The sequence below is a fragment of the Ictalurus furcatus genome, chromosome 14 (assembly GCF_023375685.1).
Source record: "Ictalurus furcatus strain D&B chromosome 14, Billie_1.0, whole genome shotgun sequence".
NCBI classification, from domain to species: Eukaryota; Metazoa; Chordata; class Actinopteri; order Siluriformes; family Ictaluridae; genus Ictalurus; species Ictalurus furcatus.
In genome coordinates, this window is record NC_071268.1 from 24,526,750 (window position 1) to 24,670,928 (window position 144,179).

Here is a 144,179-nt window from a genome sequence, read left to right on the forward strand (position 1 = left end):
TTTAAAAGTTAAGATGGGGGCAAGGGGGCGATGAGAGAGAGAGAGAGAGAGAGAAAAGAAAGACTGAGTTTTTCTCAACACTAACACTGAAATTCTTTGCATACCAAACTGGGTAGCTGCTTAATCTATCAAAGAGGAGAGTGCTGGGGTTTAGGGGACGCCTGCCCACCCACTCCATATCATCCCCCTGACCTTCAGTCTACCCCTCCTTCCATCCCTCTCTCTTTCGCTTCTCCCATCACTCCTCTACCACCTTTGTGTTACATTCTTGTTTTTCATTTCTCCACTAAGCCTATTAGGTAATAACTCATTTGTTTCAGTGCCACTAACAGCGAAAAGTGTGTGGAAACTGCGTGTGAAGTTTTGTCTTGAGGACTTTTTTTTGTGTGTAAAGGTGGGAGAAGTTGGAAAGAGGGAAAAAGAGAAGTAAATCATGATCATGCGGACAAAATAAAATATGAGTATAAGACTAATGCGCTGAATTATGATTCACTGCTGCTGGAAAAGTCTGACAAACCAGTTATATGGAGTGAGTCAACAAACTCTGTTTGTCAAACTGATATCGCTACATACCTTACTGATGTCCTACACACATGAGTCCTCCTACCACCTTCAGCCCAGATCAATTTAGCAGAATTTCCATAAGAAGCCACGTAAGGACATCAGATCTGTACATTTTACACAAGGAATGTTTGATGGTAGCCAACACTGAAAATGTGTTCTAGCATTGCAATCAGTGAAGCTCTAGCAAATTTCCTAAATACAAAAAAAATCTTCTCTTCTCTTCTCTTTTCCTCTCTTCTTTTCTCTTCTTTTCTTTTATCTTCTCCTCTCTTCTCCTCACTTCTCCTCTCTTCTCTTCTCTTTTCTACTCTTCCCTTATCTTATCTTCTCTTCTGTACACTTCTCTTCTCTTATCTTCCCCTCTCTTCTCTTCTGTATACTTCTCTTCTCTTCTCTTCTCCTCTCTTCTCTTCTGTACACTTCTCTTCTCTTCTCTTCTCTTTTCTTCTCTTCTCCTCTCTTCTCTTCTGTACACTTCTCTTCTCTTCTCTTCTCTTTTCTTCTCTTCTCCTCTCTTCTCTTCTGTACACTTCTCTTCTCTTCTCTACTCTTCTCTTTTCTTCTCCTCTCTTCTCTTCTCTACTCTACTCTTCTCTTCCCCTCTCTTCTCTTCTCTTCTCTTCTCTTCCCCTCTTTTCTCTTCTCTTATCTTCCCCTCTCTTCTCTTCTCTTCTCTTCTCTACTCTTCTCTTCTCTTTTCTACTCTTCTCTTCTTTTTTCTACTCTTCTCTTTTCTACTCTTCTCTTCTTTTCTCTTCTCTTATCTTCTCCTCTCTTCTCTTCTTTTCTCTTCTGTACTCGTCTCTTCTCCTCACTTCTCTTCTCCTCTCTTCAGGTCATGATATTAACAGCTCTTTGGAGCCAACAAACATTGACACCAGTATCCTGGAGGAATACATCAGCAAAGAGGACGACAGCACAGATATGTAAGTCTCAAGCACCTTACAAACTCACTCACTCACTCACACACGCACACACACACACACACACACACACTGCATACTATGCTGTAAAACTGTTAAGGTTAAAAAGCGCTATATAAGTGCAGACCATGTACCGTATGAAATCACCTTAATCTTACACAGTTAACTGAGACCATTACGAATGAATTTAGCTGCCTGTATAAACACACACTACAAAACTGATATGATCCAGTATCAGGGCACATGCTCTTTCTCAAAATCAGCACTCTCACAAATTTTTAATACTATGTGTGTTTACTTTGACACCACGTCACACTGTATGTTTTGGCTGTCGGCTTGTTTGTGTAACGATTGCATTGACATTCATAAAATTGTTTCCTTCAAACTCTCCCACAGCTGTTTTTCTGAAGTCCACAGCGGCCCAGCGCCTAACTACTCCTCCCCCCAGGCCGGAGCGTCCTCCTCTGGGGGGGTGGTGTGTGGCGTGAGCCCCCTTATCTCCCAGCGCCAGGGTACTCCTCAGTCTGTACCCACATCGTGCCAGAACCCCTATCCCCCTCCACCGCCACTCGGCCTTCTCAGACACAGCCATCCCTGCCAGAGCCACCACCATCACCAGCCAGTCACACAGCCCCACATCAAACCTGAGCACTGCGCTCACTACGCAGCCGGGTGAGACAGAGAGAGAGAAAGCACGAGTGAGTGAGTGAGTGAGTGAGTGAGTGAGTCAGTGAAAGAGAATAATTGCACTAGAAGTTCAGACATCAAATGTATTATTTAAACAAAGTTTGATAAGAGGAAGGAGAGAGAAAGGACAGAGCGGCTGAATAGTCTGAAGCCTCGAGGACACTATTACTATGGACTCTAACATAAATTACACACAAAATCGTATTCTGTGTCTTTAAGCTTACTTATCGGTGGATTCAGACTTCAGACAATAGGCCAAAGGATAACGAACAACAAATAGGATTCTGAACAGGATTTGAAGTTAGCTAGTGTAGCAAAGAACTCCTGTGAATGCCATAGCCACACCTACAAGCCGCAATGCCAATAGACGACTTTCCCCACCCAGTTTGCAAAATAACCTGCACTAAACTTCAACAAATAATGCTCAAACAAATCTCAGACAGGGTGCGAAGGGAGTCAACCATGAGCAATCTCTGAAGAATAGGACAAATGGATCTGTACCAATAACCTCTTATGAATGCCAGTATTGAATGATGTATCACATTTTCACAATCATTCATTGGACTTTGTAACATGGAAAAAATAGGAACAGCAGGTATGCTTGTGCAAGAAAAAAAAAAAAGATCTATGATTAGTTTTTTTTCTGCTTCGTTACTCTGAAAAATGCATTTTATTGCCATGTTTGTTTGTTGGTTTGTTTTTAAATGCTGTGCCTTACAACCTCATTTTATTGCAGAACACTACCCGAGTCTCCACCAGACTCTAGCTCGGAGCCCTACTCCCCCCAGCAAGTGAATGGTAAGTTCCAACAACGACAAGGTTTTCTTCCTTTGGAGCGCTTTGAACATGATGGAGCGAACTCTTTTGTAGACAGTGCCAAGTGGGTTTGAACAATTCTGAAATAATAATGACGACTGCAAATAAACAAGCAATGTTATCTCGCCGGTTGTCATAGCAATACACTATACTCATTGCATAGCTGTGGAATAACACAACTAAGAAAGAAGACAGACATAAGCCAAATGATCAGATATTCTACTTAGTCACGAATGGGGAATCCGTGCATGCCGTTATACGCACGGAAACAGCATGTTGATAATAATGATAATGTTTGTGGGGAATCCAGGGAACAAAAAGATCTGGAAAAATGATGACAAGTGTGAGACGTCCCTGAGGGATAGCTGAGTATTTCTAAATCTATTAGAAACCACTCGTACGAACAGTTGTTCCGGACCATTCGTTTGGTAAGGTGTTTTTAAAAATAGCAAACGTGGCTTATTTTTACAGTCCACCAAGCCAAAAAAAAAAAAAGTTCTCTTCTTCCCTGCACACCTGTGTTGGTCTTTCTCACTGAGGATAAAGGTGTGGAATATTTTAATCTCACTGGCAGAAATCCAGTTTAACAATATACCATTAGCCAAGTGAGAGAAAATTGAGATAAGCTGATGAAAGTACTGTTACGTTTATTTTACTGTAGCTTTGGAATTTGAATTCTGACAGTAAATACTGCATTTTGGTGTACGATGTCGATTTTGTACATCACACAGTGTCAGATATATTCATTTTTGTTGTTCTCTTCACAGATTCGCACATGCTTCGGACCATGACGCCTGAGAATATGTGTCACATGACTACTCCGCCACCCCTGCCACCCCACAGCCACTATCCCAACATACATCGGGACATGTACCTGAAACCCGAGCCCATGATTTCACAGTACCCGATTGGTCCAGCCAGCAGCGGGGGTGGTGATCTGCAACAGGGTCAGATGCTCCATCAACTGCTCCAGCATCCACAAGGACAAGAGTGAGTCAGCGTGAAAGAGACAGCTATATTTTGGCATATAAGATGAAAAATATGTTATAGCAGCGGAAAGAACATAAAAATGGAATAAAATGGACTCATTTTCTCTCTCTCTCTCTCTCTGTGTGTGTGTGTGTGTGTGTGTGTGTGTGTTAAAGTGGTATACCTATTCACCAAGCAAAGAAGAGAAAACACTCAGATTCTCCTAACAGCACTCTCAATGCTCAGATCTTGACTGGCATTATCAAGCAAGAACCAGGTAAACACATGCCTCCCATACGCCACACGCTCTTCTCACCTTAGTGAAGCCTTTAAACAAGCTTTAAACTTTTTATTGCTTTCGTGTCACCAAGGTTTGATGCAGGACGCCGAGAACTCGTATTTGGACCCAAACTACCAGTGCATAAAATGGCAGCCGCACCAACAGAACAAATGGACTCCGTTATATGATGCCAATGGAAAAGAACTGTGGGTGAAATCCCTGCTTTGCAAAAAAAAAAAAAAAAAAAATGTAACACCATAACATTCTACATGCTTTTGGAATTGCACATGTTATTTTACATTGAAATATAGAGATAGCAGGAATGAAACAAGAATGTGCGTATGTGCATCGTGGGTTTATATTAGATGGATGGATTTAATGGGGCGAAGACGATACTAAAGGCGAACGAGTGAGTGAGACAGAGAGAGAGAGAGAGAGAGGATGGAGAGGACTGGGAATTCCATTGAGGTGAGCTGTGTGTAGGAGTAAGAGTAAAAGTAGTTTCGGCTGACTGGAGAAAGGAGGAGAAGGGCAGCAGTCAGAAAAAAAAAAAAGAAGTAAAAACGAGAGAAGGGAATGATGTAAATACACCATTGACCAAGACTTTTAAAGCGTGCTGTAAGAAAATTAAAGAAAGAAACGTAAAAGAAACAGATTTAGCTAATCTTGTGACAAACACTCTTGCTATTCGTAGTGTGATTCATTTCTCTATGCCTCTTCTATCTCTCTAGCCCGATGCCCACGTACAGAGTGGATGCTGACAAAGGTTTTAATTTTTCTTTGGCTGATGATGCGTTCGTGTGTCAGAAAAAGAACCACTTCCAGGTCACTGTGTACATTGGCATGTTGGGTGATCCCAAATATGTGAAGACCAGCGAAGGGCTGCAACCGATTGAATGCTTCTACCTAAAACTTAATGGAGTCAAGGTGAGGAGTGATGAAAGACTACTGTCAAAAGCCAGTGGGTCTGTTTGTTGCTTTGAGCACATTGAGTGTCACACTGGATGTGTTGTGTAGTGATGTAAATGGTTGTTATCAACCATATTTTTAAGGTTACTTATGTATTGATGTAACCTGAATCCGCAAATATCCTGACTTTACAGTTAGAAGCCATGAACCAGACGATCAATGTGGAACAGTCTCAGTCTGACCGCAGCAAGAGGCCATTTAAGCCTGTACTGTGAGTTTCCTGTTACAATACCATGCCTACAATACAGCAGGAGATATTTCTTCTTTCAAGGTCTTTTTTTTTTATCCTTTATTCAAGTGAATAACTTTTTTTTTTTTTTAATGTTATTTTACTGTTTTTTTATGGTCTTTAATGCTAAATAGCACAGTCAATACCTGGCGTTAAGTTAGAATAGTTGTTGAAAAGGAGTACAGGCCTGAAGTGTATATTGTTGTTGTTTTCTGTAGGGTTACTTTGCCCCCGGAACAAGTAACCAAGGTAACAGTGGGTCGACTGCATTTCAGTGAGACTACAGCCAATAATATGAGGAAGAAGGGCAAGCCAAACCCTGACCAGAGGTACAAATCACATCTATAACACACACACACACACACACACACACACGCATGTTTACACTTAATCATGTACAGTCACTCACATACCACAGAATGTCATCCTGCTGCACGCATCATTCAACTCAACGCTATAGACAGGACAATCAGCAAAACTAGCATGACTGAGTGAGGCCTATGACTTAGCTGTGTTTGTGTGTGTGTATAGATACTTCATGTTGGTGGTGGCTCTCCAGGCTCAATCCCACACTCAGAGCCATACAGTGGCAGCTCAGGTGTCTGAGAGGATCATCGTCAGGGTAACCGCTGTCAGTCTGGCTGTGTCTGTCTGACCAACCTCCTCTTCCCAGTGTCTGTCTCATTGTGTCAGTCATCTTACCCTGATCAGTTACCCACAGTGTCCTCCACTAATAATGGCAAAAATTGTCTGTATTGTTTAACCTTTAATTCTGCTCTCATGGATACCAAACAATTGCAAACACAACACAGGTTTATATATATATATATATATATATATATATATATATATATATATATATATATATTTGTTAAATATAGGTATGCAACAATTATTGTCACCCCTCTGAATTCATATGAGAAAAATATATTTGAAGTATATTACCATTGATATTTGGCATTTTTTTAGTACACCTGGATGACTATGAACAGGAAATTGTTCAACCATGACTTCCTGTTTCATAGGGGTATAAATACGAGGCAACACATAGGCCTAATTCACTTAGTCATTCATAACAATGGGTAAGACCAAAGAATATAGCTGTGATGTGTGGAAAAAGGTTGTTGAGCTTCACAAAATGAGAACTGGCTATAAGAAAATAGCACAAGCATTGAAAATGCCCATTTCCACCATAAGGGCAATAATTAAGAAGTTCCAGTCAACTGGAAATGTTATGAATCAGCCTGAAATTGGACGTGTGTCTATATCGTCTCAACGCTCTGTGAAGAGGATGGTTCGAGTGGCCAAAAAATCTCCAAGGATCACAGCTGGAGAATTGCAGAAGTTAGTTGTGTCCTGAGGTCAGAAAGTCTCCAAAACTACAATCCGAAGTCACTGACATCACCACAAGTTGTTTGGAAGGGTTTCAAGAAAAAAGCCTCTACTCTCATCCAAAAACAAACTCAAGCATCTTCAGTTTGCCAGACACTACTGGAACCTCAAATGGGAACGGGTTCTATGGTCAGATGAAACCAAAACAGAGCTTTTTGGTAATAAACACCAGAGGTGGTTTTGGCACACAGAGAGGTAGACATATGGAAAAGTACCTCATGACCACGGTTAAATATGGTGGTGGATCTTTAATGTTCTGGGCTGTTTTTCTGCCAGAGGACCTGGACATTTTGTTAGGACACATGGCATCATGGACTCTTAGTATCTGTTGATATTTGATAATGAGTGGTTGGATCTTCCAGCAGGACAGTGATCCAAAACATTTTGAAGGATCTGGAGAGATTCTGTACGGAGGAACGGTCTCAGATCCCTTGCCATGTATTCTCCAACCTCATCAGGCATTATAGGAGAAGACTCAGAGCTGTTATCTTGGCAAAGGGAGGTAGCACAAAGTATTGACTAAAAGGGTGCCAATAATTGCTGCACACCTATCTTTAATAGCGATATTTTTTTTTTGGTAAACCTGTGTTGTATTTGCAATTGTTTGATATCCACGAGAGCAGAGTATTTTTGTGATTTTTTTTTTAAACAAAAGATCAAAAGGTTACAATAAACAATAAAGACAATTTTTCACATCATTCTTTGCTCATATTTACCAAGTGTATAGGCCAATATTGGTGGAGGGCACTGTACATGTTTTAATTAGTATGTTGGCCAGGAAAATCCATCATTCACTTATTCTTATTTTTATTTTTTTTATTAATCTATCTGAAAATGTAAAACTTTATCACAACCTGCAGCTCTTGAAGTAGAATCACTACATCAACAACTTTGCACTGATATAAATCCCTCCTCAGGACAGCAAGTCTACGCATATCAAACCGATCAGACTTACCCACCAACAGAAACGATGGGGGCTGTTGTGTATATCTTTCACACTATTAACCCAAACCTACAACAACACACACATTTAATTCCCCAGCACTTGACCAACCATCACCTTCAATAAACTTAAACCTTTTAATGAAAAAAATACGTTTTTATAAGCCCACATAACAACCTGCATATGTTTAGAGTATTAAATCACCAAAGAATACATAATTGGCAAAGGTTTATATGTATGGGCCTTCCCCAAACTGTTATCCTGCACACAGCTGTATAGAATGTCTTTGTATGCTGTAGCATTACAATTTCCCTGCACTAATATGTGCTTATTGAACATCCCATACTTTCCCAAATTCTTAACTCTTTCTGTTCCAGGTGTGCTTTATTATAGCTGACCCAATGCTCTGACCCCAGCTTCCTATTCTATACTGTAATGTACTGACCCCGTCAAGGGTGTCTCCCGCCTTGTGCCCCATGCTCCCTGGGATAGACCCCAGGTTCCCCGTGACCCATTAAGGATAAGTGGTACAGAAAATGGATGGATGTAATGTACTGTATATGTTACAAATAAAAGCTTCTTCTTCTTTGCTTCTGGGAAGGCTTTTCACAAAAATTTGGCATATGTCTGAGGGGATTTGTGTTCATTCAGCCACAAGAGCATTAGTGAGATCAGGCACTGATGTCGGGTGAGGAGGTCTGGGGTGCAGTCGGCGTTCCAATTCAAACCAAAGGTGTTCAGTGGGGTTGAGGTCAGGGATCTGTGCAGGACACTCAAGTTCTTCTACTCCAATACTGACAAACCATGTCTTCATGGAGCTCATTTTGTGCACAGGAGCATTGTCATGCTGGAACAGGTTTGGGCCTCTTAGTTCCACTGAAGGGAAATTGAACTACTCCAGCATACAAAGACGTCCTATACAATTGTGTAACATACACTACCAGTCAAATGTTTGTGGATACTGGACTGAAATGTTTCTCATGATCTTAAAAAGCTTTTGATCTGAAGGTATGTGATTAAATGTTTGAAATCTGTGTTGTAGACAAGAAATATAATCGGGCCGACGTATTCATTTCTTTCATTAGAAAACTAACATTTTATTAACAAAAAAAAATATTTTTTGCAGCCATTAAGTGTCCAATAAGAGTCCAGTGTCGGTGTGAACTCCTTTAATACTGTTTAAAAAGCATCTCAGAGAAATTCCTCAAGAAATCGAATGAGAAAACGCCAAGAATACATTTCTGGATATTCTAGGCAAAAAGGGCGTCTACTTTGAAGATGCTAAAATCTTAAATTATTTTGATTTATTTTGGATTTCTTAAAACAACATAATTCCCATAGTTCCATTTGTGTTACTCCAGAGTTTTGATGACTTTATTATTATTCCAAAATGTTGGAAAATAAAGAAAAATAAACAATAAGTGTGTCTAAACTTTTTACCGGTAGTGTACGTATGTGGGAAGGCCCACATAGGGGTGTGGTGGTCAGGTGTCCACAAACTTCTGGCAACATAGTGTAGCGAAAGACCCCCATTCACCAAACAAAGGAAAATATATCAAGTTGAAAAAGCCTCCAGACTCAAATGCACTCACTTTTAAACTTGTTCAGCCAGCTTTGATAAGCCGACTCAAACTGTGGTCACAAACTTACAAACTTTAGTCTTTCAGTTATTATTATTGTTTAATTTAAGAAGCTTCAATGCTGAAATTGATTGATGTGTGCATACTTTGAAAAAATGACGTGATGTAAATGTGCAGCTTATATGTAAGAAAATACAGTCTAACTGTGCCTGCAAGTGTGTAAAAATGTTTATTTCCATCATTCTCTCTCTCTCTCTCTCTCTCACACACACACACACACACACACACACACACACACTGACAGGCGTCTAACCCGGGTCAGTTTGAGAGTGACAGTGAGGTGTTGTGGCAGAGAGGTCAGTTGCCTGATTCAGTGTACCACCATGGCCGAGTGGGCATCAACACCGATCGACCTGACGAGGCTCTGGTCGTCCATGGCAACCTGAAGGTCATGGGTTCCCTGGTACATCCATCTGACATCCGTGCCAAGGAGAATGTGAAAGAAGTATGTGATTTTATGCACAAGCTCATTTGTAAATTTTCTACTTGAATACTTAGCACCATCTCATCCTGAGTGCTGTATTGTAGGTGGACACCACAGACAACCTAAAGCGAATCTCTCAGATGCGGCTGGTGCATTACCAGTATAAGCCTGAGTTTGCTGCCACTGTGGGCATTGAGAACACTGCAGAGACTGGTAATTCCTTGTACTCTTAAAACCCTGTGTGTGTGTTTATTGATAGTTTTGTTTTGGTTCGATGCACGTGTATGTCCATACCTTAACCATAACTCCTTATGCATGTGGTATTACATGCATCTAATACAGCTACTGTGTGTAATCTGTGTATGCCAGGAGTTATAGCCCAGGAAGTCCAGCAGATCCTTCCAGAAGCTGTGAAAGATGGCGGAGATGTAGTTTGTGCCAATGGAGAGACCATCCCTAATTTACTGGTAGTCAACAAGGTATTTAAACACCAACACTTCATTCATATTTATCCATTCATACAAATTAACATGGGCGCGCGGTGGCTTAGTGGTTAGCACGTTCGCCTCACACCTCCAGAGTCCGGGGTTTGATTCCCACCGGGGCCATGTGTGTGCGGAGTTTGCATGTTCTCCCCGTGCTGCGGGGGTTTCCTCCGGGTACTCCGGTTTCCTCCCCCAGTCCAAAGACATGCATGGTAGGCTGATTGGCGTGTCTAAAGTGCCCGTAGTGTATGAATGGGTGTGTGAGTGTGTATGTGATTGTGCTCTGCGATGGACTGGCACCCTGTCCAGGGTGTACCCCGCCTTGTGCCCGATGCTCCCTGGGATAGGCTCCAGGTTCCCCCACAACCCTGAAGAAGGAGTGAGCGGTAGAAGATGGATGGATGGACAAATTAACATAAACAAATACATTCATATGCTGCTGTGTAGAAAATAGAGTGTAGGATTAAGTCCTCCATGTTGGACTTAGTCCTTTTGGGGTCCAAAAGTCCTATTGAGAATGCTTCTGTTTTGCATTATTTTCTAATTTAATCCATTACATATTATATTATCAGTAAATACTCAAGTGAAATGGAGAATGTTAGAAATATTTACTTGAATTTCATAATGTCTTAGTATTTGGTACACCCCCCTTTTGCTTTAATGACAAAACTTGAGCTGACACCACGGGTTTCTGTAAAAAATGATGATCTTTGTTAGAGCAAATCCATCAGAGTGTCATCTGAGCACGTGCTTCAATGGAAGAGATAAGAATCATCAGGAAAATAGGACCGTTGTACAAAGGAGTTAACGTGGTCAATATGACAAATCTGCTTCAGTTCGAATAGTGACGTAGAAACAGTAGAGAAAATATTGATCATTCTCGTTCTTTGTTTCAGAAATCAAAAACGTTTGAATGTACACTGTATATTCAGAGAGAATGTGTGTGTGTGTGTGTGTGTGTGTGTGTGTGTATGTTTCCCATAGGATCGCATTTTTATGGAGAATGTCGGAGCAGTGAAAGAGTTGTGTAAACTGACCGATAATCTGGAAACTCGAATCAATGAACTGGAACGGTGGAGTCGCAAACTTGCTAAACTACGACGCCTTGACAGCATGAAGAGTACTGTCAGTGGGGGTACAATTAGGTGCGTGTGTGTGTGTGTGTGTGTGTGTGTGTGTGTGTGTGTGTATACTACACAATCAGCACATGACTTCATGCATTTAATCCAAGTTCTGAAAGGAAATGTCTTAGTGTAGCACTGTTGCTTTTTTATTTCAGCCTAACAGGAAGCTACTTTAGTAGAACAGGAAGTGGTCCACTTAAGAAGAAAGCAGCCAAAGCAGGAAATAAGGTATGGAGATTACTGTAACAGTTGAGCTAATGAGAGAATTACAAAGAGTTAGGCGTTATACAGAATAAAGATGGCAGGGAGTCTAGGGGAATACATGTCCGACTCCCAGCACAGGCGAGAGGACACGTTTAGTAGCTAGATAAAATGTAACACGCTACGTTGTTCATTACTAATTCATACCAATTCAAATCAAGAGGTAAATTATCAAGAAGTTCATCCATGGCTTTTTATTTTACTGTATAAAAGAAGCATATGAGTGAAGTGACTTTGTTATTCCGCTTTAAGAGAGCAGTGGTTTCTATCAAGGAGTGTGTGGACTGTGTAAGGATGCAGCTGGAGTTTATCCACCTTTAGTGAACTGTACAGTGGAAGGGTTCGAAAGTAATCCACAAGACACCTATATGAGATGCAAAATGAAATGCAGTAGAACAAGAGAGAGGTTTGGTTTTTTATTTATTTGCAGAGTGCAGCTCCAGAGCAGGGCTGTTTGAGTCACCGGTTCCTGCAGGGTACCATACTGGCCCTGGTCATCATCATGGCCTTCAGGTAAGGGAGGAGAATGTCCTCCTAATGATAATGAGATAAATGTTAAAATGTAATGTCCTATTACTTCTGTAAGTCGTACCGGATAAGGGCATCTGCAAAATGCCATGAATGTAAATGTAAGGACAGAAACAGCCAAAATGAACATTTGGTCTTTTTTTCTTTCCCTAGTGTCATCTCAATGTCCATACTGTATGTGCTAAACCTGCATCAGCACAGCAACATGGCTGAGGCAGATAGGTATGTATACGTCAGAGCTTGAGTTTGACTACTATGCTTTAAACAAACGTTTTAACTGCAGGAAAACATCTGGAATTCATCCTTATTGCTTGGTTTTGTGTGTGGTCCAAAAAAAAAAAAAGTACAGGTAGTGGCCGTCAATATGAGTGCTTTCAGTGTGTTTGCCCTACTGAACACATTGCCTGCTGTGAACTATAGTGGAGAGTTTATTAACGTATGGAAATTGCAAAAACATGATCAGCACTGGGTTAAAAACAACACAAATTTGGTTATTTTTAGCCGATCGGCTGGGTAAATATAGGACAGAACACATTTTGGGCTAAACTAACCCATCAAGTTGGGTTGTTAATTTTAACCCAGCAAACGGGTGGTTTTTCAACCCAAAGGATGGTTTCGTTTTTACAAAAATGCTGGGTTAATTTTATTTCATAAATGGGTTCATATTTTCAGGGTTATTTTTACCCGTTGAAAATGTCAAATCTATCACATTATAAACAAATATGTCGACATGGTATCTCCTTTATTTATACACAAGAAGGTGTTCAGAAATTTATTCATATAGAGCTGCTAAATAAGTCATATATTTAAGACGAAGACGTTAGATTTTGATCATAGGAGACGTTTAACCAACGTACGATACGGTGGGCATTACAAACAAGTACGCCAAAGCTAACAAAGATAGCGGTGCATTTAATGTCATGTAAGCTGGACTGTTATTGCACATTTTTGCTTTTTCTACTGTACAGTAATGGTTTTATGGATAGATATATTGATACGAATGTAGTTTCTCCAAATAAGTCTAACAGTCTGCGCTGCGTTGATTTGACCTGTGGAGCTGGGCTGATGGGTCGGGGTGGGGGAGGGGTGCATTGATTCAATTGTCAGTGAAAACCCAGTTACACAAAATTACACAAAAACTCCCAAAGACTGAGAAAAGAACCCAATTAAATGACCCAAAAGGCTCGACCCAGCATTTGGGTAGAAAAATGTAGTATCCTGGAGTAACCACTAGGTGTCGTTGTTGGTATTTCAAGAGTTGTGTTCTTAACTGGAAAGTTAGTTGAAGAAGATGTGTGCTAATATCTGTTGCTGTGATTGCTGCAAGCAGAAAGTAAAGTATCAACTTCAACTCAATTTATGTAGTAGTCTGATTTATATTGAAGATACTACAAAAAAAAAAAATTACCCAGCATTTTTTTTAGAGTATACCTAAAATAGTACTTTTTATAAATATCTGTTGTTCTGGCACATTAAAAAAATAAAAAAAAAACCCAAAACGTTTGCCCTATCGTCAGGTGATCACTAGTTCGAGTTCTGACTATGCCACAGCCATCTGTGGTGAGGTGTCAAGAGAGAAAAATGGGCTGTGCTCTCTTGGTGGGTGGGATGGCATACTTTTTCACACCTGTCACTCACAGCAACACTAACCAATCATGGATGCCTGTGAGCTAATGTATGCAGAAGAGGGCAAATTGCACACAGCTAATGCAGCAGTTCGAAAAGATGCAGTAGCTGGCTTGGAGGAAGCATGTGTTTGCTCTCACCCTATGGTCATATGATAGGGGACAGTTGGCTGGTGGGTTGGAATTGCCAAGTCACATGTTACCTTAACGTCTATAAGGAAAAGCTGGAAATGTTTTTCTTTTCTCGTCTTCTTGAATGCATAAATGTGTATACATGAGATTTTCTGTCCTCTCTGTCATTTCCTTAGTATTTCTCTCTCATTTGTAGTTCTATGTCCTCCTGTGTTTTCTCCATCTCCTGGATGCGCTTCTTCACTGCCACTGTCACTTTCTGTCCATCCATCTGTTTATGGTATGCTTTCTGTTTTTCTTCCATTTTCCTGTTTTCCTGTGTCCCTTTTTCCAATACAAGGGTATCCTCATGCTCATTCCTTCTCAGAGTTAGCAGAGAATCAGAGTTTATTAGTTAATAATAATTACCACAAATAGATAGTGATTGCTGGTTGTAAAGAAGCATGTTGAACCTCCTACAATTAAAACTGGGAGAAAACTGGACACAAAAAGAACCAAAAGGTTCCCTGGTTGATTCGTTGATTTTGCATTCCACAAAATGATATCTACTCATATGACACAAATCCACGGCATGGATCAGCCAGAATGTTTTTTTTTTTTACAGCATGCAGGACATGCTGTATTCTTTGCAGATGTTGACTGACTGCTCTCTTTCTCTCTCTGTCGCTCAGGACTCGCTCTGCTCTTGGCTCATCTAGTAAAGCAGTTTATTCACCCCCCATCTCTACAATCTCTTCAGGTGCCAGATAATTACAGTATATGTTCAGTTTTATATATCTATACAACGTAAGGTACATATTTAAGCCATGAGTTGAAAGATTATTCTCTTGAAAAAATTTAAATAAACAATGCTTGTAACTGTCTCTCTTAGACATAGACATAGACTCCACCTCTCCAACTCTGCCTAATCGTCTTATCTGCTGCCCTCCAACAACTGCCAACAACCAATCAGCTACTGTCAGCCTGCAGCCAAGCACCAACCAATCCATGTCAGGTAAAACAAGGCCATCCCACTTTCAAAAATTTAAACAAAACCAAAAGACTAAATTCTGAATATCTGTTCCAAATACCCATCTGTCTGTAAATACAGGGTATTTAATTGCCTCTCAATGTCTAACAGAATGAATAAATGAGAGTGATTGACACAGAGCCCACACCCCGGCCTTGCCCTTGGTGGAAGTGTAACGCTATATTCAGGGCTTGTTCTCCGTCTTACACTAAACCACTTGTGTAGTGAGGAAACTCATTCATGCTTTTATGCCATCAGTCTTCTTTCATTACATATCCCCTATATAATTAGCTCCTACACAAAAGCATCATTCTCAAAAAGGCTGAGAACATTCATTATTAGTGTATGTAATGGCATGCTTCATTTATCTGTGTTTCTCTCTTTCTCTCCGTCTTTCTTCCTCACTGACTTTACTCGCAGACTCCAGTAGTCCTGCTCCCACCATGGCCAGTATAAATAGGAAGGCAAAGTCTCGTGGGTTGGATAAAGACAGCAGGAGTAGAAACAGGCTGAGTCACACTTCATCCCCTCTCTCCCTCAGCAAGTCCAAGAAAATTCCTCTACCCTCAGATATGGACACAGGAGGCAACAGTAACCGTCTCCCTGGGCCACGCAGGCAACGCAGCGCACACACTCAGGGTATCTTGGTTTTATAGTTAGGCGTCCACAAACTTTTGACCGGTAGTGTACATGCACACACACACACACACACACACACAAACATATTGTATATTGTTATAATACACGTGGGCTTTGTATAAACAGTTATACCCTTTAATGACATTCATGGTCTCAAGCTGCTTTCTCACCCTCAGATGGACATTTCCTGCCGTCCCTAAATGAACTTTACATCGTCGAAACTAATCAGGAATTGAAGACACTGAACTGTGCTTCATCTCACAGTTGCAGGTATGTACATACATTTATCTTAAGCCTTTTTTTTTTCTTCATACTGTTTCAAACCCTGACAGTTACAGCCTATTCATTGTTTATATTTCCACACTGCAATATCTTGAATATAGTCAATTTTGTCTGGTATTTCCAATTATAAGGTTACAATAAACCAAATATAAGAATATTAAACTTGCCAATAGAACAAGACTGTTTGGGTGGAAATTACTCAATAGTTTAAATGAATTTGGCTTGAAATTAGTAAATAGCTATTAAATTCTTAGTCTATAGTTTATATTCTTGTAGCCTTTTATTCGGTTTATTGTAATCTCATAATCCTCCAGGATTTCACGATCGCAGAAATGAACGCAGAACCGAGCAAACTCCACAATATTCGGAGGAGCTCGCAATTTTTCAAGTTACCACAGATTTTCTGCAGATTTGGGCCAAGGCGCGTCATGTGACTTCATCACGACACGCATTCAGTCAAAGCTCTCTTCGATTCGCGCGAGTCGAACATGAGTACAGCCGAAAGGTCTCGTTTACCAGCAAACATCGCCGCGAGAGACTACTCGTTAGTCCGAGTAGTTTTCCTACAAAAAAAAAGCACAAAACAAATTTTGACAACAGCTGCAGCAAAATCAAGCATTTATCACAAACACCTCCGTGAAATACTGTACGGACTACATAATAGGAAATATTAGCGGAATATGACTACGTTCAAGGTATTTCCACTTGCTAAGATAACATTTATTGCAGTGCAACATCAATCCTGTGGTTATTCAGCGCACTGGTATGTTTTACCTCTGTTTTGAGATATTATTAACAGTCTCTCTCCATTCCTGCATATTTCTTCTGTCCATAGCTACACTGTATTTCTGCACAGGAGTCAAAATTCCTCTATGAGTCACATCACTCTACATATGAGGTCAGTGCATTCGCTGTTTAAGTGCACTGTGCTTGGGGACCGAGTTATGAGTCGAACAGTAATTCAAAAAAATTTCATCAACTTGTCATCTTTCACACTGTATCAGGACATCACTATGTTGTAACAACAACAACAAAAAAACCCCACATCAAACTGCACTTCAGTTTACAGCCACACATACAGGCTAGAAATGAAATGTCCAGCTTCATGCTTTTTAAGACTAGAGTAAAGGTGCAAAATAATAGCTCTGTGTGTCATATTACAAATTCTTAAAATGCAGTCTTCTGGATGAGCTTGCAATTCCACCATATTCAACACCAGACTCTGTAGCGTCCAAAAACAAGTGGATCAGCCTCTTTGAGCTGGCATGCGCTACTGATCTGTCACTAAACTCACTGAGTGGAATTGAATACTGACGTGCAACCCGTGGCTCTGAAAGCACTCTTTCATACAGCACTGCTCACAAAGGAATTCACTATGCCAGAGTACAAGTATTTTATTTACATTTTATTTGGTATTATAACTGTGGGAGGAACTCCTTTGGGAGAAGTGGGATTTTAAAAACATTCAAATCCCACATCCTCCAATTCATGCGCATTGATATTAAAGTGTTCACGGTACATTAAAGCAAAAGGAAAGAAAGAAAAAATACTACCAAAAACGTTTCCCAGCATACTTTTGCGCAGTTGACTGTAGGCTTCATTTGGTCTGTAATATTTTCAGACTAACAAAGCACATTTAGCCTGATATTTTTACCTCACTGTCCTTACTGTCTGCCTAATTATTGCCCACTGATTATTGGACCGCTCCCCATAGTAGTAACTATTGAACGTATTAGTCGACTAGTCTGTGCAACCCCTAGCGTGTGCAGAGCCTAGCACACTCACAGATGTTTTGCTCTTCCTTTAGGTTCTCTGAAATTGTATGGGTATGGCAGTGTAGTGTCACTAGAGGGCGTCTTTGCCCAAACCACACAGAGACCGATTTTTCTGAACGCAAAGGTGCCTTCACAAAGGTAACAGATTTGTGATTTACATTAAATATAACATGCTGTTGATACGTCTGTTTTAATATATTTTAATATATATATATTATATATTTGAATTATTTTACTTTTTAGGGGACCAGTCACTTGTGGTCCTTTCCACTGGCATCAGTCCAAGATGCCACCTACCATTTCCGGGTTTCAGTCTATGTAAGTACACATTATACAGGGTGTCCCAAAAGTCTCCATACATAAGGGACTACGTATGCCAGCACCACGTCAGTGGCTGTTCGTGGACGTCCACTTTTCGGTTGGAGAAGCACTTCCAGTCATTTTTGAATTTGTTAATAAGTTTGGTAACAGTGTGGTGTGTGATGTGCTTACCATGTTTCTTGTTAAAGTCCATCGCAACCTTGCGGCAGCGTCCCGATCCAGCCATGTCAATACATTTTTCTTTTGTCAAAGGCTGAACAAAATATATATATAATATATACTAAGTATAAAAATATTTGGAAGACATTTTGATAAAAAAAAAAAAGTATTAATTTCCCCTATGTATGGAGACTTTTGGGACACCGTGTATAATTTCTGTCTCTGTCACGTTGAAGAAACATGCTGCTGACCCACTCTTCCATTTCCACAGGGTGAAATGGGCTGCTCTGGGTCTGAAGAACAGAAGCTGCAGGACACTACACCATTCATTGATTACCATTTTCTCATCCAAAGCAGATGCACTTAAAGGGTAGAGTCTAAAATACCAAATATTTGTTCTCTCCCATACACCCTTTGAACCATTTTCATGACTGCTCCTTTTCATTTGCGATGTTGTAGCATGGGAATTTGTCAGAACACGTCTCTTCAGGAAGTGCTTTACAATAACAGACGCCACTGTCAAAACAAATATGCCCTATTACCTCTAAGAAATATCTGACTCCATGACAGGATTACCCCTCGCTCACTGATACTGCTGACACCGCATACGCTAATAAAGAAGAAAAGTACTATACTACTTCCCTTGTCGCAAGGGTACATCTTTTGAACCTTTAAATTGTGTATCTTTCACCTAAAATGAAGTGAATATGGTGTACCTTCAAATGAGTTACAGAATTAAAGATCACTACTGTACCTTTAAGAATGAAAACTATAAAAGTACAGTACCGTACATGCATCTTACCAGGTTTGAGATACATACTAGTTGTACAAAAGATGCGTACCCATTGACAATGAAATGTTTGGTTGAATGCCTTGTTTTCTTAGAGTGCAAACGATCTCATAATACACTGGTGATTTGCACACGTTTCCTAGCTGATACAAGTGTAATTACATACCGCATCGACGAAAATGACACACAAAGGACATTTGCTTGTACTGTAACTACCTGGATAACTGGATAACTACATGGATGATTTTCCTAATCATGATTTAACTCTGTATTTGGAACGCAATACTCACCTTCTCAAAAGGTATATTTCTTCTATTTTTTTTTTTTTTATGTTTGTGTTTGTTACACTGCAGTCCTTGACTTGCTACAATTCCTGGTGAAGAAAAGAAATTAGGTTCAAAATATGTTGGGGGTGAAAGCGTTACGTGGTTCAGTAACTACATTCAGTAGTGAAGAGTAATAACCGTAACCACTTAATACAGTATGAACAGTCTAATAATAATAATAATAATAATAATAATAATAATAGTGACAACTATTATTATTATTATTATTATTATTATTATTATTATTATTATTATTATTATTATTGCCATTTATAATAATAACAACAACAACAATAATAATAATAATAACATTATTATTATTATTATTATTATTTTATTATTATTACCATTTATAACAATAATAATAATAATAATATAATAATAATAATAATAATAATTATAATTATAATTTATTATTATTATTATTATTATTATTATTATTATTATTATATTAATAAGTATTATTATTATTATTATTATTATTATTATTATTGCTGGTTTTATGGTAAGTATGAGCCACTGAATCCATGCTATTATAGTATATAATGAATCACTGGACCTTAAAGGAAATCACTGGATTTAATTTAAATAAAATAAAAAAAACTGGAACACACTGCATAAACACACTGGAACAAGCCCACTCAGTGTCTGCTGTCTCAGAAACACTGGATTATAATGGTATATGGTTTAATTATGAAGTAATTATTTCTTTGTTAAAAAAAACAACATATTGCCTTCAAAAACACAACTGTGTTCAAATGGTAAATAATAATAAAAAAATTGTCAATATAAATGTAAAAAAAAAAAAAAGTGTTTTACTACTTGTAAGTGATGGCCTTTTCCTGACTTTCTGTTTATTTTATTTTTTTAAAATCTCTTTATCGTTTTAGCAACTTTCCATTCCAAAGTTGTGTTTTTCTGTATAAAAAAAAGCATACATGTCTTACAAAGGCAAAGCGTCTTCTATCTTTATGTAAACCTTTCAATTTAGCACTGTTTTCTAGCTAGAATTTTGCTCTTTTTTTTCTGCTTTTAGAGTTAATAACGTGTACTACAGATTCGCAAGACCTGTATGCAATATTTTCAAGCAATAAACTAAGCCATAGTAGACTGTCAAGGGAGAAGCATGAAATACGTCATGAAGCATGCAAATGATGCCTACTGGATGACCACGATGAAATGACACTACGAATATGTGACGACAAATGTATTTTTCTAATCCTAGATATTTACTTAACTAACAGAACGTCTGAAATGTAATCAATATTGATCATTTTAAACTGGAATAAGAGTGGGAAAGGTGTAGATTATTGATCAAAACCAATGGGAGTTTTACACAGCAGCATTTTTTCCTGCCCAGTGCTCTTACCGGTAAATACAATAGGCAGCTTCAGACTATGCACTGTAAATAATATTATATTCTAATGTCTTCATATACACTCAACTGCTTCTAATGTTCTAGTGAGAATGCAGTGTGATTGTTTTTTTTTTAGTAACAGAGTTATGTAGTAATCAACATTATGTCCATTACTTTTTGTCTTTCACTCTCTTTTTTTTTTAATGTTGTAATAATATGTAACATAAATTCAGTATATTAATTACAGTATAGTCACACTGGATTTGCGTTTCTATAGTGGGTAAAAAATCTCAGATATGCAAAGGTTTTGTTTTTATTTCTTGTATTTCATCATTATATATATATATATATATATATATATATATATATATATATATATATATATATATATATATATATATATATATATATATGTAGTGGCTTAAAGCCCAGTGTGAACTAAAGTGTAACCAAAACTGCTTATTCGAGCACTTCTTATATCCATTTGGTCTTTTTAAAACGGTGAAATCCTTTAGTTTTGTCACTCATTTCATGACCATTTTAATTATTTGCATTCTTATGAAAGTGTACTGACTCTATGTAATGAATGCATGCAGATATGATTAAATGTTTCTGAAATTGTTTATTTATTTGTGTATTAATACTCTGTATTGAATTTAAAAAAAAAAAAGAAAAGAAAAAAGTTTCCACTATACGAGTGCAGCTTTTGTGACCCTCCGTGTGTTTGTGTGTAGAACAGCAATGATTTAGCCTTTCCATTGTTAATCAAGATCACACATAAGTCTGTCGCACATTTCAGCAGCAAACCACTCGAATAATGTCCGATCTATAAAACTTAAAACTAAAAAGAATCAATCGGAATACAATCGAAATGTGATAATTAATGTAATTAAGAAATTGAATAAACCTATCCCTAGATATTTTTTATTTCAAGCTTAAATTTTTCACGTTCTACGGACACATCGTTTGTATGTATGTGCATAAACACGATATGGCCAAAAGTATGTGGACACCTTACCATCACACCCATATGTGCTCCTTCCCCAAAATGTTACCATAATGTTGGAAGCACACAAATGCTGTAGCATTACAATTTCCCTTCACTGGAGCTAAGATCCTCAAACCTGTTCCAGCATGACGATGCTCTTGTGCACACAGTGAGGTCCATGAAGACATGGTTTGCCAAGGCTGGAGTGGAAAAACTCGAGTGTACTGCACAGACCCCTGACCTCAACCCCACTGAACACCTTTGGGATGAACTGGAATGCCAATTGTGCCCCAGACTTCCTTGCCTGACATCAGTGCCTGACTTTACTAATGCTCTTGTGGCTGAATGTGCAAATCCTCACAGCCACGCTCCAAAATCCTTCCCAGAAGAGTTAAACTTATTATAACAGTAACGGGGAGACTAAATCTGGAATGGGACCTTCAACAAGCACATACAAGTGTTTTTGTCATGCTTTTAGCCATGTAGTGTATGTTTGTGTGTTGAGGCCATGGTCATGATCTCGACTAGGGCCTCATAAACCAAAGCTATAATGTTATAAGGCTTTCCACTAGATTTTGGACCACGACTGTGGGGACCATTGTGCACATTCAGCCAAAACAGCATTAGTGAATGTAAATGAACAATGTTTGGTAAAATAGGACATTGTAAAAATGATTAAGTTATAAATAATATATCTGCGTTTATATAATAATATGTAATAATATAATAATATCTGCGTATAAATAATACATCTAAGTTTAACTGTCCCAATATACCGGACTTCACCCTATATCAGAATGGCATGCAGATCAAAATGCATTTATTTTGTCAGTACTAAGAGCAGTAATAACAAAACCAGGAGAAGAGCTGTTAATATGAATGTACTGTAAATTTTAACACAGTGTAAATGATTACGGAATAAAACACGTGTGTGACTATGCTAAATTAACACTATGGTAGTTATTGACTAACATGTTGCCATCAAAAGGGGGTCTGTTTATTTGTTTATTTGAAAATTTGAACATGCTGGTTTAGCTGATAGACTCATTTGTGGTCTTTGACTGCCATCTGTCGGGCAAACAATGCAACAACTTATAAAACTTTACACATTACCTTTGAGATGAACTCCCCACTCATAATGCTGTTTTATATATATATATATATATATATATATATATATATATATATATATATATATATATATATATATATATATATATATATATATATATATATATATATATATATATATATATATATATAACCTCATAATATTGTCATATAATGTACTATACAAGTTATGAATTGGATCGTTTTGAAAGAGGCCACAGAAAGGGAATGGTTGTTTATAAAATAGTTTTAAAATACTGATTAGACAGATTTACCAGAAGGTTATACATGCATTGTATAAATCTTATAGAAATAAACATTTTCTATTTAGCTGAATCGTATGCACACCTGTTGAGATCATATTATAAGTTTCACAGAATACACATTTATCATTTTTAGGTATGTCATCTAAACACAAAGCATAAAAACAAGACGTACTGACCAACCTGTAAGTGCTATACCTGTCTGACATCGCACTGCTAATCTAATTAAAATTGATGATTTGGAAGAAAAAAAAAAGTGACAAATATTATAATCTTTTACTGTTATTATTTTTTAAAACAATGTTAAAGAAATAAATTTTTATTGCATCAGAGAGGTTTTCTTTAATTTATTTATAAAAAATTATTTATTAATAGATTATTAATAGCTTATTATTTATGCATAATAATCTATATACAACACCTGCTTATATCTAATGATTTAGCAGTTATCGGCTCCATTCCAAGCCTCACCTGCACAAGCTGTCTGTTTTATTAGCCTACACCAACACACACACACACACACACACACAAATCACAGAGCAAATATTGTATTATTAATTTAAATTAATCTTGTCAAATAGTCCTAGGCAACTTCCATAAAAAGGATCTAGCAGCCCTGGAAGTTTAACAGTGGTATACTATTATACTAGTATATATACATATTATACTATAAATACAATATTTGTTAAATCAGGTGTTGTGCCCAAATCGGTGCCCTATCGAAAACTGTCACCAGAGGTCACTGTTGAGCAAATGTACGCACGGGAAAGCGCAGACATTAGTGCAGAGAGCAGACGCAAGAGAGGAATGCAGCGTCTGAGCTGCATGCGTCAAGCGCGTTCCCGTGCGAACATTTTCTGAACAGCGACCCCAGGTGACAGTTTTCGATAGGGCACCGATTTGTGCACACCGGAACTTCTTCTTTAGTTTGTCCCCATGTAGGTGTTTTGAGCGTTAAAGTCACACCAATAGGTGGAATTAGAGCACCAAGGTTCACAGAGGTTTCCTCTAGAAAAACAAACAAACAAGAAAAAATACAAATTCACAAATTTAACATGATAACCCGAGCATAATCTGTAAAAGAAATAGCTGAAAAGTTAACATCTACCACGTTAACGTGTAAAGAAAGTCAATTGGGGGGTTTTACGTATTAAACACAGATATTCCACATGTTATGGCCCCAAAAGTCTGCAATACAGCTGAGCTGTCTGAAGTTAGACAAAACTGTCTAACACTGTGCTGATATAAAATGACCCATTGTGCTCAACCCGGTGTTTGGGTAGAAAAAATAAGCATGCATTTGAGAGAGTCAATACAGTCAGATGTTTTACACAGGTGGGACTTTAAGTGATCGAAAAATATGAGTCAGTACATAGAAGTGAATGGCACCGGTAAAAGGCTTTACACTGACAAAGCAATGATAATGATATCCTATCTCGATGGCCAGTGTGTGCGTGGTGAGTCTGTACTTTGTCAGCATGGTTCTGTGTTGGTGCTTGTGCTTTGTGCTTGTGTTTGCGTGTTCCAGTAGGTGATGTAGCTTTGTTTTTGTCGTGTTATAATTTGGTGAGGTCTAATTGTTATTGTGTCTGTTGTTCCTAATGTAGAACTGTGTTAGTGTGTGTTAATGAACTGAAGTTCAGGACCAGCCAGGTGATGAGACCCCCCCACCCCCCCGCCCCCAAAACAAAGGGCGTTTCTCGCTAAGTGCCCCAAAACAATCACCCCCTCCCAGCGGTCCTGGCCCTCTGGGCAAAGTGTCAAAGCCAAGTTTAAAGTCGTGAGGCAGGCATTGACTATGTGGTCTTCTTCCAGATGAGCCAAGGAGCAGATGTGGGGCATACAGGTGGGAAGCAGGTGGTGGGTCGGTGACAGGCTTGCCGGGTCAGATGGCTGAAACCAGGCTTGAGAGGCTGTGCCATCAGCCTCATACATGAGCTGGTCTTGGGAGGCCGTCTTATTGGCCTCTATCATAAGCAGAGCTTGATAGATTGTCTCGTCGGTCTCAGGCGTGAGCAGAGCTTTGTAGGCTGCCTCGTCGGCCTCGGCAGGAACAGGATGTGTGAGGCCGTCCTGTCTGCCTCTGGTAGGAACAGGACATGTGAGGCTGTCCCGTCTGCCTCTGGCAGGAACAGGATGTGTGAGGACATCCCATTGGCCTCTGGCAGGAATATGGCTTCGGCGGCCATCTGGTTGGCCTCTGGCAGGAACATGGTTTGGAAGGCTGTCCGGTTGGCCTGTGGCAGGAACATGGCTTGCGAGGCCGTCCCGTTGGCCTCTGGCAGGAACATGGCTTGGGAGGCTGTCCGGTTGGCCTCTGGCAGGAACATGGCTTGGAAGGCTGTCCGGTTGGCCTCTGGCAGGAACATGGCTTGGAAGGCTGTCCGGTTGGCCTCTGGCAGGAACATGGCTTGGAAGGCTGTCTGGTTGGCCTCTGGCAGGAACATGGCTTGGGAAGCCGTCCCGTCGGCCTCTGACTGAATCAAAACTTGGAAGGCTGTCCTGTTGGCCTCTGGCGTGAACATGACTTTGGAGGTCGCTTTATCGACCTTAGACTGATGCAGGACATGTGAGGCCATCTCATCTGCCTCTGTCATGAGCAGAACTTGGTAGGCTGTGCTGTCAACCTCTAACTGGAACTAAACCAGCTGGAGCTTAGCAGGAGAGACCACCTTGTTAGTCTTAGGCTGGAGCTTTGGAGATGAGGTCACCACATTGACCTCCAGCTGGAGTTCTGTAGGAGGGACCGTCCTGTTGACCTCGGGCTGGAGCTGGGCTGTGGAGGCTGCCCTGTCAGCCTCCTCATAGAAGGTGGTGAATGGCGGAACAGGTTCCTTCGTCATGCTGGTTCACTCCCCAAAAGCTTTTCCAGGTTGGGGGTGTACTCTGGATTCCCAAAATTTTTTTTATAAATAGTCCCACATACTGAGTTATAAGTCCACTGGATCCCGTAATTACTAGATGCTCCACCCACTAGTAGGCTGGGCCGAAGAACCGAGACAAAATGAACACCACTGCTTCTCATTGGGCTTGGGGTTCGCCAGGCTCGAAAAATATAATTGGCAGTCAAACAAAAAATACTCTGGATACCCAAAAAATCCATCATCAAGGATCCAGACGATCCATGGCAGTCCACTGAGGAAACTTGACTGAGTTGAATCTTGGCATGGTTATCTTAGCGTGACTCCTATTATATGAGTCTGGGGAATTCATGACAGACTGGCTCGAAGAACACAAATTACTAAATCAAGAACACAAATTAAGAAATCAAGAACACAAATTAAGAAACCAAAAACGAGATCAAAACACGAGGAAGCAAACATGGAAACAATGGCTCTGTAATGCACAGGCGGTCGAACACAGAGACAGTACTGCATGTATACAACAAAATCACAACTAAACACAGAACAGGTGAGACTTATCATGATATATGAGGGATAACAACCAATCATAATACAGGGGTGGAGACAGGACAGAAATGAAAACAAAACACACGTGTCACGGGAAATAAAGTCAATGTCAAATGCGTGCTCTCACGGTACTGGTAGCTTAAGTGCTCAGATTGCTCTGAGATGCCATGCGAGGGGGAAATATCTGACAGGTGTCCAGAAAGGTGTCCTATATTGTTTGAATTTCTTGGCTGCTGAATGCTTTTGGGAACACTTTGGTGCTGTTTTGGGCCCACCTGTATGGTCTCTGAATGTTGTACAGCTTACTGGGCTATATGTGTAGTGGGGTTAGTTCCTGTCCTTTTAATGAACACAATAATTTGGAAGTGATCAGACAGAGGGGTTAGTGGCTTAGTAGTGACATAGAAAGGGTCTAAGTCTGTTATCATACAGGTTCTAGACATTTGTAGGCCCTATGCAAAATTTATGTTGGAGGCCCCCAATCCCCTCCTGTGACAACATGTTTTTCCCCATTACTTTAAATTGTTACCTTGATTAAACTTGGTGTTACATGGTTGGTGTTTTTTGGATGGTTTGGCTGGATAGATGGTTGTGTGTAATTATCTTTGATGGCTGGAGATATGCATGCTTAGGTGGAAGGTGATGAATTGGTTGTTGGATGGATAGATGAATGAAATGTATGGATTTATTGGTGGTTATCTGGATAATTTTACGTATGGATGAGACTTTGGTAGGTGGTTTGATTGATAGATGGATGAATTGATAGATGAATGAATGGATTGATGCAGCTGATTAGAAATTTCCTATTTTTCATTAGGCACTAATCCTGAGCACAGCAGTACCCACCATCATTGGCTTCAGCTTATGTCGAGAGGTGAGCTTGTGTCTTATTGATCTGCACTAAATGTGGAGTTACAACATTCAGAATCAGGAACTGTTCACATTCTGATGTTAGCGTATAATAAATAAAGCTCTCACTAGTTTAACTTGAGATGCATGCCTCTACTTTATTAATCCCTGATGGGAAATAAACTGAAATTTTATGTGCATTTGTGTTTATGTGTAAAAGTGCTGTTTTTTTCTTGGCAACATTTCCCACATGTGCTGTCAGAGCTTACAGAGGTATAAGAGTTTTATCATCCTGATACAGTGGAGCTCATGGACTCGATTAGGTGAGTGTTAATATCCACTTATCTTTTTTATAATCATTCGTACTGTGCAAGTGTGTGAAAGAAAACTTTGAAAGGGGAATAAGTCAGGCCAAACGACTATCAAGTCTATCAAGTGTTGGAAGCATGACTGAGACTTGCATGTTCTCCTCCGGGTACTCCAGTTTGCTCCTCCAGTCCATAGACATGTGTTGTAGGTTGATTGGCATTTCCAAATTGTCCGTAGTGTGTGTGTGTGTGTGTGTGTATGCAATTGTGCCCAGTGATGGGTTCGCACCCTACCCAGGATTCTACAGGGCCATCACAGACACATGACTTGAACTCCATAGAAAATCTCTGGTAGGATTTGAAGAAGGTGGTTGCAGCACGTGGTGCTTTACAATCGTGTGTGTGTGTGTGTGTCTCTCCTCCCTGAAATTTGCATTAGGAGTCAAGCTCTGCTCTCAGCTGTGTTTGCTGCGAGTCCTGCGCTGTCAGGAATGGTGAAGGTGTGCACGGGATGGCCGGTCACCAGTCTCCCATTCGACGCAGACCTCAACCTGCTGCAGATGACAGAGAGTGTAAGTGCACCTCTCTCGCTCTCTCTCTCTCTCTCTGTTGATCTTTCTGCCTGTCAAATTTCCATCTGCTGACTGAGGAGGCATTTAACGGGCCTTCACTTGAAGGCCACATGGGCTAGTATTCCTGGAGCATTTCCTTAAAGCAGAGCTCATCCACAGTCTGACTTTGTGAATAAAGGTCAGGGCGGAGAGAGGCACACACACACAGTCGTAAAGCACCACCAAATAGGAGGGCTGTTTTTAGATCGGCATTGGGTTGCCTGAACATGTACAACCACTGAAATAAAATCAGCCCTTATTCCATTCACCCATCCATTTTCCATACCACTTATCTCACACAGGAGCATGGAGCCTATCCCAAGGGACTCTGGGCACATAGCAGGAGACATCCTGGGTGGGGTGCCAACCCAGCACAGGGCACAATCAGACACACACACACACACTCTTGGACAATTTGGAAATGCCAATCAGCCTATAGCACATGTCTATGGACTCGGGGAGCAAATCAGAGTACCTGGAGGAGAACATGCAAACTCCACACATGTGGAGGGTGGAGGCGGGATTTGAACCCACAACCCCGGCGGTGCGAGGCAAACATGCTAACCACTAAGTCACAGTGCCCCCCTCCCTCTTATCATTTTATTAAAATGAGGCTGATCTTAAAGCATCTTGTAGAATTAAGACGTAAAAGCAGATTTCAGTCTGAAATGCACAGAATTATAATGGACATTATCACAAAACTTTTGGTTCTCTTAGCATATGCTTTTCTTTGTGGAAAAAAATCATGCTGTGGATTTGTCTTGGTGAACAGCTCATGAGTAACGTGAGTCAGCTAGCTGCATGTGAAAAATTGGATTAAAATTGGCATGAAAGAGCGAGCGAATGAGGGTGTGGGTAGAACAATTTGTAAGTGGCAATGACATTTCGTTTGACTGATGCCATTTTGGGAAGGTTTGCGATTTTTTTTCCTTCTGTGTGCTATGTGGTGTGTGATTTGTTGCAGACATATCAGGTGTATGCCATGTGCTATGCCAAGGATGTCTATAACTGCTGACAGCTCAGAAGGCAAGTTACATCATCACCGAAGAGGAGCTGTGTAATGAGATCTGTCAGAGGCTGCAGGATCAAAGACCTGCTCGACTACGCAAATGGCTACATGGGTCAAATTACACACACGCACCACACACTTACAGTGGATATAAAAAGTCTGTATAACACACTCCTGCTAAAATGCCATTTATTTGTGAAGTAAAAAAAATTCAACTAAGATAAATCATATCAGATATTTATATTTTCTCACTTTCAATGTGTATACAAGTATACAAGGTTTAAAACAGTCAGAAGCTTTTTAAGGGAAAAAGAAAGAAAAAAAACTTACAATACTCTAGTTGAATAAGTGTGCAGACCCCTAAATCAATACTTTGTTGAAGCAGCTTTTGATTTTATTACACCACTCAGTCTTTTTGGGTAAGAGTCTCTCAGCGTGGCACGTCTTGACTTGATTTGTAGTTGGATTCAGGTCTGGAATCTGTCTAGGCCAGGGGTGGGCAATCTTATCCGGAAAGGGTCGGTGTGGGTGCAGGTTTTCATTCCAGCCAAGCAGAAGCCACACGTGAATCTATTGAAAGCCAAGATCAACTGATTAAATAGGTGGAATCAGGTGGGGCTTTTGCTTGGTTGGAATAAAAACCTGCACCCACACCGGCCCTTTCCGGATAAGATTGCCCACCCCTGGTCTAGGCCATACAAAAACACTGATCTTCTGGTTAATCCATTCCTTTGTTGATTTGGATGTATGCTAGGGTTAGGGTTATTGTCATGCTGAAGGGTGAAATTCCTTTTCATCTTCAGTTTACTAGCAGACAGCTTCATGTTTTGCACTAAAATTGACTGAGATTTGTAGCTATTCATGATTCCCACAACCTTGATAAAAGCCCTAGTTCTGGGTGAAGAAAAGCAGCCCTAAAGCACGATGCTGCCGCCACCATGCTTCACCACGGGTGTGGTGTTCTTTTGGTGGTGCTTTTTTTGCACCAATTAGTCTCATCAGACCATAAAACATTTTGCAACATGCTCTGGGGTGGTTTAATTGGGCTTGGATGTTGTTTGTGAGAAAGAGCTTCCGTCTAGTCACCCTACCCCATAGCCCAGACATGAGAAGAACACGAGAGATTGTTGTCACAAGCAGAGAGTAATCAGTACTTGTCAGATATTCCTGCAGCTCCTTTAATGTTGCTGTTAGTCTCTTGGCAGCTTAACTGGTAAGTTTTTATCTTCTCCTTTTGTACATTTTGGAGGAACATTGTGTTCTTGGTAAGGCCACTGTAGTGCTCCATTTTCTCAAGTTGATGTTGATGGCCTTCACGGTGTTCCATGGGACATCTCATATTTTGGAAATTCTTTTATACCCTCTCCTGATCGATACCTTTCAACAAGTGAGATACTGTACATGCTTTGTAAGCTCTCTGCAGACCATGGCTTCAGCAGTCCAAACTTATACTTGACACATAGCCTCTTATACATGACTGCATGTGATGTGTTCAACTCTAACTCAGATTTTCCTGTGAAATTCCTAGCTTCTTTTTTAGCCATTCTTAAAAGAATGTAGTAACATGACTTTTTACACTGTTAACTTCAATGATCTTTATCATAAATGAACTTATGACTAAAGGACTTTGTAACCCCCCTGAATGGACTTAATAAAAGAAAAAAATTTTGGGTGCCTGGGTTGTTTTGTCCTGGAAGCCTTTCTTATAGATCTCCTTTAAAAAAAATGCTTTGTTGTGTATTATTTCCCTGTTCTCCTCTAGGTGGTGAATGGCAACGGGGAAATGGACACTTTCTCCAAGCACGGGAGGTTCTGTCATGAGATCAAAATGAACTTCTCTCCGTATACCAACTATTTCACACGAGTGTTCTGGAACCGTTCGAACCATATCTATAAATTCAACTCGGTCATCTCCTTCCAATACGGGCATCTGCTGCGTCCACTCCATCATCTCCCTCAATACTGATGATTACAGATTCAACTACATCATCTCCCCCAATACCAATGTCTACAGAGTCAACTCCATCATCTCCCAAAGCGGACAGCTGTCAAATCAGTTCAATCATCCTCTCCAAATACCAATGTCTATAGAGTTAACTCTGTCATTCCCTTCCAATACTATTGTCTACAGTGTCGACACTGGCATCTTCTTTCCATTCCCACAGCTACCAAATATCACAAAAATCACCTAAATGTGTACTGACACATTATCTGCCATGAGGCTTCTTTATAAGTGAGTTTGCACCAAATGTTTTTGGCTTTTTTTTTTGTGTTTGTTTCATTTTTTTGTATGCTACAGATGTGATAAATTGAGATTGGATTAAAAACAATAGTAACATTATTATTATTATTATTATTATTATTTATTTTTTTAAAGCAGCCAATATTTCAATGCAATATAATTAATTATAATTAATTTCAATGTGAAATGATGCAATACAGTATGATTGAGTATTTTCTAACAAAGAGTAAAAAAGAAAAAAGTGTTGGGAAACTCAACACTTGTTGGGAAAAGCGTTGAAAAATAAATGGAAAAAAAAAGTTACCAATTGTTCCCATTGCATTTAGTTGGCATCTGCTCAGAACTTTTGCCCAGTACACTCAGTTGAATTGACTGAATGGACATGAATGTAAGCGCTGGTGTTTCTGTAATGAATGAAATAAGGCTCTCAGAGACTGGAACTCTTCATGTATCCGTGTCAGCAGATAACATGTACGTTTCCCAGGACCCTGTAATGATGAAGCTGATGAAACGCTGAGAGAATTGCACATCTGCAGTGGCGTTATGTGGTGATGAATATTGGAATGAGTCACGGAGGCATGTATTAACGAGCTTTCACGACACCTTTTAGCACTGTGTTTTATATCTGGGTTTTTTATTATTTTTTTTTTTTTAGACTTTCCTTCACGTGTTCTCTTATTTTATTCTCTTCCTATTTGTATTTTAATATTGCAAGTCTAAGTAAAAAAAAAAAAGCTTTTGATTTGGCATGTTTGTAATCACCAGTCTATGTAGATGATGAAACTAGGTAAGTTATTTCATCTATAATGTATTGTTTGTGCCTTTTTATTTTTCGTTGTTCCATTGTTGATTTAGTTTCATGCTTCATATAGTTGAACTGCATTTACCATCCAAACTTATCCTCCTGATTGTAACGTAACAGTCCGACCGGTGTTCGCTGGGAAAAGTGCTTCGTAGCCATTTCGTGCACTCCTGCTGCTGCTGGTTGTAAAATGCTTTTCCTCATCCTGCATGATCATGTGACTTTTTTTTTATTTTATGAACTGTACATGGTCATATGAAAGCAAGTACACATGAGTAGATTTAAGCTGATGCTCTGACTCATCTGTCTTACACTGTACAATATGAAATAACCAGCCCGAGAAGTGGACGTCCACTATCTACTGATGAAGGCACAACCGACATGGTGCTTGCAAATATAGACACCTTTAGTGTTTGTCAGGAGGGACAATTATCCTCTAGTGTGGCCCAGGCATAGGTTTGGTTGTAAGAATTTTTGACTCCAGGGATTTGTTTACTAGAGCATCATTTTCACCTTAGTAAAACCCATTCGTAACGATATTAGAGACATACTGTAGATAGGCGACAGGACGCATTACTGAAACCACTAGCCTCCTTATGCAAATTCCGCCTTCGGACCAAAAATACTTTACATTAAGCCTACATTCATATTCACAGAGGATGATGGATATTGCAATGCACAATACATCCAAAATGGATACTTAACACACAGCACTCGGCATGCTTCTTTCAAAAACGCTAATCAGGTTAAGTGCTAGCTGCTAAAGCCTAATCTAGTTGCACTCCAAGCTGAACGATACAAGTATTTTAACTGCGTTAAACGTTGCTCATTGTGTCTGCTAATTAATATAGCTAATCAAAGGAAGTTGTCTTAAACAGCTTGGGCCTGTTAACAGTCACTAAACTTCCTGAGTCATTTATACTGCTTCCAACCAACATGCAGGAAGCTGCTACATGACAGATGGATAGATGGATGGATTGTACTGAGAAAATATGCATACATATGTGTTGACAAAGTCATTTAAACAATGAGTTATTTCATCTAGATAACAGCTTGAGTAAAGATGCTACATTGTTAGTTTCTTGTAAGTTTGTCTGTATCTAGTGTCACTACTTTAAAATCTTACATTAAAAAAAAGAGGATTGGATATTCTAGGGTCTTTAATCTTATCTGAAAAGGGCCGTTATGGCTGCAGGCTTTCATTCCAGCCAAATAGGAGGCACACCTAATTCATTTATAGGAGACCAAGATGATTAAAACAAGTGGAATCAGGAATGACTCCTGCTTGGTTGGAATGAAAGCCTGCAGCCACACCGGCCTTTCTGCGGATAGGATTGAAGATCTCTGTTTTAGAAAATCCAATCCATTTTTGAGGGAAAATGTCTAGGTAAGGTGGCTAATGTCTCTTTGAGTAAGCAACAAAATACAAAGCTAATTGACCCGTTTCAAGCATGTGACCTTTTTCTCGTAGCCACCATATTTATGACCAGAAGATTCTGGAGTTACAAACTGGTTTCACTGTAAATAATGGTAATAAATATGGTATTGCGGTCAAATGGTTGATACCTTGTGTTAATAGACAACCGTTCATTTATACTACCAGTAGTGACCATGTCTTTAGCTATCTATAGACCTAATATGAAGATTATTGGTAAAACATTTCCGAAAAGCATTATTCGGAAGAGGACATGGGAATCTGGGGTAGTTCCATTATGTATGCTGTCCTCTCTTCTGTTCCTAATGTTTGTTTCGCTGGATAGAACAGTTAGAATGGCTTTTAGTTATGTTGTAAGGTATAAAGGGGTGAAATGGTGGCCTAGAGGGTAGAGTTGCTGCTTCCCAGTTCCAGGATGCCCGGTTTGTGATCTAGTTCTTGAGTTAGTGTCTGTGTGGTGTTTCTGTGCATGTTCTCCCCATGTCCATGTAGGTTTCCTCTGGGTTCACTGGTGTCCTTCCGTCTCCCAAAAATATGCCAGTAGGTCAATTTGTGTGTGAGTGTGTGTGTGTGTGTGTGTGTGTGTGCGTGCAATGGACTAGTGTCTCATCGAGGGTATATTCCTGCCCTGTGCCCAATGTTATGGGGATAGATCCTGGATTCACAGCAACCCTGACCAGAAAAAGTGTGTATTGAAAGAGAGTGGGTGAGTGTAAGGTTTAATGCCAATGAAGTTAAATTGAATAGAGTAGGAAAAACAACCCTAAAAAAATTTATTACAAATGTCAATATGGAAAAGTGGACAAGTCTGATCAGAATGTAATACTGGGACTGTTTAAATCTTATATGTCCTGTCCGAGGAGGGACGTGTGTTCATGTATCATATTAAACCTAGTGAGTCGGATCATATGGTGCAACCAAAGTCCATATGACGCATAAGCTCTAATGAAAAATGTGAGTGAGTACTGTAAGTAGTTAATCACGTACAGCTCACGCAGGAACAAAATACTCATTTGCAGTAACGATTTTAATCACAAGGAGGCTCCCTATTACCTTAACCCTAATCCTACCAACATATTTAACGTACAAGGACTAGCGACTGGGGTCTCTGGGGACCCCAAGAATAAACGACTGTAATAAACAACCATCACAGCAAAATGTTAACTTATTTCTTCTTAAAACATTATTACATATGTAATTAATGTTATCTGGAAAAACCCCCCCAGATTATTATTATTTTAGGAATGTTACAGTTAATTTGCATATTGTGTCAAATGAAAATAAACACTACAAATTGCAGCTTTTATACCAAGTACAATCCACATTAGTACTTAAAAGCTTATTTACCATCCTTTGATTCTGGTATCATTTAGTGTTCCATCATTTCAAGTAAACATTATTTGTGTTATATTTATATGGTGAAACCAACCAGGGTCATTTTGACCCCAATATAAAATAATTGAAATAAACCCACAGTCATTCAAACGTTTTTATATTTTATGTAGATAGAGACCTTGGTCTCAGTATGACCCCCTGTCAAAATAAAAATAATAAATGTAATTCAAATTTAGATTTTTCCATTTGTACGTAATATAAAATGAATGGTGTTTACATTGAACTATGAACACCACACGCTACAGGCACACGATTTGGCTCATGCTTTGCTCAGGGCATACTGGCAATCTGTGTCTGTCGTATCTGTGTCTGTCTCCTTCTCCCATGGGAAACATGAACTCAATAAATAGTTCCATTTATTAAAACTGCATAGGCGGAATTGAGTGCTTTTAACCAGGACCCCAATACATTGGTATTTTAAAAAAGCACTAATTAAAACAGAAACGATATGAAGTCATTAGGAACAAACTGATTGGCAAAGTCATAAAAAATTGGAATATGTGAGATATGATAAAAAGTACACCTCAGGGGTCTGCGGGTACCTCAGTCGGTAGGATGAGGGTTAAACCTTAAAAACAATCCTGATTTCTCTAACTTAAACACAAGTACCATTATGGCTGTAATTAACGCTTTCTACGTTAGAAGAAATCTGTATATATTTACATGCTGTATGTATTGACTGAAATATTACAAGTTTGGCAACAATAAAAAGCATAGCATGGTTTAATTTACAACAATCCCATGGATTAGTCCCAGTAAAACTACACAGTTTAGGACCATTTAAGCTTTTCCTTTCGCCAAAAGGTTATTTTTTTAGATGAAGTATTCCACATTCTATGAGGAACCTGGAGATTAAGGAATGTGAATATCAAATGGCATCCTGATGTAAAATCTGAACATTATCACAACCAGGTGGAGAAGAAGAAGAAGAGAGATAGAGATTATTGTCCATGCTGTGTGCCAGCTCATCTGTGTGTCCTGCTTAACAGAGGTCCTATCATCCGCCAGCTGGAAATTGAATTAATCAGCTGTCATGTGCAGCAGATCCTTGAACCCAATCCCATTATGTGAGAGAGGACAAAATATGGGTATAATAATGCTGCTTCTATCAGAATAAAATAATTGGCACATCATAACCAAGTGGCTGTTAGGAACAGTGGAAATAAAACACAGCATGTTTAAGGCAAAAATCATTTTTCTCCATAAACAATAACTCCATACATGTATTAGAAATATCTTTTTTCTACACACATAAGTGCAGGAACAGCAACTATGGCAATTTGCTTAAGGTCTATTTTTTGAAGTAAGAGAGTTTATAATTTTATAGTATCTACTAGGCATAATCCAGCAAAGCAGCATGCAGCATCTACTAAAGCAGCCAAGCGAACTTCATAATCCCCTAGTCTGGCCAATCAACATGCAGCATCCACTAACTAAACCAACTGGGCTTCATAATCCCTTAATCCAGCCAGTCAGCATGGAGCATCCACTAAATAAACCAGCTGTGTTTAATAATCCCCTAATCCAGCCAATCAGCATGGAGAATTCACTAAAGCAGACAAATGGGAGTCATAATCCCTTAATCCAGCCAGTCAACATACAGCATCCACTAAATAAAGCAAGTGGGTTTAATAATCCCCCAATCCAGCCAATCAGTTTGGAGAATCCACTAAAGCAGACAAATGGGTGTCATAATCCCTTAATCCAGCCAGTCAGCATGCAGCATCCACTAAATAAACAAACTGGCCTTAATAATCCCCTAATATAGCCAATCAACAAACAATGTCCTCTAAATAAACAAACTGGGTGTCATAATCCCTTAATTCAGCCAGTCAGCATGCAGCATACACTAAATAAACCAACTGGGGTCCATAATCCCCTAATCCAGCCAATCAACTTGCATCATCCACTGAAGCAAACAATGACCACTAAATAAACCAAATGGGTGTCATAATCCAGCCAATTAGCATGGAGAATCCACTAAAACAGTCAACTGGGCTTCATAATCCCCTAATTCAGGCAATGAGATGAAGAAATCTATTTACCACAGAACAGAAGGGGAGGTGCTTGTAGGTCTTATACCCATGATACCACTTCTGACTCAAAATGTATATATACATTTTGTGTGTGTATATATATATATATATATATATATATATATATATATATATATATATATATATATAGATAGATAGATAGATAGATAGATATACTATCATGGGTAGTCTTGTAGGTGTACAGTTAGAGGCTGAAGCACATGTGTTAAACATCCTCTATCCTTCACCAGTGTTAGCTGGACATATTTAGTTGGTGCACTGTTTCTCAACCAAGCAGTGGCACTGAGAATAGCACATACACTGTGAATAGCAATAGGAAATATAATATAATTATCAATCAGCCAATGCTCCTGTCCTAGTTACGTTTAATGCTGTGGAACATCCATGAAATGAGTTAGCTCCTGTTATCACGTACATTATAGCAGCTAAAACACACAGCTCATCATGTTACTGAGAAAAAGGCAAAACACAACATCCTTCCAGCTCCTGACTGTTACAAAGTGCTAACACTGGAGACTATTTCCATAATTGCTAAACAAATGCCACCTTACATAAAATGTCACCATATCAAAGATTTTTCTTTTATTTAAACAACAAAGGTTTTTTTTAAAATTTTTTTATTTATTATTATTATTTTTTTAAATCTGTTTACTATTACTCTTAAATTCTATCTGCCACACAAGTTCATGTGAATGAACTGTTGCTATAGAAACATAATGCATTAGAATGACCAACAGCGCTGTCTGCAAGAGCTCCCGAAGATGATCGTTAATGACAAATTTTTACAAAATATAATGTATCGCATCACACGTTCATATGATATGTAAGAATACTTGCAACGCCTCTTCTAGCAACCTGGAGAAAGACTTCGAATTGTATGCTTTGTCAAACACACACAAGTACAAAGCTAAGGAAATGTCTATTAACAGAAACAAACACCCACGCTAATACTGTATCTCACGTTAGCCTGGACTGCAAACTACCGTTGCTTGTGCTTATGCTAATGGGGTATCTTCACTTGGAACTTGATACTGCTCATGATACTGGTTTCTAGACACATACATTGAATTATTATGTGATCATGACAATTCCTTGACAATTTCTCACATCAGTCTGTCCTCATTGTTTAACCACGATGCACTATAAAGGTAAATAGTGGTTAGAACATTTGCCTCGCACCTCCAGGGTTTGGGGTTTGAATTCCGCCTCCGCCCTGTGTGTGCAGAGTTTGCGTGTTCTCCTTCTCTTCTTTGGGGGTTTCCTTGGGGTTCTCTGGTTTCCTCCCCCAGTCCAGTGATATGCATTGTAGGCTGAATGGCATTTCCACTGCCTTGTGCCCCGAGTTCTCTGGGCTAGGCTCCATGCTCGCCACGACCCTGTGTAGGATAAGCAGTATGGAAAATGGATAGATGTTTACAAATTTAATAATAATAATAATTCACTACAACGCTTACAATATACAGTTACTAAACATCGTCTCGTGAGATCACTCAGGACTGGGAAGCTACAGAAGTTAAAAAAGCGCTGATCAACTTTGAAAGTGCTGTTACTCATTAACTCCCCTACGCTATGGTTATGGCCTTGCGCGATGGACGGATGAATGCATGGCCACACGAAGCCTCAGTTTTGAGTGTATATGTGATAACAAGCACTATATATGCGAGAACTGAATCGTCTTATTCCTCCTGAGATTCAGCAGTGAGTCATCACACTGAGTCACTGTTCATTCTCTCTCTCTCTCTCTCTTTTTCCTTCCTTCACTCTCCACATCACTCCTTCTGTCGCTGTACTTTATTATTTTTCTCGCTCTACCTGAGATAACATCTGCTGTCTTTCCTGTTGTCATTCAGGCAGTGAGGCACCTTATTCTTTCCCTGCAGAATGTTGCAGCAAACATCAATACAGCAAAGAAGCCGTATCAATAACGAACTTCAAAAGTTTCAAAAGACATTGCATCTCGTCTTCGGATAACTGAGAAAAGCAAGAGAAGTGTGTGTGTGTGTGTGTGTGTGTGTGTGTGTGTGTGTGTGTATGAGTGTAGTGTTGTGGAGATGTGGCTATGAAAGGCTGATATTCCGATTGTGATTCAAAGCACTCCTGAGACCCTAACCCTAACTCTGTGTTTATATTAAAGTAGACAGTGAGTGAATATTTGTACTATAAAATATTTACACGACTTGCATTCATAAAGAGTGTACTTGACTTTTTCTTTTTATATATATTCGTCATGATGCGTGAGCAGCCAGGACTGTGACCTTGGTGCAAATTATGAAAGCACTGGAATGGCACACACACACACACACACTCACACTCACACACACACACACACACACACACACACATCATGACGAATATATATATAAAGAAAAACTAAATTATACTCGTTACGAATGCAAGTCGTGCAAGTATTATATAGTGCAAATATTATATAGTGCAAATATTCACTCACTGTCTATTTTATTAGGAACGCCATACTAATACTGGGTAGAATCAGTAGAGGCGAATTCTGACCCTACCATCTGCACGTCACAGCACAATCTTCAGCTGTCCAGTTATGTAGTCTCAGATTCCTGTTTTTGGCTGACACGATGTGGTTTTCTGTTGTTGTAGCACATTCACTACAAGGTTCATCATGTTGTGTGTTCTGAGATGCTTTTCTGCTCACCATGGTTGTAACGAGTGGTTATTTAAGGTACTGTAGTAGACTTCTTGACAGCTAGACTTTCTGTCAGTCTGGCCATTCTTCTCTGACCTCTCTCATCAACAAGGTTTTTCCGCTCACAGCAGTTCCACTCACTGGATTTATTTTTCTGCACCATCCTGAGTAAACTCTAGAGATTGTTGTGTGTGAAAATCCCAAGAGATCAGCAGTTTCAGAAATACTCAACAACAACCATCACAGACAAAGATCACCTCCCCCCCCCATTCTGATGTGTGATGTGAACATTAACAGAACTCTTGACCCGTATCTGCATGGTTTTATGCATGGTGCTCCTTCCACATGATTGGCTGATTGGATAACTGCATTAATGAGCAGGTGAACATACAGTGGATATAAAAAGTCTACACACCCCTGTTAAAATGGCAGGTTTTTGTGATGTAAAAAAATGAAACCAAGATCAATCATGGCAGATTTTTTTTTCTAGCACGTTAGCACGTTTGCCTGCGTGGAGCTTGTACATTCTCCCCGTGCTTTTGGGGGTTTCCTCTGGGTACTCTGGTTTCCTCCCCAGCCCAAAGACATGCGTTGTAGCTGATTAGCATTTCAAAATTGTCCAGAGTGTGTGTGATTGTGCCCTGAGATGGGTTGGCACCCTGTCCAGGGTCTTCCCCGAGTTCTCTGGGATAGACTCCATGGTCCCCGCAACCCTGTGTAGGATAAGTGGTATGGAAAACGCATTGGTTCATGGATGGTTGCATAAGTGTGCGCACCTCTTGACTAATATTTTGTTAAAGAAGACTTATAATAGTTTTTGGGTAAGAGGGGTTTTGATTTAGACCTGGGCCAATCCAAAACTTTGATCTTCTACTTCTGAAGCAGTTCCTTTATTGACTCGGATTTGTGCTTTGGGTTGTTATCGTTCAGGAGGGTGATTTTTTTTCTTCTTCATCTTAAGCTGTCTATCAGAGGCCTGCAGGTTTTGTGGAAAAACCAGATTGGTATTTAGAGCTCTCTATGATCCCCTCTATCTTGACTAGAGCCCCAGTCTCAGCTGAAGGGAATCTATCATCTATAACTCAGCTTCTGTTGTCTCGTAAAGGCATTTACAGCAAAAAGCACATTTTAAGGGAGAAATTAAGCTCATTCTCAATCAGCATTCTAATTCTATACTGTACAGTATAATTAAGTATTTATGTATATTTTAAGTATTTATATGTATATCACATTTTGTGGTATGCAGAATGATTTTCAATTTCACTATTTTCTCACACGCTAATGAACAAAATGCATATCATGTTACCCATGTAAGCATTAAAATGTGTGTTTTTCTTTTTTAAAGGGCATAAAATAGGATTTAAGGTGTATAACAACAACGTCAATAGCTGCTACAACAACAAAAATGTCATAATTAATAAAATAACCATTTTATTTCACTGTTTTGTATATCATATCATTATTATCTGGAGAGTAGAAAATATTGTGATATAATGTTGCATGTGTACAGTGTATTGCAGAAATATTGGCACCCTTCACAAGTTTATACTATGTGAGGTGCCAGATTTTTTTTTTTTTTTTTTTTTTTTTACAAATTGCATTTCTTTAAATAGGTTTATGAGGAAAGAAATGCTCGAATGGACTAATTGAATGCTGTAATTGTGTGTGATATTTCGATAACACTATGCTCATTCTCGTGAAGGGTGCCAATAGTTCTGAAGTCAGCTGCATGCATGCATGTGCTGTAGTGTGTGGCACATGTGTCACTGGCCAGGACGAATGGGATGAAATAGGCACAAGCATGATGATTGGCTGCTGAAAGAAGGGAGGAGAGAGAGAGAGAGAGAGAGAGAGAGAGAGAGAGAGAGAGAGAGAGAGAGATGGAGGGAATGTGAGCGTATAAACACAGACACACAGAGATGTTCCACAGTCCCACAGAGACTAACTGCTCTGTCTCACACACTCACACTGTTTTCCGATCTGTTGCTTCCGTCACACCCCCATCTCTCTCTCTCTCTCTCTCTCTCTCTCTCTCTCTCTCTAACACATACACACACACACACACACACACACACACACACAGAGATCCTCTCTCCCTTGTTCTTTCACACACACAAGACGAGAAGGTCATGGACACAGACGACACCACAGGTAGATATGGGACAGGAGGTGCTTTGGTGGACATGGATGGGACACATGAAGGAGATCACGTGCTCAGGGTAGGATTATGTGTGTGTGTGTGTGTGTGTGTGAATGTATTTATGTATGTGTATGTGATATGCTGCCTAAACCCTAGACTGACCGTGTGTGTATGTGTGTGAGGATACATACTTAGACAAGGTGTATTTAAAGGTATGTTCAGTAGTTTTGAATGTGTTTATTTGCTCAGTGTATATACACATGTGCATCCTGTGTGTGTGAGGGTCATACATGTGCCCTTGTGATATTATTTGTTAAGTGAGAGAGAGAGACAGAGAGAGAGAGAGAGAGAGAGAGCAACAGAGCAGAAGGTCTCTCTCCCACTTGAGCAGAAAGGTAGAAAGCAGGAAGCGTGACATGTCTTCTTCAGAAAGTGGGACAGAGCGAGTGTGTGGAAATGCTATGCTTTTTGAAATGTGCGTATGTGGGACAACTGTGTGGAGGGGAAAAAAAAAAAAGTCCTGCTCTTTTTCCCTCTCCAACTGTCAAACAGAGGGATGAATCACAGAAGATCTGGCAACCGGCCCTCCATAGCTCACATTAGGAAAATGTTCTATTCTTGTTGTTGAAACGTGAGCTGTCAGGTTTTTAAGTTCACGTCTCAGTTCATTCAGTGTTGTGATTCCAAGGTTTTGCCTCGCTCTGACTTCACGTATGCGTTGAAACACTGGACACTGTGGTGTTTCAGAAGGTTGTTGGGTCACTGTGACAGATTAAACCTGTTGATCCTCCAGCTGTGTATTGGTATCTTTATTGTGCACATATTATGTATGGGAAAAGTACAAGCTCTGAAAAAAAGAATATAATAGAAACCCACTCAGCCCATCCTTGTAGCCTTCTCAGTATTGATTTGTTTCACAAGTACGCGTCAACAGTTTGGAACGAGTGCATTAATAAAAGCATTGCAAAATGAATCAACACCTTCTGACCAATCAGAATTCAATAGTGCTCTGGTATAAGCATTTTTTTTTTTTTTTAAATAAATATTTTTGTTCAACAGCACAAGAGTGTGTATTTTAACATTTTGTTTTAAAGTGCTATATCGTATGTCCAAATAAACGTCCATCTTCATTCCTCCTTCAAACTTCAAGACGCTGGGCCTTGAGGACAAAATGATACCTGAGTAAAAAAAATAAAAAACTGTTGCCCAAGATGGCCACCTCCATAACACTACAGCCCTTCAGAGGTTTTATTCATATGTATAGATGACAGTAAATCACACTGTGTGCTGATCCGCACCAGGAAGTGTGCGTGACATCACTGAGGAACCGGATCCAGTTGATTTGAGGCAGAGATTTTGGATGAAAAGGACTACCTTCACTTGTTAGCAATGACTGCTACTCGTGATATTAGATAGGAGGCAAAAATCTATCAATAGCTAGATTAGATAAGTAGCTGCATTCATGATTTCACAACTGTTTTAAACCCTGTCGGTGTGTTTATTCTAGCACTGACTTGTTGGTTCCGTAGTAAGTCGTAGCGTCGTAAGCAAAAGTTACACATCAGACATGTTGGCTGAATAATACGTTCCAAAAAATATGAGGAGTGTTAACTGTAAATGCATCACTTCTGACAAATCTGGAACGAGGATTATATTTTACAAGGGTTTAAAACGTGAACTGGGCCTCTAGAATTTGTTACAAAAAAAAAAAAAAAAGCCTGTGCGAATGTGTGTGTGTGTGTGTGTGTGTGTGTGGGTGTGGGTGTATGTGTGTGTGTATTCTCCTAAAGGAAGTGTGTAATCAGTACCAGATTTACTTTGGCACAACTACAAATGTACTGTTGAGTGTGTGAGTTGGGGGTCGGGACAGCTTATCCTGTGCCACATGTCACACCTCCCAGACAGGTGATATCTCTCAGCATGACATACAAGACCATTATAGATCAGAAACACACTTACGTACACACAGAGTGCCTGCTACGAAATGTTCTGTGTATTTCCTGGGAAGGGAGTGTGTGTGTGGGTGTGTGAGTCTTGTAGCAACCAGGGGTGACCTTACTATCAGCTGTTATCCTCATTCTCTCTCTTCTCTCTCTCTCTCTCTCTCACACACACACACACTATTTCCAGCCACCTGTGGTGTGTTTTGGTTGAGAACACCATGGTGCATCTGTTGCGTCACAGCTCTTTCGCAGCTTTATCTTCAGCCCAAATCTCGCTAAACACTATGTACTCACTGCTAAACACTAACTGTGTGCGGGTAAATCTCTATGCTTAATAATAATAATGAAAAATAATCCCTTAGATTTACATAGCACTTTTCTAGGCACTCAGAGCGTTTTACACTGTATAGGAGGGAATCTCCTCAACCACCACCGGTGTGTAGCATCCACCTGGGTGATGCGACAGCAGCCGTAGTGCTTAATTTACCTTCTTGTGTTGTTTTCGTTTATTTTGCTGTTAGGATGACAGTGATGATAGTGATAAGGGATGTTCTAGCTAACAAGTTAGCGTCAGACCCTAGAGACAATTAAACATAAACACACAGGATTTTATCAGCCCACTTTGAACACTCCAAGGAAACTAGTGCCATGGAGCAGCTGAGGGACATGAGCTCTACGTGGAGAGAGAGAGAGAGAGAGAGAGAGAGAGAGAATTGGCTTCATTTGTTGATGGAAATCCCGTCAGCTCAATAAAACAAGTGCAACTTTGCCCTTTGTGGATTGTGCTCATGCCATTCCATTATGTTGACATAGGATACTGATCATCACTGGTTGCTGATACCAACTTTAAAGCTGCTATTAATAACCAAAGGCCTCTGGTGACCTCGAGACCCAGTCTAATTATCCTGGTGCTTGTCCTCAAATAACACACTCAATAAAGCGATCACTAACACGTTCATTGTCTTAAAGACCACCAAATACAATTAAATAGCCATAAAATAATATGAAGCTATAAAATGATTATTTTACAAATATATGATGAGCCAGAACGATTAAAGAATGGTTCAGGTAAACCACTGAAGTGTGTAATTTGCCACAAGACATATCTTTTCCTTCCTTTCCTTTGATTTTTTTTATATAGCGCTTTTCTAGACACTCAAAGCTCTTTACACTGTATGGGTGGGTGGGTGGTGGTGGTGGTGCGAGGGGGGGGGGTCTTGGGGGCTTGGGTCTCTTGTCCCATCCTGACACCCACAAGCTCCTGCTTCCATCCTGACACTCACAAGCTCCTGCTCTTGCTCCCATCCTGACACCTACAAGCTCCTGCTCCCATCCTGACACCCACAAGCTCCTGCTCCCATCCTGACACCCACAAGCTCCTGCTCCCATCCTGACACCCACAAGCTCCTGCTCTTGCTCCCATCCTGACACCTACAAGCTCCTGCTCCCATCCTGACACCCACAAGCTCCTGCTTCCATCCTGACACTCACAAGCTCCTGCTCTTGCTCCCATCCTGACACCTACAAGCTCCTGCTCCCATCCTGACACCCACAAGCTCCTGCTCCCATCCTGACACCCACAAGCTCCTGCTCCCATCCTGACACCCACAAGCTCCTGCTCTTGCTCCCATCCTGACACCCACAAGCTCCTGCTCCCATCCTGACACCCACAAGCTCATGCTCTTGCTCCCATCCTGACACCCACAAGCTCCTGCTCTCATCCTGACACCCACAAGCTTCTGCTCTTGCTCCCATTCTGACACCCACAAGCTGCTTAATCCTTTTGACTGACTGCTCAATAAAGATTTACTGGCAGAGTACTGCCTTTAGATTTTACACTGTAAGTGAGTTTAGCATGGGTATGTTCAGTACACGTTAATACATGCTCAATATCTTTGATAGTCAAGTTGTCTGTCAAACCTTAGTAAAAGATTTCTTCTAATGGTATACCATTTTTGTTTATAACCATATCAAATATTGTAGGCTTTTGGTCAATGGTAAAATGTCTTTCCTCTCCTTCCTCTAGGTGTTAATCGTTGAACTCTAAAGAAGAAATAAGTGGTTTTGAAATGAAGAGAAATAAAAAGAAATAAAGAGGGTTTGCAATGCTTACTACTGCAATGTGTAATTTTTTTTTTACAAAATGTACCTCTTACTTGGTTTGTTTGATTCCACAGTTGATCATGCTAGATCAACTGGCTGCACTTGTACATGTCAGTTATGTGATCCATGATCACATGAGCACTAATCTTATCAGAGATTACAGCATTTGCTAATCTTATCAGAGACTATAGTATTGATGAGTCCTAATGTTATCAGAGACTACAGTATTTGGTCTCTGCTGCCTTCCTCCGGAATCTGCTACCTCCCACCCACTCTTTTATTTCTGCGTCTGTCTGTTTGGCTTCATGTTTGGCAAAAAACATATCCCAAACATCAACTTCCCTTTTTTGTATAAAGCCTGCATAGGTCTTCAATGAATCACTGAATCAGTGAATCAATGAATCAATGAATCAGTGAGGCAGTGGTGGCTCAGTGGTTAAAGGCTCTGGGTTACTGATCAGAAGGTCAGGAGTTCAAGCCCCAGCACTGCCAAACTACCACTGTTGGGCCACCCTTGAGCAAGGCCCTTAACCCTCAACTGCTCATAAATGTAAGTTGCTCTGGCTAAGGGAGTCTGCCAAATGCCATAAAAGTAAATGAATCAATCAGTGAATCAGTTTAACTATGAGTCTCCTGTAGCACCTGGTAACAATCAGAAATATGGTAAAAGTGTAGCAAATTGCTGTTGTTCATGTTGGGAAATTGTGATCCATTGGCATCATGTTTGAATATTAGAGAAATATTCGGCTCACTGATGCCACTATCTGATCCTAGAGGATTATATCTGATGGTGGTGGTGTGTGGGTCTGTGTGTGCGTGTCTCCGTGTCTATGAGATATGTGCAATAGGATGTAATTAATGTCAGGATGCAGACAGAGAGAGCCTGGTAGTTGTGGCATTTGTGATGCTGCTTTACATAATAATTAGACCCGGTGTTTTGGATCCTGTCACTGAGAAAAGGGATGTGTGTGTGTGTGTGTGTGTGTCAGTATGACTGAGTGGGAATTTGTGACTGAGTGGGAGTTGTATGGTTTGTATTTTTAGATTCAGGCATACTGAAATGATAAGCTTCACATCGTTTTCTGATATCCATAATGTCATTTGGCTGTTTAAAAGCGAAGAGAGGGACTGAGTGTTTGTGTGTGAGTGAAAGAGATAGATAGATAGATAGATAGATAGATAGAGAGAAAGAGAGAGAGAGAGAGAGGTTCACTGACTAATGTGAGTGATGTTAGCAGTGAGATGGATGGAACCATCCATCCATCCATCCAGCCACATTGTCATAAATCCATCCATCCATCAAGCATTCACCTTTCTAACTATCCATCCTTACATTTCTCTCTCTCTCTCTCTCTCTCTCTCTCTCTCTGATTCTCTTTTAATAATTTTGATATCAAATAATGATTTACATTTTAATAGGCTACATTTTGTGCTTTGTGTAAAACATGAGTGATGAGTTTCAGCAATGAGTTTGAGGTTGGGTGGTATTTTCTTATAAGCAGAAAATTTGAACCTACCTTGCTCTTGCGTACACTTTCTTTTTTTTTTCCAGTTTCATTTTTATTGAACATTTCTGCTGAACATTTCTGCTGAACTAAACATTTCTGCTGGACATTTCTGCTGAACATTTCTGCTGAACTAAACATTTCTGCTGAACATTTCTGCTAAACATTTCTGCTGAACATTTCTGCTGGACATTTCTGTTGAACATGTCTACCAAACATGTCTGCTGAACATTTCTGCTGAACATTTCTGCTGAACATTTCTGCTGAACTAAACATTTCTGCTGAACATTTCTGCTGGACATTTCTGCTGAACTAAACATTTCTGCTGACCATTTCTGCTGAACTAAACATTTCTGCTGACCATTTCTGCTGGACATTTCTGCTGAACATTTCTGTTGAACATTTCTGCTGAACTAAACATTTCTGCTGACCATTTCTGCTGGACATTTCTGCTGAACATTTCTGTTGAACATTTCTGCTGAACTAAACATTTCTGCTGAACATTTCTCCTGGACATTTCTGCTGAACTAAACATTTCTGCTGAACATTTCTGCTGAACACGTCTACCAAACATGTCTGCTGAACATCACCTTTTTTCTTCTCTCCTCCCCTCCCTTTCCCAAATATTCCATTGAGAAGAAAAAACAAACAAACAAACAAACAAAAAAACAAAACAAATTGAGCAACACAGAGCAGTAAACATTCACAGGTTTTTTTTGCTTTTTATACTAACAAAGGAAAACAAAATTAAAAGTAAACCCACCCCCCGCACCCCGGCTCATCATGGCTACCCAATAACTATCGCTGGTTATATAGATATTGTAAGACCCAACAACAGGCACAAAAATTTAAGTGGGAACTGTCTGTAACTCCATAAAGTATATGATAAAGGGATGCCATTTATAAAAAAAACTTGTCCGTACAACCCTTCATCGTATACCTTATTTTCTCGAGTTTTAGAAAAAACAACACGTCCTTTAGCCACTGGGAGATAGATGGGTATTTCGCAGACTTCCAATGCAACAGTAGGGAACGTCTTGCTATAAGGGATGTGAAAGCAATAACATCCTTTTGTATCGAGCTCAATGGAACTGAGTCATCAGGAATCCCAAATACAGCAATCAATGGGCAAGGCTTTAAATCTACCCTAAGATTAGTGGACACGATGGTAAAAAAAACCAGACCAAAAACCATGGAGATCAGGGCAGAAGAAAAACATATGGCCAAGATGGCAGGGCGAGCCATGGCATTTATCACACTTGTCCTCTATGTCAGGATACATCACAGAAAGTCTCGACTTGGACAGATGGACTCTGTTTAAAACTTTGAACTGTATAAGTCCAAGACGAGCACAAGAAGTGGTAGACTGTACCCTCCCTATAGCACGTTCCCAACACTCCTCACTTATCTGTACTCCTAACTCCGTTTCCCACGCATTCCTAATTTTGTTACTCGACTCACTACCTAGCGCCAGAATAAAATCACAAATCCTAGAAATCATTCCTCTCTGATGTGGATTGTTTGAAAACAAGCTTTCCCAAGCCTGTTCAGGAGGCGCAGAGGGGAAATCAGGAAAACATCTATAAACGAAATTCCGAATTTGAAAATACCAAAAAAAATGTGTCACAGGGAGGTCATAAGTGGATGCCAGATTGGCAAAGCTATCAAACACACCATCGGCATACAAATCTCTAACTTGTTTAATACCCTTGTCATACCATACTGAAAATGTGGAGTTGTGTACACTTTCTAAGTGATAGCTTCATTACTTCACCCTATCAATATATACTCAGCAAAAAAAAAAAAAAAAAAAAGAAACGTCCTCTCACATTCAGCTGCTTTTATTTCCAGCAAATTTCTTAACATGTGTAAATATTTGTATTAACATAAAAACAATCAACAACTGAGACATAAACTAAAGATGTTTCACAGAGGTTTGAGGAACAGAAATGGAATAATGAGTCCCTGAACAAAGGGGGGTCAATATTAAAAGTAACAGTCAGTATCTAGTGGCCTCAAGCTGCTTTAAGTACTACAGTGCATCTCATCCTCATGGACTGCACCAGATTTGTCAGTTCTTGCTGTGAGATGTTCCTCCACTCTTCCACCAAGGCATTTGCAAGTTCTCGATCACGTCTGAGGGGACACATGGTTACATGTAATTTTCCACTGCGAGGACGATCAGCTGTGCTTCCTGTCTCCCTGTAGCACCGTCTTAGTCATCTTACATTACAGACATTGCAGTTTATTGCTCTGGACACATCTGCAGTCCTCATGCCTCCCTGCAGCAGGTCTATGGCACGTTCACGCAGCTGAGCGGGAACCCTAGACATCTTTCATCTGGTGTTTTTTTAGTCCGTAGAAAGGTCTCTTTAGTGTCCTAACTTATTGTAACTGTGACATTAATCGCCTAGCGCCTGTAAACTGTTCGTATCTTAAGGACTGTTCCACAGGTGTATGTGTAATAAATGTTTATGGTTCATCGAACAAGCATGGATAACATTGTTTAAACCCTTTCCAATAAAGATCTGCAAAGCTTATTTGGATTTTATTTGTTTTTCCAAATAAAAAGGTTTTGGAACCTTTTCCAGCTTGGTGAGCAGCAAAAACTCTTTTTCTGAGGTCCTCAAAAATCTCCTTTGTTTGTGCCATGATACACTTCCACAAACATGTGTTGTGAAGATCAGACTTTGATAGATTCCTGTTCTTTAAATAAAACAGGACATTCACTCACACCTGATTGTCATCCCATTGATTGAAATCACCTGACTCTAATTTCACCTTAAGTGCTAATTCAAGAGGTTCACATACTTTTGCCACTCACAGATATGTAATATTGGATAATTTTCCTCAATAAATAAATGAGCAAGTATAATATTTTTGTCTCATATATTTAATTGGGTTATCTTTATCTACTTTTAGGACTTGTGTGAAAATTTGATGATGTTTTAATTCATATTTATGCAGAAATATGGAAGATTCTAAAGGGTTCACATACTTTCAAGCACCACTGTGTGTGTGTGTGTGTGTGTGTGTCTCAGACAGTGAAGTTAAAGCTGCAGTTGAACCTCAGTAGGTCCTGGCACATGGATTTTGCAGTTTGAGTCTAAGACAGTGTGTACCTGCTACATGCCATCTAGAATCACATATCTCACAGCATGTTGCTATTTTGTGTGTGTGTGTGTGTGTGTGTGTGTGTGTGTCATAGAGTCACAGTGAAGAGGCTATTGTTGACTACGGCAAGACCAGATCAGCATTATATCCAGCCTTCGAGACTGAAGAACTAGAGAGTAAGTACATTCATTCATTGATCTGTATATATATTTCATCCAACAATGTAGCATACCATCCATCCATCCATCCATCTCTATTGTCACCCATCCATCCATCCATACAGACAGTCAGCCAGCCAACCACATAGTCATACATCCATCCATCTATCCTTATAGTCATCCATCCATCCATCCATCTATCCTTACAATCATCCATCCATCTATCCATCCATCCATCCAGCCATCCATCTATCCTTACAGTCATCCATCCATCCATCCATACAGGCAGTCAGCCAGCCATCCACATAGCCATCCATCCATCCAGCCATTCATCTATCCTTACAGTCATCCATCTATCCATCCATACAGACAGTCAGCCAGCCACATAGTCATCCATCTATCCATCCCTCCATTCATCTATCCTTACAGTCATCCATCCATCTATCCTTACAGTCATCCATCCATACAGACAGTTAGCCAGCCAGAAACATAGTCATCCATTCATCCGTCCTTCCAGCCAGCAATACTATCATCCATCCATCCATCCATCCATCTATCCATCCATGTTTACAGTCATCCAGTCATCCATTCATCCATCCATTCATATAATCACCTGTTTATCCATTCATCCCACCTCTCTAGCTGTCCATCCTACATGTCTCTCTCTCTCTCTCTCTCTCTCTCTCTCTCTCTCTCTCTCTCTCTCTCTCTCTCTCTCCCTCTCTCTCTCGCTCTCCATTTTTCTCTGGACACAGTATTTTAGTCATGAATTCAATACTTATATTTGTACTACCCAACACCCACCACACCAAAGCTATCATCCATCCATTCATCCATCCTCCCCTCTGTCCATTCATCTGTTCTGCCCATTCATTCAATAATTTATCCATACATCATGACTAACTAACATGACTGCAATCCATTGTCCTAAGCTTTAAATGCTGACAAACAACGTCTTCAAAACCTCATGTGAAAGTGAAAGAAATATTTTTAGAACCTATCAGAAATTTACTATGAATGAAAAATGCAAACTGTCAGATTATTCAATTATTCATTAATGATGACAAAATTTGCTCTGTGGAAAGATATTCCCAGAGGTCTCATAATTTGCTGTCAGGCGCTGCATGCCAGGGAAAATGAATGTATTATGTGGTTTGAATTCAACACTGAGGATAAACACAAGCTCACCCTCAGCCAGACCCCACAGTGTGGTCAGATTTAACAAAGAAATGAATATAAAAGAGCATTCAAGATCATTGTATTGCAATTTTGAAGAGTCTGAAGCGTAGGTGTACAGGTGCAGTGTGTATTAGATATTTATCTCAATTTGGTCTTCTGACAGAGTAAAAAAAAAAAAAAGAGTCCTAGTGGTCTTACACCTGTATTGGTATTTGGAAAAAGACCAGGTGATGTCTGCTGTTTTGGTGACCCTGTGCCACTGTAGCCGCAGATTCCTGTTTTTGACTGACATTCTGTGTGGTCTTGAGATGCTTTTCTGCTCACCACAGTTGTAAAGAGTGATTATTTGAGTTACTGTAGCCTTCCTGTCAGCTTGTACCAGTCTGGCCATTCTCCTCTGATCTCTCAGTTCTGCATATCCGTATGCAGAACTGCTTCTCACTGGATGTTTTTTGTTTTTTGCACAATTCTGTAGAACCTCTAGAGACTCTTGCCTCATCAGCAGTTACTCAAACCAGCCCGTCTGGCACTAACAACCTGTTATGGAAAGGAGGCGAAGAACCCCCCCCGCCCCTTTAAGTGTTTAATAAGTTTAAGAGGGGGTCCTGGACACCTAGACCAGATGTCCCTAAGCATCTCCAAGTCCAATCGAGTGTCATCCATTGAGGGGCCAGAAAGAAGACGCTTGACATGTTCTCTGGTGTACAGATGCGGGCCGGTCTCTTCCATATACCAGAGAGATGAAGCGATATCCCTGGCCTGGCTTGGGCATGGAGTAACGGCTACTGCTGGTTCCAGCCTCAGAGAATCCAAGATTTTCTCTTGGGTGGCGAAAAAATCTGCTGCATCCATTTGTTTTTCGTTCTGTTTTGGAATGGAGGCAAAGACGGATGCAAGTGCAGATAATGTTTAAGAAAAATCAAAAAAAGAACATGTAGCAAAAAAAATAAAGACCAGGAAACAAAAACATAGAACAATGAACAGCACGCAGTGAACAACGGCAAAGTAAGACAAACAAAAGACAATGTGTGCAGTGCAAACCGTGACTTATATACAAGTTCTCATTAACCCTAAACATGAATCAGGTGCAGATAGTCATGTGACATGATCAGGTAAGGTGCACTGGCTGATGGGAATCATAGTCTCTAATCCTTTTCCGGTATTTACATAACAACCGAACAAGGATGGAAGTCAGCTCTCAAGAACTCTTGCTATGGCAAGCTCTGTCCACAGAGCAACATAACAAACAACACAGTCATGAAGCATGAAAGAAAACATGCAAAAGTTCTGTACTACTTTTACAACCCTGGTCTTGAAAGACGACCCTGAGTACATAGCAGATCTGGATGTTCTTTGTGTTCAAAGAAGAAGAGATCTAATGGGATATATTAGGGATTTGAACCCTCCTTCACTCCACCTTATACTAATAATGGGCTGTAGCTATTAGATATAGTGAACAGAGCTACTCAGGGCCGGTTCTAGACATTTGGAGGCCGTAGGCAAAATTTATGTTGGATGCCCCCACACGCCTCCTTCCCTTCACCTTTCAGGATAAATTAAAAGCATTTGAAACATGTATTAAAATCTGTATTAATATTTGTATATATATATATATATTTTTTACTTATATGTCCATATTAATTACACTTTAACTAAGGTAAACTCTAAAAAAAAAGAATTAAAGAATGAACGGTCATCTAGACCATCTCTTATTCCTTTGGGAAGGATGTTATCATGGCCACCTACAGAGGCACTTCTTCTGGGCAGGATTTCCCCCTCCTTTGACCCTATATAGACTATAGATATAGTCATCTTATGTATTTATAGTGCAATACCTTAAATATGCACTATATACACAAATCAACTGCTAGTGGAAGTGAAAGAGACAAACTACTACACAGAAAGAATAGTTCATTTCTACATAAAATTGTATGCTTATTTTTTATTAAATATAACAATAATATTTATGATTTGAAAAGTAAATGAAGTATTATGTTAGAGCAGTAATGTAAACATCAGCGCAATTTAGAAGATATACAGACACATTTTTTTTTAATACTCTAGTGTGTTTACTCTTTGATTTTGAATACAAACTTCTTTACTTTTACTTTAGTATTTTTCTCCGATCTCGACACAATGTCATTGTACGTGCGAATTCAAAGTGTCTGACAGTCTCGACGCGTCCATGGCGCTCACGCTCTTTTGAACTCAGAATAAACTGGCAAATGAACGACAGAACAAGGCCCAGTTTATTTTTAGAGTACATTACAATCACTCCAAAATAGATGATGATAACTCACACACCTGCATCACGAGCTGCACTTTCTTTGCGTGCCTGTTTAGCCTTTTGCTCAGCAGCCCTTGAAGGATGTGTTTGTTTCTACGCCATCATAAGTCACTGACTTAAAGTCAGTCAGCTGCAGAAAAGTTGCATTTTTGCATTTTGTTCGTCGTACCTTCTCTCTTCATACATTCAGAGGGTGGGACCCACTTTGAAACGGTAATATTAACTGGTTTCACTACAGGTGAGTGACAATTCATCTATATCCAATAGACAAAGAGCCTAACCTTTTCCTGCACATCTTGATTGGTGGACTAGCGTATAAGGAAGTTACGGTTATGAAGCCGCTGCTTCCAAGCCCGAGGCCCTAGGCAATTGCCTACTCTGCCTATAGGTAGCGCCGGCCCTGGAGCTACTATCCCTAATATCAGTTTAGCCCAGCTGGCTGTCCTGCCATATTGATTTAGACCAGGATGTGCTCAAACAGTCCACCCAGGGGAGAGTCTCTAGTGTCCCAGATTCAGAGGAGAAAAAATGTAATTATATGGACCAACAACAACAATCAGGACAAGGAGGTGTCTCTAGTTGCCTGTCAATCATGCCGCTTGTCAGTTCAGAAAGCGTCGCCTTTTGCACTAAATGCAAGTGTTTTGAGGGTACATGAAAGAGATGCAACAAGTCAGTGCCCTGTGATGGACTCAAATCTCTTCAAGGGTGTCTTCCAGCCTTGTATAATCTCTATATCTACCTCAACCCTGACCAGGATGAAGACGTTATGAAAGAATGAGTGAATGCATGAAAGTGAAGCTCTATTTCTTTGGATTTTGAGTTTCAAAATGGCATCTGCCAAAATCCCTACATATACCGTTAATCTTGTCTGCGTTCTCTATCCAAGGTCACAGGGCTGTATATGTGGGGGTTCATGTCCCTCTTGGGAAGGAGAACAGACACAGGCGTAGACACCGAGGACACAGACACCACCGCAGGAGAACTAAAGAGAGAGAATCTGAGCAGGATGCAGGGGAGAGAGAATCTCTCACACAAGGTGGGCCTTTTCTAAGCGCATCTACTCAATTCCTTACGCTTAACAAAGCTTTGATCATACAAGCATCTCATTTTCTGTTCATCAGTGTGCAAAGCATAGGATTATCTTGACTTCAAATAACACTCTGTCCCGGCTTGAGGTGCTCTTAGCGGTCTACTTTGTGACTAGATTGCGAAAAGGGTTTTGTAGACATGCTGCATTGAGTTTATAATCATAAACAATTCTCAGAATAGAGCCCTGTGGAACTACAAAGATGATCTGAACCTAATTTAAAACCTGACCTGTGCAGTGTTTGAGTCTGGAGATTTTTTTTTTTTTAAATGTAAAAAAAAAAAAAACAACCCAAGAACAAATGCACAATTAGAGCAGCCTCTGTACTATAATTAGTCCACAAGCCAGATCGGGGATTAGAAACAGTTTATTTTTCATTGTGGCTTGTCCTGAACAGAAGCAATATTTTTATGTTCCAGCTCCAGGAACTTACTGTATTACAAACCCTTCTGTTTAGTTGGAAATCAGTTAGGACAAAACTGCCCTCTTAGTACTAATGGTAAAGTGAAGGATGTCTTGGTAAATGGTCTGCACTTATATAGTGCTTTTTATCCAAAGCACTTTACACTGTGTCTCATTCACCCATTCACACACACACACACACATACACACACACACACACACACCAATGGTACAGTACCTCACAAAAGTGAGTACACCCCTCACATTTTTGTAAATATTTGATTATACCTTTTCATGTGACAACACTGAAGAAATGACACTTTGCTACAATGTAAAGTAGTGAGTGTACAGCTTGTGTAACTGTAAATTTGCTGTCCCCTCAAAATAACTCAACACACAGCCATTAATGTCTAAACTGCTGGCAACAAAAGTGAGATTGCATCATTGCATTCTGTTTATGTTTACATTTTACACAGCGTCCCAACTTTTTTGGAATTGGGGTTGTATACAAATGAACACTGCAATTTACATATATACATTGGTAGTATTATATATGGCATATTAATCTTGTTTGGTTAAAAATATTTTATTTGATTTCCAGCTTACAGACCGCCTTCTTTTTCAAAAAGTTCTTCTCGCGGGTCTTGTTTTTCAGTTTGACTTTCACACTCTCAGTATTGGCTTGAGCTGATCCTGTGAGATGTGTGTGCGTGTGTGTGTGTGTGTGTATGAGACATGTCAGACTGATTGTTAATGGGACACCTTGAGTCTGGATCACATGGACACATACCCACACACCAGTCACACAGATAGACACACACACACACACACACACACACACACACACATATATATATATATATATATATATATATATATATATATATATATATATATATATATATATACACCCACCATCCACACACACACACACACACACACACACACACACACACACACATATCCACTCTCATCTCATTTTCTGCTTTCCCCCGGTAGATACCCCATCTCAGCGTGTACAGTGTATTCTGGGTACTGAGGACAGTGACGTGGAGCACATTCCTCATGAGCTCTTCACTGAGCTGGATGAACTCTCCATTCGTCATGGCAACACAGAGTGGAGAGAGACTGCCAGGTGTGTATATGTATATGTATATGTACATGTATGTGTGTGTGTCATTTCAGGCTAATGGACAGTACTCTAAAGCCAGCACAAATTCTAAATCACAATCACATCCTCTATCGTTCCTCTTACTAAAGGTTTAAACTCAATGAACGTTTTAGTTGAGTTTAATAAGCTGAACATAAACAGTACAATACACCGCCAGTAAAAAAAAAAAAAAAATCAACACCTTACGTTTCTTATGTTTAATTACATTTTATACCACAATACTATTGAATTCTCAATCCTGATTGGTCAGAATGTGTTCGTGAACAGTTGGTTCTAATACGCAATCGTTTCTATAGTAACAACTTACGCAAGTACTTGTATGGAGGACACTCAAGAAAAGCAGATTAAAAATGTGTGTAATTGCTGATATGGTGAAGTTATCCTTAAGGAGCATTTGTGGAAGGAGTCTCCAGCGTCAGAACTTTGTTACAGTCTGAAATAAAGGGGTAATGTTACATTTTTCCTACACAGGAAAGTGTTCAAGATTTCTACTTCTGATAGCTGCTGTAATGTAAGTGGTAACAGGAATGAACTCATTTTGAAGATGTCACACGACATTAAATATCGCTAAAAATGTCATAATAAACATTTGATTCACGTTTACCTATTCGCCTTATTATCATTATTATTCCTACGATTTTTAGATTTGAGAGAATATCGAATTTGAAGTAAAATTTACAAAAATGTAGAACAAAGAGTGTTCGAAAACATTTGACTGGCAATGTTCTACATGACAAACCTAGCAATCGTTTTGATTTTTTATTTATTTATTTATTTTTAAAATTTATGAAATCAGAATCACCTTCACTCTCATTTTATTATTATTTGTTTTCCGATATTATTTTATTTTCTATTATAGTATCAGCCAAATGGTACTGATTTTAATTTAGTAAACGCTTCATCATCCGTACTCGACTCCAGGCTTCATGCAAAATTTTTAGTGCTACTCAGCAGACTGTTTGTTTGGATGACTTGTCCTTTTTTCCTCTCTTTCCTTAACACATCAGCTGTATCAGATCTCTAAAATAAGGTAGCGTGCTAAGACGGTCTTGTGCAGTTGCCCCACTTGTGAACCCTAGAAAGACTTTTTTTTTCTCATGTGTTAGTTTGAATACGGTGTGTTGGAGATTTCATGGACAGTTAAAATGGTGGATCACGAACAACAGGGACTGCTTACTGGATGCCTTTATGTTCTGAAGCTTTCATTGTAACAATGACCGAACTGAGACCTTGAATTGAGGTGTGTGTGTTTGTGTGTGTGTGTGTGTGTGTGTGTGTGTGTGTGTGTGTGTCTATTACCTGTGTCTGAATGGGTTGGTTGAAAGAGCCTTTTATGCTTTTATCATCTTTTAGGCTGTCACACACACACACACATACACACACACACACACACACACACACACACACACACACACACACACACTCTCTCTGAATTTGAACTAAGGCTGAAAAAAGTGCAGTGTATGGAAAATTACCCTTATAAGGAACAGCAAGACATGGACACATAAGGTCTGTCCATTTGAGACCATACTGTACAAATGGTTGATTAAGGTCTGGATGTGATGCTTTGAAGATTGGAAAAACATCACCTGGTCTTTTTCCAATTTTCACCTGCCCAATTTCCATAACGCTGTTGCCTATTGTAGCCTCCGATTCCTGTTCTTGGTTTGACAGGAGAGGAACCTAATGTGATCTTCTGCAGTTGTAGCCTATCCACCTCAAGGTTTGACATATTTGAAATGCTTTTCTGCTCACCACAGTTGTAAACAGTGGCTATGTCAGTTACCATTACCTTTATCTCCAACCAGTTTGCCTAGTCTCGTCTAACCTGTCTCATCAGCAAGGCATTTCCGTCGGCTCACTGGATGTTTTTTGTTTTTCACACCATTCTGTGTAAACTCATGCTGCCACATGATTGGCTGATTGGATCATTGCACGATTGAGAAGGTATAATTGTGCCACTTTCTATTAAAGTGGCTGGTGAGTGTATATATGAATATATTATGTTGTGTTTCAGTGAAATAAGGTTTTTTTTTTAATTCATGACAATGTCTGCATTAATATCAAGTCATTTTAGGACCCTATAGAGAACCTGCATTTTTTTTTTTTTAACATTCTGCTTCATTACAAATGTATAGTTTGGAAGGGACATCTTTATAAGGATTTTCAAGTAATTTATAAGTATTTTGTAAGCATTTTCAGGATTTAGAGTGGGGCTTTTTTTTTAAAAATCTCTTTCTGTCTCTCTCTGTGTGTGTTTACACTGTAGATGGCTGAAGTTTGAGGAGGACGTGGAGGATGGAGGAGAGAGGTGGAGTAAACCTTATGTAGCCACGCTGTCTCTACACAGTCTGTTTGAGCTGCGCAGCTGCATCGTCAACGGCACTGTGTTGCTCGGCATGAAGGCCGACTCCATTGAGGACATTGCAGGTATGCTTGTGTGTCTGTGTGTGTGTTGGTTTTCTCACTGTATGAAATGTACTGGGTGAAGTTGAGTCTCTCAAATTTCAATCTCCTTGTGTTCAGACATGGTGATAGACAGCATGGTGGCGTCGGGGCAGCTGGATGACTCGTTAAGGCAGAAGGTGCGGGAGGCCGTGCTGAAACGTCACCACCACCAGAACGAGAGGAAGCTAAGTAACCGCTTCCCGCTGGCCGTGCGCTCGCTTGCTGATATAGGCAAGAAACACTCTGAGCCGCTATTATTGGAGCGCAGTGGTGAGGGCTTTCTCCGCACCCCTACACACACTACATACTTAGCTGTGCTTCTACATACTCTACATCCTACATAATCTAGATACTTAGCACTTCATACAGGTAGGTTAGGATACATTCATAGTGAAGACAAAATGTCTCAAAAATCCTCATGGTTAATACCAAATAAATAAATAAATAAACAACAAATAAATAAATAAATAAATATAGTACTGTGCAAAAGTTTTAGGCACATGCAAAGAAAGGCTGTAGAGCAAAGAAGCCTTCAAAAATAATGAAATTAAATGTTTCTACATTTTAAAAAAATACTGTAAAGAGCAGGAAACTGTAGTGAATGAAACAAAGTCAATATTTGGTGTGACAAAAAAATAAAAATAGTAGTCTCGGGTACATTTTGTGCAGTTTTATAAGGAAATTAGCTGGTATATTTTCCTGAGCATGTTGCAGAACCAGCCACGGTTCTTCTGGAGATGTTGACTGTCGCACTCGCTTCTTATTTTTGCAGCAAAATCCAGCAACATTCATTATGTTTTTTGTCTGAAAAGTGTCTCTTACCACTTAATATACTGCTTTCTTTACTGACATACAAACTTTTTTCTGTAACATTTAATTTTGTGCTAGAAAACTAATGTTTGAGAATCTGAAATGTTTTTTGTATTGACTACTGATAATGTAGATTATATATCTCAATATATGTCAAATATATTTCATATCTATCTATCTATCTATCTATCTATCTATATATATATATATATATATATATATATATATATATATATATATATATATAAAATAAAAAACAGGACTGAAACAGAAACAAAGGCACATTGAAATGTAAACAAAAGCACAGGACAAAGCAACATAAAAGTAGTGCTTACTGTGCAAGGAACAACGCCACACTTGAAGAGGGGGAACTCATGACAATTGGTGAGCCAGCCAGGAGTTGTATAGACTTTTCATGGATACGCAGGTATTACTGGCATTTCTGTTCTGAGAGATTGGTGAGTGCTGGAGAGGCACCAGCTGTAATCTGTGCATTAAAGCATGATTAACGAAAAAAAAACCCAAAAACAAACCGATCTGACAGTTCTCACAGTTCTTGCTACATATTAGGTATGTACTATATCTAATCAAGGACCACATATGAAATAGATTATATCTGATTTGATGGGTTGGTAATATAGGAATTGTTTCATATTATGATAATGAAGACATTTTCGCAATACGCAATATACAGAGTGGTGACAAATTAAAGGAAACTCCAGTGGCTCTCTCATGTTGTTATATTTCGGGGTGAAACCCTTAGGGAAGTACAGTGTTCATTGATCCAGGACCATTCCAGAGTCTTGCTGAACCTATGCCAAGACGTACTGAAGCTGTTCTGGCTGCTACAAAGGCATGTTACAGTATGTTGGTTTTTTCCTTTAATTTGTTACTCGTCTATATATTGCGCCATTTAGGTTTGTTATCAGAGTGCCTGCAAATCAGTACTGCCACATTTAAAAATCAGTTACACTTCACAAAAATAGATGTATGATATGATATAAATCACTTGATACACAAATAGATTTGAATGTCCAGTTAGCTGCCTGTTACTGTGAGAAACAATTGAGTCATATCATTTGATCACCCTGCCCTATAAACAATATTGATTAAATATGCAGTTCCTCCTGTTTGGTGGTTCCATGGCTCTTGCAATCACCCATTTCATTGCATTCCCCTACAGAATTCTTTCATTTATATGTTTTACCACATTTATTTGCGTGACCATTATCAAGGATAAAATGGGCTACCTTGGACTAGATTGTGACTATTTGCAGTAAAATATCAGTCCGGCTTTAAAACAGTGAGTACTTGGTGGTGCTTGGTGCGGATAGAGCTGCTCCATGCTCGTATTTGCTCTTTGTTTGCACTAAATGTCTTGCCAGTTGGTTGGAGCATGACGTTCATCTGGAGCAAGGACTTGATTATGAAATTTGGACTTTCTCTCTACAGTGTAACTTTCAATCCCACTATGCTTATGATTGCATAGGGTGCTTTAATCTAGAATTTTCAGTAATGGACACTTTGATTTTTAGGAGCACTAACCTTGATATGTTACTGTATTCTCCTGCATAGCCAGTGACTTTCCTTCTGAATTTTAACCATGATGCTCTGTGTGATCAGCATGCATTTTATATCATGGGAATTTTTGGGAGCAATTTTCCCTTTCCCTGCATGGCATATTTTCCATCCCACAAGAGACATTCTGGATCTCTTTAAGTTTTGCTTGCTTTTTTTTGTCCCCTTCCTGTTTCCCATACCCAGAGAAGCATTTGAGCACGTCCTCATATCCCTACTGCATGCCTCTGCCTCCATTATGATTTCCCTGAATGTTCCTTTCCTTTTAAACCATCCCCCTCTTTCCTATCCGTCCTCTCTTCTCTTACTAGGTGACGGTTTATCTGCATCCCGTAACTCTCTTCTGAAACTGGGCGGCTCCATTTCCAATTTGTCCCAGAGGAGTGACTCACGAGTCTCCATGCTCCTGAACCACCTCCTCCCTGGCCCCGGCCATGGTACCTCACCCAGCCCTGTCCCCACCCCACAGAGCACCCCACCATCTTCTCGCCACTTTGACTCAACCGACAAAGCCGCACAAGTCCATCTGGAAATCCCTGAGGTTGTGGTGTCTCCACCAGAGGAGGATGAAGAGTCAGAGGAAGAAGTTCTGGATCTCAGGGCTGGTGAAGACAAGTATTTGTGTGAGTGATGGCATAAACAGAGATGCAGTTGCTCATCCCATCCATTTTTCCATCAGACAGTCTACTCCTTCATATCATTCTCACCTTTCTATTCCTCCCATTTGAGCATGTATGACTCCATCACGAATTGGTTTCCATGTCCATTTGTCATATTATCAAATCTTTGGACCTGTATGTCTCAAAGTGTATGCATGCTCTACTTTATCCATCCATCCATCCAGCCATTGTTTTAGATGCTTTAGGTGATGCCATCTCCTGGCATCTTACCATTGTCATTAATCTTTGTGTCACTGAATGTGTGAGTAATGGCTCCATAAACACACCAATTTGCAAAATAACTTCAACTCTAACAACCTGGGAAAATAAGAACTGATTTCGACCCTGCCATGTGTGTGGATGTGTGTGCAGTATGTGTGCCCACATGCCTAGTTGTGTTTGTTTGGTTATGCAGTAAACTTTCCCATCGACATTATTTTAAGACTATGCAGATAGTTTCCCACTGTTATACTCTGCTTTTCTCAGTGCATGTGCTACCCGGAGTGTTTAAGACAAACTGTTCATCTCTGTGGGCATGGAGCTCTGTTCTCAGGTTTTTAGACTATTCTGCATAAGAAGCACTTTCTAATTAGTATATATTAGAAAAGTGCATATACTGTATATATTTCCCAGCAAAATGATGTTTGCGAGGGACGGTGAGTTTGGTATGTGTGTGTTTAGTCAATTTGCATTCTTCAGTTAATCTCTGAATAAAGGATTGTTGGCATCTCTGGCCTGTGTTCTGCTTTGTACCACAAAAATCTGTCCTTAGTACCACATGGCTGACTGAGGAATGCCAACCTGCTCAGGTGCCCTTGGACACCACATCACACTCTTTCAAAACAAGTATGAAAGCATTCAATGAGTAGAACAGTGAAATTCATGTGAAGCACCGGTGTACCATATAACCTCGGGTGATATTTCTGTGGTAATATTCATTCATATTCATTCTTTGTAGACAGTTTGTAGACTGTATGTAGTAGTTTTAATAGTTTGAATCGTAAGGTTTTTTCCCCCCAGCTTCCTTATTACTTGACTAAACAGACCAAAAAATGTTTTGAGAATACAGTTTACTAATTGTCTTAGCTGGCAAAGATGGTCTACTAGTTTGGCCAGCTCAGCGTGTGCTTTGGCTGCTGGTCAGACCAAGCTGGATTTTTCAGCATTGGATATTATTGCAAGTCTTGAGATTTCAATGCAACAGAAAAAAACATGTGCGCTATTGTCAGAAAATCACAACCGTCAACCATATGACACAGCCATCCATGGCCGTGAGCCAAGGGCATGTTCTATCTGGGTTTAAAAAACACTTTTATCATTAGGCTATTCTGGCTAAGTGAATATTGTTATACTGAGATAGCAGCAGTATCGAGTGTATTCTGTGTTAGTTATGTGACTCAGCTAGTACATGAATATTTAATAGTACTAATTTGGGAGAAAATCCTAGATGTGGCCACCTGGAGAAAGATCAATTGGTGCTGAACATCTGCTTGTGCTTGTGTGTTTGCCGTTCTCTCGGAAGTTGCTGATCTCCTTCTGTTTATCACGCTTTTTTTTGTTTCCCGTTTCTTTCTTTACCTGTATGGTTTATTGTCTGCCTTTTGTGAATTTTCTTTCTTAGCCACGTTGGCATCTTCTTCTTCTCTCTCCGGCTCTGTGGATGCAGGCAGGCTGAGTGAAAACAGATCAGCCAAGCTAGGCAACGGCAAAGATGGCAGCACTGTAGATCTTAGCAAGGTAACACACACACACACACACACACACACACACACAATATGATATGCTCACCAATCAAGTGGTTAAAGCTGTAACAACACTGTTGCTAAGCAACAAGCTTAAGCTAGCTAATGACTGAGAAGATTTAGCTAGCTAGCATATAGCCTTTAAGTCTTTTATGAGCAGTGTAAAGGTAGAGTGAAAATAGAAATGAAACAAAATCATCAGGAACATCTACAGTTCCCTCAGATGCTGTGGTAAAATACCAAGAAAAGACTCTGTATGACTAAAACGACACTGTAATTATATTTAGCATCAACGGCTAAACAGAAACTTCTATTATTCCAGTCCTAAATGTCAGATATTCCTATCCATGTGGGGACATTTGATCTCCATCAAAATATATTTTGATATTTGAATGTACACACGTTTGCCCAGGATATGTTTTATGTCTTGCTCTTGGTTACTGTTTATTGTATCTAACAAGACCTCACAGTGTGTATTCGCTGGAATTTTCCACCATGTAAACACTTCTTAAATTATCCATGTCTTCTGTTTGTGGATCCAGAATGACCAGAATGTCCAAAACCACACATTATTAACTTTAAAGTGTTTTATACAAGCAACTTATCATTCAGGTCTGAAATTCAGGGAGGAAAATACTTGAGTAACTAATTTGTCACTATATTTAAGTATTATTTTGGTGTATTTATACTTTACGTGAGTATTATTGAAATCGAATACCTGTACTCTTACTAAATTACATTTCCAAGAACATGAAATTTTTTTATTTTTATTTATTTATTATAAATGTCTCTCGAGTTACAAATCTCAAAGGTCTCTCTTTCTCTCATCCAGCCAATGACTGTCTGCTATACAGCAATCAAATGGGCTACGATTAGGATCCAATCACGTTAATCAATGTAGAAAAAATGGTCAAGAATCATGCCAGTTTGTCATCTGACACAGATGTAGAAGGCATGGATTCCATTTAATTAAAAAAAAAAAAAAAAAGCATATTGAGTTATGCTTCAATAATTTGCCAACATATATAACTGGCTATACAGTATTTAGCTAAGTCAGCCTGTATTCTTTGTTTCTTTGCTAATGCCAGGTTAGACTAGCATTGATTCCAGTAGCTAACATAAACTGGCTAAGCAGCAAGTCAAAATTCTAGCTCATGGTAAATATTGGTTATTTACAGAATGTTTTACCTTTTTATTTATTCATTAGCAAATTACATAGCAATAATCATGTGTATGAGGATCAGACTTAAAGAGATTGAACGATGTTCTCAGGTAAAGTGCTTTCTGTCATAGCTGATTTAAAACTAAGTATTTAAAACTTCCATCCGTTTTACTTTTCAATACTTGAGTACATTTAAAAGTAGCAACTTTGTACTCCCCCCCCCCCCCCCACATTATCTATGCTTTCACCTAAGTGTAATTTCTCAGTACTTTTTCCACCCACGATGAAAGTGTAGAATAGTGTAGACTCACTCCTGATATCCCATAATACACGGCAGCGGTATTAATAGACTTTTTTAAAAAAAATTTTAATTTTAATTTTTTTTTTAGATTTTGTCGGAAAATAGTAATAACGGACATGTTGTGGAAAATCTCTCATTTAGATAGCTCTGTATTTCGGTCCTGAAGGGTTTCACATTTGACTCATTGTGTCTCTGTCCTTTAATCAAGTGAAATCTGTCATCTTTAAATGCACTTTGGGAAATTAAGGAACAACGAGAGAGGAGGCAGCCAGATGAAGGATACACAACTCCCATTTTATATGAAATGTTTTTAATTACTGTATATTCTGTTGTATAACTGTGTATTAATTATAATGTATGTACACAGGATGTTTATTTAAGTACGTATGTGTATCAGATTGTTTTGTTGCTTGTGTAAGTGCAGCTCAGTAGCAGTGGGCATGGAAATGTCTTGGAAATGTCATATTTCGATTCACAATGACATTTCTATGATACACAATATATAGGTTTAAGTAGAAACGGCCAGCAAAAACAATAGTGTTGTATTTTTTAAAACAAACAAACAAACAAACAAACAAACAAACAAACAAAAAAAACACTTTTTGACAATATTGTATTTTATGTCTGTTTTTAAAAAGAACATTTTTATTCATGTGGAAAAAAAACATTGAACAGTAATGAAAAAATTCAATCTAACATTTTACAGTTTTAAAGTGCAAAATTTTAAGATTGAACGTTACAATTATTACTTATATAAATGTGTTTTTTGGTTAATATTTTAGTTAATTAAAAAATATTTAACAATGAAAAGGGGGAAAATCTGTAAAAATGTCAACATTTGACAAATTTACAGTTTTAAAATACAAAATGTTAACATCAAATGTTATTACTTATAAAAAAAATATATATTTTTTCTAGTTACTTTAAAATATATATATATTTAACACTAAAAATTATAAAAATGATAAAAATTATTATAAAAATTTCAACTTTTTACAATTTAAAATACAACCAATTATTTCTAATTTATTTATTTGGTTAGTTATTTTTTTAGTTAATTTAAAAATATTTAACAGTGAAAAGGAGGTAAAAAGTAAATAGAAAAATCTGTAAAAAAAAAAAAAAAAGGTTTAGACATTTTACAATTTTAAAATTCATTTTAACACCTTATCATCTGCTTCCAGTCATTTTGTAATTATTCTTAAAAAAAATCATAAACATATCACAATATCAGAAAAAAAGGTACTGTAAAAAATTATCACTTAGCTCTACTAATCACATCCATCAACACCAATCTGTAATCTGACATTTCCTACAAGTGTATTTTCTATTAAAGGTTACGCTTTATTGTTAGTGCACAGAAAAACATCCTTAGTAATGACATTACATTTGCTTGTATAGATTATAGAGTAACTACACGGTTATCTGAGACTCTTCATATAAAGTGGGACTGATAAAATAATCCAATGAATGGTAAGATGATGATAACGATATGATGAGGACAAAATGAATCATGTTATTTAAATAAAAAACAGTTGATATGAATAAAAATCAGGGATAAAAGATAATAATGTGTCTGACATACTGTGTACCGTATGTCCATATGAGAACTCAAGTGATGAGGAGAATCTTGTATGTGATAAATATATGATAAACATGTACAGTATATGATTTTAAAAAAATCAACATTTAAGCATGTATGCATGTGATAACTTTTTGAGTTTCACTGACAGGTGATTGATGTGCATATGGTGTCGATTCCTGCTGTTCCTGCACAATTGCAGAAATAAGAAGCATCCTCACTTACTTTCTCATATTTCCTTCTCTCAGGTGGACATGAACTTCATGAAGAAGATTCCTCCAGGGGCGGAGGCCTCGAACGTGCTGGTAGGTGAAGTGGATTTCCTGGAGAAACCGATCATAGCCTTTGTTCGTCTCTCGCCTGCTGTACTGCTCACGGGACTCACGGAAGTGCCTGTGCCAACCAGGTAACACGAACAAGTACGGAATAAACATAAAACAGTACTATGAGGGAGGGAAGGTAGTATCGTTCACAAAATAGATTTTCAACACACGTTAAATGCCATCCAAGCTCGACTGCACTTTGCATTATTTAGAAAATGATTCTGTAGACGTGTTAGTTAAGTATGGGATAAAGCACTCTGTGCTGTGCTGTGCTGTGACAGGAAAATAATCAGTGACTGGGTGGTGTGATTACTTTCCGATATCAGCAGTGCTTTATTCATCTTAAACCGCCATTCATTTTGTTCTCATTCTAAACCTTAACGTCATATTTTTTTATCCTTTTATAGTTACATTTAATGTTGTTGGAACATCGGCAAAACGAGTTAATTCCCGTTATCGCTTCGTTATAGCAGCTACAAACAGTCGTTCTGTCGCTTTTATCTCACTCATAAGATAAACGTTAATAATAAAAGGGGGGAAAGTTGCAGTTTGTTGTGTTACTGAGGAAGCAGGAAGTGTAAAGTTCTCGGTCCAGAAGACTTTCTTCTGGTGGAAAACTTAATGACTTTTACAAAGCACTGACACTGGAGACTGCGTCCATGAATGTTCAGTAAATGTCTCCATATAGGTCTCTTCATTATATCAATGATATTAAAGTATTTTTTACTTCATGGTGAATGAGATGTTACTATAGAAACAATAAAGTATAAGAATGAGCGCATTAATGTAAAGCTCTGATTTGCTCTGCAGCCGATTTTTATAGAAAATTAATCAACACCATTTTGACCATTGACAATTGAGCATTCAGCAGCGCTGTGGTATAATATGTCTTTAATACACATTGTTTACATACTTTAATATTATTTACTACGCAGTATAACCATTCTCAATCGATTCTGTGTGTGTGTGTGTGTGTGTGTGTGTGTGTGTGTGGGTCAGGTTCCTGTTTCTATTACTAGGGCCATATGGAAAAGGTCCTCAGTACCACGAGATCGGACGCTCCATGGCCACGCTAATGACGGATGAGGTAAAACCTGCACTAATGGGCCATAACTCAGTTACACAGAGTAGATTAAAGGAACACGGATTCCTGTGATCATCCTCAAGGACCTGCTGAAATTAAATCAATGTTCCAATAATAACATAACAACTACACAGACATGCACAATAAACACATAAACTCTGATCGACTGTTATGCGTTTGCATATTGTGTACGATTTTAAAATCAGAATTAGTTTATAACTGAACTGTAATTGCATTTCTGATTGTCAGCATTATGTCCAAATACAAACAATAGCACACGTGCAGGTACAAACACAGCCAAGATGAAATGCATTTTAAAACGTCACTTCGGGAGGTCGGAGATGGATTTCAGCAAGACGTTGTACGAGTGTAAATTACAGATGGAAGGTAAAACAAATTAACCTCTGAAAATCAGTCCAGAAGTCTGCGATACGATATTGATTTACAAGTTTGGGGCCTGGCTCAGATCAGAAAGGAAACTGGCTGAGAGTCAATACAACCTTTGGCGCAGAGGCGTAATTAATCTATGGAGACATGTGGAAATACAGTAATCACTGCAAGATCTGTACAATTAAATTAATAAATGTGATGCATTTTGCCTGGATGCCAGACAGCAGTAGAAGCAGAGATGGTATTCAGAATTTGTCATTTAATTATTAAATGCATCGACCACTCTTGCCGTATTAATAACGTGTGTAGGCGTAGGAAAAAATACCTTCAAACAGTTCGACTGAAAATTACTCAACTAACATGCTAGTAGTAGCTGAAAAATGACGTCTTACCCTGTAAAACTAGATCTACACTCCTTTTTCTTCTCCTGCAGTAAACCTCCAGTACATTACACATCAGAACCTGTAGCTTGCAAACAGAAATGGGTGGGAAAAAATGCATGATTCTGATGCATTGATTAATCCTGTTTCTGATCATAGAACCTGGTAACTAAGGGAATGTCATTAAACAAACTATTGGAGGCATTTGTTAATGATACATGAATAAGGATTTGTAAAATGCACTGTTTGGGGAAACTTGTGAAATTACACTAGAACAGCATTTTAGTGAAATACACACATCAGCCATAACATTAAAACCACTGACAGGTGAAGTGAATAACATTGATTATCTCATTACAGTGGCAGCTGTCAAGGGGTGGGATATATTTATTAGAGACCAAGTGAACAGTCAGTTCTCGAAGTTGATGTGTTGGAAGTAGGAAAAATGGGCAAGCGTAAGGATCGGAGCGACTTTGACAAGGGATAAATAGTGATGGTTTGACGACCGGGTCAGAGCATCTCCAAAACAACAGGTTTTGTAGGGCGGTTAGTAGCCACTAAAAGTGGACCAAACAAGGACAACCGGTGAACCGGCGACTGCTGCTAAGGTCTTGGTACCAGATACCACAGCACACCTTCAGAGGTCTTGTGGAGTCCATACTTCGATGGGTGGGCTCGTTCGGTGTCTACTATATTCAACCATATGCTGTATGACAAAAGGCAGAAGCGGTGTGATTTCTGTCTACTTCACTTCAATTTGTTACTCAGTGCTAGCATGTACCGTAGGTGTACATGACCTGTATGCGCAACTGAAACTGGAAACGTTGCTAAATAATGCCAAGACCTCTAGTGGATAAATTAGTAATTGCATCTGTGGGTCATCAAAAGCCAGAAGAGGGCAACTTGTAAACAAAATCAGAACTGCTGAGTTTCCCCCCCCATATTAAAGTCATCACCTCAAAGGCTGTATCTTTTGCCCCCGGGTTTAGATTGTAACTTAGAGTTATAGCTTAGGGTCTAGTTTTCCAAAAGCATCAGAAGTGATCATATTATTTGAAAGAGAGTGTTGAACATGAACAAGCAATGTTTTCAGAAAAACTCAAAGCTCAGATTGGTTTTGGAGTGAAGGTTAGGGACATTCAGATGATTGTAAACTGCTTTATATTTCAGTCTTGCTCTAGGTTCAGGTTATATAGAAGTAAACACTGACTGTGACTGTTGTGCAGTAATCGCTCATTTTTGTCTTTATGTTCCTGCATCCTAGATATTCCACGATGTGGCGTATAAAGCCAGGGACAGAGCTGATCTCCTCTCTGGCATCGATGAGTTTTTAGACCAGGTGACTGTTCTTCCTCCAGGAGAATGGGATCCCACCATCCGCATTGAGCCTCCCAAGAATGTTCCATCGCAGGTCAGAGAGATCGTGACACTAAGCCTTTTAATAGTTTAATGAAAAGTCATTCGTACTATCAGGGACTACAGGGGCACTGGGATTTTAAGCACCTCATTATCATTGCTGAAATGACCAAAGATATCTAGCTAGGTCTAACTGTGGTCAGAAAGTAACACTCATAAAGAGCTAGCATGTCAGTGTCACTGCTGTACTGTTAAAAAATCCACCACCCAAATAATATCTACTCTCAGGGGATTATCTGGTGGTCTCTTTCCAGGCATGGGTACTGTAAATATTTACCAAAGATTTGTTCAATTTGGCCAAAACCACCTGACCTTCTTTATCTGATAAGACTAGCATAGCTCGCCAGATAGCTAACACTGCTTTGTGTCAATACCGATTGTTTAAATTGCTACAGAAATAAAATTGCGTTGAAACAGACAGAGAGAACAGACATAGTGCATAGCAGCAGATGGGCCACAGTCAGTATAACTGATAATTGTATGTGGGGATGAAGTGCCAGCTGTAGAAGTGTGTGTGTATATGTGTGTGTATATGTGTATATGTGTATATGTGTGTGTGTGGTTGCTCGTGTGTGTGTGTGTGTGTGTGTGTGTGAGTGTGTGGTTGCTCATGTGCTGCTCCGTCTTTCTGGTGTAGATGAAGAGGAAGAGGCCGTCGCAACATAATGGCACCGTGACTCCTACCGAGCCGAGCCATGAGGAGGAACACCAACCTGGCCCGGAGCTTCAGAGAACAGGGAGGTGAGGACACACACACACACACACACACACACACACACACACACACACACACACACACACACACCAAGGCAGTTTACATACTGCAGATAAACTGCAATGTGAGGATAAAAACACACCCAGGCATCGGTGTTCTCAAATATAATCACAGGATTATATTTATGTGCTTATTCTAATACGTTATCGTTTCCATAGTAACAATTTATAATTTACAAGGTACTTGTATGTTGGATAAACGGGTTGAAAGTTGTCTGTAATTGTTGATATGGTGTTTGTTTAGTATTTTTGGAAGGAGTCTCAGGTGTTAGTGCTTTGTAACAGTCAGGCAAAGAGTTCAGTTCAGAGGACTAGCTGTATTTAGGACTAGCCGTATTTCTTGTCTCATTAACTTCACGAGAAGTGTTTGTAATATAAGTGATAACAGGAACTAACTTGTTTTCCGGATGTCCCACAACATTAAATGTGACTGAAACTTTTAGCACGCTATGAATACGGCTTCTTAACTTCACTAGGCTAGCATATCTGGTTAGCTAGCTAACACTCATTAGTGAGTTAAATACAGTACACTGCCTCAGGTTATGTTGTGTCAGGCTGGCTAAAATTAAACTATAAAAACGTTAAGCACGCTATGGTCATGATATTTGAAATCTCTCCCCGTCTAGCCAACTTAATCAGATATAAATAGCATTGTTAGCTAGCTTACAAACGAACACCAGCCAACAAGATCATTTCTAGATAATGCTGTGTTCATGGTGCAACGTCTTGGACTGAAATTGTAGCACAGCAACAACAGTGGACAACAGCGAGTAGCTTAGTAACAAGCTAGCCAGAGGTCAAGGAAAGCGAGTAGCTTAGTAACAAGCTAGCCAGAGGTCAAGAAAGCAAGTAGCTTAGCAACTCTAATGATTAAATAACTCTAATGTTGATAATCGCCTTCTCAAAACAGTGATTAGTATGGTCAGTGTTATAGATTTAACCAAGTACTGCGTCCGTATAGTACCTGCTCTAAATCCAATACTGATGTGAAAAGTAGAGAAGAGAAACTTTACACTGTTCACATCACAGTGTGAGCATCCATGTTGATTTGACATCACTCTGTAAATGGAGAAGGATCTGGTAGTTGAGAAGAAAAGACTTCCTCAAGTTGACGAGTTTTCTTGTAGGCGGGGGATTATAAGTTTACCTCGAGCGCAGCATTATTCTCTACGCTGCCTCTCGGTCTTAACTATGTTAGCTAGCTTACCTTGAACTACATGAAGGACATCTGGGAATTGTATCCGAACCGATTAAAAAAAAAATTGGCAGTAAGCTCACATTTATAAAGTGAGACATCAGTTCACCATGTTACTTTGCAGGAACATGTGCACACATTTTTTCCATGTGTAATGGATGACAGAAAGTTTACAGAAGGGGACAGTTTGTCCTATACTTCAGTCGTCAATCCTTTCTGTGTAAAAGCTTTAGATAACGTCGTGGTGAATGTTACTGAACGGATACGCACGGCCTCGTCCTTTCATCTCCTACGCTATTGAACACTGCTGGCTGCTTTCGATAAGCCTTTTCATTTCTGATTCCTCTTGCTTTTACACTCTGGCCTGCTGCAGCGCGATTGCACACACTACATACACACACACACACACACACACACACAAACACAAACACACACATCCTCCACATTATATATTTGTGTGAGTTTATATCCGTGAAAGCACACGCTGCTATAAAATGCATCCGTACTGCTAAAGGATGAGCTGTTTTCCTTCAGTAACCGCTCTGTGAGTGTACTGCATGTTTAGTAGCCCTTTGTAAAGACGAAAAGAGACTAAATGTCCTAAGCAGATAGAGGAGTCAAACGTCCTCACGATCATCTAGTCCTCACAAAAAATTTTAAATAAAATTGACAAAATGTTTTCTCTTGCTTACTGAGATTAAGGTTGGATTTAGTTTTAGGCATAGCATTAATTAGCGACAGAAATAATTATGTTAAGGGAAGGATCGCACAAATATATAATAAGAGTAATGTGTGTGTGTGTGTGTGTGGAGAGAGCAGTTCCATCATTTCTGAGTCTAAGTCATTGCTCCTCATTTTGACAGTCTGCTAATGCTAATTAAACAACTTGAACTTTTAGGCTTTGAGCAGTGATGGCTTCTTCCTCTCTGTAGTCTGTTAGAAATATCCATGCTGTACGAGTCTGATAAAAGCCAGACCTTTTCAAATAAACCTTACAAAGTATGGCAGGAAGCTAAATCACGTTGAGTGGTTTAGGGATAAATCACGATTAGCGATGTTATGATATCATTAGATGAGGAGCGTTCGATCAGGGTTGGAACTAAACTTTGTAAAAGTGAAATGTGATGTTATGGGAAAAGAATCGACTTCAGGGTTGTAACAGTAACTGTTTCTTCACACCATCCCGTCGCTGATTAGGCTTATAACTGTAATATTTATGTAATAACTATGACACTGTAAAAAAATACAAATATTAATATAACTACATCCTCCATGGCTTGTGTTTATGTCACACCAGACTGTGAGGCTGCAAACCCAATTTTGAGAATGCTAGGTACTGTAAATTCATTCTATATGTATGTGTGTGTGTAGGATTTTCGGTGGGCTGGTGTGTGATATAAAGCGTAAAGCTCCCTATTACTGGAGCGATGTGTTGGATGGCTTCAGTCTGCAGTGTGTAGCGTCTGTGCTCTTCCTCTACTGTGCCTGCATGTCTCCTGTTATCACCTTCGGAGGACTGCTTGGAGAGGCCACCAAGAGTAACATTGTGAGTGTATCCCACACACATAGATCACTCATATAGTGTGAGAGTGTGTGTGTGTGCGTGCAGTTGTGTAACCGTTTCATAAACTAAGCTGCAGTTTGCGGAGGTGACATATTAGCTCTGACAACTTGGGCGACTGCCTGGAAAAACAGTATGTGTGTTTCTCTCTGCTTTTCTCTCTCTCTCTCGCTCTCTCTCTCTGTCTCAGAGTGCTATCGAGTCGTTGTTTGGAGCGTCTCTTACAGGCGTGGCGTTCTCTCTGTTCGCCGGTCAGCCTCTGACCATTCTGGGCAGCACGGGGCCTGTGCTTGTGTTTGAGAAAATCCTCTTCAAGTTCTGCGAGTGAGTCAAGGACTGCATCTCAAATGGCGCACTATTCACCGCCTGCGATACTCTATACCCCGTGTACTTGAGTAATTCATAATATATCTTCAATTGAACACTAACCTTTTTAAACTAAACAGAATAGCAAGGTTCAGGGACGTTTCTTTCTATAAGTGGTATATGTATAAGGTTGCTTATGGCCCCAGACCACCAGGGGGCAGCATGATTTTTAAAGTAGATACGCAAAAAAACACTCGTTCCTTTGGTGAAAAGGTTTATGTATCATGCAGCTGCAGGGGACCCCTGGTGATGTGAAATTTACATAACTGCAATTTATGTAAGAAGAAGAGTCTCAGACAGAAATTGTTTGGTTCCCCCAAAGCACAGGTTCCCAATTCTGGTCCTGGAGTACAACCTGTCCTGATCTAACACGCTGACTTCAACTCAGGAAGGACGCTGATTAGTTGAATCAGGTGTGTTAGAGCAGGGACAATGCGCAGGGTTCTCCAGGACCAGGAGTGGAAACTGGTGCCTCAGAGATACAATGAAGAACCTTTTTCTAAGGGTGAAAGGAAAGATAAGCTGAGTGTCATAAGCATAGCTGTGGAAGGATAAGCAGTGTAGAAGATAAGACAGGATGAAGATGAATTAGTGAATAAACATGGAATAAAAATCTATGATGATAAATTTTCATTATTGGCAGACCCAAATGTGGACAGAAAGCTTGGGGGCCTCTTTGGGCCAATTGCAGCCTTAAAGACTACAGAATGTCTTAGATGATATCTGTGGAAGTTGTTTCTTTCAAGTCTACAAAGCTGGAACAAGATCGTGTGTAATCGGTTAAAGTAACACGTCTACTCTACTTCTTCCTATGTGTGACTAGGGATTATGGGATGTCCTACCTGTCCTTGCGTGCCTGTATCGGACTGTGGACGGCGTTCCTCTGTATAGTGCTGGTAGCAACTGACGCGAGCTCGCTTGTGTGTTACATCACACGCTTCACAGAGGAAGCATTCGCTGCTCTCATCTGCCTCATCTTCATTTATGAGGCTCTGGAGAAACTGCTGCAACTCCGAGAGACCTATCCCATCAACACATACACTGACCTGGATAACCTCACACTGTACAGGTACACACACTGCCGTCTTTGCACTATACAGTAGAGTAGATGTAGTGAAGTACGCGATGTCTCCATTTGTCCCGCTCTATGTTTTGTAGCTGTCAGTGCTCGGCTCCCAGTCAAATGTCCAATGAGACGCTAGAGGTCTGGAACTCAACAGGACACACTGAAGATTCAATATCTTGGAATCAACTCAATGTGTCGGTTAGTATATCCTCACTCCACTCACACATTTACATTTCCACCATTTCCACCATCCAGAACAACTTACAAAAGTCTTTTGCCTTTGTCTAGGCATGTTATGGCATTGTGGTCTAAAGATACAGTACTATCAGGTTGGAAACAGGATTCAGTGTTTCTTTTAGTTTAGTGCCTTACTAGTGTTTGTTTAAGTCTGTAGTGAAATGGGTGTGTCTTCAGTCCACATTTGATGGCACCAATGGGGGACTCGGCTGTTTGGCACAAATACAGACACTAGTCTCGCTTGTGTTCTGAAGGGTGTTGGGTCAGACATTGTTACAAATTAGCTTTAGAGAAATCCGGATGTAGATTTAGATCTCTCATGAACAAGTCAGAGGGGACAGTGGCGAAGAAAAACTCCGTGAGACGACACGAGGAAGAAACGCTAGGAGGAACCTTGAGAGCCGGTGACCCCTGATAGTTAGATTATTGTATACAGAGGTAGAAGAGTTAAGACTAACAGTAGACTTTGTTGAAAGGATGTTCAAAATAAACATCATAGATCTTTATGATAACAGCAGAAGTTTTTAAAAACTAGCCTAGCCTACAGTATTACGGTGAAATTATCCATGGATGAACTTGGGCACAAACTGTTTTTGGGTATTTGATATTGCAATCAAATAAAGGCTCCACGGGGGCATGGTGGCTAGTTAGTGGTTAGCACATTTACCTTGCACCTCCAGGGTTGGGGGTACGAATCCCACGAACGCCCACGTGCGTGGAGTTTGCATGTTCTTGGGGGTTTCCTCCAGGTACCCTAGTTTCCTCTCCCAGTCCATAGACATGTGTTGTAGGCTGATTGTCATCTCTAAATTGTCCGTAGTGTGTGAATGTGTGTGCAATTGTGTGCCCTGTGATGGACTGGCACCCTGTCCAGGGTGTCCCCTGCCTTGTGCCCCAAGTCCCCAGGGATAGACTCCAGGCTCCCCATATCCCTCTGTAGGATAAGAGGTACAGAAAATGGATGGATGCAGATCAAATCAGGGTTTTGAATCTGTAGGCAGCCAGTGGGGGGAATGCAGAAGGGAAGTTTTAAGTCTGAAAATTAGTTGGCTTGTTGTACCCAGGATCAGTTGTAAGAGCCTAGTTGTATTAGATAACAAAGGACTAAAGGACAAAGGATGCACAGAATGTAGTCCTGTTGAAGAAAAGTTGTCAAATACTCCTGAAGAAATTGTCAGAGTAAGGTATGCAGACTGAGACTAAGTTCTCAAAGGAGAGATCATCCATGATGATATATCTGTTAGACATCCCAAGATCAAAATATCAATCAGGATATCTGATGGGCTCATCCTTAGGATACATGCTTGTCAAAAGTGTGGTCAGTGTCTCTAGCTTGATAGTGTGATTATCCGTGTAGGGTCTCACTTTGAAACTGCTTGGTTACCCCAAAGCATATGTTTCCAACTCTGGTCCTGGTGTACCCTCTGTCCTGAACTAATACACTGACTTCAACTCAGGAAGGGTGCTTATTAGTTGAATCAGGTGTGTTAGAGCAGGGACAACATTAAAATGCACAGGGTTCTCCAGGACCAGGATTGGAAACTGGTGCCCCAAAGAGATCAAATGAAGAACCTTTTTCTAAGAGTGAAAGGAAAGATGGGCTGAGTGTCATCAGCATACTTGTGGAAGGAGAAGCAGTGTATAAATAGGTTTAGGGGAAAAAGAGAACAGGACCGACCACTGAGCCTTGTGGCACACCAGTGTAAGTGTTAATGATACAGATGTGCATCTTACCTGTCACCCGATATGAGGAATCCTACTGGTAGGGTACAAATCAATGCCTTGCTGTGCCGGTGAGTCCAAGGACAAATGGTTAGGGACTAACAATAGTGTGGATACTCTCTCTCTCTCTCTCTCTCTCTCTCTTTCTCACATACACACACACACACACACACACACACACACACACACACACACTCACACACATACACACACACAATTAGAGATGTTATTACACATTTTTCCACATTGTCAGTGAGTTGTGTGTGTGTGTTTAGATGTGTAAGCTTCTGCACGGCGAGTTTGTAGGTCCTGCGTGTGGACACAATGGGCCCTTCATCCCCGACGTGCTGTTCTGGTCCATCATCCTCTTCTTCACCACATTCTTCCTCTCCTCCATGCTCAAACAGTTCAAGACGGAAAGATACTTCCCTACCAGGGTGACCACACACACACACACACACACACACACACACACACACACACACACACACACACAAACACTACTACTTTATGGTTAGGTATAGCATTAACTAGCTACAATAATACAGATGTCATTGGATGTACCTTACAAAAATAGTCAAATCTGAAAGTGTGTGTGTGTGTGTGTGTGTGTGTGTGTGTGTGTGTAGGTGCGCTCCACTATCAGTGATTTCGCCGTGTTTTTGACTATAATGGTGATGGTGCTGGTGGATTATCTGGTCGGGATTCCTTCACCCAAACTCAATGTGCCTGATCGCTTTGAGGTAACACACACACACACACACACACACACACACACACACAAACTCAAAGGTGGTGTATGCTTTCTACTTGATAAATGACATAATGTGTTGCGCTGTTAGCAGTGATTATCAGTGCTGTGTTCAGAAAGCCGTTTTATTCAGATTTGCTTGCTGTACAGATTTTATTTAAAATTATTAACCATAGAAGCCATGCTTCTATTATTATTATTATTATTATTATTATTATTATTATTATTATTTTTATTAGTAGTAGTAGTAGTAGTAGTATATTTATTATTATATATTATTATTATTATTATTATTATTATTATTATTTGTTTTGCTGATTTGAAACCTTTCTTTAAGTTTATTTAATTGAAAATGTATTTAATGCAATTTATTCTAAATTAAATTAAATAAAACCTAAGTTTAATAAAAGAAATGTACATACATATAGCAGTGTCATTCTATTTAACTGTGTCTCTGTGTCTATTCCTAGTACCAATTGTATACCATTAAGGGTGCATTAGGTAAGATTTGTCCAAATTTGGCATGATTAGGTCTCTAACAGAAAAATAGAAGGAGTTGAATAAGATTTAAATGATTTCTTTTACTCCTTGAACATGTGTACACAAAGCTTCGCCCCCAGAACTTTAACTGGTTTAACTGGAGTTAGCATCAGCAAGGACTGTCAAGACATCACTTTCAAGCGCCTTGAAAGCCAGGTTATACCACTATAAAGATGCGAAATTCGGCTCATAATGATATACGAGGATGTTCACCAGTTTTCTTTATGAGCTCTTATGAGCGCTAAGCTACAGTATTAGCATTTTAGCATTGTTACCTAAAAGATAGAACATTCAGCTGCTTGAAAGCTAAGTTATAACAATATAAACATAAAATTTGGCTTGTTTTTTTCTTTCTAATGACAAAACAAACAAACAAACAAACAAACATTCCGGACCATAATGCAGCTTTCCAAATGGCTTTATTCAGCCATGTAGTAGACTTGTGCTGAGGTCACGGCTTAAACCATCATGTCTTATCATGTTCTAAATATTTTTCCAGGTTTTTTGTACTAGTAAGAAATTTCAAAAATTGACTATTGTATGTCTAATATTTCACATTTGAGATTCATGTATGTGGTCACTCTGAATGTGTGTGTGTGTGTGTATGTGTGTGTGTGTGTGTAGCCCACCTCGAAGCACCGTGGCTGGCTGATCTCTCCACTTGGACCTAACCCCTGGTGGATGGTTCTGGTGTCAGTAGTTCCTGCTCTTCTTTGCACCATCCTCATTTTCATGGACCAGCAGATCACTGCTGTCATCATCAACCGCAAGGAGCACAAACTCAAGGTAGTGCACACACACACACACACACACACTACTGCTGAATCAGAACACACATCAGCTCCTGCAACAAAATGCTTAGTGATGGATGACTTACTGCTCTCTCTCGCCCTGCAGAAAGGCTGTGGTTATCATCTGGACCTGCTGGTGGTGGCCATGATGTTGGGTGTGTGTTCAGTGATGGGGCTGCCGTGGTTCGTAGCTGCCACCGTTCTCTCCATCTCCCATGTGAACAGCCTGAAGCAGGAGTCCAGCTGCTCAGCACCGGGGGAACAGCCCAAGTTCCTAGGCATCAGGGAGCAACGGCTCACAGGCGTCCTCATCTTCACCCTCATGGGCTGCTCCGTCTTCATGACCTCCGTACTGAAGGTCAGAGGTCACAAATGGGCCACATAGTGGGTCTGAAAAGTCACAATACTTCAAAGTTAAAGCTTTTTTTTTTTTAAATACTAGTGCTTCCGTCCTTCCTAATTATAAAATAAATGCATTTTTGTTATTGAAGTGCACACACACACACTTATTAATCAGCACTGTATTTTCTGTAAGGTTAACTGTATTAATATGATGATCTGTGTGTGTTTTGTGCCCAGTTCATTCCCATGCCAGTGTTGTATGGAGTATTTCTCTATATGGGTGTTTCGTCTCTGAAAGGCATACAGGTAAAAACATTACACTTACAGCACTCATCAAATAATCTGAAACATCATTTAAAGCTGAAACTAAATATTACATTCGATTAGATTTCCTGTTCACGTCGTTATTTTAAGGGTACCGTTTGTAATAGTTAAAGGTGTTTCCACACCCGGGACACGTCACAACATTTTAAAGATACTCTAGAAAAATCGACTCGTAATATTGTCAGTCTTTTTCTTCATATCAGGCTTCAGTTTATCATTTTTCTGGCCCACATATTAGCTCCGCCCATATTAGCTCCGCCCAGTCATAACAATGAAGTTCAGCTCAAAGGGGTGGGGTTTGGATATGTGTGGGCTCTAAACATCGCAAACGTGACCCTGTTGTGATGGCGTATGCTTTAGTTTAACAGTACAGTTCTGTATTATTTATTATGCTGTTTAATTCTCAGTTCTGATTGGTCAGATGGTGTTGATTAATTTTCTAGCGCAGCAGCTCTGACAGTAGTTCCCGGCTTCAAGGAAAATCACAGGTTTATATTAATGCACTAGATCGCATACGTTATTGTAATATGGTATATACTTACACAGCGGCTTGTATGCTGGATGACATTTATGGCTGATAAACAAGTTGTTTTTTTTTAATTTAACATTTAAGGAAAGAGTCTGCAGTGTCAGTGCTGTAATAGTCAGTAGGTTTTGCATCATAGGAGAGTTTTCAGGACAGAATTTTGTGCTTTCTGGTCTGTCCATAACACGACAAGCTTCATTTTTTGAAATTTTTTTGGTATTATTACCTTCTAGAGAGAAAAAGAAAGGCTGGTGAAGGAACAACTTTTTATAGATACTATAACTTGTCTTGCTGATGTTCGACAACATTAAATGTAATTGTAAACAGTTCAAATGGATGATGGGTCACTCATTAATAAATTTTAAAAATTGTAATTGTTGACAAATTGTTGTGGTATGAAAGAATCAAAATACAATGTTGTTATTGAAAATTAATCAGCTTCGGGCGGGCAACAGTAACCACCCCACTACTGATTCTACAAGACCATGCCCCAAAGAATTCTATTCCTTATGCTACATTCACACATACAGTGATTTTAACGCTGCAAGTTGCCAGTTGCTGTACTATGACGTCGCCAGTAGGCCCACATCTACAACCCCAATTCCAAAAAAGTTGGGACACAGTGTACAATGTAAATAAAAACAGAATGCAATGATTTGCAAATCTCATTAACCCATATGTTATTCACAATAAAACGTAGAAAGCATATTAAATGTTTAAACTGAGGAAATGTATCGTTTTAAGGAAAAAATAAGATCATTTTGAATTTGATGGCTGCAACACGTCTCAAAAAAGGCCATCAAATTCAAAATGACCTTATTTTTTCTTAAAATGGTACATTTCCTCAGTTTAAACACTTGATATATTTTTTTATGGTCTATTGTGAATAACATATGGGTTTATGAGATTTGCAAATCTCTTGTGCACACCCACATCACGCCCACATCTACTTGCCAACGGTCGGAAGTTGCCAGCTCTCATTGACAATGAATGATCTGCGATCGCTTTCTTGCTGCGAGTCGCTGTATGTGTGAAGTAGTTTTACAGGCTGCTACTCCTGTTGGACTTGTACTCGTGATGAATGGAGTAATCATAACAGCTTTCTGTCCCTTCTCTTCATCTCTCTCAGTTCTTTGACAGGATAAAGTTGTTTGGTATGCCGGCGAAGCACCAGCCTGATCTGATCTACCTGCGGTACGTGCCGCTGTGGAAGGTTCACGTCTTCACGTTGGTGCAGCTCACGTGTCTGGTCCTGCTGTGGGTTATCAAAGCCTCGGCTGCCCGGGTCGTCTTCCCCATGATGGTATCGGCAGGCTTATTACACTCTTATTCAGCGTACGCTGAACATAGTAGAATAACTATCTACAATATATCGAGATTAAAATTCTCAGCGTTGCCGCAAGTCTTCATAAGTAACAGATAACATCCGACATCACGTCTCATTAACATAAAATAATTAACAACATGGAGGCATGCAGTATCATTCCCTGATATTGGAACTCTGTGGTGTTATCTTACTTAGCGGTGAGTACAATGATTGTCTACGGGTTAGCGTTATATGACTTACAGTACACGTCGCTAGCTTTCCATTTGTTGCTGCTTTTCATGAAAATATTTCCAAACAAAGTAAACTAAAAGATTCCTTTCATCAGAAGTGTATTTTATTCATTTTCATATTCTTTTTTTTTTTTTTCCTGTTTAGCGGGATGATAAATAAATTTCTCATCGTTGTCATGGTTACACCGTATTAGGATCATTGATATTCTGACCGATCCGTGCAGACCTCCCACATAATGTGGATGTTCTTTCTCGGATAGACTTACGACTGCAATCGCTACGGACAGTTTTGCACTCAAGCCTCCATCACTGAACTGTTATAAAATAGACTTCAAGTTAAAACTATAATGAATACAGAAATGACTCTGAGGCTCATATTTATAAGTTGTTCATAAGCTCATAAGTTCCTGGTAATGCATTAGCACTTTTTGACTACTTTATTTATAATCGCACTATCCGATGTTACTCAGATGAGGATGGGTTCCCTTTTGAGTCTGGTTCCTCTCAAGGTTTCTTCCTCATGTCGTCTCAGAGAGTTCTTCCTTCCCACTGTCTCCTCTGGCTTGCTCATTAGGGATAAATTTATAAATGTAAAAAAATATTTCTGTAAAGCTGCTTTGTGACCATGTCGCATTGTTAAAAGCATTACACAGATCGAATGGAATTGAATCGCTCATAATATGTATAGCGAGGGCTCGAAAGGTCTGAGATTTTACATCCTGTTCGAATTTAATACAACAATTTTCATTACAAATGATAGTACTGACAACAACTTGAGTGAAAAGTAGAATCTTTGAAATATTTGCATAAATTTCAGAGTTAGTATTTGTTTGGTGTGAAACCGTATGGTTCATTTTAGATCAAATCCATCAGAGTGTCGTCTGATCACGCGCTTCAGTAGAAGAGATTAGACATGAGGAAAATCTGATCTTTGGTACAAAAAGCAGTTAACATGGTCAATATGACACGTTTGCTTACGTGTAAATATAGACCGTTTTAATGGACGTTAAATATGGAAGATATTGAACATTGATTTTTTTTTTGTTTTAAATATTTCAAAATTCTAAAATTGTTTGTTTATTTCCAATTTGAAGTGAAATAAAGAAACAGCTTTCCAGTGTGGTCTCGGACTATCGGAGCACACTGTGTTGATATCGTTTACTTTGAAAGCAGTCCACCGTCTTCCCTGCACACAATGGGAGTTCAGCGATGACACGGAGCGTTAAAACGTCATGGCTTTGTGGTGTGGTTTGACCGTACCGCCACAAAATAAACCAAGTGATTTTCTGAGCGGTGGCTGAGTAATCTGAAAATCACATAACCTACTTGATATTTCCGTGTGGTGTTGTCCGTTTTTTTTTTTTATTCCCTGCAGAAAAGAGTCTGCGCAGTTGGTGCCAGCAGTACATGGTGCATCTCGCTTTAGAAAGTTAACTAGCTAGCAAACCTTGCGTTAATAGCAACATGGTAAACTTAATTCAAAGGCACTCGAGGAATGAGCAAGCTAAACTATGCCATTGAGAGAGTTGTAAATGTGCATGACTAAGCATATAAGCTTAATTAGAAAACAAACCAACAAACAAACAAACAAAAAAAACGGCTTTTCTAAAATTTAATGAGCCAAAAATGTATATATATATATATATATATATATATATATATATATATATATATATATATACATACACACACACACACACTACCGGTCAAAAGTTTAGACACACTCATTCTTTATTTTTATTGTTTTCCCACATTTTTGAATAATAAAGTCATCAAAACTCTGGAGTAACACAAATGGAACTATGGGAATTATGTAATAAAAAAATCCAAAATAAATCAAAATACTTTAATATTTTAGCATCTTCAAAGTAGACGTCCTTTTTGTCTAGAATTTCAGAAATGTATTCTTGGCGTTTTCTCAATTGATTTCTTGAGGAATTTCGCCTGAGGTGCTTTTTAAACAGTATTAAAGGAGTTCGCACCGACGCCAGACTCTTATCGGCTGCTTTTCGGAATATTTCTCTCCGAGTCGTCCGTTTAAAATAATACTTTTTTTTATAAATAAAATGTTTGTTTTCTAATGAAAGAAACGAATACGTCGGTACGATTATATTTTTTGTCTACGGCACCGATTTCACACATTTAATCACACACCTTCAGATCAAAAGCATTTTAAGATCATGAGAAACATTTCACTCGAGTGTCCACAAACTTTTGACCGGTAGTGTGTATTATTTGTAAAAACACACACATATTTTAAATATATTTAAACAAGCCCACAAACCCCCTGTAATTATGCCACAGACCACAAGTTGAGAAACACTGGTTTATTACAGTTGTATTACACTTATATAACATGCTTGTTCTAGCATGAATGCAACAATAATGTATCAAAATGCTGGCATTTGTGGTCTGGTGAGAAAACTTTGTTCATCAAAGCTGCTTTGTTTATCAGCTGCTCCATGTCTCAGGTGCTGGCGTTGGTGTTTGTGCGTAAGCTGCTGGATTTCTGCTTCACGAAGCGAGAGCTGAGCTGGCTCGACGACCTGATGCCCGAGAGCAAAAAGAAGACAGAAGATGACAAGAAGAGCAAGAAAGCTATACAGGTACAGAGAAAGAGTCCAAAACAACAACAACAACAACAACAACAACAAACATCTGGACTCGATGGAAGTCATAGAGATCCATGTTTTAATCGTGTGAAGTTTTTTTTAAAAAATGATTTATTAAAGTTTACTCAGTTAAATAAAATGGTGAATTGTTTATTATACAGTTTATCTTAGCTACTGGAATTGATGCTAGTTTAATCTGATGTTAGCAAAGAAACCAGGCTAAATGAGATAAATATGGCCAGGTAACATGAGCAAATTAGCAAAATATGTTTGTTTGTTTGTTTTTTTAAATTAGATACCGAGTCAAAGGAGATGCCTCATTTTAAATGAGGCTTTGTTTACTCCAGCATATTGAAACATTTTACTGAGGCAGCGGTAGGAGTGGCTTAGCCATATTCAAACACATACGGATAGCTATAGCGCTAACTACACTGTGTACCATGAGAAGTTCGCAGCAGATGATACTTGTTATTTTTTCCCTCTCTTTAAACTGAAATGTAAATAAAATGCGCATGGGCGTGTACAGTGATTGAAGCCGAATTGGGATCTAAACAAATTGGTACTGCATTATATTATAGTACATATTACATTATAATATATTACTAAACAGATATTGAATACATTTTTCCCTCAAGGGCCGGTTGAAATTTGCTAAAACGAGGATGTAGCTGACCCATCACTGGTCTAATAAAATACAAAAGATAAAAAAGAGAATATTTTATTTCATATACTTGACACTGTCACATAATGTTTGTTTGATAACATATACAGATTTTGTGGTTAGAGAATGTTCTTCTTTCCTCGTCTACAGGAATCTGAGCAGCTGACGGAGGAAGAGGAAGAGGCAGAGACAGGACTAGCATACACAGGAGGAAGAGGAAACGTGCTGAAGATTCCACTGCAGGCTCACTGTGGCAGGTGAGCTCCTCCTGCTGGAGAACTTCAACACTGCAAGCTCAAATACAGCAGAGATGAGTGCCACCAAGTGGTGATACAAAGTTATTACAATCACAATCTGACAGGTCCCACGTGGAATAAACTCGAATAACATTACTCAATACAATACAGTAAAACAAAACAAAACAAAACAAAACAAAACAAAGGTGTTAGTTCTCAGGCTCAGAAGTGATGAAGCCTACTTAGGGGAGTGACTTTGATGTGAGCCAATGGCAGGATGGAGACATAGATAAAGATAAAAGATATATTTTAAAAATAACTATGTATTTAAATATATATTTTAAAATACCTATATTTTGTATGCTAAAAAAAATTAAACAATGTAGCGTTTATCAATGAAAAACAAGCTAATGGATTAAAATAGCTTTGCATCTAATATGGAACAGCTAGGAGAAAACAGCTAGGATATAACAGCTAGATTAAAAAAAAACAAACAAAAAAAAAACAACAGTTAGGATTTAATAGCCAGATAAAACCAGTCAGGATATAACAGCTAGGATGGAACAGCTAGGAAAAAACAGCTAGGAAAAAATAGCTAGGAAAAAACAGCTAGGAAAAAATAGCTAGGAAAAAATAGCCAGGAGAAAACAGCTAGGAGAAGAAACAGCTAGGAAAGAACAGCTATGACAAAACTAGGAAAAGCAGCTAGGAGAAAACAGCTAGGATATAACAGCTAGGGGAAAAAAACAGCTAGGATATAACAGCTAGGGGAAAAAAACAGCTAGGAAAGAGCATCTAGGACAAAACTAGAAAAAGCAGCAAGGAGAAAACAGCTAGGACAAAACTAGAAAAAGCAGCTAGGAGAAAGCAGCTAGGACAAAACTAGGAAAAAGCAACAAGGACGAAACAGCTAGGACGAAACAGCTAGGACATAACAGCTAGGATGAAACAGCTAGGAAAAACAGCTAGGATGAACCAGCTAGGAAAAACAGCTAGGACAAAACTAGGAAAAAGCAACAAGGACAGAACAGCTAGGATATAACAGCTTAAAAAAACCCAGCTAGGACGAAACAGCTAGGACAAGGTAGTACACAACATTTAATAAGCTTGATTCAAGCAGGTACACTGCACTTCCACAGTAAAGTGGCCACATAAGGCAGTCAGCCACTCCACCATCAACAAACCTGTAAACAAATATGTTTTCAGCCTGGACTTAAACCCTGAGACTGTGTCTGAGTCCCGAACACTAATTGGAAGGCTGTTCCATAACCGTGGGGTTTTGTAAGAGAAAGCTCTTCCCCTGCTGTAGCCTTCACCATTCGAGGTACCGAAAGAGTTACGAGAGTTAGAGAGCGTGACGGTAGTGGAGTCAGCTGTACTTCCTGAATAATTGTCAGTTTGAGTGCTATCACTGATTTAGACCGACCACTTCCACACATGCCTAATGATTTACATACAGAACAAATAAAACACAACACAGACAAAGACTACACACACCAAAGACAGCAGGAAGGTGCAGCGTAACGGTAAAGTATGCTCAAACAGCAAGAGGAACATAGAAAAAGAAAGCAATAGTGCGCACGACCGAGACGGGCTCGGTTTATTAGTTACAATAATGCCGAGAGAAACACTACTGAGCAGCCGGAGACAAATAAAGCCTAAGCATAATAAAGCCTTTTTTTTTTTTTTTCTTTTTTTTTTTTTTTACACAACACAACAAAGATTCAACAAACAGTTTCTTCCAATTGCTTCCATTTAACACCACGGCATATTTATGCAACGCATGTAATACAATTGGGATACATGAGATATCTACATCAATGCAGAGCAAACAAATTAAAATGATTACATACTCGATAGATATCCCAGGACGAGCCCCCGGGAAAACTGTACGGATGAGAGAATCTTCGGGTTACGATTCTTAAGAAAAGAGAACGTGAAATTACACAAAAAAGACGGCGCCCTCGCCCCGCCACACAATTCACCAAAGGACACACATACACACAAAATTCAAATGGCAAGACCTCCCATTTTATTCAAAGAAAAGCAGAGTATATATCATGCTTAATCACAACACAGACAATGAGTTAATTATTGATTGATGGAAGGGCATATTTGCGGTTCTTTACAATGAAACTGTACTGACATGACTGCATTCTATAATGTTAAGTCTATAATATGTAGTATGTTCACTTTTAATCCGAATGACAGTATATATTTAGAAAATAGGGATTCTTACTTTCGGATAGTTAAGGGTTTATAGCTTTTTAAAGGGTCTAATTTCATAGAGAAGCTCTTTATTGTGGGTTTCTACACAGAACCTTCAGAGTTCCCTCAGAGACAGACTAAAGGAAATTGTTTCTGTTTATTACGAAATAGTGATTAAAATAAATTCCACAGATCACTTATTCAATTTTTTAAAATAATGTTTTTTTTGGACCCACAGAGCTTTCTACTCCTAAACTTTCCACCAATAGAACACAATTGGTGGGATTGGCTTTGGTGCTTGGACACCTAAATATAATAACTTTGATAATGTGGGTTGTAACAAACAAACCCCCTGGCTGTGCTTCATGCACCCCACTTTGAGAACCACTGGTGTGAGGAATGAAATACTTGGGAGTGTGCTGTTATATAAAAAAAAAATGTTTGTCCGTTTATAGTTACATTTAATGTTGTGGAACGCTGGTAAAACAGGCGAGTTCCTATTATCACGTCATCGTTAGTTGAAGTTAAGATAGTTTGTCATTTTACAGAGAAAATGGAAAGTGCAAAGACTTCGCAGACACTGGAGACTCCATCCATCCATCCATTTTCTCTACCGCTTATCCTTACTGGGTCACGGGGAACCTGGAGCCTATCCCAGGGAGCATGGGGCACAAGGTGGGGTACATCCTGGACGGGCACACTCACATACACATTCACACACCCATTCATACACTACGGACACTTTGGACATGCCAATCAGCCTACCATGCATGTCTTTGGACTGGGGAAGGAAACCGGAGTACCCGGAGGAAACCCCTGAAGCACGGGAAGACCATGCAAACTCCACCCATACAGGGCCGCAAACCCTCAACCCTGGAGGTGTGAGGCGAACGTGCTAACCACTAAGCCACCGTACCCCCAGACTCCTTCTATAAATGTTAAAAAAGGCGTCTCCATATATTAAACTTTACCACATCAGTGACTGATTTTTTTTTTCTTTGTGAAAGAACAAACATGCTTTTCAAATGTACAAGTCCCTGTGAACGAGCTGTTACTATAGAAACGATAATGTATTTGAAGGAGTGCATTAATATAAACCTTGGATTTGAATTAGAGGAAGCTACTGTCTGAGCTGCTGCTATAGAAATTCATCATCACCTCTACTGACCAATCGGATTTGAGAATTCAGCTGTTCTGTGCCATAATAGAGAATGTTTGATAGATATGTACGGAGTTAGATTAGGGTGAAACCGTATAACTATAGCCCATTCTCTGTTTTATAGTATATGTGTGTGTGTGTGTGTGTGTGTGTGTGTGTTCTGGTATAACTGATAAGATGAACAGATGTTCTACATGAAAAGCTGTTGTATCACACACCATGAAGAAGGGCAAGAGGTTGTTCCTCCTCCATGTGTGTTCAGGCTCAGAATGACTAATCCTTATCTGATATCCATGCTCTATTTGTTTGTGTGTGTGTGTGTGTGTGTGTCAGTCAGGAGAAGGTGGCGTGTGCTAGGCTGAACATGGAACCAGGCCGGGGTGGACAGGACGAGCGGAACGTAGAGACGGCGCTCTAGGGCAGAGTTTATTCCTTCATTTTTGGAGCCACTCCTACTCCACCGCTGGAGCGAAGCAGCTCATAATCAGCAACTTGACCCTGGGCTTGAGTCAGCGGCACCCACTGCTGGACTGGAGGACTGAGAGAGAGCAGCCATGGAGGAGAGAGCACAGTGTGTGCAGGAACACACTCACCTAACTCTGAGGACACAAGAAATACTGTAATGACTACTTTATTAACCTTTTTATTATTATTATTATTTTCAGTTCTTGCACATGGAACACTTTGCTGTATCATTTAGTACATTCTTCTTGTTTTCGCAGGATTTTTTTTAAAAAAAAAAACTTGATAATTTATAATATTATACATTGTATCCATGTATGTGCAGTCTGGCTTTAATGCCTTAATCACTGACTGTGTAACATAATGAGCAGATCTGCATTCAACTGAACGGCATAACTGATCGAATCCGCTGAAAAAAGAATTGCCAGTGAAGTTCATTATGAAGCACGCCATGCTACGTGACGTTCACAAGTAGCAAAGCTATCTGAATCAGTTGCACTGTTTAATAATAACGTACACAACGTAGATGCTGTTACGCGCCGTCATCAAGTCGACCTCCCGCTTTTGGCTCACATCAAAAATGCAGGGAGTCAATACCCCCCCCATAAAAAGAGTCGATTCACTGACTCCCTGATTCCAGGCATCGGAAACCGAGTCAAATCCGAGTCAATTCCACATACCAGAAATGATTCACCGCGCCCAAATTGAGTAAGCATAGTGAATTTATCTCGTCAGAGTGTTTGTTATGGAGACAGCTATTGAATTTGACTGTCAGAATTGAACAAATCAAGACTTGAACTACAGGCAAGACTCAGTCTCATTAGCTATGTTTCCATCCAAGTTGCGAATTTAACTTATGCGAAAAATTGGAATATCGCATAAAACATTTGCGAACAAAGCACTGTTTCCATCCCAGGTGTTCAAGAGAACAAAATCGTCACTTCCGGAGGAAACTGCCGCAAAGTCGCCTACCCAAACATACCTCTCTCTCTCTTTCTCTCCGCCATTTTGACTTTTCTGAGCCGCATGATTTGTTGATGCAAAGTCACATGACTTTTTTGATGCGCATCGAAGAATTTATTCGGTAAACGTGTTTCCATAGTAGTGTATGCGCACGTTTTCTTATCGAATTTCAAAAACAATCCACCTCAATTGCTTAGTGGTTAGCATGTTCACTTCACACCTCCAGGGTCGGGGGTTCGATTCCCACCGTGGCCCTGTGTGTGCAGAGTTTGCATGTTCTCTCAGTGTTGCGGGGGTTTCCTCCGGGTACTCCGGTTTCCTCCCACAGTCCAAAGACATGCATGGTAGGCTGATTGGCATGTCCAAAGTGTCAATAGTGTATGAATGGGTGTGTGAGTGTGTATGTGATTGTGCCCTGCAATGGATTGGCACCCTGTCCAAGGTGTAACCCGATGCCTTGTGCCCGATGCTTCCTGGGATAGGCTCCAGGTTCCCCGTGACCCTGAAGGAAGGATAAGCGGTATAGAAGGTGGATGGATGGATGGATGGATCCACCTCAATTGAGCGTGTGTAGATTTTATGTGCATTTTGGAGATTTTATTCACACCTGGTGTTTCCATTTTGCGATATCCCAAAATTCACATAAACATATGTGGATGGAAACATAGCTAATGATTCAGACCATTGCTCCATTGGCTACACTGATGTATAGTTGCTATAAAAAAAAATGTACAGAACCAGTACAGAATGTAATGTCATGTTCGTTTCAGTGGTCGATTTAAGCGCTTGATAATATTTTCATGCTGTAACACATTATCTGATGAAGGTCTGGAGAGTTATATTGCAGTTAGTGATCTGTTATTTAATTAAGCCATGTTCAAATTCTGTAGTAGTATTAGCTGACTGAAATGTTGGAAAGATGTATTTTGAATGTTTTTTTGTTTGTTTTGTATTTAGTATATTTTTATATCCCAACTGATTAAATGGGGGAAAAAAACCAAACAAAAAACAATAGATTATTAAAGCAATCACTAGCAGCCCTACTTCACATGTAATGACAATATGGAGGAAAAATATAAAAGCACATTTCAGAAAGTGTTGGACTGCAACTTAACTATTTATGAACCTTTTTGTTTTAAAAAGAAAAACATAAATAATAAAGAATTTAATCAAAATGAATCTAGACGATTTATCATCAGGATTTAGTATTAATAAAGCCATTGTATACATTTATTTATAGTTTTTGAACAGGATTTTGAGCACATGGAGTTTAAAATTTTATTAACGTTCACCCATGCTCAGCAATTAATGAAGAAAAAAATATATTAACCAACGTGTTTCATAAGATCTCCCAGGTCCATAAGTATTTGGACAGCGACACAATTTTCATGACTTTGCCTCGGTACACCAGCACCACAATGGATTTAAAATGAAGCAATCGAGATTCAAGGGGTTTAACAAAAATACTGCATTAACCGTTTAGGAATTACAGCCATTATCCCTCCGTTTTCACAGGCTCAAAAGTAATCGGACACTTGACTGATACGCAGTTTCATGGCCGGGTGTGGTCATGTCGTTATTTCATTAAGGTTGATTAAGGTCTGGAGTTGATTCCAAGCATTGAATTTGCATTTGGTAGCTATTCATGGGAACTCTCCATATGCGGTCCTAAGAGGTGTAGATGCAAGTGAAGGAGGCCGTCACTAGGCTGAAAAAACAAAACGGACCAATCAGAGAGATAGCAGAAACTTTAGGAGTGGCCAAATCACCAGTTTGGTACATTCTTAAAAAAGAAAGAGTGCACTGGTGAGCTCCGTAACACTGAAAGTCCTGGAAAGACAAGGAAGACAACTAAAGTGGATGACTGTAGAATTCTTTCCTTGTTGAAGAAAAACCCATTTACAACTAATCTAGCCAAGAACAGTCAAGAACACTCTGGAGGAGGTAGGGGTATCGTTGTCAAAATCTACAATCAAGAGACTTTCACTGTCTGATGACCTCAACCCAATTGAGCTGCTTTTTCACTTACTGAAGACAAGACTAAAGGCAGAAAGACCCATAGACAAGCAGCAACAGAAGGCAGCTGCACTAAAGGCCTGGCAAAGCATCTCAAGAGAGGAAACTCAGCATTTGGTGATGTCCAAGGGTTCCAGACCTTCAGGCAGACATTGACTGCAAAGGATTTGCATCCAAGTATTAAAAATAATCTCAATATTTATGATTGTTAGTTTGTCCAATTACTTTGAAATTACTTGAAATCAGAAGGATAATGGCTGTAATTCCTAAACAGTTAATGCAATATGTTTGTTAAAAAAAAACTGAAAGTCTACATCACATCTTCAATCACATATTAATTGCTTCATTTCAAATCCACTGTGGTGCTGTACAGAGGCATTACGAAAATCATGACACCGTCCAAATACTTATGGACCTGACTTGTAACTTTTATGATACTCCCTTCATGTGAAATATGAATGAGCCACCAGTGGTTCTCTGGAGTGTCTGACTGATTCAGTGGAACATCCTTTAAAACGTATAGGTTACTTACTATTCAGGTTTTAATCATGTGTGCCTTGGAGAAGCGTGCAGGCTGAGCTGAACAGCGAGAGACAGAGATATCGTTCAGTAATGATCTTTCCCAGACGTATACATCTTATATAGTATTACTCCAAATATTATATAGAATTAATATCCATGCTCTGTGTGTTCATGGTCATGATGTTTCCAAAGCACTTTTTCTGGTGTGAGACCGTGTCAGTGTATCCCAGCCTAGTTTGTGTGTGTGTGTGTGTGTGTGTGTGTGTGTGTGTGTGTACTGTGTGCCAAGTCATTTTGAAACGTTCTTTCCTGAATATTTGTCCCTGCAGCTCTGAATAGGTTGCGTTATGTGCATAAATGTTTTGCTATTGTGTTAAAAAGAGTGTGTTTGTCTGTCACTGTATACGACTTCATACACTAGTGTACGTGTAGCATCACACACTGTTAATGCAGCTCGGTGAGTCTGGATACGCAGGGGAGAGTGTGTTGTACTACATATATCTGTGCAATAATACAGTAATAGTTTAGTTTGTTTAAAATAAATAAATTATACATATAAAGTAATAAAAGTGTATTCTGTATAGTCGGGGTTTTTATTTCACGGTCACACAAGAGGTGATAAATTTGACTTCAATAACTCTTTGTTCTTGTGTATAATTCACAAAGCATTTTCGATTAAAAAAAAAAAAAGTTTATTTCATTTTAGTCAAAATTGTCATAATAAATATAGTACAATCAATACAGCAAGCCTGATGACATCGTTGTGGGATGAAAAATCTGTCAATAAAATTAAAAGGATATTTTGATGCGTTCACAAATCAATGCACAAGTAACTTATATATGAAATGGCCAAGAGTCAGACTGCATCTTGTATTTGAACCGTTTTTTTTTTTTTTTTAATACATTTATGATTATGAGTTAAGTCCAGATGTGCAAATCCAGTCTCGAATGTGTAGCTTGTGCACGGTCACTCCCGAGTGGTTTAGGCGCTGACATCTGGTTTCTATTTAAACCGAATGCTTTTGGTTTATACTGAGAACATAATGACACTGGCTACGTTTACATGCGCATCAAATTCTGTTTAAGGTCTGTATTCGGGTTGAAGCCGTATTCCGAATACGATGGTTATATGCGTACAGGCATCTGAATATACCTGTATATGGGGTTGTTGTAAGTACGCCTGAGTTGCCGTTCCTGAATACCTACTCTACAGCTAAGCATCTGCTAGCACCCACAATTCCTTGCAGATTGAGCATGCGCATATATCTCCTTTCAGTGGATTTTCTCAATAAGGTGTTTACATGCGAGGAATTTCCGATTAAAACGGGCGGGAAACGGAATATTGTCTTATCTGAATCGGGTAATCGGATTGCGGCGTTCACAGGACTCGATACTAATATTGTCAAATTACGATTAATATCTGAATATTGATGTGCATGTACACAGTCATTATCCTCAAATTCTGAGATTATGGCTTTGAGTATATAAAGTTTCATACAGTTGTGCAAAACTGTTGGCTAGAAATCCCCAAATGAGTTTCACCCATCTCTCTTGCGTGTCACGTATCCTGGAATATTCCGACCTTTTAGGCATATTCATCAAAAACCAAAACTATAAAACAGTCCCTCCAGGATCTCAGAAATGAACGCAAAATCAAGGAGACTCTGCAAAATGAACTTTCAAATTACCGCAGATTTTCCGTAGAGACGCATCATGTGACGTCATCACCTCTTCGATTCACGCGCGGCGAACACGAGTACAGCTAAAAGGTCTCGTTTACCAACACACATCACTGCGAAAGACAGTGCAAAACTATTTAGCCAATTCATGTGGTTTTCCCGCCAAAAAAAAAACCACAAACAATTGTGCAAATTTTTTTTAAAAAGCCACAGGAAAAACAAGCATTTTTGGCCGCAACAATCACACTGTTTACATTGTTTCATTAATTTCTAGCCCAAACTAGGAGATCATTTCAGACAGGACAACATCGTCTTGTTAAAAAGATAATGATGGTCGTGAAATACGTGTCTGAATGAAGTATTTTTTTAAACCATACCTTTTGTAGAACTCTAACAGTAGATATTGTAATTTGCTTGGTGACTGAATGACATGAGTGAGGTCAGAGGAAAACTGCCAGACTGCTTCGACCTGACACGAAGTCTATGGTAACTTCAATAGGCACTCTTTACAGCCGAGCAGAAAAGCATCCCAAAACACACAACACAGGCTATAACAGAAGGTGGCCACATCAGGTTCCAGTCCTGACAGACAAGCGGGCACAGGCTCACCAAAACCGACCCGTTTGTAATGTTGTAAAAAGTTCAGAAGAAGTGTTTCTAACCTTCAAAGGGTGCCCACTGGAGCCTCAGATTCCCGCTCAGCTGCCAAATGACTGGTTGATGTTAACAACACTGCCGTCTCCATCCATCCATCTTCTATACCGCTTATCCTTTTCACGGCCAATCAGCCTACCATGCATGTCTTTGGTCTGGGGGAGGAAACCAGAGTACCCGGAGGAAACCCCCACAGCACGGGGAGAACATGCGAACTCCGCACACACAGGGCCACGGTGGGACTCAAACCCCCGACCCTGGAGGTGTGAGGCGAATGTGCTAACCACTAAGCCACCGTGCACCCTACACTGCCGTCTTTCTGAACCAATTCAGAAATTCAATCAAACAAACACTAAAGTACTTGAGAATAAAAGGTTTGGAGTTTACACCACCACACATGCACACACTCCATTCCAGTTTGAACTGAAAAGCCATTTCCATGCTACAGGTGTACAATCACAGAGACTTATCACACTGCGAACACGTTATGCTCATTTCTTAATTACCAACCCTACATAGTAAGCTGAAGGTTTTGGGAGCTCAAATGAAGATCGAGCACGCTCCAGCTGCTCCCATGTTAGTCCAGATTTGTCTAACGCATGGCTCAGAAATCAGATAAGAAATCAAGGTATTCTAAATTCACCATATAATTTATACACTATATACCACCATGTTAATTCTGCTTTAAACGTTTTTTACTATTATAATTAGGGATGCACCGAAATGAAAATTCTTGGCCAAAGCCGAAACCGAATATAAAGAAAAACTTGTCCGAAAGCCGAAGGCCGAATACCGAACAGGTTTTTTTTCGTGTTTTCACCATTGCATAAATTAAATAGTCAAAACGTGCTTTTTTTATTTTGTCTTGCTTTTCAAAGAAAAAAATCAATTACAAAAACTACAATTTCAAAATATTTATTTAACACTGAACATTTTTTTTTCATTCCAGCAGGCATAGGCTACCAACAAGGCACAATATAACTTTAAATAAATAAATCAGTAAAATAAAAATATTTTGATGTGGTCATCTTTGAGCCCCCCTTGAATAGCCGATGTTAGGCCTATAACTGACTGCTGAAAGAATGGAACACTCTGTAGCCTACAACTAAAAATGCATTAAAAAGTACATTGACAAGAGTGCAGAAAATGGTTCTATTCGGTTCTATACGGCTGATTATATAGGGGATATATACCGCTCGCATCCCTGTACACCTCGTGGAGTATTATAGTAGATATAGGATTTGTCTGCCTGCCCTTAAATAAATACGTCTTTACCTGCTTCCGTACTCTACTCCCTTACGTCTCGCACGTGACAGAAACATGCTCCGGAACAGAAACAAAACAAACGCACGTGTCCACAGCTCGTGCATGTGCACGCCCCCTCATCGAGGTCGTGACATTCGCGCGTCTCACTCTGGTTGCTAGGCTATTTGGTCGCGTCATCAAACACGTCATTGTTCGGTCAAATTTATTCGGCCTTTTCACTTATCCGGCCGAATAATTTCGGTTGCCGAACATTCGGTGCATCCCCAATTATAACAAAAGATGGGACTTTGGTTATAAGTTTTCTATTGAATAGGAACTGACAGTGGGACATTCACAGGGGCCAATCGTTTGGATTTTTCGCTTCACTGCCTCGTAACCAACTCAAATTTCTAAAATTTTACTGCAAATTTACTTACGGCATCTTGACTGACTTTAATACCGCGAGGGTCTGAAACAGCGAGAAACACACACACACACACACTCTTCGGCAAAAATAAACGGACCATGGTTCACTACCCCGGGTGAATAAACCAATACTGACCCATCCACGTGTAATAAGATGTTTGAATGTGATCCCCAAACACTTCATTATTTGAAAATAGTCTAAAGGTAAAGCTATTCCTTATACGAACCGACTAGTTTACACCTGCTGATTCATGCAATTATCCAATCACACAGAATGGTTTGAGTTGACGGGATGGATGCGGTAATTCAAATAAGCACTCTTTACAACCGTGGTGAGCAGAAAAGCATCACCTTGAGGCAGATGGGCTACAACAGCAGAAGACCACATCGGGGTCAGGCCGAGAACAGGCAAAGGCTCACGGAAACTGGACAGTCGACGAATAGATTGGATTGTTTTGTTTTGCTGGGGCATGACTGCCTGCTTGCATGAATGAGCAGGGGTACAGGTGTTCCTATTAAAATGGCCGGTGAGTGTGTGTTGTATGTTACATGCAAATCTAAAGTGGTTCACCTTTTGACTTTCAACAAATGAATCTTGTACTCATAGAATTTGAATTTGGGTAATTATGTTCCGATAAGAATTAGCCTCTCGCTAAGACGTTAACGTCTCTGTTAAATCTTTGTGTAGCTTTTTATTCATTCCCCTCCCACTTAATGCATAATCGTTAAACATCCTTAAAAAATCCTGTCGAGTTTTCAATGAACTGCAGACATCTCTTTCATTCTTAAAAAAATTAAAATAAAATAAGGCTGACACATTCACGGTCGGTTTTCAGAAAAGCTTCGACTTCCTCTGCAGCCGTTTTCGAAACCGTGTGTGAAAAGCCTTTGGGTAAATGAAGACAATGCAAGATGAGACATGAACAAGTGTGTGAAGGATTAAAAATGAATCTAAAAAAATGCTGAAAGACATTTTGTGTTATCATCAGTGTTTAAAAACAGCGGGAAGTGGGACAGCTATTGTTAAGACACACACCGACACACACTTGATTTTTTTTTTTTAATAGAAATATAAAGTGCACAGACGCTGTGGTTTGTTCGCCGTCCCACGTCCCGAGGCTCGAAGAACGATTCTGAATTACAAGAGACGTGTTAAAAGGACAGAAACACGCAAGAGGATTATAAAATGCTATTTTAAAAGCTAACCAGTCCATGGTTTGAGCCACTTTTCATAAGGTTGAGGATCAGTCTTCATAATTCGTTCATGAAATACTGTGCGTGTGTGTGTGTGTGTGTGTGAGAGAGAGATGTTTATTTATCACACTCACTGCTTCCTATATCACAGATATTTGGTGAGGTGTGTCCGGATATGCTCTTCCTGGTCATTTTTTTTTGGTAGGGCCGTTTAAGAGATGGAGAGATTTCTTGGTGTCAGGGGTGGAGATCAGGGTCAGGGGTGGAGCTCAGCATAAGGGGTGGAGCTTATGGTCAGGGGTGGAGCTCAGGGTCAGTTCACTGCATTGGGAATGGCCTCGGGAATCAGAGATGCAAAGAAGGTGGTGATGAAAGACCAAGTGGAGGAGAGGAATCCCATGTTCACCCATCCCTCGTCATCGTCATCATCATCAACATCATCATCATCATCATCAGCATCGTCCTCATAATCATCATCAGGTCCCTCTCGCTGCTCCTCCTCATCCTCGTCTTCATCCGTCAGCCGATCCTGAGTGAGAGGTGGAAACACACACAGAGAGAGAGAGAGAGAGAGAGAGAGAGAGAGCATGAAGGTATTTTATTCCATATTTTTTCTTTTCCTATACAATATCAATATCACCTTATATCTAACTTCCCTTTTTTTGGCCTATGAGAACTACCTACACCATGTTTCACCTCATCATGTGCTTAAGATGCAACTTAAAAATAAAAATCAAAAAATTACCTACGAAGGCTGGCAAAATGCCTTTTAAATCTAAAACTTGACCCTTTCGTTTCTCATTTTCTCTTCTTTCCTTCTCTTTTTTGTCCTTTCATCTCCCTCCCATAGAAGTAACTTGCTAATAAACTCCTTAATGTTCCCCAAAGTGGTGGGTGATGGCAGGAATGATAACAGTCTGATAACCACCCGAAACAAACTACCAACAACCTGAAGCAGTAATGATTTTATATTTATTTATTTTTTTTTTTAGAACAAAAGAAGGTTCTTGGTGATCTCCAGGCCATCCATCAAATATCATCTATCAAATGCACAACGCTTGCTTTCCACCACCACAAATACTCAGCTCAGAGCGTCAATAGTGGTAGATGCTTAAAATAAGTACCGTGTTGTTGCGATTGTCTGCGTTTGGCTCATCCTGATTGTGATTGGCCGGTTCGGCGAGGTCCTGCAGCTCGTTGTCCAGGTTAAAGGGTAACCAACCCGCCTGATGCCTGGAAACCACACACACACACACGCACACACGCACGCATGCACACCCTGAGAACCAAGCAAGTCTGCATGTTATATTGTTTGTTATTACACTAGTAGCCTTTGCAGTACTTTGAGGACACGGATCATGTTGGAGGTTTGAGTCAGCTGTGTGCATGTACATGATAAATCTTGGCATTGGCATGTTTACCTGCCCTTATGTATAGGTTTTTTTTTGTGATTGCTGCAGCCATACATGCTTGATTTTGCGGCGGCTTTTTTCAAAATTTGCGATGCATTTTTTGCCGTAAACTACTTGAATCTGTGAAATCGCAATCGCACAAAATAATTCTGCACAGTCTTTCGCAGTGAAGTTTGCTGGTAAATGAACCCTCTTAGCTGTAATCATGTTCAATGCATGTGAATCGAAGAGGTATTTGGCTGAATGCACGTTGCGAGGATGTGAAATGACGCGTCTTGACCCAAATCTGCGGAAGATCTGCGGTCATTTTAAAAAATTGCGAGCTTCTCCGAATACTGCGGTGTTTGCTTGATTTTGCGTTCATTTTCGAGATCGCGAAAACCTGGAGGGACTGACATATGTATATTTAAATATCACTTCAGCAACTTACTAGTTTACTATTTATATCTATGCTATGCATACATGTTGATATTTTTACTATTTTCAATATTTATTTTAGTCTTACTTTATTTCTTATGTGCATTCGGTGCCTTGTCTTTCATGCATGCTGCTGGAATGCTCTAATTTCCCCTCGGGATCAGCTGATTGATTGATTGATCAGTCAATCAATCGATAGATCACTTTATTCATCCCAGAGGGAAATTCACCTATTACAGCAGCACAGAGCATCAGAAGTATACTAAAAGGGATTTAACATTATAAATTAAACAAAATAGAAATCTGCATGAGACTGAGGGTCACTCAGGTGAGCAATGTGTCACTCAGGTGAGCTAATTAGAATATTAGTCCAATATTGAGCCTGGGATTGACTCAATTCGTATAATCCTCTATAAACGGGCATTTTCAGTGCTTGTGCTATTTTCTTATAGACACTTCCCATGTTTTGAAGCTCAACAACCTTTTGCCGCACATCACAGCTATATTCCTCTGGTCTTACACATTCTTATGAATGACTAGGGAATTTGGCCATTGTGTTACCTCGTATTTATACCCCTGTGAAACAGGAAGTCATGGTTGAACAATTTCCTGTTCCTAGTCACTCAGGTATAGTAAAAAAAAATTAAATATCAATGGGAATATACGTCAAATATATTTTTATCATATGAATTCATAGGAGTGCCAATAATTGTTGCACTGCATTGTTACCAAAGATATTTTTTTTGATAAACTTGTGTTTGATATCCGTGAGAGCAGAGCATTTTTGTGAATTTCTTTTAATAAAAGATCAGAAGGTTAAACAGCAGCACTAGCTGTATCTCTCCTGCACTTGTTTGTGATCAGGAGTTAGGACCTCCGTCTTGCAGATCTCTCATCAACGCCACTTCCTGTAACAGCGTCGTACCCGCGCTGGCTTCGGCCTTGGTTATATCATTTGTTTTGGATAAAAGATGAACGTAATAAATGGCTAAATGAATAAATGTAAATGCAGATGGTGACTCACAGGTAGAGCAGCAGCATGGCTCCTGTTACCATGACGAATCGGCTGAACGATGAATAGAAATAGACAAGGCTGAGGAGGACGACCGCTCGAGACACTGCGTACACCCAGTCCAGCCAATCACGGTTCAGATCCTCCTCGTTCAGACCCGCTCCAACCGGAGCGTTCCGGGGGTTGTCATGGGCAACGGCCTGCGCCTCTCTGATAGGAGGAACTGGGGGTGTGGCTGATTGCTGAGAGGGTCTGAGCGAGGCGACCCACGTTTGACTGAGAGACAGAGAGAGATGGATATACAGACAGACCAATGGAAAGAGAGAAAGACAGGAAGACCAAGAGACAGATAGTAAGAGACAGGCAGAGAGTAAAAGAGTGGGATAGACAGACACAGACACAGATATAGAGAGAGAGAGAAGGAGGTGTGCCAATAGAGACAGACAGGAAGGCAGGCAGGCAGACAGACAGACAAACAGGCAAACAGATAGGCAGATAGACAGGCAGACAGACAGGCAGGCAGGCAGACAGACACCCACAGGCAGACAGACAGATAGACAGCCGGGCAGACAGACAGGCAGACACACGCAGGCAGAGACAGGCAAGAGAGACAGAAAGAGCGGGAGAGAGAGACAGACATACAGATACAGAGAAAGACAGAGTCAAACCGAGACAGCAAGACAGACAGTCAGACAGAGAAAGAGAGAGACAGACACACAAACACAGACAAAGATAGAAAGACTGTAAAAATCCAACAAATGCATATTCACATTATATGGCTACAGTAAAATGTGTGTGTGTATGTGTGTATATCTCACTAGGTCATGTGGCAGTGCCAGGTGTAGAGCTGCTGCCACCACAGCAGGGTGTGTGGGTTGTACATGGGGTAGTGAGGCGTGTTGGCATTGTGTCGCTGCTGGTTAATCCACTGAGTCCACACAGACCTGCACATAACACACAACACAACACACACTCATCATCCTGTCACACACAGGGTCACACTGTCTCTCAGTGTTGGGTGGCTCCACAAATTTTGGGTCGCAGGAAACTCATTTAGCATCAGTTCTCTGTTTACTGCTCTGTTCATTCAGCAAGCGTTATGTCTGAACAATAAATAAAGGCTGCACGGCCAATGGTGTTTTTTTTTTTTTTTTGCTTTTCAGCAACAATTTCTCGGCACACAGACGAGAAGAGAAGGTAATAAATAAATAAATAAATAAAAATCACCCGTGTGATGATGGATGGGTATAGTAGTTGGAACTAGAGCTCAGACTCAGCCTATCAGGAGCCTCTTCTGAGGAAGCTGATTGGACGTTATTTCTAGGGGCGGGACTTCTGGAGCTGTTAGAGTTCTGCGAGGCAAACACAGACAAATCTAGGAAATTAATAATAATAATAATAACAATAATAACAAGAACAATAATACCAACAACAACAACAACAATAATAATAATGTCTGATCAGCACTAATGGTTTGTCTTAGAAATGTTTCTCTTTAGTTGTTTTGCTCCTTGCCTCTGTGTGTGTGTGATGTGTGTGAGTGTTGTATGTACTGCACACAGAGTGTGTGTGTGCGTGTGTTTGTATGTGTGTGTGCGTGAGCGTGTGTGTGTGTATGTGTATTATGTATGTACTGCACACAGAGAATGAGAGTGTGTGTGTGTACTGCACACAGGGAGGGTGTGTGAGCGTGTGTGTGTGTAAATCTCACCAGTGGCTGGTTTCTCCTGCATGTGTTGGGGGTGTGTGTGTGTGTGTAAATCTCACCGGTGGCTGGTCTCTCCTGCGTGTGCTGGGTGAGTGTGTGTGTGAGAGAGTGTGTGTGTGTGTGTGTAAATCTCACCGGTGGCTGGTTTCTCCTGCGTGTGCTGGGTGAGTGTGTGTGTGTGTGTGTGTGTGAGAGTGTGTGTAAATCTCACCGGTGGCTGGTTTCTCCTGCGTGTGCTGGGTGAGGGAGGGGGACTGCGTGAAGCACACACCAGATGCAGCATGTGGAACTCGTCCTGCTGCGGAGGAAAACACACTCCGTTTCTGACTTCACACTCTCGCAAATCACAAGCGAGAATTCAACATGTGCATGCGGTGTAAATCACACGCTCTTAATGATACGACGATGTGCAGGAGCTACCTTTCTGAGCACGTCGCGGAGTGTACAGTGATCCTGGAGGAGCTTTCCAGAGTACACCAACCTCTGATCCTTTGAGCGCTGCGATGCACAACAACACACACACACAGGCTTTCAGGACAGGAACAGCATTTATACAAAGTATACATACTTTGACTTAGCCATTATAATGAGAATATTAAAGTATAATATTTTTTTGTCTCATTTGTTTAATTAGGTTCTCTTTTCTACTTTTAGGACTTCTGATGATGTTTTAGATCATAATTACGCAGAAATGTAGAAAATTCTAAAAGGGTTCATAAACTTTCAAGCACCCCTATGTGTTAAATAACAAAAACATAAAAGGTGTGAATGCTGATTGTCCCTCGCTGGCTTCCGTATTGATAGATCTCGTCACGACAGACGACAGAGACAGCAAGTACACGAGATGACAATCACAGCCGCCGTGTCTCGCCGTTCACAAATGAGCACCGACTCTGAAGATCACAAGCTGTGTCTTCCAGCCGCCATGTGCACGCACACACACACACACACACACACACACGACTCTCAGTTCCCCATACACAACACCATCTTCATTCTGGTCTGCTGTGACTTGTTTTTCTTTCTCCTTTACCTCCGGCCTGTCCTGCTCTTTTGTTCATCCTGGATATCAGGATTTGTTTGTTTGCATTGATACCGTTTTTTTCATCCTGTGCCAAGAAAACTAGGAATTTATTAAAACAATTTCCAATGGAGGAGTTCCTTTCAAAAGTTTCCGCTAGAGCAGAGGTTCTCAACCTTTTGTAACAAACCCCCCCCCCAACCTCCCCCTATCATGTGGCACGCCCCTCAACCCCCATATTCGAGGAGACCAGGTATACTGTTTATCTATTATATATATAAACCTAATCTATAATCTGTTTTTGTTAGCTAGTTAGATTTTTTTTTTTTTGCTTTTGTTGTGTTTTTGTACTTTTTAAATTACTTTTAATTACTCCACAGCGCCGTGGAATTCCAGCAGATTCTGCATCAGGGCTGTAAGAACGATATAATCGAGCGAGTAAATCGGATTATAACCCGCTCTATCCACTTGATTGACCTTTAGCCAACACTTCTGGAAAGTTAGCAGTTGTTAAGCGATCACAGAACTCTCGGAGCATGAGTGGGCCATTCCAACCTCCCGTCTAGGTGAAGTGTTGAAACGGTGGCAGCCGCAGCAAACCATATCTCTCAGGCACCAGGATCTCTTCCTCCGCCGAGACGGGGCGCAACTTTCGGCAAACAAGTCGCCCCTTTTATCGCTCTTCGCGAACAGTGTTGGGATACTGAGGATCTATTTTACTCTGGATCTCTCTTACAGAGAGATGAAGGATGGTATTAGCACATCTAGATGGAAAAAGCATGTGCAAAAGGTATAATCTAGTAAGTTGTAACCCTTGTAAGAGGGGCTCAAAGGTTATTCTCTCTTACCCAAGGAGAAGACCCTAGCACTATAGAGGGAAGGAGTGTGCCACTGTTCCTTTCACGAGCTGCCACCTAGAAGATGGGTCTCGTGCCGTACCCGGCCTGGATATCATGACGAGCGGCTACAAGTATATTTATCATCCCTCCAGCGTACGTAACAAAACTGCAGGCTGGGTTTGTTATTAAGGTGTAAAGAGACAGCTCTGTAGCTGAGGTAACTCATTTCCTTCCATGAGCAGAAACTTGGAATAAACGCTCTAAACTAACTAGCGTCTACCTCAGATATTCTCCAAATACAAGGACATTTCGATTTTTTTTCCCTCCGGGAGATGTTCACTCACAGGTTTGCTGGGATAAACGTTGGAAAGATGGCTCTTCAGTTTCTCCACCGTCCAGTTGAGGAAGCAGCTGATGGTTTGATCGTCGTACTTCTGATCGGGCGCTTTAATGACCAGGACCACTGGGCTATCCACCACTGCTTGCTCCATCTCTCTCGCTCTCTCTCACACACACGTGCAGGCGTAAGGTGTGACTATAATGTGTTTCGACTCGGCTGCTTATCTATAAAGGTGAAAAACAGATAAACGATTGATTCAATTGAAAAACATCCCGAGGTATAGTCATATATTTTTGAGAAATCTGCCACCCCTAGTATCACAGATAAAACAGAGAAATGGCAATAAAAATCTTTTTTCGTGTGAGTTGAGTGCATGATACACCTATCTTTGAATGCAGGAACATATATTTATTAACTGACAATTCTATAATTATAAATAACCGTGGTGAGCAGAAAACCAAGCCAAACCCTTGAGGCGGCTGGGCCACACTTAAACTACGTGTAAAGGCTCGTCTGGTTTTTCTCTAATCTTCAGATGCCCAGTTTTGTCAAGCTGTGCCAACTGTAGTCTCAGATTCCCGTGAAACCCCGACGTCAGTCCGTCAACCTCACGCTTCGGCTTGCTGTGTTGCTCATCCTGAGATGCTTTTCTGCTCAGCACGGTTGTAAAGAGTGCTTGCTTGAGGTACTGTAGCAGCTTGAACTCGTCTAGTCTAGTCATTCTCCTCTGACCTCTCTCATTAACCAGGATGCAGAACTGACACTCACTAGATGTTTGTTTTTTCCCTGTGTAAAATCTAAAGACTGTTCTGTGCAAAATTCCCAGGAGATTTCTGAAATACTCAAATACTCCAGCACCACACCACAGTCAGTGACTACGTTTACACGGACAGCGGTAATCTAATTATTGACCTTATTCTGAATAAGACAGTATTCTGATTAAGCTGTTTACATGAGTCGCTTTTAGAATATTCCTTTCATGTTCCCGTGTTACATGTTATAGAACATAGATCGATTAACGCCACACGTCATTACGTCCCCGCGCCACGCCGTCCGATGTTCCCTCCAGAATTTCACGTATCAACATATAGTTGGTCTTCGTTATGGTACCGTATACAGTTTTGGGTGTTTTTATTTTTAATTTTACAAAAGCTTCAAGTGCGGTTAATTTTTTGTCATGCTGTACGTGCAAATAGAGGATTGCTTGAAGCTGTGCGCTGCATCCCAAACCACATACTTACCTACTATATAGTATATAGAGATACATGCATTTCTCCTACTATACAGCAGGTAAGTACGCGGTTTGGGACGCAGTCATGCTCTCTTGTTTGCCGTCAAATGGTTGAGCACTGCCGTGTGTGTACGTGTCCTGTCGCAAAATGCGGTGAAAACTCCCACACGACGTTAATAGTGTGATTAAGGTGTGTACATGTCTGTAGTACACCTCGATAACGTGACTAAAACAGGAATACTCCACACGACTTAATTCCATTTGTGTTTACTTCGAGTATGACTTTAGTCGGATTAAGGTAATCAATAATCGCTGTTTACATGCTAGTTTCTTAATCAGAGTACCGTCTTAATCGGGTTAATATCGGATTACCGTTGTCCGTGTAAACGTACTGACTGAGATCATAATTTTCCCTCCCATAATGTCTGATTTTTCTCTGGTTCTCTCTTTCCCTCGCATGACTGTATGCATTATGGATATGGATAAATTATCCATAAAGTGATCCTAATAAAGTGAATGTAAGTATACTTATTAAATGGCAAGTGAAGGAAAGAAAAAAAAAAGCCCAAAACATTTCTCAAGGCACTTATACCCATGACTAATTCTTACAATACAGTTACAGTAAAGTTACATTCAGCTATGTGTATATATATATATATATATGTATAACCTACTTTGGCTGTATCCTAAATGTCTCCCTTAATGGACATATAGTGTACAACACAGGCTGTACAAGTCATTAAGTCATACCCTTTGTAGTGCACTTAAATAGAAAGATTTGGGATTAAGCCCTGTGTAACGATTAAATGCCGTTAGCCAACAATAAGCTCCAATGCAGCTTTAGCTGAGTTTAGCTCTCGGTAGTCGAGTACAAAATAGCTAAATATAGTGGGAATATACCTCGTATATCTTCCTTATGGACTCCTGTAATTCTGTTTTCACATCATGTCTTGCTTTTAATAACTTTATAATACTGAAAACAAAAGCCGAACACGAAAGTGGGTTAAAGGATCAGCTGTCTTCTTCTTCTTCTTTTGGTTTTAATGGCGGTTGGCAAACCGACTTAAGGTACATTATCGCCACCTACTGGACTGGAGTGTGGGCAGGAGATTGGCAGAGGGGAAAAAAGAAAAAAAAACATAAAAACATTAAAAATAATAATAATAAATATATACATTATAAATAAATAAATAAATAAATAAATAACTATATACTAAATATTTATACTAAATTACTAAAGTATTTTTTTCAGCTCGCTTCTTCTTCTTCTTCTTCTTCTTCTTCTTCTCCTTCTTCTTCTTCTTCGAGTGTCCTGATATTAGTGGCTCATTAGTGCCACCTGCTGTAATGTTGCGTGAAAATCACTTTGAAGCGTTTACTCCCATTAAAAACTGTGGGCTAAAATTCTGACCACTACACACTTACTATTATAAGTTATTTACAAAATCAAGTATACTTACAACCAATTTTCCGGGTACAGAGTAAAGTACCACACGGAACCAGAGAGTGAGGAAAAGCAAGGCCCAAGTTTTATTGTTCCGTTCCACCACACGAGATCCACACCGTTGAGAGTCTCAAAAGTGATCTAACATCCGGAGCTGAAGCTCCCTTATTTATACAGTTTTCTAAACCCAAACACCAATATGTTTAGAAAAAGCTTTCCCATTATACCATTACGTACACGACTCAACATTTTTGGTTCACGGGGTCCGCTGTTCCCATCGACAGTTATCGTGCGGCTGTAGCCGTTCCCATCGACCGTTATCTGCCGCCCTAGCCGTTCCCATCGACTGTTATCTCGCCGCACTAGCACGGCTCAAATATATTATAAACGGCCCGTCTTGATTCTCTCTTAAAAATTAAGGCCTTCGTCTGTGTCACCCCTGACTTGTTTCTCGTGAGAAGAGGATTCTCCACACTTTCACGCGCATTATGGCTAAGTTTCTTTCATATTTGTTCTGCATTTCTGTTTTATAATGCTTTTTCTTTCATATTTGTTCTACATTTCTATTTTATAATGCTTGCAAGTATTTTACCCCCTCCATACCTCATAATATCCTTATAATATCCTTATAATCCTTATACTCCTTTTATTATCCTTATAATATTCTTCATTCCTTCTGTGTGTGTGTGTGGGTGTCTGCATGCCTGACCTTATCTGTGTATGTGTATCTGTGTATCTCTCTGCCTGCACTCCCCAGATCCCAGATTTCTCTGTGAATAATAAATCATACTGTTAATCTTAAAGTGTGAGTCCAACTCATCAATATCACCGCCTAATACAGTTCATTCTCTTCTATGTGTCCTAGGTGCCCGTCACTTTTCCTTATCTCCTTTACTGGAGGGGCTGGATTTGGATCTGAACACTCGCTATCAGCTTGCGCCTCTCACTGCTGACATCACTATGCTACTCGAAGTTCTTCGCACCCCCTCTGGACATGCAGGGTTCCCCCCACCTCTCAGATATAGAATCCACACAGCAAATGTGTGTGTTGATGCCTCTACACAGACAGACCCTCTGCCTGACCCTTCCTCCAACTACCAGACTGATGATGACGTGGCCTTCTCCGACCCGGGCTCTGATCACTCTCCCCCGTACACCTCAGCTGGCTATCCCACATCCCCTGGGCGCACCCCATTTTACCATCCATTTTCTCCCTACCACTCTCTCCCGCTCTCGGATTACCTGCCCACCAGCCCAGTGAATTCTCAATAAAGTCAGCCCTGTAAATTCCCAATAAAGTTACTTACTACTTATCCTTGGTCTCCCTCGTGTTTATTTCTTGTGTTTTTCATATACAGCAAAACAAACGAACAAACAAACAAGCAAGCAAACAAACAAAAACAGCTATAATGTTCATTCATTCGTTCAACCATTCATTCACTCATTTCCTCATTCATTCATCTCTAGTAAGCTCTTTATCCTGGTCAGGGTGGCTGTAGATCTGGAGTCTATCCCAGGAAAACCGGTCGTCAGGTGGGAATACACCAACGGCCTGTTTCACAAAGCCGGTTTAGATAGCGACCCAGGTAAGTTTGAGCAATCTCTGGGTTTTGCTGGGTCTCTGGGTCTCAACAAAGTGGATTGGTTTTTAGCAGATTTCATCGCCATGGTATCTTACGCAACATGGCTAAAACCTCAAGGTTTTATTCTGGGTAAGAAAACTCTAACCCAATTTCGACCAATCAGCTGTGAGCAAAGTGATATAAATCTGACGCATCAAAGTTAATCCTTTCGTGGTTGTTGAGGTGGCTTTACCAATTGTGTAGCGCAAATAATAAAGACACTTTGAAAGGAAAGAACATTTAGGGACAGACACAATCCCTTACTTATTGTACCACAGACTTTATTGTCTTGTGTTGCTTTGCGTTTCTTCACGACTGGTCCATATTTGCATGCGGTCGCATTATTCCTGTCCTAATATCTTGTCACGAATTTGATATGTATTTTATTAATATGCAATGAAAATAATTTACATTTATATTCAATGAAATTACATGAAATATGTTGCCCAGGTTATAAATTTCCAATGTGTTCATTCTCAATGTGAGCCTATAAAAGTAAACTTACCCATTTACACACTCAGCAATGTTCCCGAGCTTTGGCGGCCAAAACGGTGTCGCTTTTTGTGGTTAGCGTAGATTTAAATTCCTCGTATTACCGCATAATAATTTCTTGCTCATCAACCGCACACCTGCTTTTTTCCCCCATGTTGAACGCTATTGACTGTTTGCTGTAAAAATCTGGCTTTTAAAGTCTGGCTGAGTAAACCATGACTCGGGGCTAAAACCTGGGTTTTGGGTTGACAAAACCAAACAAATCCAATCTAGGTTCATAAAAATTAACAAGTTTCATGACGCTGGTTATCAACTTTCTCAGAGTTTGTTCAACTTGCTTCGTGAAACAGGCCTAAGGGGTTCATATCCTGCTGGAAAAAAACCAAAACCAAACACAATAGAAATCCTCATGGAATTTGTAATGGTTTTAATGTTTATAATGGGAATTGTATTGGTTTTAAAGGAAATGTATTGGTCCCTTTGAGTCTCTACTGGTAATCTGTTGCCTTCTATTGGTGGCATGTTAGAGTATGTCTAGTGGATACCATTAAGGACCAGTAATGGTAACGGTTTTAATGGTTACCTGATTGTTTGTAATGGTATTTGTAGTGGAAACCATTGGAATTTTATTTTTTTTATATATATATTTCAAGTCATTTGTATTCATTTCAATCTTGAAATAGTCTCGTTCTATTGGCGGATCATTTCGCTCATTTCAAGCATTTATTTCTAGAAAGAAGCACAATGATCTGCCAATAGAATAAGAAAACTACAAGCTTGAAACGAGTAATAATGTCCAGAAATAGGTTTAATGATCTTATATTTGGTTTACTATAATCTTATAAAAAGAAATACAAGATACATTTCACTATATTCAAGATATTTTCACTTGATAAGATGATTATTTTTACAGTGTAGACTGTTATTAAGTACTAACACTAACCAGCTTTCCTATTACAGTTAGTGTTTGAATGTTAAAAACCTCTCATGTAGCTTTCAAACCTAATGAAAGGTCTGTTTTTTGTGTACCATTCTTCCGGATCATGTAGAGGTTCTAATACTTTTGAACATAGGGTCAGAGGTTCCGATTTGAGACGCAGGTCATGGGAACAGCGGAAAGTTGTCAAGGAGACAGAGCTCGTTAGTGTGTTTAACTTCGCTGTAAAATCGTTTAAGACATTTTAAAGTACGACCTGGAAACCTGACAGACAGGGAAGTTAGTGGATGTTGGTTTTTTTTTATCTCCCAGATGTACCTAAGATAAACAGCGAGTGTGTGAGTCATAATGCAACTGCTTCTGGTATAAACCAGAGTGCTTCGCGTCAGGGCGTATCACATCACCCCGGCGTGGATTCTTTTCCTATAACAACCCAGCGCTTCTGACTAGACTGGAGAGTCAGTGCAATGAATATTCCTTTTGGTTTGTAGTCCGTTAGCGACACAATAAAATGTTAAAATGTTACATGAGTCATATTATTATTATTGTACATCTGGAATTTAGAAAAAATGTTGGGTGGTCAAGGCTTGGGGTCACAAAAAAAATTCACAATGTCCATTTGGGATCGTTCGCCCAAAACGTTTGGGAACTGGATAAGACAAAAGCACCATTCACCCCTAGGAGTCACTGATCCACCTCTCAGCATGTTTCTGGGAAAATATCGGACAAAGCCCATGTGAAAGTTCACACAGACAGTAACCTGAGCCACCCACACTGCATCGGTGTTCGAACATGGTATTATTTTTTTCTTCATATTTCCATCATACTTTTCCATTCAAACGTTGCTGAATGTTTAATCAAACACACCTCTGGTATTATAAATACATCCTTAAATATACTACAGTTCTTGTTAAGTTCTTTGTCCGATACCAGTCAGAACTAAAAATTTGAACCCTGTTCTGGCTGATTTCTTCTCATCTGGGCCCAGGAAGAAGTCACACAGACACTTCCTAGTTTAATGATACAGAAAGCGTAGTATATATACACAGAAATATTGATAGAGAATGATAAATATCAATTGGAGCAGGCCACAGATCAAATCAGAACATCTATTACGTAGATTCGAGTGATATAAGAAGTAAAGATGTCTAGTCTACCAGATGATGATGATGATGAAAATAATAATAATAATAATAATAATAATAATAATAATAATGGGGGCGCACGGTGGTTAGCACGTTCGCCTCACACCTCCAGGGTCCGGGGTTCGAGCCCCGCTGTGGCCATGTGTGTGCGGCGTTTGCATGTTCTCCCCGTGCTGCGGGGGTTTCCTCCGGGTACTCCGGTTTCCTGCCCCAGTCCAAAGACATGCATGGTAGGCTGATTGGTGTGTCTAAAGTGTCCATAATGTATGCACGGGTGTGTGAATGTGTATGTGATTGTGCCCTGCGATGGACTGGCACCCTATCCAGGGTGTACCCCGCCTTGCGCCCGATGCTGCCTGGGATTGGCTCCAGGTTCCCCGTGACCCTGAAAAAGGAGTAAGCGGTAGAAGATGGATGGATGGATAATAATAATAATAATAATAATAATAATAATAAGAGAAGAAGAAGAACCGAGAGAGAGAGAGAGGACGAAAGGCAGGGTGATTAGGAACGCTCAATACAACACATCCCAAGAACAGAAAACAGTTTGGTTCCAGTACATCATGACACAAACTCGAGGCCTTCAGTACTGCGACGCAGAGACAACGCCATGGGGGCAGTGGTGGCTTGACGGTGGCAGTGGTGGCTATGGGGGCAGTGGTGGCTTGACAGCTAAGGGTCTGGGTTACTGATCTCGGGGGTTCAAGCCCCAGCACTGCCAGGCTGCCACTGTTGGGCCCTTGAGCAAGACCCTTAACCCTTCTGCTCCAGGGGTGCTGTATCATGGCTGACCCTGCACTCTGACCCCAGCTTCCTAACATGCTGGGGTATGCGAAGAAAAGAATTTCACTGTACTGTAATGTATATGTGACCAATAAAGACTCATTATCATTATTATGAACCTCATCAGTTCCTAAAAGAAAAAGTTTGCTTTTGCCTTTAAACACTTCTCTGACACGCCTTCACTCCTTCCGACTCAGTGCTTTTCCTGCAGCTCACTTTAACACACAGTCGGGTTTTGCTCTGAACAATTATACATGGTCATGTTGGGAACGGGGCGTTAATGGCTGTCATTCTCCTAAAATCCTCAGAAAAAGAATCCGGCTTTCTTTGTAACGCGGGTATGTGTTTTTCTCACGTCTGACTCATATTGCGAGAAAGCTTTCAGACTGTTATTTCTCCTATTTGACATGGTGTTGATTTACATACTAAAGAGTGTGTTTTCCAGTTTGTGTTGTGTGTGTTTTTTTAAACTGACTCCAGCAGGGCCTCATGCAGACATGGCTACCGGTTTCCATGACAACAGATCAACATCGGCAAAACAACAATCACGACTCGGAATGTAATTTTTTTAATAGCCGTGTTTTTTTTTCTTTTCTCTCAGTTTAAGTAATCAGTTTCCACCCACTAGCTGAAGCGGAGATTTTTTAAATATGAATAAAGAACCCTTTTCCTAATCAACACTAAAAATGGCACAGAGTTGGATTCCTGGTGGTTCCTGTTATGTAAACTAATTATTATTGCACAACATTTTTGAGTCATTCTTACAGGATATGAATCTAACAGCTTATTTACAGACTTGAGTCGTGTATGCTCAAAACTAACACGAGTTAACAAGCTGGGTCACGCTGGATCCGCAGCCTATCCCGGGAACACTAGGCATGAGGCAGGAATACGACCTGGGTGATACCATACACACGTCCATTCACACACGCACTCACGCCTAGGGACAATTCATCTTACCCAGTTCACCGTCTGCCATGTTTTTGGGAGGTGGGAAAACTGGAGAACCCGGAGGAAACCCATGCAGACAGTAACACGAGCTCAGGATTGGACCGAGGACTGCGAGGTGGCAATGACTTCCATGATTCAATTTATACGCTAAATTATACAGTTAATATCTTGACAGGAATGGGTAGTTGAGTTGGATGCAAGTGGAGGTAAACGTTTATTCACAGTGAAACAAATGAAACACAAAGACTATGAAACATAAAGTACAGACAATAACATTTTGTACATAGGGTACAAATAAAGATGACAATGACTAAAGACCAACAAGGAGTAGGGAAATGGTTAAGATGTTGGATGACTGATCAGATGGTTGTGAGTTCAAATCCCAGCACTGCCAAGCTGCCACTGTTGGGCCCTTGAGCAAGGCAACCCTCAGCTGCTCAGTTGTATAAATGAGATAATTGTATGTGGATAAGGCATCTGCCAAATGCTGTAATATAATGAGTACTATACAATGCATGACTTAAATACCTGTGACAATTAGATAACAACATGAATCAGGTGCTCATGGTCATGTGACATGGTGCGGGCAGCGAGCGTGTGACGTGCGATGGCTTGAAGGCGCTCTATTGTGCTATTTTTACACTATATAAATAAATGTTTTACTATTTATTCCTTTTCTTATGATGTTAACCGTATATAATTGAACAAATCAAATAGTGAGATTAAAAATCTGTGTAAAGAGATTATTATTATCATCATTATTAATAATATTAATAATTCCATCTATCCATTTTCTCTACTGCTTATTCTACACAGGCTCACGGGGAGCCTGGAGACTATCCCAGGGGACTTGGGGCACAATTCGGGGGAAATCCTGGACAGGGTGCCAACCCAACCCATCACACGGCACAATCACACACACACACTCACACACTAGGGTCAATTTTAGAACTGCCAATCAGCCTACAAATGCAATTTTATAAAGCACCTTATGAAAAAAGCAGTACAAAATGCTTTACAAAATGACAATGATCTAAAACAGTAAGAGAATCAATGGCAAAAGATATAGCATTTAATACAAAAATGTAAACAGATATATTTTAACAAGATATATGATTGATAAATATCTAATTACAAACTAAATTAAAACAACAGCAAAAAAAAAAAGAAAAAAAAAAAAGAGAGAGAAAGAAAATCGAGAAGGCGAGAGGGAGATGTGACCCCTGGCTTTAATTATGATTAAGGTATCCATACAAATTGGTATGGACTTGACTGTATATTTTAAGTAGCATATAATTCTACACGAGTAACAGTGTAGTGGGTGTTTTAAGAAAGCAGTAACCTGGATAATTATTTTTCTCATTCAATAAAAGTTGTTTATTGAATTTATTACCAAAATGAGAATAGCTTAAGGGCAACGCTGGACTCCTACTTTGTGCTAAATCAAGCTAGGTAATAACAGAAGTGTTGGAGAAAGGAAACCCCTTTCACTCGTTATTTATTATCCACATGTACATTCAGTTCTATATTTTACCACCATGAACTATGGCTGTAGGAGTCCAGGGTCAAGACATTTCCTATACTGATGTTTAATACACCCTTTGAGTGTCTATTTTTTCTTGGATCTTGGCATTGGTCTGGCTAAATATGGCCCTGGTCTTATCACAGCAGCAGATATGGACACAATGCAGGGTAAGACAGGTTTCTTATAAAAGCTCAACAACAATCATAAATAATGAACAAGCGAGGGTCATGCGATCAGCAAACAACTAGGCAAAGACTATAATGATGGAACTAGAAACAATAATCAAGATCATTTACCAGGTCGACTATAACAGAGTGAAATTATTGGTAACAACAGGTAGGAACAATGAGAATACAGTATATTTTGTGGAATGGGAGTCCTTAAGTACTGTTGCTGTGTAATTGAGTCCAGGGGACTGTGATAAGTAAAATCAAGTGAACTTGAATGATGGTGATGGGAGTTGGAGTCCTTGGCAGCCATATTTGTAGGCCGCTGGTATTATGAGATGTGGCATTCAAAGCAGGCGTAGATGTCAGCCAAGAGTTTGTACAAATAGTATTCGTGTTGTCTTGAAGTTTGACAATTCCTTGACAAAACCATTGGTGCAATACATTGACGTCAATTAGTTGAAGTAAAGGCTTGGCCTTGAAAAGTTTTTGATGGTTTACGATCTCAATCTTAGCTTGGTCTTGCTTTATTCGATCTTGTCAATAGTGTCTTGGCCTTGACCCCCCCTTAAGACTCTGTCTTGATGCAGTCTCAGCTAGTCTTGGGCTTGATAATTGTAGTAACTACAGTCCTGGACCTCCCTGCCTCCTCTTTGTACTTCATGACTCCTCCAGTGGTGGCTTGATGGTTAAGGCTCTGGGTTACTGAACAGACAGTTAGGGGTTCAAGGCTCTTAACCCTCTCAGCTCCAGGTGTTGTATCATGACTGACCCTAATTTCGTAACAAGCTGGGATATCCGAAGCGAATAATTTCACTGTGCTGTAACGTACATGTGACAAATAAAGGCTTCTTCTTCACTCCTCCTTTCATCAGCAAAAGTTCTCTAAATTCTTGCGTCTTTCTGCAGTTTTGCATTAACACCTTACATTGTATTTAATTCAGTGTTTATTATTATTATTATTATTATTATTATTATTATTATTATTATTATTATTATTATTATTCATGAGCACAAGAACCACTGATTCTGAGAGGCCAAAGTACAGGTCATGTCAGCCTTCAGACCTAAACGTCCAGAGTGCCTAATGCAAATGTACATGCTAATTGAATTCGGTATGGCTTTTGACTTTTAGCTCTGAGCTTTGTTTATGGATGAGAAATCAGTCAGTGGAATGTTGTTTAGAGATTTTCATCACCGCAGAAGCTTTCTCACCGTAATGCTCCTAATGCCACTCTCGTTTGCATTTCCTCTTTTCATTAGCAGAGAGAATGCAGGTGTTGGAGGGAATAAGACTGTCTCAGTAGAAATCAGACAGATTCTCCTTCAGCCTCCGTTAACCCCTGCGTCTGCGTGTTGCTGGACTGTAACCTCTTGCGTCTGGATACGGTGACTTGTTTGCAAGTGCTATTGTCTTGGTGCAGAGATGGACAGTCTACACAAAGAGATTTTGAACATTGCTGTTAAATGATTTGTTGTATCTATTTATTTTACTGCAGTAACCATGAGAACGTGCAAACTAAGAATATCATTGCACACGACTTGTGCATCTGACAACAAAGTTCACAGATGAGGTTCTTGCAGAAAAAGAGCTTGTGTTAAGGTAATGTAAGGCTGTAGGGTTTATGTAATGCTGGTTTAGCCAATTGTAGCTGCACAGACCCAAAACTCTTCACTAAGAGATACTCACTCTTCCTTACCAGGTACACTCGTCCAGCTTAATGGCTTCCTGCATTAGGGGGTCTGACGCCTAATTTCCTTCATCTCTGTCTCGCTGCGTGAATGCCATTTATTCTGTCTGTCTTACAAAGGACTATTTTTGCTGTCTGCCTCCCAGTGTTATATGACCATTACTGACTTCCTGTGTGTGAATGGGACAGAGTGAATAAAGACGAAAGAAAGAGTATTTCAGTACAGCTAGAGTCCATATTCTCGTCCAAATTAAATTCACACAACAAATATATTGTCGCAGTGAGATTATGCAAAGAAGCTTTGTGTTACCCGTGCCCTTGTTTATGGGAATAAAGAAATCCTGGTAATGTTTATGAAAGTACAAAGCACAGAGTGGCGAACCAAATAATATTGATGAAGCTTTCTTCTTTACAAACGGCAGGAAAATGTACTACCCATTTTATCCCGGTGCTGGAAATAACCAGTAAATGGTGGGTATAATATACAGCATAGTGTACAGTAAATAGCTTCTAAATTGCAATTACATTGTTTATTCGTTCTTGCGATATCATAGTTTATCACAATCATTTAAAAAAAAAAAAAATCTGATACAACTACTTGGAATTTGCTATTTCGAATTACTAGATAAAATGGCTGTTGTAGTTTTTTTTTTCCTGTCCATCAGGGGGGTTAGCTGGACTGTTAATCATCCGGGCCTGAGCCCAGATTGTTCTCCATCAAAAAAAAAAAACGTTTAAAAATGTACTTCTAAATAAACTGTTTCCATGCATTTTTTTTCCAGCTCAGCTAGTAGCCTAAGTTTTGTTTTATGGAAGCTGAGGTAACTTAGCTGTCAATGTATGACATGATCACAAAAAGTTGGATTTATCATAAAACTTGCCTCGGGTGTTGCCACGGTTTGTAGGACTACCAGACTGATAAAATATAAAACTTTTCTAACTAGGCTAGTTTGATGTCACTAGCCAAGGGGAGAAACAGCTAAGCTATGGGTTTAGCTGCTACAGTGCCATGCAAAGTACATTATCTTTCCTCTTATACTCTGCTCATATCATGTTCACATAAACTGGAACTCATATAGACATTTACACACCTTGTTAGTAGCATCAGAAGATGTTACTGTTTCAGTTTCAACCCCTTTGCTGCTTTAAAAAAAGCAAGCAAGCAAACAAACAAACAAAAAAACAATGGTGTGTATCCATTTTCCCCTTACACTGACTGTGAGCATTCAAGTATTACTAAATAGAGTTCTGGCCCCTCAAAAGTAGATTTATGACTGCACTCATCAAAGGTTTCTCTCAGAAATGCACGCAGGTTTGCTTATCTTAGCCATCTACCTAGCATTAGGATTATGAATATCTTTGCATGAATCTCCTTAGCAAACATGCTAGGTCATGTTAATTAGCTGGCTCAGATTAGCAATAAGTATAGCAATTTATGAATAGTTATGGACACGACAATTAAAAAACCCTCATGTTAGCCCAGTCAGCTAGCTAGAGTTAGCAGTAACATGAAGTCTCAGAAATGAAACCATGAAATGCGCAAATGAGCGACGAGTGAAGGGACAAAAACTTTTATCCACTGTTTAAAGTGGACCATTACAGCATCCAGTGTTAACCTGACTTCAGAAGTTAGTTAAGTCAAACAGCCCGACATGCATTAAGTATGGCGGTGGTGATTTGGCCTCTATTGTCAGGCAGCAGTCTTTTAATAACATGTTTCATGCAAAAGCAGAGCGTAGTCACACATCTCAGTTCAACTCACTTCACTGAAGCTTCTTTCAGCCTGACCTGAGGTTCTTTTAATAATAGCTTACTGCTCAATATCTACATCATGCTCTCTCAATCTTGCTCTCTGAGAGGGCAAGTGCTGCCGTACTGTGCGTGCTCGGTACACCAAGACCTGAGTTCCTCACCTTTTACTCGGAAGACTCACAAAACTCACTTGGAAGTTCATGCACTCAAGATTTACGTCAGAGAAATCGATTTCTTTTTTTTTTTTTTTACAGCAGGACTACAACACATTAAGGAGTAACAAATTAAAGGGGAAAAAACCCCTAGAGTTTTTGTTACGCTGTAGAAGGCATCCTTTTTTACTCGCATGGTTTGACCCACTTGTTTCCTAGAGTTATAAATAAGTGCAAATCAATGCAAATCTTCCCCCTTTCTCCTACCTTTTTCCCATGGTGATACAGTGCATTTTATGTGCTTGGTCTTTTCCCGGTGGGTTTTCCTGATGGGTTTGGTCTATTCCAGGATCACTCCACTACTACCTACTCTCTCGGAATGGTACAGCGAGGATTAAAACGAAGTAAATCATATGCTGTGGCCTTCACAGGCCACTTAAAATCTGTATCCTGTGTTTATATGTTTCTGTAAAGCTGCTTTGAGACAATGTCCATTGTTAAAAGCGCTATACAAATAAAATCGAATTGAATCTCAACCCAAATTAACATTTATGGGAGATTTTATTTCTTCTGGTGCCCAAACGTTTTTTTTTTTTTTTCCTTTTAATTTGTCATTAATCTGCATGTTTTAGCGTTTTCCTCAGACCTCTGTACTGCAATATAGTGACTGATCTTGCTTTGTGTGGCTTCTGTGAATTCACACCCTTCTCATATCCTTCTCATCAATCCAATGCTTTTGGTTCATTTGATAAGATAACTATGATAAGTTAATAGCTTATATTATACTTTGTCATAAAGAACTAAGAAATAAAAGCTGCTTACTAAGGCTGAGACAATTTTTTTTCTTGGGAAAAACAGCTTCATTGCTGCAATGCTAAAAAAAAAAAAACCCTCAGATACGTGCGTCAGCAAATGAATGAGATCAGAAAGAACGGAAGCCGTCTATTTTTTGTGACTTTTCCTACTGTATCTGAGAAAAACAAACTCTCCAGCCACACGGTTACACATAATGGAGGACGGAGGTGGCCTTGTGCAATTAGGGCTTACCTTCCGAAAAAAGGAAAGGAAAAAAAAAAAGTCCATGAGTCATGTTCCCCTGTTGCCAGGTAGAATGCGAGTGGTCAAAAAAAGAAAAGTTTCCTTCAACCAAATAAGCAGGTTCACGGGTTCTTCCTGCTCTGATTTAGCAGGTACTATATCAACACCATGACTCAGCTCCTCTTATGTTTAAGAGAATGGGGAAAGACTGTGAGTTCTGTGAAAACCTATTCAAGATGCACATTCGTTCAATGATGGCTTGATACATTTAGTCAAATATTAAAAACAGTTCATGGTGAGTAAACAACAACAACAAAAAATAATAATTCAAGAAAATGTTACAGAGCTGTATTTGGCCAGTTGTCCAAACGTCCACTACTAAAAAACAAAATCGAAAACAAAATTTTACTCCAGCAATACATCATTTAAAAGGATACCACAGCACTCATTGAATTCTTGATTCTGATTGGTCCGAAAGTATCGATTAATTTTCTCCAACTGCAGCTCTGATAGTCATACTTCTGTAATTACATTAATGTTCTCGTTTCAATACGTTATCGTTTCTACAGTGTGTCCCAAAAGTCTCCATAGAGACAGGGGACTATGTTTGCCAGCACCATGTCGGTTGTGCCTTTCCTCAGTGGATGTTAAAATCTGTATCCTGTGTTTATATGTTTCTTTAAAGCTGCTTAGAGACAATGTCCATTGTAAAAAGCGCTATACAGATAAAATTGAATTGAATCGAATGTTTGCGGACGTCCACTTCTTCTCGGTCAGTCTGCAACACGTCCAGTCTTTTTGAATTTGTTAATAAGTTTGGCAACAGTGTCGAGAGCGATGTGCTTGCCATGTTTTCTGTTAAAGCCCATCGCGACCTTGCGAATGAGAATGATTTCAATATGTTCTATCGTTTGTCAAAGGCATTCGCAATTCTTAAGGCATTAAACTAAGTATGAATAATTTTGGAAGAAATTCTGCTAAAAATGAGTTCATTTCCCCCGATGGATGTATGGAGACGTTCGGGACACCCTGCATAGTAAGACCTTACAAGGTTGCATTGTGGACACATCATCTAAGCCTAGTAAGAAACAAATTCAAAAACGTGTTGTTATTTAATAAATATTGTGCGTTGTATATTGAATCTCAGAGTTTGATCCATGTGCAGATAGCAAGGTGACGTTGATTCAATGTTGAAATTCCATCAGGATCATCATTTTGGTTGAGGTTGAATATTCACTGCTAAGTAACATTAAATCAGTGTTGAGAATTCATTGCTTTTCAGTGTTGAAAAGACCAATGTTGAAGCAATGTTGATTTTTGCTCTGCTTCATTTCCCAGCTGGTGGGGCTTAGAGTTTATATTGATCCATCCGTCCCCTCATTCAACACAACGCAAACCTGAGGACCCACGCTCTCACCGCCGCGGACCCGGGTTCCATTTCCAGCACGTACTCAAGCACCCAGATAAAATGGGAGGGTTGTGTCTGGAAGGGCATCCAGCGTAAAACCTGTGCCAAATCAAATATGTGGACCAATGATCTGCTGAAGCGGACCCTGTCATAGCGTGGGAATAACGCTAGGAAACAAATCCTCTTAATTTTCCTCATTTCTAAGTCGCTTTGTATAAAAGCATCTGCTAAATGAATAAATGTAAATGTAAATGTAAATTCTGTGACCTCATGACTCTGTTCTCTAGTTGAACAAATATTGATTTTATGTCCATCTTGTCTATTTTTCATCGTTGAAATAACATTATTTCAGGGTGCAAACCCAATAAAATAAATGTTAAATTTCAAATTTCAACACTGATTCAATGATATGGTTGATGCATTAACATTGATTCAGTGTTGATTCAGTGTTGATTCAGTGCTGATTCAGTGTTGGTCTGGGATATGAGGGTTGTATGTTCAAATCCCACAAAAGCCTCAAGAGCCACTTAAACTGAGACCTAAAACCAACTCCTGTCATTTTTTTAACCCACTGATGAAATAGTAGTGGATGTGATAAAATATCATATGTGTGGATGTGATAAAATATCATATTTTATTGAACATATTTTTTTATGTTCAAACTGCAAATCATACGGTAGAAAAGATAAAGTGAAGCATGTGCTGTGGAAAAACACGACAGAACAGTTCTTACTCTGGCTTTTTCTGCTCTCAATGATTGCTGGGTGTGGTGTGCTGTGCCAGATGTACTGCAGAAGGATGGCCTCATGTAGACTTTAATGAGAGAGGAACAGAGCACCAGAAGGAGGAGAAGGAGCAGGAAACAAGCAGAGAGAGAGAGAGAGAGAGAGAGAGAGGATGGAACAGTGAACAAGATATTATAATAGCTGAAAAAGTAAATAAAGGTCATATTTTATATAGAGCTCAGTGTTTACTGTATTCGTCTCCATTCAAGCACACATTCCATGACGGCTCAGCTACATGCATGCTTTTCGATACAGTATAACAGGTTAGCAAGCATGCTAAGATCATGCACATACATGCAGACCATAGGCTGAATGTATAATTCTCAAGAGTATCAAGAGCATTTTGTTGCAGATGCATGTTGTATATAAAACTCTAGCTAAACTGACATGTTTTGAAGCTGTACCTAATACTTAATAATCTGTTCTCTCTGTCTGTATCTCTCTCTCGCTGTACGTGCACGTGATGCCAATGCCTGATGCTGACGCATTTCCACTGCTGTGGGTCCACTCGTCCTCCGGAGCTGCCTGATTCATCCTGAAGCTCGACTTCTGCTGGGAGCTTTCTTGCACTTGTGACTCACCCTCTGCTGCTGTGCATGCTCCCACATGGATACTCAGATTTTCAGATTTTCACTTCCCAAAAAACAGTTTATGCCCAAATCTCACACTTGTTTCAGTGGATAATCTCACCTGGCATAACGTGCATTGCTTAGAGGCAGGATAGTCATAATCCAGAAACAAGGCTGGGACTTAGCGTAACATGCTAGAGTCATGGGTTATGTGTATTATTTCAATTATTTACCTCAGTTCAGCATCTGAATTTGTGCCTCCACTTTTCATCCAGTTTGTGATGTTCTTGTCTGTTCACATAAAAAAAAAAAAAAAAAAAACTCAGTCGAACTGCCCCCATTTACGAAAGGATTCATTTGAAGAGGATGGTTTGAACTGTCTAGAGAATTACAGTAAAAGTACATGAGTATATTCCTCCACGGCCCTAAATTTGAGAGAGCTTTCTTTGGATTCCAGATGAATAAATTGTTAGAGAAGCGTTCACAGCTAGCCCTGCCTTTAAGCTTAACATTAACCTTGGCATTAAACTCTGCTATGCATTGGGGACAACACTGCACCAGTGTTAAACAAAGATCCGGTGATAACAGCCAGTCGTGATGTAATGTGATTTTGGGTTCAGTGAACAGCTAACATTCAAGCTAGCTAGAGTTTAGCAAAATTTAGTAATAATGAAAAATTTCCAGCGTGAGCCATACATATTAATTACCAACAAATATATTTTTCATGAAAGTGTGTTTTTCAAATGGAAAAAAAAAGAGATCTTATTTATAGCTAGCTATCTAGCTTGACAAGTTATCAAAAAGACATTTTATTTGTAGCCTTGTATATGTTGTGGCTACTGGCTTTCAACTCACCTGACAGGCGAGGTTTCCTTTCATTGTTGTTTTTGTAATCATGCAGTTTTTGGGTCCTACTGCATGGGAGACATTGATACTGCTGTAGTTACTTCATTTGTTCATGTATTTTGGCAGGGGAGCTATCATAAGTGGAACGGTGCTTATTTATGCTTGGATAGAGGTAACTCCACGAGTCTGGATTAGTTTGCTTGTCATTTACATAATAGCAAAAGCAGCTCAACTGAAGAGAAGTACCCTCTACGTCATACTGAAAATGAATGGGAGGAAAATTTCAGAAACTGAATTTGCTTTCACTGTTGCACATACCCTCAGGCAATCTCACTGTTCTTGTGTACCACCTTCGGCAATGATAATTCCAGCAAGAACAGTCTGCATCATTAGAGTTTTTAATAGCAGGATCGGTTAGGCCATTGTGATGTGCCATACATATGTATTATTTATTTGGGTTGAACTCAAGATCATTGTGTTGTTGCTGTATGATATTGCATCCTTGATCATATTTCTCTCTGTCTCTCTCTCTCTCTCTCTCTCACACACACACACACACACACACACACAAACACACACACACACACACACACACTTCCACATGAGAGATAAAGAAGCTCATTTATTAGGGACATTGGCAACAAGGGATTTCTCTATCGTAATGGGTGGTGTGCTAAATAATAATAATAATAATAATAATAATAATAATAATAATAATAATCATCATCATCATCATCATCATCATCACCATCATCATCATAATGTGTGAATGTGAAAGCATTGACTAGTACTATAAACACATGGTGCATCCCTTTTAAAAGAATGACCAAACAACAAACAAACAAACAAACAAAAAAACAACAACTCCCCCATGAAAATATAAACATTAAAAAAACAAAACAAACAATAAACAGCCAAACAAACAAACAAAAACGAACTTTTCCAGAGAGAAAACAAAACAAAACAACAACAACAACAACAACAGCAACAACAACCAACCAACCAACAACAATAAACACACACCAAAAGAAAAGATTTTATTCAGGTCACTGCATTCGTTGCAGTCTGAGTAACGGTTGCAGTATTTGATATAGTCAGTAGGTGGAGACAGGAGTCTGTTTTGGCTCACCGGAAGTGAAGTCCAAAAAAAAAAAAAAAAAAAAAAAAAGGTCTGGTCTGTCTAGGTCTGTTTTTTTTCCCCCCTCCCCTTTCCTTTACAGCCCGTATACCTTGATCCAATGTTAATTTTGAAAATAACATAAAATGATCATGCATGGAGAAAGGGATCACCTAATGGCTTTAGTACTGCCCTCTCAAGGCTAATGCACTGGTGAGTGAAGAGTGGTTTACCAATGACCTTGTACTTTGTCTGAGCAGAGGAGGTTGCTGTGTAGGTGTTCGCTCTGTGTTCTCCTGTGCAAAGCACAGCTTCCTCAATCAGTCTCAAGGAACCGGCAGAAAAATGTCAAACAAGCAACCCACTGCAGTGGAACAAAATCAGCATGATCAAGCCAGCAACAGGGATGTGAGTTGATGTGGACTGTTTATGCCAAGATGCTTGCTATAAGATATTTCTGTGGGGATTAAACCCTTGCTGCAAAATTGGAACTAGGGGTTTATAATAAAAAATAACAGCTTTCTGCAAAGGGCACAATGCATTTTGCACATGTAATCTTTTCACTGTTGCATGTGTTTGTTGCGTCAATTATTTCTTGCATGCACCATGCATGAATTGTAGAAATGAAAACTAAAACCAAAGCACTAAAAATCTCTCGCAGATTTTCATCTTGGACTTGCACAGTCACCTTTTCGCCTTTGGGTTTGTGCTCAGTGCAGTTTAGAAGATGAATTTGCAGAGCACAAAGAATTCGATGAATAGCTGCTGAACTTCATCTTGCACGTTGCAAATCACCTGCGTCATAGAAAAGAGAAAAAAGAAAGACGGAGCGAGAGGAAAGTTATGCTTATATAACGGAGTTCTTCTAGTTTTCCCAGAGCGTTTGCCGAAAGCCTGGCCACATAAACGGTCAACAGCTGGCAAAGGTTCCCATGGCAACAGTTTGATCAACTTGGCCAACTCCAGATATGGATTTCCTGTGGAAGATGTAAAATATCTCTCTCTCCTTCCTCCCCCACCTCTCTCTCTCTGTCTCTCTCTCTCTCTCTCTCTCTGCAGGATACTAATTAGACAAAAGTAAGGAAGAGCTAGATTGGGCTATGAGAGTGTGATGGATTGTATGTGAAGGGAATTGATTAGATGTTAATAGAGGAAGTGGAGGGATGGTTGGTGAAACAGTAATAATCTGAAGTTATTTGTTTTGTTTTTTCTGTCTAGGAATGAATTATCAGTGCATTAAAGTTAGATTTACAGAGAGGCCTAGTAGATGCAGTTTAGGCCAGAAAGTACTCTAGACAAATGAATGCACAGGACGAATACATAAATCCACCATGTGTCTGTGGTTGCCTGTGACCTGGATATGGCTGTGGTTGTCTAACCAGAAAAAAAACAAAAACAGGAGATGCAGACCAGGCGGAAAGAGAGCAAGCATGGGCAATTACTGCACGGTTTATTCAAGCATAAGTAGCATAAATGTCACTGTCACATAAATGACCCTCTATTGCTGAAGGCTGTCTACAAAATACTTTGCTAATGAGTTTGTTTTTTCTTAACTTTAAGCTAATATTTCAAGGCAATTTGGGGACACAAATGCAGTAAACAAGGCTAAAGTGTTCACTGGTCTGGAACGTTACATATATAACTCAATTTCTCTAATGAATATGGAAATCCTGTTTACATTTACATTACAGCAATAATGTTCGAATCCCAGCAATGTCACAGTCGTCCATGGCCATGTCCAAAACGGTCCTCTCTGGGTGGGACAGATGGGGTCACTCTCTCTCCTGTCTGTGAACTCATGTACTGAATACTGTACGTATGTGGAAGACGAAAGCTAACACTTTAAATTTAGAGCATTAAACAGACACCCTTACCCATAATGACTTACAGAATTGAATTGTAATCTCTTTCAAAGACACATCCTTATGATGAACTAAGAATACTGTCAAGATAAAACCCTACTGGAAGAGATTAGTGCAACATGGATTTTTCTTTTATATAGGAGGGTTAATTCAAGTGCTTGGTGAAGAGGTAGGTCTTTAGTCTTCAACCGAAGACCACCAGACGGGACGTTTATTCCACCACCTAAGTTCCAGGACAGAGAAGAGACTTGATGCATGTCTTCATTGTACCTTGAGGGAAAGTGGGTCCAGTCAAGCCATGCTAGAGGCTCAGAGAGTGGTACAGAGCAGGATGTAATAAGTACTATCTGGTACGTGGGGTCTACCAGTTACACTAGTTCAATCTCCAGATGACAATGGACTGAATAAGCACCTGACTGGCCTCTGTGTACAGGAAATGGTGTACTGTCCTGACATTGTATAGGAAAAACTTGCATGACTGGTTCATTTTAGCAAGGTGAGGCAGGAAGGATAGTTGGTTGTCCAGAACTATCATGAGGCTGAGAGTCAGATGGGGAACTGAATGTTGTCCAGGGAGATCCTCAGATCTTGATCTTGGTAGGGATGAATCTCCAGAGATGTACAGAAGTTCAGTCTTGCTGGGTTTTAATTTCAGCTGATTGGCTGCCATGCATGACCACATGTCTGTCAGACATTCTGAAATCCATGCAGAAACATGAGTGTGTGAGGGAAGAAATAAGAGGATAACTTGAGTGTCATCAGCATAGCGGTGGTTTGAAAACCCAGGTGAGGATATGTCCTCATTGAGAGACAAGGTGTAGAGGAATACCAGAAAAGGACCCAACGCTGAGCATTGTGGGACACTTTGTAGAGAGTCTATGTGGAACAGATGTGGCTCCCCTCCATGGAAAGGAGAGTCTTGTGATGGACCATGTCGAAGGCTGTGTTCAGCTGCCCAGTGAACAGCATGAACAACAGAATCAGAATCAAACTCTTCCTCACTGCAGTTACACCGTGCCGATTTTGAGTCCACCTTGCTCAGACACTCTCAGATTGGTGGTTTTGGTCCACATCACAATGTGATTGCTATGTTTTACTATTATTTTTATTTTAAAATTGCTCAAACTCTGTCAGATTAAATGCCGATCACTAGTGAACAGTAATTTTCAAGTTTACCACAGATTCCCAGATGGATTGAGGTCTATCTGGGCCATTCTAACACATTCAGGTTCTTGGTTTTGAATCATTTGAGTGTAGCTTTGGTAGGATTATCTGGGGCAGTGGTGGTTTGGCAGTTAAGGCTCTGGGTTACTGATCAGAAGGTCAGGGGTTCAAGCCCCAGCGCTGCAAAGCTGCCACTGTTGACCCTTGAGCAAGGCTGTATCATGGCTGACCCTGCACTCCAACCCCAACTTCCTAACATGTTGGGGTATGTAAAGAAAAGAATTTCACTGTGCTGTAATGTATATATAATCAATAATGATTCATTATCTTGTTGGAAGATGAACCTCTGGGCCACTTTCAAGTCCTTTGGAGACTTGAACAGTTTTTCTTTTATTATTGCTCTGCATTTGGCTCTATCCATCTTTCCTTCAACCCTGACCAGCTTCGCAGTCTCCACTTATGAAAATTGTCCACACAACATGCTCCATACTTGACTGCTGGTACAATGTCCCCAGGGTGATGAGCACTCACTATACTTCATTACAATGGCCAAAAAGATTAATTTTGGTCTCATCACGCCTGAGAACCTTTTTTTACACATGTTTGCTGTATCTCCAAATGAGCGTTCTTCCCAGCACTCTTCCATGAAGCTCAGATTTGTGGAGTGGAAGGTCATTTCAGGTTCACTCCAGGTTGTAATACTACAAAATGTGGATACAGGGATAATGGTGGATGAATATTTATGCAAAGCACTGACTGGACTTACACGTGAAATATCTTGCCATGACAGTTAAATTAGGTTTTGTTCCAAGAAAATGTGTTAATCCTTGTAATTTATATTATATCTGCATTCATTTGGGAATACGCTAAAGTAATGTTATCTATGTATTAATTATATATTTATATATCTGTTAATACAATCTACTGTGTTTTTCCATATATAAAGTAAGATTTACAGTATTATGTACAGTATAATAATGATCTTTACAGTATAATTGCCTGTCAATGGGACATCCATTACTAAGCAGTGAATAAACCATGAGATTCAAAAGTAGAATGTTTTGAAAAGCTGAATTTACGCACAACTGATGCTAATCTAACTAATCCTTTCTTCCATCTCAGCTGTTTCTGCTGCTTTTGATACAAAAGGAAATTAGTTCACACTGTTATGTCAAGCTTTCTTTCACTGACCCATGATTCCATGCAAGGCAGCCAGAGTAATGAAACAAGGCAGCAAATTAGCCTTTGCCCGCTTTGCTGCTCAAAAATAGTGCACAGCTGGGCCCTACTTTTAGTGCCTCTTCCCACTATACAAAGACTATCGTAATTAAATATAAGGTTGAGATGTCCCTCATCATTACTCATCACCCACTTTCTCACACATACATACAGGCGGGTGGGTGCCATCTGTGCCCACTATGACAGTGGAGCGGATATTTTTATCACCCCCCAGCCCATATAATCTTGTCGTGAGTGCCACCCCCCGCTGGCATACTGGCAGAAAACCATCTATTACTAAAATTGTGCCTTGCTTGTCCAAATTATGGCTCTCACCAGCCAAAATAAATGAACAAAACCTTCCATCTTACTAAACGTTCTCGGCTGTTCGATTTACTTATAGCAGCAAAGCAGGCCAAATTAGTTCTGGTACAACAAGATTAAAATTTAGTCATTCACGAAAATAGACATTAGTGGGTTTGAAAAACAGAAAACACCAAAACCCCCCATACCCCCCCTCCCCAAACACACACAAATCTAAAGACAGAAGAGACTGGGAGAAACACCAGTCATCACTGCTTAACGCTTTAAAGAAAGAAAGCTATATATATAACGATTGTTTTCATTCACTTCCATGCACGGTGTCCACACTTGGGTGGTCAATTTAATGTTTCATGTCAGATTATGTCAGTTAACCTCTGAGGTATTTTCTAGAACCTAGCAGACATTTTGTGATTACTTCATGACTGACAGGCTGTTTGTTAATAATTATACTGTACTACTGATGATTATACGGTGATGGAGGAAGAAAACCATCCTGCATGTTATTTTTTAATATACTTGGCCTTGGTCTTGGCCCGTTTTCCATGACTCACCAGTAAAATCTCCCCAAATCCCTTCCTTCATGAACGACTGGTAAGTCATGGCACAATAAATCACCCACTTATCGTATTTTAAAGGTCTTGGTTCTAAATTCATCTCGTTGGAGACAGCATACCCCAGGGAGTGGAAAAATGATGAGTGCATTGTCTTGTTCATTCATAAATCTTCTCTGTCAGTCTTTCGCCACCCCTCCGCCTCCTCGTTGGTTATCTGCAAAACAGAATGACATTTAGCGTCAATTACTGTCGCTGCTATTAATGCGTCATAGCGGCCCTATCCAATCAGAGCGGAGACAAGGAGAAGGAGGAGGGGGGGGATGGGGGGTGGAAGCACAATGAATGTGAAAACACACCATTTTTCCCTACTCAGTGCCAGAGACAAAAGTGTTTACATGCAAATAGTGGTCTGGATATTCGTATACGGTTGGATAAAGATGAGCGCAGGCTGTCACTTTTCATAAAAAATATGGAGGGAAACATTCTCGAACAGTGGAGAGAAAATAGGCTTCTGTTCCTTTCATGCCGTCAAATCTGCCAATCTCATCTGTCGCGCAAACAGAGCCGCACTGACAGATCGCTTTAACAGAACTTTAAAAGATGAATGGAAATGTGTGTATGTGGGATGGATGGAAAGAGCATGTCAAGTCAAGTTCTTAAAAAAAAGCACTTCGAATTGTGTTTATATCCTGTAGGGTGGTAATGAAGCTCATAAAAAGCCTAATGTAAAAATAAAAAGCCTAATATTAGAGCACAATAAAGATGTATTCTTTTATAATGATAAGATATGTTTATTCATTTTTCTAAACTTGTTCAGCTTTGGTCCCTCCCACAGATACCCCTTTGAAGTGGGTGATTTACTGTCCTGTCATTATTAATAATATATTATACACAGTATATACAGTATATATAGTAATTCAGTACAATGATGGATGAAAGGCATTCAAATATGTTTTGGCACACATTAAGGTGGCTTCGATTTTTTTGGTTTTCAAAGATGTCGAAAAGATGACTATATATGTGGTCATACACAAGCCATCAAACATCATATAAACAAAAAGACCAATTTCTAAGTCCCACCGTTGGACCAATCACTAAGTCCGACCGTGGCCCTGTGTGTGCGGAGTTTGCATGTGCTCCCCGTGCTGCGGGGGTTTCCTCCGGGTACCCCGGTTTCCTCCCCCAGTCCAAAGACATGCATGGTAGGCTGATTGGCATGTCCAAATTGTCCGTAGTGTATGAATGGGTGTGTGAATGTGTATGTGATTGTGTCCTGCGATGGATTGGTACCCTGTACCGGGTGTACCTCGCCTTGTGCCCGTTGCTTCCTGGGATAGGCTCCAGGTTCCCCGTGACCCTGAAAAGGATAAGCGGTATAGAAGATGGATGGATGGATATATATCACTAAACATCTTGCTGTTCATAAAACAATCATGAAATGTCTAATAGGTTTCAGAAATCATCAGAGAAACAACGTCACTGAGATAAACATTGACCCATCTTAATAAATACACGGATCACATCTGTTATTTGAAATAGTGGAAAGCCCCATTCCCTAAAAGAGAAGCTAATTCATGGCACTTTCTGTGATATAAAAAGTAATATAAAACGGTGACTCCTGCAGTTTTGTCAGCTTGGTAACTGTTTGTACATTTTAATTGGTTTATTGGCATTGTTATTATAAAGTAAATTTGCTTTATGTATGATATATTATATATATCTGTTAACATATATATATATATATATATATATATATATATATATATATATATATATATATATATGTTACTATGATGCTTACTGCTAAGGCCCTTGTAGTCTTGTCTGTTTTCGATAGAAAGAAAGCTTATCATGCAGAAATAATTTTCAAGTTTCTGTCAGGACTGATGCATCATAGGAACACTTCCATGTATGAAGAGATAAGTGCATGAACACTATCCGTCTTGTACTAATTCAGTGTATCATCTATGAAGCTTTGACCGTAAAAAGAGCTGTTTTGTTAGTTAAGAATTACAATAAGCATTCATTTGTTCAAGAAGAAAGCTCAAGAATGTATGAGAGAATGAGATATTGATTAAAAAAACATGGATAATGCTGGCTGGCTACAATTACACATACTTTCTAATGATTCAACCTGCCTGAAGACATAGTGTGTTTCTCGCTTCAGTGGTTCACTGCTTCTGCTCGACTCTGCTTCCAGCATCACAACCAGATGTAGAAAGTCTGCATATATGTGGTGTGTGGACATTGTCTTCTATTGTCAAAATTTGCTGTTTGCATCCATAATCAAGTCTTCCATTAAGAAGACATGGCACATAAGGCAAGCTTCATGATAGTGAACTGCTGACGCACTCTGAAGCATACAATAGACCCGGTGTGCGTTCAATCAAACATGGTGAGAATAGTAATATGTTAATTGCTAGAAATTAATCATCACCCAAGGTGAGCTTCAACAGCCTCTGACTTAAGTGCAGATTTAACAATAAATAAAATTAGGCTTATTGGCAAGAAACAAAGAATTACATCGCTTTATTCAGCACCGTGGAATCCACTTCTTCAAATACTCGACAAGACGAGAATGTGAAAGGGGACAAGTGTAACGGATTGTTTCGAAGAAAATTTGTCACATATACATTACATTAGAGTGAAATACTTCGCTTTCCTTTATCCCAAATAAAGTTGAGGTCAGTCATGATACAGCACCTGGAACAGAAAGAGTTAAGTGCCATGCTCAAGGGCCCAACAGTGGCAGCTTAGTGGCCACCGAACTTACTGATCAATAACCCAGAGCCTGTAACCACTGAGCCGACACTGCTCATATACAGATTCCTCACATGGTATCACTCTCATTCACAACGTGCCAACTTTGACAAACAAAAGGAAATACACCACATATTTCAAATGAAGCTGGGTTGGTGGTCTAGAGCTTAGAATGATCTGTTATTTATTTCTGTCTTTCTGTACACTCTTAGAAAGAAGGAACCCTTTAAGAATTCTTCAATGGTTCATTGGATAATTAGGGTCTTATCTCCCTAAAAGGCTTCTATTTGGAATCTTTTCTTTTTCTTATAAGGAAATCCACTCTTGTAGAATTATACAGAGACACGTTAAGGATTTCTCCAGCTGGTTAAATTGAAGAACCCTTAAGAGTCCTCTATTAAACCTTCTTTTTTTTTTTTTTTTTTTTTTTTAAATGTAGCTTGGTGCATCAGGTTTCAGAGCCACCAATGAAATTTCACCTGCTATATGAGGTCTCTGATCTGGACACTTTTAGGGGAAAAAAACAATTAAATCCAGTGAACAGTGACCCATAAAAGCTCTATGTAGAACCCCACAACACAGTGTTCCCCTTTGAGAGGGTTCCAAGTTCACCCAGCTTTGTTTTGCTCTACAAATTTCCGTACAACCTTGAAGGAAATCTAGATGCATCGTTTATAGTTAGTGTATTTACTATAGATAATTTACACCCTATTGCAAGTCTTATTCGACTAGTTGGTCCAGCTGCTGTGCGGATAGTCGTGACTACCAGCACTTTCTCCAACCCTTGTGTTAAGTTGTTTGAGTGTTTGTTTAGCAGCGGTTCTTCCTATAACTACATTGCACTCTCGGTAATGTTGTGGCACTCTTGTCTCCTTTAACAATTCCGGGTTTGGATTCAATTCTGCCTCACTATGTATAAAAGTCCATTTGGATAAAAGCATCTGTCACATGAATGAATGCAAATGAGTGTGAATGGTAGGAAGGATTAGAAATCAAGAATGAGATGAAGGCAGAGGGCTGTTTGAAGACACTCATAGAACTCTCAGAGCTGATTTAAGTCAGAGGCAGCCTATCACAACTCAACACACTCATGACCTTTTCATAAGCACCTAATTAAACCTGAGACTTCCGCTTGCACACTTAATCTCATTAACATACTCAAAGCCACTTGTCATATCGTTTACAGCATTCATATAAACACAGATATCGTTTCCCAGTGTTCATGTGATAGCATAAACACACAACTACTGTATGTTGAGGCACACAAGGAGTGTCAGATTTATTGCTATAATTGTTGCATAGCATAACAGACCAGCTGACAAAACAATCCTGAATTAAAATGGAATTATAGTGTGTTTAAGTGTGTTCAGAGGTCTTGTGGAGTCTGTGCCTCGATGGGTCAGATCCATTTTGGCGGCACAAGGGGGACCTACACAATATTAAGCAGGTGGTTTTAATGTTATAATTGATCGGTGTAACTGTTTCAGGAAACAATAATTTCTCAATGTATCAAAATTTGAATGGAGATTTTAAAAAAATATATTTTGCAAGACTAATTAAAATTGCTGAAGAGACAAAACCAGATGATTAGCTCCATTTTGGAGTGGCCAAAACTCTGAGCTATTCTGTTTGATACTGGTAAACATCTTCACAGTGTGATATGCAAACGATCACGTCAATGTAATGAGTATGCAAATTAATCTATGACATCTAACTAGTGAGTTCAAGTGATTTTTTTGAGCATGGCAACACTGAATGTGGATTTTCTAGTACACCAATTAGGTGTTGTCCAACTTCAAACGCCACACATTGGTCAAAAAGATGTTCTGGTGGTTGAAAGTGGGGCACAGCAATTTATCACTGCAGTCAACATACTTTCTGAAAACAACACATTTAAAAAGAAGGCAACAGCAGCTTTCAGCTTTCAAAATCATCTTTGAACAAAGTTAAAATGAAAAAGGATCCCCTGAGTGTGGATGCTGCGAGTCGACATATAAAAAGAGGGTTTCACAATAAATTATTGTAAAGTTGTTTCATTTATTTTTGTACAAGTGTTATGGACTACATATCTGTGCATTGCAAAACAAGGCTGAGGCAGGGAGAAAGACCAGGAAGAGACCAGTGCTTTCTGCTTCTTTTCTTTTCAACTGCAATATGATGATGATAATGAGTCTTTATTGGTCACATATACAGTAGAGCACAGTGAAATTCTTTTCTTCGCAGCCTGTCAGAAAGCTGAGGCCAGAGCGCAGGGTCAGCCATGATACGGCGCCCCTGGAGCAGAGAGGGTTAAGGGCCTTGCTCAAGGGCTCAACGGTGGCAGCTTGGCAGTGCTGGGGCTTGAACCCCCAAGCTTCCAATCAGTAACCCAGATCCTTAACCACTAAGCCACCACTGCCTCATATGTAGCCTAAAAGTAAGAGATCATTTTAAAATAAACAAATTAAATGAAAGATTAAATACATAACTAAGAAGATACCAAGCAGTTTGTTTGTTTGTTTGTAGCCTGTGCTGACAGTTAATTGCCCATACAACTTAATGAAGAAAAAAAAGATACTTAATAAACGTCATGACTTCATAATATACCAACAGGATGTAGGTAATTTAAAATGCTTTTAAGTAGTTAGTTTAACTTTCAGAATTAGTGCTATAATGCCACTCGTTTGCTTCATTTTATGTGTTCTCGAGATAAGCAGTGCCTCAGATTAAGATGCTGGACTTCCATCCATCCATTTGTTTATCCTTCAGAGTTGTGGGGATCCTGGAGCCTATCCCAGGGAGCATGGGGCACAAGGTGGGGTACACCCTGGACAGGGTGCTAACCAATCGCAGTATGCCAACCAATCACACTATGGACATGCCAATCAGTCTACCATGCGTTTCTTTGGATTGGGGAGGAAACCAGAGTACCCAGAGGAAACCCCCACAGCATGGGGAGAATATGCAAACTCCGCACACACACAGGACAGCATCAGGAATCGAACCCCCAACCCTGGAGGTGTGAGGCGAACATGCTAATCACTAAGCCACTGTGCACCCAACATGCTGGACTTTAATTAATTAATCCCTACTATAATCACACTATGTAGTGTAGATTAGAGGAGAGGGCGTTTCTTCCTAAAGTTCTCAGCAAGTTTCTGATTATCACTCTTGCCTTTGAATGGCTCATTAGTGGTCCAGACCTGAATTACTGTTAAACTTTTTTATTTTATGAACTCACAGTATAAAACATAAAGACAGACATATGGCATTGAGAATATTTGTCAGGTAGACAGGGGTGCTGCTAGGGTTTCTGGCCCCCCTGGCTAATTTGTACTCCAGGCCCCAAGCCCCCACTCCCCAATTATCTTTTCTTATTGCGCCATCTCTTGCCATCTACAGTGAGGGAAAAAAGTATTTGATACAATGCTGATTTTGTACGTTTGCCCACTGACAAAGAAATGATCATTCTATAATTTTAATGGTAGATTTATTTGAACAGTGAGAGACAGAATAACAACAAAAAAAAATCCAGAAAAATGCATGTCAAAAATGTTATAAATTGATTTGCATTTTAATGAGGGAAATATGTATTTGACCCCTCTGCAAAACATGACTTAGTACTTGGTGGCAAAACCCTTGTTGGCAATCACAGAGGTCAGACGTTTCTTGTAGTTGGCCACCAGGTTTGCACACATCTCAGGAGGGATTTTGTCCCACTCCTCTTTGCAGATCTTCTCCAAGTCATTAAGGTTTCGAGGCTGAAGTTTGGCAACTCAAACCTTCAGCTCCCTCCACAGATTTTCTATGGGATTAACGTCTGGAGACTGGCTAGGCCACTCCAGGACCTTAATGTGCTTCTTCTTGAGCCACTCCTTTGTTGCCTTGCCCGTGTGTTTTGGGTCATTGTCATGCTGGAATACCCATCCACGACCCATTTTCAATGCCCTGGCTGAGGGAAGGAGGTTCTCACCCAAGATTTGACGGTACATGGCCCCGTCCATCGTCCCTTTGATGCGGTGAAGTTCTCCTGTCCCCTTAGCAGAACAACACCCCCAAAGCATAATGTTTCCACCTCCATGTTTGACAGTGGGGATGGTGTTCTTGGGGTCATAGGCAGCATTCCTCCTCCTCCAAACATGGCGAGTTGAGTTGATGCCAAAGAGCTCCATTTTGGTCTCATTTGACCACAACACTTTCACGCAGTTGTGCTCTGAATCATTCAGATGTTCACTGGCAAACTTCAGACGGGCATGTATATGTGCTTTCTTGAGCAGGGGGACCTTGCGGGTGCTGCAGGATTTCAGTCCTTCACGGCGTAGTGTGTTACCAATTGTTTTCTTGGTGACTATGGTCCCAGCTGCCTTGAGATCATTGACAAGATCCTCCCTTGTAGTTCTGGGCTGATTCCTCACTGTTCTCATGATCATTGCAACTCCACGAGGTGAGATCTTGCATGGAGCCCCAGGCCGAGGGAGATTGACAGTTCTTTTGTGATTCTTCCATTTGCGAATAATCGCACCAACTGTTGTCACCTTCTCACCAAGCTGCTTGGCAATGGTCTTGTAGTCCATTCCAGACTTGTGTAGGTCTACAATCTTGTCCCTGACATCCTTGGAGAGCTCTTTGGTCTTGGCCATGGTGGAGAGTTTGGAATCTGATTGATTGATTGCTTCTGTGGACAGATGTCTTTTAGACAGGTAACAAGCTGAGATTAGGAGCACTCCCTTTAAGAGTGTGCGCCTAATCTCAGCTCGTTACCTGTATAAAAGACACCTGGGAGCCAGAAATCTTTCTGATTGAGAGGGGGTCAAATACTTATTTCCTTCATTAAAATGCAAATCAATTTATAACATTTTTGACATGCGTTTTTCTGGATTTTCTTGTTGTTATTCTGTCTCTCACTGTTCAAATAAATCTACCATTAAAATTATAGACTGATCATTTCTTTGTCAGTGGGCAAACGTACAAAATCAGCAGGGGATCAAATACTTTTTTCCCTCACTGTACCTGATGCATGTAACGACTCACAACTGTGAAGTGCCGCGTTTCTGAATAATCCATGAATGTCTTAAGGGGACACACACATGCACTTGGCACAGTTTGAGGGCCTTCAATATAGCACGCTTCTTAATAGATTATTGTGCAAAGAGGCCATTTAAATACCAAAATCATACAGGAAAGTATGGGGTTCTGCTGAGCCCTCTGTCTGACCAGGGCCCTTAGAGACGTCCTAACTCTATTGTATTTTGTTGTTGTTGGTTTGACATGTCCTGATGTTCACCCCTATCCATGAGCAGAAGAGTACGCAGAAACTGTTTTCTCAGACAGCAGACCCTCATGCCCCGATGGCTGTTTTCTTCTAAAACACAACACGAGTGTTTTTTATTTATTTATTTATTTATTTATTTATTTGCCATTTTGAAAACAAGACTACTGACATTCTGGCTTATGCAGTTTAGAGGGAAAGTGACACAACAAAAGAAAGAAAAACAAAAGATGTGCCACAGTTGTATGTGTTCTGCTGTACTGCTGTTCGCTGAGTCACTCAGTGTGATTAATAATCAATGATACAGACCTGTCAAGCCTGGAAAGTAGTATACAGTTTGTTAGACTGTGTAGCTGGATGGATGGATGGACATCTACACATGAGTACCTGCATGTATGGGTGAATTGATGCTGGATGCATGAATGGATGGTGGATGATGTATGGATGGATTGATAGATGCTTTTTTGTGTTAATTGATGCTGGGTGGATTAGACAGATACTTTAGTGGGTGAATGAATGGTGGATGAATGGATTGGCAAATGCTTTGCTGTGTGAATGGATGCTAGATGAATGGATAGATGGGCAGTTTAGACAGATACTTTAGTGGCTGCATAAATGCTGAATAAATTGATAAATGGGTGGATTAGACAAATACTTTGGTGTGTGAATGAATGCTGGATGGATGAACTTTTGGGTATATGAATTAATGCTGAATGGATATATTGACAGATGATTTGGTGGGTGATGATGGTGATGGTGAGTCACATATACATTACATTATAGCAGTGAAATTATTTTCTATGCATACCCCAACATGCCAGGAAGTTTGGGTCAGCCATGATACAGCACCCCTGGAGCAGAGAGGGTTAAGGGCATTGCTCAAGGGCCCAAGAGTGGCAGCTTGGCAGCGCCAGGGGTTGACCTTCTGATCAGTAACCCAGAGCCTTAACCACTAAGCCACCACTGCCCCAGGGTAGGGTGTTAATAATCTGTAGATGGTTTGATGACAGATTGTACAGGTGTCTGAGATGGGTGAAAATAAAAATTTCAACAATGGCATAGAATCTGTGCATAAAAAACCTTGAAATAAACTAAAACTGTTAGCATAGTTTCAGTGGAAGAAATTATGGTTCAATAAGTTTGTCTTTTGCAATTCCTTGTTTTTTCTGAGGGAGTGGATGATGGATGGGTGGGTGGGTTGGACAGATGCTTAGGTGGGTGATTGAATGTTGGATGGATGGATGATTTGGTGCATGAATGAATGGTCAGTGGATGTACAAATCAGAAATGGATCCAAGTAGAACCCTTAAGGAGGCTAAAGAACCCTACATTATACAATGAACCCTTAAAGAACCCTTGAAGAACCCATTTTTTGAGAGTGTAGGAATGCGTTGAGTGTCCACAGAATAGCTACCAAACATCAACAACCATAAACCTTTGATGTGTTCTTTAGAGGTAGTTTGTAGGCTGGGAGATGACACAACATAATCGGGTGTTAATAATCTGTAGATGGTTTGATGACTGATTGTACAGGTTCCTGTGTCTGAGATGGGTGAAAATAAAAATTTCAACAATGGCATACAATCTGTGAACAAAAAAACTTTGAAATAAACGAAAACTGTTACCATAGTTTCAATGGAAGAAATTATGGTTCAATAAGTTTGTCTTTTGCAATTAATTTTTTTTTCTAAAATTAATGGATTGATTTGAGTTTAATAATTAGATTTGAAAGTTCTGACCATTGCTGAATAAAGGCCATTCTCTGTTCGGTCTATACTTTAGCTTAGTAATATGCTCTGCATTTGCATTATTTAAATGTTTTATTAACCTGTATATAAAAATAATGGACTGACCTGTCTAGGCCTATTTGGCTGAATGTGACACTGAAGATTGTAAAATGGTCTGTGAATAATATCATACTATCATTCCAGGTCTTAAAATTATGATAATGTAGCAGGATGTTATTAAATTGATCTTTTCATATGTAGAGAATGTAATTTTGGACAATTTCATCTGCTCCTAGCTTTCTGCTCCGGTTCTCTAGTCTGTTTCTATATCATCACTGTCACTGTCTTTTATTCTGTCACCTTATGAATGAACGATGATGGAAATATGCTCTATAGATTTGTTGTGTACTTATTCTCTGTGATTTTATGTGTAATAGTTGCCGTGCCATGTTATCTACGTTATGCCAATGAAGTTAATTAATTAACGAATTATTCTTTCATCAAAATTAGCATGATACATGAAAGATCAATAAGTTTTTTTGTTTTCTCTGTTCTCAAATCCGATTGGTCGGAAGGTGTTACATTCAGTAACATGAAAAGCTGCATTTTTTTTTTTTTTGCCTTATTTACTTGAAGAGAGAAAAATCTGAGGCTTTTTGTAAAAGGACCAAATGTTTTGCAGATGTTCAACAACATCAGATATACTAAATGAGTAAAATGATGATGTGTTGTTCATTAAAAATTTAAAATTGTAATTGTTGGTACATTGCTGTTGTATAAGAGGAGTAAAGCACTTATAGGCTGTTATAGGACAATTGTCAACTTTGGACAGTAACAGTAACTCCACTTCATGTCAGGCCATATCACACCACACCTTCACAATTATTTTCCTATAAAAGCATGCCCTGTCATGTTGTATTCCTTACATAAATGTTGTAAGCTAAAATATTAGTTTCCTTATATTCCATGTTGTTAGACATCGCATGAAGTCGCAAAGATTGACTTTTTATTTTGGAGTAATTTCCATCTCTCCAGCATCTCGATCATTATTCTCTCCACTGTGACTCTCTGTGACAATTCAGGATCTTCCTCATCAGTTTTCTTTCTTGATGGTGATTTAACATGCATAACCACAAACTATAACCACATTCCATCATTTCAATTATTAAGCTTCCATGTCTTGCAGGTCGAGACTCTTGTTCATAAATAAGCCAGCCAGGCTGAACGGAGCACTGGATGACTCATCATATAATTGTATGCCTGTTACTATGGCACGATCAGGCAATGCCTCTGCTGCAGAGAACACACACACACACACACACACACACACCTCTGCAGAGTTTTTGCGCAGCCTTTGTGATGGATGTGTCATGCTATTAGTTATTACTTATCACTTTCCTGTGCTAATAACATATGCACACTCCCATGCATGTAAATGAAACACAATGTATTGTTCATTGCATGTAAATGCTCATGGATGAGCTTCTGTAGAGCATCTATGCTGGTTCATGCTCATATACAAATGAGCTACATTCACATGCAGCCTAATAATTCATAAATAATCTGACTGATAGAGATCAATAAAAAAAACCCCACTCATACAGTATATTCACCTAAATCAAAAGAAACCCATTTAGCCCCTTTTGAATATATGTGTTCAAACAGTAGACTGTACTGTACATTTAATAATCTATTAAATGGGAAAATTATCACAGTTTTGTCATCACAACTTTGAATCACAATGAAAAAATAGCTTGGAATCCTAAAGGGAATTATCATTTGGAAACTGAAGATGAATTGTGGCCACCTCATACAACATACACTTCCGAATGGAAATTGTGAGTGAATTGGAATGTACACAATTGGCATGAGAAAATCCCATATATGAGAAAATATCATGGAGAATTTCCCAACTAAAAAATCCTAAATTGGCCACCCAATATAACATACTCAACTCCCATAAGATAATCCAATTGAAATTCCATAAGGAATTTCCCACTGGAATCTCATTGTGGCTTTTACACCACATTAAACATACCAAATTCCCATGAGAAAATTGTATTTGGAATCCTATTTAGAAATTTCCATTAGAAACTAGGGATGAATTTTCATGAGAAAATCCCATAGGAATTTGATGGAAAATTTCTTGTTGGAACCTCACTAAGAATTATCCACCCCATGAAATATTGTAAATTCACTAGGCATCCTAAGCGGGATTTCCCATTGGAAACTCAATGTGAATTGGCCACCCCATGAAACAATAAAATCTATGGAATACATATGGGAGTCTTAGATCTATGTTGTGGGAAACCAATTGCTCCAGTGACATTGTACGTATTTTATATAGGTCTCCCATGGCCGATTATAGGGCACTCAATAGATTCCCAGGGGATCCCATGGGTACCTCTTGATTTCATTGTGAAAATCATGCATGCATGGAATTACCATGGTAAGCTCTTACAAACTCTTACAATTAATCCATGGTTTCCAAACATATTTCCATAAGGTCTGTTAGGAAACAAAGTTAAACATTTTTAAAAGACTTGAAAACAAGTGCGACGTGGGACGGGGTATGGGATGGGTAAATTATCAGTTTAAAGAAGAATGTTACAGTACCTTATTGTTTCTTATGTACAATAAATATAGTCTGAGATTCTCTTACATTTCTGTTAGCAACACTTTTTGAACACAAGCGAAGTGATTAAACACTTGGCTAATATGCTGAACCAACCCTAGCTACTTGCAGTCTGGCAGGACTCATGCTCTGGTTATTGTTACAGTTACATTAGCACTAAATGATACTATGATACAACGTGTGTATATATATATATATATATATATATATATATATATATATATATATATATATATATGTGTGTGTGTGTGTGTGTGCGTGTGTGTGTGTGTGATGTGTATTTTAATTGAGATGCATGTAATTAGCTCATTCAAGATCTGCAATATCTTAGTTAATTCTTGAATCACCCAGATTCCCAGATTAATAGAATAGAGATGGCAAATCTAGAAGCCACTTCATTTGAGTATTTTCCTGCATTATACCCATCACACTAGCCCCCCTGCATTTCTCAAGGTTTCTTTAAAGCACTGCAGCTAATCGTACCAATATTATATTTTCCCCATCATAAAAACAATCTAAGCTTTCATCACATTTATCAATACTATAATAGCATTGCATTTAAGTATGTATTTTAAACTGCCCATCATAACAATACAGCATGTGTTGAATATCTCAATGAGCACTATTTTAGTGTCAGTGCATGTATAATTTGCTATAATTTGTTAGTGCTGGATTTTCTTATTTTGGTTGGGTAGCCAATTTTCCATGTATTTTCTTGTCGTCTAGCAGCACATTAATTCATCTCGCATTTCTTACACCCGAGTTTTGTGCTTGTTCACTATTTACAGTATGTAATCCATCTCCTACACAAATCCAAACACTACTTAATTCTAATGCTAACTAAATTCAACAAGCTGGATTTTTTCTATAACAAATATGAACATGAATTTTTTTTTTTTTTTTTTACACAAAATTGCTGAAGAAATTGGCTTATGGCCAACCAAAAAAGCAACACGGATATAAAAAACAGCAGGTATATTGTTGCAAGGCAACTTGTAGACATGTAATGAGTATTGTCACATAATGGAGGTTGGGATAGATGCAATTGCAGTTAAGAGCTTTAAAGCTCTTGCTTTAAATTGCTTTAAATTATAACATCCAGAGCACAAAGCAAAAGACATAAAGACAGGCGGTGATCAGGCTAACAGGCTAGAGCAGGTAAGGCAGAAATCAAGGTCAAAGGAGTAAACAAAGTCAAAAAAACAGGCTAGCAAACACTAGATTAATGCTTGGTACACACCAGAAGAAAAAACCAACTGTGCATATACATTGCTTATGAGTCTCTTTTATGTGTGGTGTGATTGTGAGTGTAATTGGGAACAGGTGTCTCTGATTAGTCCTCAGGAGAAGGTGCCCTGTCTGTGTGTAGTTTTGGGAGTTGTAGTCATTGGCCATGTTTGTAGTTTGTGGTGCATTCTGGGAAATGGAGTCATGAGTTTGCCATGACGAGACAAGTATTAGCTGGCAAGTAAGGTCACATGTCTCCAAATTTGTACTCTTTTGTTCAGCTGATGGAGTTTTTATAGTTAAATAAATAAATAAATAAATAAAAACTCTATATAAAAACTATAAAAACTCCATCAGCTGAACAAAAGAGTACAAATTGAATAAGTGATCATATGACCTTACTCAGTAAATTGAGTTAAGTGAACTACTTTGGTTAAAAGTTGATTAAACTCAAAAAAGCTGTGCAGCAAGTTGCCTTGAAATTTTAAGTTAAATAAACTTTTCTTTTTTTTTTTT

General features: G+C 39.6%; 3 protein-coding genes across 4 annotated transcripts in view; 2 read left to right on the forward strand and 1 right to left on the reverse strand.

The window, feature by feature from the left end:
- Positions 1 to 19,454, forward strand: part of myrf (myelin regulatory factor) — a 27,899-nt gene extending 8,445 nt beyond the window's left edge. Inside the window, exons 2-28 of one of the 2 annotated variants that reach the window (XM_053642028.1) lie at positions 1,400 to 1,490; positions 1,884 to 2,159; positions 2,911 to 2,972; positions 3,758 to 3,980; positions 4,136 to 4,236; positions 4,331 to 4,445; positions 4,971 to 5,166; positions 5,343 to 5,419; positions 5,656 to 5,766; positions 5,969 to 6,068; positions 9,657 to 9,857; positions 9,941 to 10,049; positions 10,206 to 10,315; positions 11,306 to 11,466; positions 11,601 to 11,673; positions 12,137 to 12,219; positions 12,388 to 12,456; positions 14,188 to 14,271; positions 14,663 to 14,730; positions 14,863 to 14,985; positions 15,421 to 15,639; positions 15,816 to 15,909; positions 16,757 to 16,819; positions 17,729 to 17,834; positions 17,940 to 18,014; positions 18,448 to 18,546; positions 18,636 to 19,454. In XM_053642028.1, the coding sequence (XP_053498003.1) occupies positions 1,400 to 1,490; positions 1,884 to 2,159; positions 2,911 to 2,972; positions 3,758 to 3,980; positions 4,136 to 4,236; positions 4,331 to 4,445; positions 4,971 to 5,166; positions 5,343 to 5,419; positions 5,656 to 5,766; positions 5,969 to 6,068; positions 9,657 to 9,857; positions 9,941 to 10,049; positions 10,206 to 10,315; positions 11,306 to 11,466; positions 11,601 to 11,673; positions 12,137 to 12,219; positions 12,388 to 12,456; positions 14,188 to 14,271; positions 14,663 to 14,730; positions 14,863 to 14,985; positions 15,421 to 15,639; positions 15,816 to 15,909; positions 16,757 to 16,819; positions 17,729 to 17,834; positions 17,940 to 18,014; positions 18,448 to 18,543 (3,086 nt within the window). In that variant the 3' untranslated portion in view covers positions 18,544 to 18,546; positions 18,636 to 19,454. The remainder of the gene's footprint in view (positions 1 to 1,399; positions 1,491 to 1,883; positions 2,160 to 2,910; positions 2,973 to 3,757; positions 3,981 to 4,135; positions 4,237 to 4,330; positions 4,446 to 4,970; positions 5,167 to 5,342; positions 5,420 to 5,655; positions 5,767 to 5,968; positions 6,069 to 9,656; positions 9,858 to 9,940; positions 10,050 to 10,205; positions 10,316 to 11,305; positions 11,467 to 11,600; positions 11,674 to 12,136; positions 12,220 to 12,387; positions 12,457 to 14,187; positions 14,272 to 14,662; positions 14,731 to 14,862; positions 14,986 to 15,420; positions 15,640 to 15,815; positions 15,910 to 16,756; positions 16,820 to 17,728; positions 17,835 to 17,939; positions 18,015 to 18,447; positions 18,547 to 18,635) is intronic. The other variant, XM_053642029.1, reaches the window with a different exon arrangement.
- A 22,205-nt stretch (positions 19,455 to 41,659) lies between these two features.
- LOC128617812 (sodium bicarbonate cotransporter 3) lies at positions 41,660 to 90,444 on the forward strand. The gene is made up of 25 exons (XM_053640968.1): positions 41,660 to 42,003; positions 50,684 to 50,765; positions 55,103 to 55,252; positions 56,705 to 56,840; positions 59,146 to 59,306; positions 59,403 to 59,594; positions 62,024 to 62,335; positions 63,993 to 64,108; positions 67,407 to 67,564; positions 68,481 to 68,568; positions 70,600 to 70,746; positions 71,389 to 71,492; positions 74,092 to 74,266; positions 74,472 to 74,605; positions 75,471 to 75,716; positions 75,806 to 75,911; positions 77,948 to 78,109; positions 78,302 to 78,415; positions 79,588 to 79,749; positions 79,861 to 80,112; positions 80,334 to 80,402; positions 82,076 to 82,249; positions 84,975 to 85,109; positions 85,927 to 86,033; positions 89,713 to 90,444. The coding sequence occupies exons 1-25, from the start codon at positions 41,704 to 41,706 to the stop codon at positions 89,795 to 89,797; spliced, it is 3,867 nt and encodes a 1,288-aa protein (XP_053496943.1). The 5' UTR covers positions 41,660 to 41,703; the 3' UTR covers positions 89,798 to 90,444.
- Positions 90,445 to 93,425: 2,981 nt separating this feature from the next.
- herpud2 (HERPUD family member 2) lies at positions 93,426 to 108,507 on the reverse strand. Its single transcript, XM_053640970.1, has 9 exons — positions 107,421 to 108,507; positions 105,294 to 105,513; positions 103,510 to 103,587; positions 103,301 to 103,387; positions 102,609 to 102,733; positions 102,200 to 102,325; positions 101,394 to 101,657; positions 99,665 to 99,773; positions 93,426 to 99,069 (listed from the first exon to the last, which is right to left on the reverse strand). The coding sequence occupies exons 2-9, from the start codon at positions 105,438 to 105,440 to the stop codon at positions 98,854 to 98,856; spliced, it is 1,152 nt and encodes a 383-aa protein (XP_053496945.1). The 5' UTR covers positions 105,441 to 105,513; positions 107,421 to 108,507; the 3' UTR covers positions 93,426 to 98,853.
- Positions 108,508 to 144,179: the final 35,672 nt, after the last annotated feature.

Bases quoted from the DNA above. Each gene is read 5' to 3' on its own strand.
- herpud2 (XM_053640970.1), bottom strand. From the start codon at position 105,440: ATGGAGCAAGCAGTGGTGGATAGCCCAGTGGTCCTGGTCATTAAAGCG. The intron at 99,774-101,393 runs GTGAGTCACCAT...TGTGGTTTCCAG, and splicing joins GCCATGCTGCTGCTCTACCT to GCATCAGGCGGGTTGGTTAC. The intron at 99,070-99,664 runs GTACTTATTTTA...CCTCTCACTCAG, and splicing joins CAGACAATCGCAACAACACG to GATCGGCTGACGGATGAAGA.
- LOC128617812 (XM_053640968.1), top strand. From the start codon at position 41,704: ATGTTCCACAGTCCCACAGAGACTAACTGCTCTGTCTCACACACTCAC. The intron at 75,912-77,947 runs GTTAGTATATCC...GTGTGTGTTTAG, and splicing joins GGAATCAACTCAATGTGTCG to ATGTGTAAGCTTCTGCACGG. The intron at 80,113-80,333 runs GTCAGAGGTCAC...TTTTGTGCCCAG, and splicing joins TCATGACCTCCGTACTGAAG to TTCATTCCCATGCCAGTGTT.